Source organism: Takifugu rubripes, chromosome 17 (genome assembly GCF_901000725.2).
Source record: "Takifugu rubripes chromosome 17, fTakRub1.2, whole genome shotgun sequence".
Lineage (NCBI taxonomy): Eukaryota > Metazoa > Chordata > Actinopteri > Tetraodontiformes > Tetraodontidae > Takifugu > Takifugu rubripes.
The window spans coordinates 13,673,276-13,795,171 of record NC_042301.1 but is presented as its reverse complement, the minus strand read 5'-3'; the positions used below and the strand labels follow the sequence as shown (position 1 = coordinate 13,795,171).

At 45.7% G+C, this 121,896-nt stretch overlaps 12 protein-coding genes across 29 annotated transcripts in view; 4 read left to right on the top strand and 8 right to left on the bottom strand.

Annotated features, from left to right (window-relative positions):
• Window positions 1-6,070: 6,070 nt before the first annotated feature.
• Window positions 6,071-8,099, top strand: foxe1 (forkhead box E1). Its single transcript, XM_003972403.3, has 2 exons — window positions 6,071-6,292; window positions 6,371-8,099. Exon 2 carries the CDS (start codon window positions 6,589-6,591, stop codon window positions 7,684-7,686), a length of 1,098 nt encoding a protein of 365 aa, XP_003972452.2. The 5' UTR covers window positions 6,071-6,292; window positions 6,371-6,588; the 3' UTR covers window positions 7,687-8,099.
• A 643-nt stretch (window positions 8,100-8,742) lies between these two features.
• Window positions 8,743-16,874, bottom strand: spag5 (sperm associated antigen 5). The gene is made up of 25 exons (XM_011612914.2): window positions 16,755-16,874; window positions 16,355-16,413; window positions 16,166-16,279; window positions 13,877-16,083; window positions 13,586-13,775; window positions 13,369-13,485; window positions 13,179-13,271; window positions 12,947-13,081; window positions 12,624-12,743; window positions 12,271-12,363; window positions 12,059-12,193; window positions 11,889-11,982; window positions 11,633-11,780; window positions 11,492-11,542; window positions 11,148-11,322; window positions 10,922-11,055; window positions 10,672-10,840; window positions 10,441-10,585; window positions 10,081-10,330; window positions 9,775-9,907; window positions 9,573-9,653; window positions 9,351-9,500; window positions 9,188-9,262; window positions 9,005-9,085; window positions 8,743-8,928 (listed from the first exon to the last, which is right to left on the bottom strand). The coding sequence occupies exons 2-25, from the start codon at window positions 16,391-16,393 to the stop codon at window positions 8,857-8,859; spliced, it is 5,001 nt and encodes a 1,666-aa protein (XP_011611216.2). The 5' UTR covers window positions 16,394-16,413; window positions 16,755-16,874; the 3' UTR covers window positions 8,743-8,856.
• A 304-nt stretch (window positions 16,875-17,178) lies between these two features.
• Window positions 17,179-23,344, bottom strand: trmo (tRNA methyltransferase O). Of its 4 annotated transcripts, none has more exons than XM_029851319.1 (9): window positions 23,160-23,344; window positions 22,878-22,968; window positions 22,007-22,565; window positions 20,464-21,902; window positions 20,142-20,290; window positions 19,658-19,832; window positions 18,819-18,976; window positions 18,180-18,737; window positions 17,179-17,783 (listed from the first exon to the last, which is right to left on the bottom strand). In XM_029851319.1, the coding sequence occupies exons 4-9, from the start codon at window positions 20,550-20,552 to the stop codon at window positions 17,512-17,514; spliced, it is 1,401 nt and encodes a 466-aa protein (XP_029707179.1). In that variant the 5' UTR covers window positions 20,553-21,902; window positions 22,007-22,565; window positions 22,878-22,968; window positions 23,160-23,344; the 3' UTR covers window positions 17,179-17,511. The 4 variants fall into 4 exon arrangements, with proteins under 4 accessions (XP_029707179.1, XP_029707180.1, XP_011611218.2 ...); XM_029851320.1 differs by having other exon boundaries at window positions 20,142-20,286; window positions 22,015-22,565; window positions 23,160-23,342; XM_011612916.2 differs by having other exon boundaries at window positions 22,015-22,565; window positions 23,160-23,341.
• Window positions 23,345-25,235: 1,891 nt separating this feature from the next.
• On the top strand, window positions 25,236-29,944 carry anp32b (acidic (leucine-rich) nuclear phosphoprotein 32 family, member B). 4 transcript variants are annotated; one of them, XM_029851322.1, is made up of 7 exons: window positions 25,236-25,514; window positions 27,810-27,959; window positions 28,042-28,164; window positions 28,383-28,575; window positions 28,646-28,752; window positions 28,854-28,920; window positions 29,257-29,944. In XM_029851322.1, the coding sequence occupies exons 1-7, from the start codon at window positions 25,461-25,463 to the stop codon at window positions 29,334-29,336; spliced, it is 774 nt and encodes a 257-aa protein (XP_029707182.1). In that variant the 5' UTR covers window positions 25,236-25,460; the 3' UTR covers window positions 29,337-29,944. The 4 variants fall into 4 exon arrangements, with proteins under 4 accessions (XP_029707182.1, XP_029707181.1, XP_011611223.1 ...); XM_029851321.1 differs by having other exon boundaries at window positions 29,254-29,944; XM_011612921.2 differs by having other exon boundaries at window positions 25,237-25,514; window positions 28,646-28,770.
• Window positions 29,945-30,271: 327 nt separating this feature from the next.
• On the bottom strand, window positions 30,272-47,680 carry coro2aa (coronin 2Aa). Of its 2 annotated transcripts, none has more exons than XM_003972450.3 (12): window positions 47,378-47,680; window positions 37,004-37,204; window positions 35,850-35,966; window positions 35,377-35,526; window positions 34,874-35,053; window positions 34,339-34,455; window positions 33,651-33,755; window positions 33,475-33,571; window positions 33,043-33,155; window positions 32,875-32,965; window positions 32,524-32,771; window positions 30,272-32,441 (listed from the first exon to the last, which is right to left on the bottom strand). In XM_003972450.3, the coding sequence occupies exons 1-12, from the start codon at window positions 47,390-47,392 to the stop codon at window positions 32,310-32,312; spliced, it is 1,566 nt and encodes a 521-aa protein (XP_003972499.2). In that variant the 5' UTR covers window positions 47,393-47,680; the 3' UTR covers window positions 30,272-32,309. The 2 variants fall into 2 exon arrangements, with proteins under 2 accessions (XP_003972499.2, XP_011611224.1); XM_011612922.2 differs by lacking the exon at window positions 47,378-47,680 and adding an exon at window positions 40,324-40,665.
• A 790-nt stretch (window positions 47,681-48,470) lies between these two features.
• uso1 (USO1 vesicle transport factor) lies at window positions 48,471-58,360 on the bottom strand. 4 transcript variants are annotated; one of them, XM_011612923.2, is made up of 27 exons: window positions 58,244-58,360; window positions 58,055-58,165; window positions 57,457-57,543; window positions 57,136-57,200; window positions 56,932-57,008; window positions 56,710-56,721; window positions 55,751-55,851; window positions 55,566-55,668; window positions 55,196-55,251; window positions 54,930-55,050; window positions 54,667-54,845; window positions 54,423-54,563; window positions 54,252-54,340; window positions 54,009-54,163; window positions 53,686-53,891; window positions 53,523-53,543; window positions 51,783-51,893; window positions 51,515-51,633; window positions 51,211-51,392; window positions 51,005-51,126; window positions 50,775-50,913; window positions 50,174-50,328; window positions 50,012-50,077; window positions 49,793-49,891; window positions 49,612-49,710; window positions 49,316-49,531; window positions 48,471-49,240 (listed from the first exon to the last, which is right to left on the bottom strand). In XM_011612923.2, the coding sequence occupies exons 2-27, from the start codon at window positions 58,118-58,120 to the stop codon at window positions 49,151-49,153; spliced, it is 2,877 nt and encodes a 958-aa protein (XP_011611225.2). In that variant the 5' UTR covers window positions 58,121-58,165; window positions 58,244-58,360; the 3' UTR covers window positions 48,471-49,150. The 4 variants fall into 4 exon arrangements, with proteins under 4 accessions (XP_011611225.2, XP_011611227.2, XP_011611226.2 ...); XM_011612925.2 differs by lacking the exon at window positions 53,523-53,543; XM_011612924.2 differs by lacking the exon at window positions 56,710-56,721.
• A 1,295-nt stretch (window positions 58,361-59,655) lies between these two features.
• On the bottom strand, window positions 59,656-66,462 carry g3bp2a (G3BP stress granule assembly factor 2a). Of its 2 annotated transcripts, none has more exons than XM_029850856.1 (13): window positions 66,300-66,462; window positions 64,586-64,704; window positions 64,424-64,505; window positions 64,093-64,266; window positions 63,866-63,956; window positions 63,511-63,610; window positions 63,235-63,415; window positions 62,943-63,044; window positions 62,690-62,792; window positions 62,533-62,592; window positions 62,301-62,432; window positions 62,087-62,205; window positions 59,656-62,003 (listed from the first exon to the last, which is right to left on the bottom strand). In XM_029850856.1, exons 2-13 carry the CDS (start codon window positions 64,678-64,680, stop codon window positions 61,734-61,736), a joined length of 1,509 nt encoding a protein of 502 aa, XP_029706716.1. In that variant the 5' UTR covers window positions 64,681-64,704; window positions 66,300-66,462; the 3' UTR covers window positions 59,656-61,733. The 2 variants fall into 2 exon arrangements, with proteins under 2 accessions (XP_029706716.1, XP_011611230.2); XM_011612928.2 differs by having other exon boundaries at window positions 63,511-63,616; window positions 66,300-66,461.
• Window positions 66,463-67,804: 1,342 nt separating this feature from the next.
• On the top strand, window positions 67,805-74,357 carry pkd2 (polycystic kidney disease 2). Of its 2 annotated transcripts, XM_011612930.2 has the most exons (16): window positions 67,805-68,218; window positions 68,347-68,830; window positions 69,259-69,372; window positions 69,972-70,105; window positions 70,427-70,677; window positions 70,761-70,985; window positions 71,061-71,289; window positions 71,370-71,540; window positions 71,624-71,805; window positions 71,883-72,003; window positions 72,092-72,190; window positions 72,288-72,409; window positions 72,495-72,612; window positions 72,692-72,855; window positions 72,993-73,140; window positions 73,456-73,665. In XM_011612930.2, the coding sequence occupies exons 2-16, from the start codon at window positions 68,413-68,415 to the stop codon at window positions 73,663-73,665; spliced, it is 2,706 nt and encodes a 901-aa protein (XP_011611232.2). In that variant the 5' UTR covers window positions 67,805-68,218; window positions 68,347-68,412. The 2 variants fall into 2 exon arrangements, with proteins under 2 accessions (XP_011611232.2, XP_003972456.2); XM_003972407.3 differs by lacking the exon at window positions 67,805-68,218 and having other exon boundaries at window positions 68,413-68,830; window positions 73,456-74,357.
• Window positions 74,358-74,543: 186 nt separating this feature from the next.
• Window positions 74,544-82,113, bottom strand: abcg2d (ATP binding cassette subfamily G member 2 (JR blood group)). Of its 2 annotated transcripts, none has more exons than XM_029851108.1 (16): window positions 81,994-82,113; window positions 80,922-81,144; window positions 80,355-80,414; window positions 80,157-80,271; window positions 79,854-80,006; window positions 79,556-79,713; window positions 79,203-79,354; window positions 79,030-79,125; window positions 78,623-78,879; window positions 77,373-77,455; window positions 76,218-76,307; window positions 76,006-76,127; window positions 75,768-75,922; window positions 75,585-75,674; window positions 75,247-75,356; window positions 74,544-75,155 (listed from the first exon to the last, which is right to left on the bottom strand). In XM_029851108.1, the coding sequence occupies exons 2-16, from the start codon at window positions 81,134-81,136 to the stop codon at window positions 75,008-75,010; spliced, it is 2,004 nt and encodes a 667-aa protein (XP_029706968.1). In that variant the 5' UTR covers window positions 81,137-81,144; window positions 81,994-82,113; the 3' UTR covers window positions 74,544-75,007. The 2 variants fall into 2 exon arrangements, with proteins under 2 accessions (XP_029706968.1, XP_029706969.1); XM_029851109.1 differs by having other exon boundaries at window positions 80,922-81,141; window positions 81,994-82,097.
• A 247-nt stretch (window positions 82,114-82,360) lies between these two features.
• Window positions 82,361-87,854, bottom strand: ppm1kb (protein phosphatase, Mg2+/Mn2+ dependent 1Kb). Of its 2 annotated transcripts, none has more exons than XM_003972408.3 (7): window positions 87,700-87,854; window positions 86,495-86,996; window positions 86,317-86,417; window positions 84,239-84,404; window positions 84,016-84,160; window positions 83,808-83,942; window positions 82,361-83,729 (listed from the first exon to the last, which is right to left on the bottom strand). In XM_003972408.3, the coding sequence occupies exons 2-7, from the start codon at window positions 86,935-86,937 to the stop codon at window positions 83,598-83,600; spliced, it is 1,122 nt and encodes a 373-aa protein (XP_003972457.2). In that variant the 5' UTR covers window positions 86,938-86,996; window positions 87,700-87,854; the 3' UTR covers window positions 82,361-83,597. The 2 variants fall into 2 exon arrangements, with proteins under 2 accessions (XP_003972457.2, XP_011611233.1); XM_011612931.2 differs by having other exon boundaries at window positions 87,672-87,827.
• A 338-nt stretch (window positions 87,855-88,192) lies between these two features.
• herc3 (HECT and RLD domain containing E3 ubiquitin protein ligase 3) lies at window positions 88,193-101,576 on the top strand. Its single transcript, XM_029850153.1, has 25 exons — window positions 88,193-88,314; window positions 89,335-89,685; window positions 89,812-89,971; window positions 90,123-90,199; window positions 90,288-90,509; window positions 90,875-90,966; window positions 91,057-91,187; window positions 91,257-91,408; window positions 91,703-91,776; window positions 92,194-92,318; window positions 92,445-92,504; window positions 93,220-93,331; window positions 94,003-94,192; window positions 94,582-94,745; window positions 94,874-94,987; window positions 95,092-95,118; window positions 95,203-95,301; window positions 95,380-95,550; window positions 95,643-95,786; window positions 96,302-96,468; window positions 97,059-97,125; window positions 97,684-97,766; window positions 98,581-98,764; window positions 99,546-99,648; window positions 99,909-101,576. The coding sequence occupies exons 2-25, from the start codon at window positions 89,463-89,465 to the stop codon at window positions 100,115-100,117; spliced, it is 3,150 nt and encodes a 1,049-aa protein (XP_029706013.1). The 5' UTR covers window positions 88,193-88,314; window positions 89,335-89,462; the 3' UTR covers window positions 100,118-101,576.
• Window positions 101,577-101,655: 79 nt separating this feature from the next.
• The window catches only part of fam13a (family with sequence similarity 13 member A), a 30,306-nt gene continuing 10,065 nt past the window's right edge, over window positions 101,656-121,896 (bottom strand). Inside the window, exons 8-25 of one of the 4 annotated variants that reach the window (XM_029850149.1) lie at window positions 121,092-121,309; window positions 118,009-118,050; window positions 114,615-114,656; window positions 114,300-114,494; window positions 113,455-113,674; window positions 112,397-112,455; window positions 112,241-112,283; window positions 108,688-108,832; window positions 106,208-106,427; window positions 105,994-106,135; window positions 105,835-105,916; window positions 105,549-105,754; window positions 105,330-105,413; window positions 104,858-104,953; window positions 104,128-104,211; window positions 102,995-103,188; window positions 102,749-102,850; window positions 101,656-102,632 (exon numbers count right to left, since the gene is read on the bottom strand). In XM_029850149.1, the coding sequence (XP_029706009.1) occupies window positions 102,509-102,632; window positions 102,749-102,850; window positions 102,995-103,188; window positions 104,128-104,211; window positions 104,858-104,953; window positions 105,330-105,413; window positions 105,549-105,754; window positions 105,835-105,916; window positions 105,994-106,135; window positions 106,208-106,427; window positions 108,688-108,832; window positions 112,241-112,283; window positions 112,397-112,455; window positions 113,455-113,674; window positions 114,300-114,494; window positions 114,615-114,656; window positions 118,009-118,050; window positions 121,092-121,309 (2,298 nt within the window). In that variant the 3' untranslated portion in view covers window positions 101,656-102,508. The remainder of the gene's footprint in view (window positions 102,633-102,748; window positions 102,851-102,994; window positions 103,189-104,127; window positions 104,212-104,857; window positions 104,954-105,329; window positions 105,414-105,548; window positions 105,755-105,834; window positions 105,917-105,993; window positions 106,136-106,207; window positions 106,428-108,687; window positions 108,833-112,240; window positions 112,284-112,396; window positions 112,456-113,454; window positions 113,675-114,299; window positions 114,495-114,614; window positions 114,657-118,008; window positions 118,051-121,091; window positions 121,310-121,896) is intronic. The other 3 variants (XM_029850150.1, XM_029850151.1, XM_029850152.1) reach the window with 3 other exon arrangements.

The window sequence follows — 121,896 nt, the reverse complement described above, 5'->3', positions numbered from 1 at the left end:
CCCACATTAACAGACGCCCAGGTGGCACTGGAAAGGAGCTGCATACCAGTCTAGAGTTCCTTTGCTGCCTGTCTTGCAGGACCAACCACCACTAAAGGCTGAGTCAGAAGAGCAGCCTTCCTTGGAACAGCCCTCATACAGGTATGCGTGAGACCAGCGACGCCCAGTGAGCCTCTGCCTCTCTCCTGCACACAAACACACAAGTGGACTGCTCTGCACCACATCCTGTTTGAGTGGTCACGCCAACGTCTCTCAGACACGCAGAGCCGCTTCTCTCTCAAGAGACGCGCTGCAATTATCCAGCGAGCTGCTGTTTGTTGGAAGTTCGCTGGCTCCGCACGCGTAGAAGACAGAGAAATAACATTTATTTGCAAGTAGGGTCATATCTTTTGACTTGTAAATATTTTGGGGTTCTTGACACCTCACAAGGATGAATCAGGCTGTCAGAGACTTGCAACGCCCCCAAAAAATGTTAAAAACCCCAAGATAGGAGGCAATCCTCAGGGTAGGGGTGGGGGGAAGCATAAACTGGAGAGCAACATTCAAATTTGGATGCTAGTTCTAAAGTCATTTGGGTGATATACCTGCTTAAACATGTCAGCAGCCTGTTACACTGCCTCCAGCTTTATCATTCATATTCTTGATCATGTCTAAATTATTTTTCTGTGTCACACCTGTGTCTGTTCTTTATAAAAGCCTGCATTCCACCGCACAGAGGTATCAGCCACTCTTTCACCAAAGCGCTTTTAAAAAATTATTCATCAGTCTTTAAAATTAAAACGATTCCCATATTTATTCAGCAAAATCAACAGATTGAGCGTCGGCCAACGACAAAAGCGCTCTTTGGATCGTCGATGCCTCCCTCCGCGAGCTTCACCTGCCCGCCTTTAGAAAGACATGTCAGCAGATTGACAGCTGAGAAAACACAGCAGCGTGCTCCAGGATATCGGTGGAAGATGGATGAATGAATTCTTGTATCTTCCGTCCGAGGAATCGGCGGATTTGAGCGGCGGTGAAAGCTTGTCAGCAGCGCCAGACAAAAGCCTCGTCATGCATCGGTGAACGGCTGCAATGTCGTTTATGATCGAATAATGATAGATCGGGAAAAAAGGTAATCTGGACAAGCTCACCGTGCACACAGCATGCATTTAGATTAGCTCTAGTTTAGCCAACATTAGCTAAACAGCTGCAATAGTTGAAGGTTAGAAATGTTGCACCTCACATTTGGAAAGATTCCCAACCCAAACTGGTGGAATCGAAGACGGTGTCTGAATTAAGGGGTCGAGTGTGTGTGATTGTGTGTTTCTCCTCAAGAACAGAGGGAGAAAATTCACCATCATATCACACAGAGGACAAATATAATTCCTGATGTCAGGAATGGCATCAATATTCTTTGAACAGTCCCTAAAACTCCCAAAATGAACCTGAAGCATGGACAAGAAGACATCATGCAACATTGATGCTAATATAGAAAGTCAGTAACAGGGCTTTTGTTCTGATTGCACACATTCACACGCCCCCCCCCCCCCCCCCCCCCCCCAACACGCCGACAGAACTGAATCTGTGTTAATGAAGTAGAACAAAATAAGGAGGATGCTGCTTGACGGCCACAACCGCGCTACATGCAACCCTATTGTGCAACTGTGGCTCCTTTCAGGTGCAGGCATGGGTAAAAATGCTCATGTGTGGCTGCCTGGGCCCTGAGCAGGCTGAGACATCTATGAGGTGTTGACACGCGGATCCTAACAGGGCCCAACTGACAGAGATATGCTGACATTCGCAGCCAAGCTTGACTTTAATTGTGAGCGGTGTTGGGAAAGAAAAAAAGATCTTCTCTATCAAGACGGCTTACTCACTCCGTGCGTGAGTCAGAGTCATTCGACAGAAACCTGATCTGCAACTGATTGCGGGCATGGATGCCAATCTCCTCACAATTAAACGCGCCGCCTTCCAAAGAAACTGCTGGTGCAACTGACACGAACTGGAAACTAGTTTACAAACCGGCCGTGTTGACGTTTCTTGGCAACAAACTGCTCATTTATAAATATGACAGCGGGAGGCACGGCGCTGCGGTGGTTCGCACAGTTGCCCTGCAGCAGAAAGGTTCTGGGTTTGACTCCTGTTCAGGGTTTTCTTTCATTTGCATGTTCCCCCAGTGTCTCTGTGGGTTTTCTCCAGACCTTCAAGTCCATAAACACAAACATTACTTTAGCACGTCTCCGTCCTGTGTGGTTTCCCCCAGTCGAGGAGCTCTCGCATCCTCCTGGAGACCTCTGACCTCAACAGCTCCAGGGCCGGCCGCAAAGGCGGATCCTGGGGGTGGTGATGTTCAGTTTGCCACTTGTTTTTAGTTGTACCGTCTTTTCAACAGCCTCGCGTGAAGATTTGAATGATGTGTAATTTGAACACACGTGCATCCGCTTGTGTCACCTCGAAACGGTTTAACCACCTTCTGAGTCGTCATGGTTGTCTCGGTGGGATCCCTCCCTCCCTCTGTTGGAAACAAACAACTAAAACAACCTTTTAAGGCAGATTTTCAACCCTTTCTCAGCCTTTTCATCCCCTTTTTTCAAAAGAATCTTAAAGGTGAGCTAACAGCAGATGCCAGCCAGGGGCGGCTCTTCCATACACAGGCTGTTTCTTTTAATAAAAGCAGGATTCCCAATAATCTTATAATAATGACTTTTTACAAAGGTTGCAAATATGCAAAGTGTGTAAGTATTATGTCCTGTAACGGTGAGCAGGAATTAAACCAACCACAGTGGGGTTTTGTAAGCCCGCTGATTATCTACGAGGGTTTATTGCTACACTAACAGTCCCACCTGGTTGACACAAAGTTGTTCACACCTGTAAGTCAAATAACGGATATAGAGTTTATACAAAGGTCATATGATTGACTCCCACCAATGAAGACATGAACCGTTGAGCTGTTGGGAAGAAAGCCAGAAATAAGGTGTAAGAGGCAGCAGAAGAAAACGAGGCTTCCAACATCAGCATCGCTCTACCAGTTTATCAGATGAGAGTTCTGCTGAATTAAACACCATGTTTGTTGTTAATGTTGAGGTTTGAGCGCTGCTCCGGCTGCCAAATGTGACATATTAGAGAGCACTGAGATTAAAATGATCCTGGAAGTTTAAATAATAAGCACCACATTATAGAATTCACACACACACACACACTCACACATACACTCTCTCTCTGATTTAACGGCAGGCTCCCCGACCACTGCAGTGCTTCAGTTATGTAAACTGCTCTGGGTTTGGAGCAAGTCAACCATCGAGACTTTGCATCTTCCCCGAGTCCCTGCAGCTGCAAATGCAAACAAGAGACCTGCATTTTCTCCTGGACCCCGACTGAGTCAGCGTTCTGGGTCCCTGTCACACACCCCTCTCACACACACGCTTCTGTCTCCGTGAGGACTTGCGCAGACAGAATGCGACCCCCAGCCCCTTCCCCAACCATTGCCCTTAACCCAAACCCAATTGTAACGTTTAAATCAAGTCCTAATACTCAGAGACATCTGAAGTTGAGGACCAGCAAAACCCAGAAGGTTCACGGAGCAGGTGAAATGCAAATGTTGGTCTCACTATGTAGCGCGTATGAGAACACACACACACACACACACACACACACACAATAATAAATACAAATTTCAAATATGAACAATATGAACAAGCCTCATATCACATCCCCACTATTTAAAATATTAAACTTATATTATCATTGATTGATTCGACCGGTATTTTGAACAAATCTTTGACAAAACAAACCCGCAACATATTTATATCGGAGAGTCCCATTGGCTGATGTCAATCCTTGGGTGTTAAACAACACCTGGACACATGCAGCCACCTGATGGCTAAAGCCAAGTGTTCACATTCAAATGGCTGATTTGTTTGTCTTTGTTTGCAGAGAGCCGTTTCTCCCGGGAGCGTACGCGCCACACAAAGTGAAGAGCTCTTCATTTGCCTCGGCTGAAGCGGCCGGCTCGCTCGAGGCCCCTCGTGGCGGCACAAACGCGGGTCCTCGGCTGCTGAGGCTAAGCTGAGTACGCTTCAGAAACGAAAAGCGGACGTGGAGAATCGGCGCCGGTGTCATGGCCTAAACTGGCCTCGAAGTCGGCTCGTTTTCTACGAATTACCCGGTCGCATGCGTCAGTCCTGGCGTCCGCCTCCATCAAAAATGTCTGAATATGCAATTAGTGTGTCTCACAGTCAGGTCTTTGGGCCTAGAAGGTCCTGGCTGAGGTCAGAGGAGACAGCTGTAGCATTAATTAACCGAATACACAGTCAAATATATTTGAAACCGAGATGGTTTTACGTCCATAACAGTTACGGCCAATGCGAAACCGTGCAATCAAACGCTTCAGAGTGACACCAGAGTGAGCTAGTTTCGACGTCCTTTTTTCCCCCTGTTGTTTTCTTTGAGCCCAAACATGTCACATGTCAGCCCAGAGCACGCTAGAGGGACGAGACGCCGTCACACGCCATCCACCGTCAATGTTAGCAGAGTCACCTCAGAGGAGCACGGCTAATATTTTAAATCCGCCACACAAACATGGAGATAAAAGGCTGGGGAACAAATATTAACAGTAGATGCTGTCTGAGTGCCAGTTATGATGCGTGTGGATACGATGGCGGCTACGAGGCGAGCTGCAGCAACAACGGCTACCTGCAAATGTACTCACCACTAATTGTCCTCTGTCAGAGAGCGTACGAAGCTGGCATGGAGCGAGGGTGAGGCCTAATGCAAATAACACATCACATCTGTCAGGCAATGAAGCAAAGAAAGCACATTATCAAACATGATTGCGAGAGCAGCAACATAACGCCGGAGTCACACCGAGGCGCCGCAACGAGCGTCTACTGTTACAGGCAACAAGTTTGAATCCGTTTCCAGTGATCGCACGTGCAAAAAATGCTACATTTGATCCCTTTGGGCAGACAGAAGCTAAGAATCCTCTTATTTTAGCGCTCTGGTGTTAATTTTTAATAGTTTTGGATTGTGAATTTTATTTTAGCCTTCAGAATTGCGTTGTTGAACGCATGATAAGTCTTTCAGCCTGTGAGAAATGTAAGAGATTTCACATTTAAACAGTGCAGCAGTGTTCTGATCGCAAAATGCTTTCAAAGTAAAAGCATGATTTAAAGAATAATAACAAACAGCTGGAAAAAATATTTTCTGGAGCCATAGAAGTGCCAATAAATGTGGAAACACAAGGTGAATTAAATGAAAATAATGTGGCGACATAGGAAGAAATAAAAAAAAAGAACAACCAAACAAAAAGAGATGTGATGAGTTTGACTTTTATTTAATGAAATTAGTCAAATTCATCCGTGAGACTGAGGTTTGCAGCTTTATGGCCCTTCGCGTGAACCCGTCAGGTGAGGCCGTGCTGCAGGTCCACCCAGGAGAGACGTGGCTCTTCCTTCACCGCCGGACTAAACTTTTCATCGGCTGGTTTACGGCCAACAAGCCCCCGCTGTGACACACGCCTGCAGCTTTAACCCTGCCTGGTGTTGAGTGCCCCCCCCCCCCACCACCCTCTGTTTGTTTAAGCGCTTATGAGGGTGAACCTGAGACCTGCGTACACCACCAGAGCTCCTCACACTGAGGTCTCTGCCTGGTCACACAAGAATAGGTGCGGATTTCAAAATAAAACCCCGGCGCTTGTAGCTTGAGTCAGTGGACTTCCACCTTTAAAACTTCCACAGTCGAAATCGGAGAGATTTCCATGTTGGTTATTCCCGTCTCTGGGGCCGAGGGGCCGTAGTTTGCATGCTGGAATCACTGGACGGCGTTTGTATGAAAAGCATTTACATCTCTTAACAGCTGGCTTGGACAACCACTGGCACAAAACAAACAAGGAAGCAGCGTAGAAAAACAACAGGGCGGGTAAGTTGCCACTAAAGAGGCCTTTTAGTGTGAAACGTCAAAACAAGCTGGATCATTTTGGACTTATTAAAATAAACTGAGGTTAGATTCAAGGGAATATTTGAATATAAGAAGAAACCGCATCTGTTTAAACAGTTCTGCCCAGAGAAACTACAAAAGCAAACTCTGCTCTCCTCCCCATAAACTGCCCAAACCTAACATTTGCACCTTCAATTATCACTTTCTGGGTGTGTTTTAACCCGGCGTGAACTTAAATTGAAATCTCCGGTGGGATTGACATTGATCTTTCCGCCACAGCGCATGCAGACTTTATCCAACAATAGTTGCCAATAAAGCTCAGGTATGTGGAGAACATGTGATGCTGGAGGGGGCGTGGCCCTTCAGGTGCCCTGTGGAGGTAAGTGGCTCTTCAAGTAACATTGAGTGACTCATTCTCACACACACCTCAAACAACATGGTGCTCTGCGTATCGCAGCTCTTCAATCGGACCTGAAAGAAGGAGGGAATAAGAGGAATAAGCGCAGAATTTTGTAAAGTTTTGGCCCCCGGCGCTGGAAGAACAGCTGGATCCGGACCCGGAGACAGTGAGTGTGATCTTTCCTGCAGGACTCTGCTCCTGGTTTGTGTCGCATTAGCTGTGGAAGTGCTGAGGCATAGTTCTCTTTCCTTTCACGGGACATTTTTCAACCGTCCATGACGATGCCGGTGGTCAAAGTGGAGAAGGAGTCTTCGGCAGAGAACCCCCCGCCTGCCTCCAACCTCCCACAGCAGACAGAGGAGCAGTCCCGGGGCAGGAGGAGGAAGAGACCTCTCCAGCAGGGGAAACCCCCGTACAGCTACATCGCGCTCATTTCCATGGCGATCGCCAACTCCCCCGACCGCAAGCTCACTCTGGGGGGGATCTACAAATTCATCACGGAGCGCTTCCCTTTCTACAGAGACAATTCAAAGAAATGGCAGAACTCCATCCGCCACAACTTGACTCTCAACGATTGTTTCATCAAGATCCCTCGAGAACCAGGCCGGCCGGGGAAGGGCAACTACTGGGCTCTGGACCCCAACGCGGAGGACATGTTCGAGAGCGGCAGCTTCCTGAGGCGCAGGAAGCGCTTCAAGCGCTGCGACTTCAGCACCTACACCTCTTACATGCACGAGGCCCCGGTTTTCTCCCCCGTCCAGATCGCTAGATCGGCCGCGTACGCCAACTCTGTCTACCCCAACATGGCGGTCGGGCCAGCCTACGGGCAGCAGCTGCCCTCGGCGTATTACCCGTCTTCCTCGCCTTCGGGGTTCAGTCCCGGACAGGCTCGAATGTTCAGCATCAACAACATCATCGGGAATCCCGCCGCAGCCGGGATGATGGGAGGTCAGGGGCCAGAGGCGGCGCAGCAGAGCAGCAGGAGCTTCAGTCCAGAGGGCCACCCCAACGAATCCAACCCCTGCAACCTGGGAGGCCCCGCGTTCCAGGGCCAAACGTGCGGCGCTGGATCGTCCCGCTCGGCCGCGCACCCCAGTTTCACCTACTCTGGACAAAATGTCCACCAGCACCACCACACGCACCAGAGCTCCTACGGACAGGGCCACACCCAGGGGTACGCCGTGGCGGGACGCCTTCATTCGTCGTCCCACGGACCCACGGACTCCGTAGACCACTACGGCAGAGTCTCCCCAGTGCAGCTAGGCTCCTTCTCCCAGTACACCGCTGGCGGGGGTCCCATCGCCAGCACAGGGGGTTACCTGAGACACCCCACCTACCCAGGAAATATGGACAGATTTGTGTCTGCGATATGAGTATTTTACTGATGTACATGCACGTTTTTTTGTTGTTTTTTTTAAAAAACACCTTGTTTTGATTTTTTTTTTTTTGTGAAAGACAAAAATCAAAGGAGACTCAACACGACTGTGATTTGACAACACGACCGCGGTACCGTACCGACGTGGTTACAGGTCCGCAGTGTATTTCTGAGCAACCTCCTCACGTCGCGTGAGAATTCTCCCTCGGCCTCGTCTGGCTGTGAGCTTCGTTATGAACGTGCAAGTTTAACTTGCACATGATATTATCGCTGAATACACGTGAATAAATTATTGTACTTTGTGGTCTTCGGCATTGTTATGTTAAAAAAAATGGCTTGTATGAAGAACTTTTGTTTGACATTTTTGGAAATAAACAGAATTGTGTAGCACTTTTGCTGGTTAAGAAAACACCAAGATGGCATTTCAATGCTGTTATTAGCTAGTTTATTAATATAATTTATCAGGATATAACCATATATACTGGTTCAAAACATGGAAAGTCCCTCTTTTTTGTTTGGTACCCTCTTTGCTTCAGCCTGGCTGGTTTGAAGTGTCGTTTGGAGCCACGCTGATACCAGCCACCGTGACCGGGCCTTGATTATCGTGCACAGACATCAACAGAGCACTTGAGCAGACACAGTTAATCTAGCACACACTTCTACTAATCAGGGAAATGAATTGAGCCGTAACTCGATATTTCAGCCCACAGTCGACTCGTTGGAGTCCTTTATCTCAGCACCAGAAACCCCCTTCGGACGACAGGACGGGACTTGTGTTAGGACGCATCTCGATGGAGAGAAGCTTTGTTGACAGATGAGGCCTGATGTGTGTTGTTTTAAACAAAGAGTCCCAGTTAATCTGGAGTGCATCTGAAATCTGAAAATCTGTATGGATTAAATGACGACCTAGTTAGCGAGTGGAAATTGAACAATTTTAAAATGATTCATGTGAGACCACCAACGCAGATCAAAGTGACAGCAGCAAATACGGGTTGCGACCTTTGAACTGTGAATATTAGAGTGCATTTTACCATTGAGACGACAGAAAAAGCCGTTAAAGAAACTTTTTTTTTTTAATTAATTCCAAACTGACGTACAAACACTTAAAGTCAGGAGAAACAAACATTAAGATAAATACAGACATCACAGGGAACGACGGCCTGTGCGGTTATCCGAGGTATTCGACGAGCTGTTGGAGGGTTTCGCTGTTCTTCACCACGTCTGGCAGAGACAGCAGAGCCTGCGCAGGAAAACGCCGGTGAGCCCAGACACGTCACAGGCCGTAAGAAAGAAAAGAGCGAGAGAGCATGGCTCACCTCTCTGACTTTGTTGAGAATGCTGTTCAGGAGCTGCAGCTCGTTCTCACTCTTCTGCTGGTTGGTCTGGTGGATGATTTGCTGTCAGAGGAAACAAAACCTTCACCCAGATGCACGAAACACAAAGCTATCACCGAGGGGACGCCTCACGGTCACAATACTCTCCACACACTCTGTACTTACGTGTCTTTTCGCTCGTTCCAGCAGTTTAACTCTGGCCTGCTCGGCCTCCTGCAGATTGGACTTCAGTCTTTCCACCTTCGGAAGGATGAATTGGTTTTTTATTTATTTGGATAAATTAAAGAAAATTGACTTTCCTCAGCGGCAGCCTTTTAAACAGCCATACCTCCTTCAGTAATTGGAGCTTCTCCTCCATGAAATGTGCTGGGAGAACCAACTGACCTCCAGCTTTTTTCAACTCCCCCCGCAGGAACTGACACTCCACCTGTGCCTGCTGGAGCAAACGACGGAGCTCTACCACGTCCTTCCGTACTTCCTGTAAATAATCATACTTGCAGCCACCGGTATTTCTAATTATCTTTAAAAATATATAAACTTTGTGCCTCACGTTACTCTCAGCCTTGTGTTTACTTAGAATTTCCTGGGTTTCCTGGATGTCAGACATTAGCCTTCCAATAGTTTTCTCATCCTGTCCAAAAAGAAACATTTTCAGTAGTGGTTTCCTCAGATTTCTCAGCATAATTAGCAATTTTTCAAACACATTTTAATTCCTATGAAACAGTCCTAAGGTGAAGAGGAACATTTCTGACTTGAGTTTTCTGCTGTAGAGCCTGGTTGCCCCTCTCAACCAGGCTGTTGAGGCGGTTCAGTTGATGTCTCAGCTCCACAACCTCCGCCTGCTGCCTGCTGTTTGCAGCCTCGTGCTCCACCTGCAGGCCACGACTGGAACAACACATGATTAAAGGATTCATTTTAGCAGAGTTTTGTTTGCCGAGTTGTGAAGAGTTGAAACATTAAAATGTGCCAATTACAAAAATAAGCTTAGATTAAAAAAAGAATAGACCGGTGTAGTGAATTAATGAATAAAAAGCCTGAATTCCATTTCCATCACTTACATGGTGCTCCGGAGTTCTTCCAGCTCAGCATCTTTACGCTGCCGTACCAGCTTCAGCGTGCTGATGAGCTCCGTGACGGTGCCGTCCAGCCCGGTGAACAGCTCAGTTAAGCTGCTCTGCTCGTCTTCCTCAGGTTCAAACTCTCTCGGAGAGTTTACGTGTTTCTTCGGAGTGACGGCTGTGATGCGGGTGAAGGCGCTCATTTCGCTAAATAAAGCTCCAAGCGGAGGCTCGGGAAGGTCCGAAGAACCTTAAGAGAAACACCTTGGTGTTTAGAGTTCACTCAGACTGACCTGGTACCAATAAACAGCCTGACATGTCCAGTAGCTCCACCACCATATTGGAAACGAACTGTTGTACCTGTCGCTTCCGCTGGAGACGTGTTTCTGTCTTCCTCCTCCACAGTTAATGCAACCATGACTCTGTCCACAAAAGAGCTGGAGGGGTGTCGTCGCCCTGAGCTGTGGGGTCCTTCGGTATCTTTGCCCCTCAGCGATTCCGCTCCCTGACGAGGTAAATAAGGCAAAGGGGAAGGTGCTGTACACTGTGCATTCTGCTTGACTGAAAGTCTCGTAGGTATTGAGGCGTTACCTGCTCATTCAGGGCAGCATGGAGCTCATCGGTCAGTCCTCTCAGCGTGTGATGCAGTAAAGTGATTTCAGTACCGGCCTGTTCCAGCTTCTCAACTAGCTTCAGCTCTGCAGCGGCGGCCCTGGACTTGGTGGTGTCTAACTCAGCCTGCAATCTTGTATTGTGGAGCCTGCACACGCGCATGCACACACATTTAATGAGGAAGAAAAACGACGCTTTCTGTTACAGATTAGTTTTCATTTGCACTTACTTAAGTTGAGTCAGCTCTCCTTTTAGGTCCTCACACTCAAAGTTCCTCTCCCGAAGCCCCTGCAGGTTGGCCCTCAGCACACGCTCACTTTCAGACATCTGCTCCCTCGCCAACTCATTCTCCATCTGTAGGAACTGCCTCACACACACACACACACGCTTAAATGCAACACCTAAAATGATGACTCATCTTGAACTAAACACTGATTTCAGTTTCAGACACCAACCTCGTTCATCTCCCGGACGCCACTGAGTTGTGTGCAAACATCGTGGAGCTGCTGGATCTCTGTGTTCTGAGACTGCCAGAGGGTCTGCAGCTGACCGAGCTGCTCCTCTCTCTGAGCCAGAGCTCCACTTAACTCACACACACGCTGCTCTGACTGAACCAGTGACGTCTCCAACCTGGAATCAGCCAACACACATTAGTTAGCATTAGCACAAATGCATGGCAGCATTAAATGCTTCTCAAAGTACATCAGCATGTGATATAAAGATATCAAATGCAAGCTTGTTTTTTACATTCTAAAAAAAATAAAACCAACTGCCAACAAGTCTTCTCACTAATTCTTACTCGTTTGCTCTTTCTTTGGCCTCCTGTATGTCCTTCCATGACTGCTGCAACCTGAACACAGAAACGTTTAATAATCTGTGTGTTTAAAAAGTAGCGACTTGTGTTGTTATAGGAAATGCGTGAACTCTAAGGGTTGGTTACTTTGTCGTCTCTGCGGCGAGCGCCTGCTCCAGGAAGGCGTAGGACGCCAGAGTGGACGAAACGGTGGCCGACAGCTCTGTGGCCTTCCTCTCCAGCTGACCCCGCTCCTCCTCCCTTTCATTTAGCTTCTGGCGCAGAACTCCCATCTCTAAAAAGAAAATTTTTTCATAGAAAATTTACATTAAATTCATACATCTTAGAAAATGGAAGAAAGTCTTTTTTTATGTTTCAAGTTTAGTTCTTTTTTTTTTTTTACCTGATGTCAAAATTGTCACCTGCAGATTCAAATCACCGATCTGTTCTCTGGCACTTTGAAGACTCAAATTAGTCTGGTTGAGTTCGTCTTCCATCTGTCAAGCAGAACTGAAGTTAATTTCACTAATTATCCAGGCACCATCAGGTCACAGTTCCAGGATGCCGCGGGACCTGCTCTCTGTCTTCCACAGCTTGATCTCTTGCCAACGCGCACTCGTCTCGCTCTTTCAGAGCGGCGGCCGCCTTCTCGTTCAGCTGCTGGAGCATGGGGACCGCCTTCTGCAGAAGGCCCCTGACTCTGCAGAGCTGCCAAAGGATAAGAAACCATCCTGCTCACAATCGCCACAGTTGAATTTACGCAAATGAACAGGAGCCGAACCTACTTCTTCCGTCAAACCGGCCTGTTCCTTCATGGTTTCAGACAAAACCTCCGAAGCAGAATTCAGTGTGTCGTTGTAGTCTTGGTTTAATGCAACCTGGAGGAGGAAAGGAGACCACTTTAAATTTGTCTTTCATGTTATAGCTTTGCTGCTCAGGAGATTTTTAACGTAAATGGACCACAATATTTTAATCTTCTTCTCATCGATTCACTTTTTACACAATTCCAAATATCCAACCCACATTATTAATGTTGTTCGGGTATTTGGTCGGATATTTGGGTCAAAGATGGAAAATGATTACAGGAGCACTGTTTGCTGGATAAACAGAGCTCCTCTGTGTCTCCCTGATCTGTTACCAGCTCTGGGTGAGTCTGATCTAGGGCAGCAGACAGTTCTTGCTGAGAGCCCAAATTCCTCTCCAGCTCAAAGATTTCTTTGGCACAGTGTGTCCTCAGTTGCTCCATCACACCAAAAGCCTAAAAACAGAAGCCACAACTTCAGAAATCAATGCTAATACTAGAAAACATGCTGCAAATTAACAATGAACCAAAAAGGAACAGACCCTGTTAACATTTTCCATCAGACCAAACATATGCTAAATAAAATTTGCAACATAAGGAGGGCAATGTTTCCCTAATAACAGAGATAAACAACTAAGTAGGTTTGCCTCAGCACTTACCGCCTCCTTGGCTCTGAAAGCTTCCTCCATCTGCATCCTCATGTCATCCCTTTGCTGAAGAACTCCTTTGGCCTTCTCCATCATTGCCATGTGCACCTGTTTCGTTCGCTCAAACACGGACCTCATCTGACCGTACTAAACAACAAAGGAAAAAAACCCACACCATTCCACGATTAGACCATAATCTCACAAAGGCACGGCGCCATCACAGGATTTAGACGCGTTCACACACGTGTGTAACCAGGTTTTGATGATCTTCTCTGGAAACATCTTCGATTTGCTTCATGCTCGTGAGCGCAGCTTCTGTGTCACAGGTCAGAGAGGTCTGTTGGGACGGAGACACACACATTCATTGTGATTATGGACAAAGATTTTACCATTGAAAAGAAATTCATCTAAACAATTGTAAATAATGTTCGCACCATTGTGACTTTCATGTCCTCCATACAGACGGTGAGGTTCTGTAAGGACCTCCCATCCAACTCCAGCTCACCAATCCGTCTCAGAGCCTCCAAGTACAGGTCTCTGTGCATTGTTGTCTACATAAAAATAAATAAGCCATTAACAGAGACACATTGACCTTGCAACATCAACGGATGACCACAGACAAAAGCAGGAATATACACCGTGTGTGTTCACCTGACTGAGTTCAGTGTGGTCCGTCTGCACTAGTTTCTCTCTGAGGTCCGAAGGTGCAGGGCCGGCAGGGCACACAGACGCTCTGGCTGTTGCCAGCTGCTGAACAAGTGCCTCCACCATGATCATGCTGGACCTCAACCTCTGCTCCAGCTCTTCTCTGGGAAGACCCTCCAGACTTCCGGGTGGTACACTGACAGCACAGAAACAAAAGTTTTAAGAAGATACAGGTGAGTTATCTCACGATAATGGGCCAAATACTGATGAGGCAGGTAATCCAGAGATGACACCTACTTCCACAGGAGTGGGTCAGTCAGAGTGCAGGTATCCACCACAGAGAAATCCCTCTTTCTCTCAAACTGGCCAGATGTGTTGACGCTGTGTTCTTTATATTTCACAGGACTGGTGCCCACGCAGATGCTGTGGGATCCAACTGGAGTTGCTTGAGTTTTCGGGACTACGGAGACAGTCGGAGGAGGAAGTGGTGCAGTGGCAGAACCAGGACCAAGGTTGATCTTTCCCGACGCTAAAAGCAGGAATTCTGCCATCTGTCGAAGCTGCTGTTGAAGAGGGCCGTCTGGAATCAAAGGAGCGTCCACAACTGGATTCTGCACCTGTGGCTTCTGGGCCACTTTCTGCACCGGTTCAGTGACCAGGCTTGGCTGGCACTGGCCAGCGACCGCTGTAGAGTTGAGCAGGGGATGTGGCATCGGGCTCATCAGCTGCTCGGCCCATAATCCTGCAGGGTTGACGTTAACATTTGCCAGTAGGCTCTTGTCAGCCTCGAGGGCAGAGTCATCAGTCAAAAACTGGTCCACGGATGGAGCGTTTTTAGCCTCTAATAAAAACACAGAGGCTCTCCTCACAACAGGACTGAGCTGTCCCAGCTGCAGAGCTGAAGCCACCGAGGGGCACTCTGAGAGCACCTTTAAAACATCAGAGATGATTTCTGCCTCAGGTTTTTCTGCAGAGCTACAGAGACCTGCAGCATTTGCCGATGCTCCAATAGCGCTGTCTTTTGCTTCGCTGGTTTGTTGGGGTCCGATGTCCACGTGCTCCTCAGATATATACTTCTGATTTTCTTCTACAGGCATGGAGCTACCTTCCGACGCTGCATCCTGACTGCAGCCAGATGACTCTGCTTCAGGATGTGATGGATACAACACAGTGTCCTTTTCTAGCATTGGAGAGCTACAAGATTTATGAACCGAATGCTTACAGGATTTATGAGGCTGCGAAGGTTTAGAGAGTTCGGAAGGTTCTGGATCGAACACGTCAGTGTTTTTGTTGCTCAATCCGTCGGAGTTTTCTCCATTTTGATCCTTTTTGTTGGCAGTATTTAAAATGTTGTAATCCAGACCCGGGACGATGAGAACCTGGTCCTCCAGCCGAGCAGAACCTTTCTGAGTAAACAGAATATCATCCGACTCTTCGGTCTCATTTCCAGAGCTCTTTAAAGGCACCGATTTAACACAAGCTGGATTTTTAGTCAGGTCACCTGATAAATCAGGGCTGTTACGATACGCCTCTTCGGGAGCATCAGGGACATCAGGAAGAGTTTGATGAGTAAGAACGCAGCTGTCAATCAAGGGAGATGGATCCGCTTCGATATTACAGTATGGATGATCTAAATGTTCACTAAGGTTGTGAACATCTTGCACAGTGGTGGATATGCTTGGATCAGCTCCATAAATGCACGACTTACTGCAGGCTGAAGTTTGTCCAGCTGGTAGAGGAACAGTCTCGGACTCAAGTGTAGCGACATCAGAAATCTGAATCTCACCTCCGGTGCAGTTAAAGGATTTGTAGGTGATGTCGTTCACCCTTCTGGAACGTTCTTCAAAAACACTTTCATTTGCAGAGGAACTGGATGGAACAGCATCATGGGTTGTACCACAGTAGGGATGATCTACAGGTTCCACTTCATATTGTTGGTTGAGAACAGACAAATTTGCTGTATTTAAGCTGCTGCGTTCTAAATGTGGAGAAAACAGCAGGTGTGGCTTGGGAACTATCTCATCCAGGATCGTAGTCATGTCCAAAATTTGTACTCCACCACCATCGCAGACGAGAGATTTCCAAGTTAGATGGGCAAAATCTTCTGTGGCACTTTCGTCCTTCAATTTTCCCAAATCTTTTGGAGAGCTAGAGATTTCACTTGCTTTGTCAGCAACGAGCAGAGCATCTTTCATCTCCGGGTTGTGATAAGGGTGATCTACATGGTCAGCACAGCATGACTGATCTATCATACAGCCAGAGTTGTCCACATCTTCCGCCTCGCAAGTGTTGTTCATTCCTTGATCCAGGGGCAACATTAAACTCGCTTCTGCCAATAATGAAAAGTCTCTAATCTCAACCTCCCCGCCAGCACTGATGAAGGATTTATATGTGACATCTCCACATTCAAAGGCCATCTCAGCATTTTTCAAATCAGTATTGGCACTTGTTGGTATTTCTTTGTTGGTTAAAAAAGACTCTGGGTCAGACAAAGCCATGTTTCCCTGGTGATTAGAATAAACGATAAAAGGTGTCACACAGGATGTTACGAACAGGCACATTGCCAGATACGATCACCTCACTAACCTTCATCAGATTGACATCTGCACCGAGCACAGGTTTGGGTTTGGACCACTGAGTTGGCATCGCTTCATTTTCCAGACTCCTGAAGGGGGTCCGGACTCCATCTCTGCCTAAAGGCTGCATCAACACAAGTAACCAATGTTTAGATCACTTACTGCTCACTTCTCTACGTACACAAGATACAAGTCTTACAAAGGCGTCCCCACTGGAACTTGACATCCTGGAGGACATTTCCACGGAGTAACGTGCAACTGTAAATACAGATAGTTTGTTCTTTTAGTGTTATTACACTGAGATTATGTAATCAAGATGTGCGCTTCGGCTAACTAAACTGTTCGGATAGCGGGTTCTGACAGGAAAACTTAATTTGTACATTTATCAGCGCTAATTCCAGAGCACATTCATGTCGATATTTCAATTAATCTAATAATGCAGCCCAACAAAATGAAAAAGCAAACAAAATTATATACGTCATAAATATCGTAATGCACATTCGGGGCTATATTGACTCAAATTATAACCAGCGTTAAATTAATGACGTGAATCTATTTTACAAGGTGGTCTACTGAGGAAGAATAGAGGGGACACTTACCCAACAATAGTTTCTAGTCAGTTATAACAAGTTATTTCCAAAAATGAGAAGATAATCACTTTTAACTTTGAGCTTCCATCAACCGCGTTTCATTCAAAACACAAATGTCACTCCTCTGATTGGTGGCTTTTCTTCTTCTGTGGTTCAGGGATCACGCGGGCGTTAAATACCTTAATTCACAGACTGTCGCCCTCTTAAGGGAAGACGTTGGTACTGCACAGTTGGGTTTGAGGCAACGATAGTTTATTTTGGTGCGTGAAACTGTATGAAAACTACATTTATTTTTACATTTCGATTTATTTTTTATCTATTTTTGATGCATTCGAAAGAACTTTAATCTTGCACTCACAACTGACCCAAAACAAAAGTCTGGTATCTACTCATCCATAATTAGTTTGGTTTGGTCAAAATGAAGAGCACTTGATGGTCGAAATGATGTATTTTAATGTAAGAGTATATGAATACAACCAAGTATTTCCACATTTTTGTAGACCAGTAAAGCTATAATTTGCTTCAGAGAAACACCACCATGGAAGAAAAACTCTTGATCAAACGTATATCAATAAATGTGCAAATTATTGAAACTAAATTAAAATGCTACTATAACTACATACAGTTGATATTAAATCTTTAAACTGAACAACATTTAAAATATATTCCAATTCATATCATTGATCTTTAAAAATGCTCAAACGCAAAAATCAAACACACGGTCAAACACAAAAATCGCATTTGACAGATGAGAACACATAAATTCTCAGGACTCTGACAGATCCAGACCCATCTGCAGGGAGGCTCCTGAGACATCGTGTTGAGGAAGAGGTCGCACCTGTAGCACTTCAGCAAACCCGTCTCCAAACCAGCAGGTGACGTGAGCTGTGTCCAAGGTAAAGAAAAAGAGTCTGTCTCTGCAGCGATTCCTCCTATAGACGGACCTTGGATCAGCTGACAGCACCCCACTGATGGCAGCAGCCGCCTCCTCTGTGCTGTGCAGAAACTTGAACTTGGGTTTGTTGGTCTCTCCAGACCCTGTGTGACATGTCGCATTGTTAGACGGAAAGGGGATGACGTTTATGATTCTTTATTGCATAGTTGACATTGTATTTGTGGTTATGGATAAATTCCTATCAAATTTTTAGTGGCTTCCTATAGAAGAGGACCAAGATAGTGTGGTTAATGTCATAATTCAGTCAGAAAAGTCTGTGTACCCGTAAATAGAAAAACATATTTCAGTCACAAGTGACATTATTAAATGGAAGTAGAGAAGTAAAATACTTGAAATCACAGTAAATTTTGAGATTAATTTAGCAGAATAAAAAAACTCCAGTAAAGTACAAGTAAAAATGTTTGACATTTTAATAATCAAGCCCTCTCAAGGACAAAAATAATACACCTGTTTGTGATTCAGTGTAAATTTTAACTGACCTGCAAAGTCTGAGGGGAGGAACTCCGCCAACTCTCGCTCTGCGTTTGGTGTGAATCGCACTTCCAGACTACCAACAGGGGGCGCTCTGATCCAGCCAGCGATGGTGCTGTAGGCCTCTTCTCCAAAGGTTAGATCGCCCGCAGTTGACTCCAGCCGTTCAGTTTTGGGAGGGACAGGAACTTTGTCTTCGCTCGCATGACCCACCTGACAACAGTCACTCTGGTTCAAATAGATTTTGACATCCTCCAGCACGTTTGTTAAGCTTTTGCTGGGGGAAAACCGAGGAGCCACTTGAGATGAAAGTGGAGCAACGGCACGGACGCCTTCTGAAAACAGATCCTCCATATGTTCATCACCAAATTCTTTGCTTTTAGAATCACATAGAGGCTCTGTATCTGATTTATGATGTACTGACGCAGAACATGACGGTAAATCATGCAACTGTGGGTCCAGGTCCTTCCTGGTGTGGGGGGAGTCGTACTCTGGGATGTAGGGCTTGACATCTAATACTGGAGTGCCATCGATCATGTCAATGTCAGACAGATATAAAGTATCACCTGTAAAATAACATTTTAGGTGAGCTTGTTTCAGCCAAGCAGAAGTTACTCCGATGTTTTTGCCTTGTTGATGTCACTTACCTACAACTTTATCAAGTTTAGCTAACGTTAGGCCCAAGGCATTCGGTCGATGAGGGCTGCGTGTTGAGTATACTCCAACCTTCTTACCATCGAGTCTTGGAGGTTTTACTTTAGCTTTGTAACTGAGGTGTCCGTTTTTGTGGAAGACAAAGACAATCCTGCAGACCAGAAAACAGAAAATGATCAGTGGGAATAGAAAATGTGAACACGGAGGAAGTTTTAAAAACTCTTAAAGTGAAGCGAAATCGAACACTTAAATGCAGTCTGATTGGAATTTGGCATCGCATTAGAATTTGGCCCTTGTCCTAGTTTACATGCGACGGAGAATGTGGAGACAGGAAGATGTCTTCCTCCTCAACACTAGGGGGCGATATGCATCCTTTCTGCTGCTTAATTCAGTCCTCTTTACAGTTGACATATTGCATTACCAACAACAGGAAGATGGGTAATCATACAGATTTACTCATCTCGTACGTAATGTATGCTTCACTAATAAGATGCACAGCTTTCTTGAATGCTTGTCTTCCAGGGTCATATGCCAGCGCGGGGTTTGTTAAGCACGTACACGTGCGTTTCCTATTTTAACTCCAATTAAGACGTATTCATGCCGGAACGAATCGATTTCCAGTCACGTTATCTTTGTGTCTTAGTCGGCTGAGGAGAACACCATCCCATTCATATGCACTTCAGTTGTCCAGTGACGGTTGGATTGAGGCAGTAATTGTCATGTAAGCAACACGCAATCATCCCGAATGTGTTGACGAAAATGCAATTTAGCACATTCGAATTCATCCTTGGATACTTTCATGCACTAAATGAAGCAACTGTATGTGTACTACCAGATGTGGGAGTAGTGCTCCAGGCCGAACAGAGAATGCTCAGGGTTATTGAAGACACTCTGCTGGATGCGCAGTTCGGCCCTGGAGGGCCCACAGATGGTCGGCTGTCTCGGGGTCGCGTTTTTGACAGAGAAACAGGAACTGATGTAACCGATGGGGACTGTCTGGACGTTTCCTGTAATGTTACAACAATGCAGATGATTGCATCAATACTTTTCAAAAAGGCTACTACTGGAAAAAGACATGTATATGCCACACAGCTAAAAAAATAAACATGTTCTAAAATTACTGACCATTGTTTGAAAATGAGATATGCTAGTTAGAGTTATACTGACTTAAGAAAACAAAATAGATTACGTTAAATTCTTTAACAAGGATATCTATCTGCTAAATGACAAGAGAAAGGGTGTTTTGTATTCTGTGATGTATATTGAATGTTTTGGATATGCCTAAATTGTGGGACGTGTTGCGGATTAAAGATTACCCCTCTCTAATGCAGCCTGTGATAGGTCTGGTGCAGGTGAGGGTGTTATTTGCTCTCCCCAGGACTGTCTGAGTCCACTCGTTGACACACTGGACTGAATGGCCATCATGTGTTTGCGGTTAGCTCTGATTGCGCTGTCCAACATCTGCCTGTTCAAAACACGCCGCATATATAAACAATACTTACTAACTATATAAATGAGTACAATTTTTTTGCCAACGATTATGGCTATTCAAAATAACACTTAGGATTTATTTAGAAGAACAGAGTGCCAAAGTTTTAATTAATTTTAAATAAATCATTGCACACAACGTAAACACACCTGAGATTCTTGACTTCCTTTCTCATCACAGAAACTTGCTGGTTCACTTTGTCGATGTTTTCGCGGCAGCAATCACCCGCGGGACCCATTTTTGCGATTAAAGAAACAGATTTAAAATGAAACTGACAGCTGTTCAATAAGTTAAGTGTTAAGAAGCAGGAATACACCGCACTGACACGAACACAGCCCCTCACGTGTGTTCGGAAGTACGCGTTGAACTTCCGGTGAGGCTGTCTCACGTGACATTACGAAAAAATAAAATGCATTTCTTGGAAATATTCCAATATTATTTCGTTTAGCCTCTTGCACCGTTTCTGGTACTTACGAATCCCATTTATACCTAAATCGCAGAAATTAATTTACCAACATTATATTATTTATATAAATGTAATACTACAAGTGTCCAGCAGATGTCAGTCATTGTTAAATGTATTTTTTGACAGAAATTTATTTGCAGTGTTTCGGTTTAGGCTTAGATAAACCAATATTCTTCAAGATACAAATAATGTACATTTAACCTGCATGTACGGAATTTTATCACAAAACAGTTTATGGAGCATTTACACTGCTAATCCAATAATACTATAATTAATACAAGGTTTAAATACCCCTTTAATGTACTTCATGACATTAAAAAAGATGTATTCAAATATCTTGAAGGAGCAGCTACAAATAACAGAACTTCAAGATCATTTTCATTTTGCAAAAATTTCAAATGCACACTGACTATATAGTGTATATGCACGCCATACCAAATGAAACAGAATGCCGGACTAACAAGCTATTAAACTATATAGTTTAGCTTCATGTACATATTCAATGTCAAAATGCTCTTATTCCCTAGAAATTATACATCTAAGAAGATATTGAGCTAGTCACCCTTTTTTATACATTGAGAAATATAATTTTGTTTTTGATGCTCTATTATTAATTGCACTATTTCTCAACTGTATTTGAGAGACTGGTAGAGATAACAATGAAAACTCAACACATAATTCCATACTGTATATTATAAAGTTACAATAATGCAATCAAATAAATCCAGGATTAAAATATAGGAGAAACAGAGATTATTAGCATGTATATACTTTAAACAAATAAATCTATTTTTTTATGCTAATAAAGACAGAATGGAACATACAGACCTTTATAGACTTTCTTTTTAAGCACACACCAAAATAAAATAATTCATAAATAATGAATCTATACATTTGTAAAGTGAGTCTCCACATGTTTGGTCTTTTCAACATGCTAACCACAGTTGTACTTATTCAAACTGCGAATGCTGGTTCCTCTAAATAAAATTACACTTCATTGGACAGTGAATCAGAGCAAGTTTTCCGACACATATTCTTGTGGAGGAGGTGGCGAGGAGAAGCTGGGAGCTGAGGGCATTTTGCTTTGTTCATTCATGTCAGCTGATGCTGTTTCTTTCACATCTAAAAAAAATAAATAAAAAGGAGCAAGAGGTGAAATAAGGTGAAAGATCTTTTACTATTTTAACATTTGCACCAGACAATCTTCTGGAAGTCTATATTTCCACCTGGTTACCTTCCTCTGCTCTTTTGGTTTGGGAGACTGAGAGATCTTGCTCCTCATCTGGGCCCACATCCTCAATGGTGACCTGGCCCTCCTTGTCCTGTTCCTGCATCTCATTGGGAGCTGCGGGAGGACCGACATCTGCAGCTGGAGGTGCAGCTGGGGCAGGGGCTTGGATGAGGACCGGAGCATCTGGAGCTGAAGCGGGAGTCTCTTCCTGGACGGGGAACTGACCTTCACCTGGAACTTTGGTGGGAGCTGCGGCAAGAACTGAGGGCGCCTGAGTCAGGTTGGTAGAAGGGGTGAAGCTCTGGACTGATCCAAACACTGGCAGGGGAGCAGCGGTGACAGACGCCGCCTGGGATTCCACGGCAGTCAGAGTGAAGAAGGTCTGATCGGGGTCGATCTGAACAGGTTCAGACGCCACCACTGCAGGCCCTGCTGCCACCGCCGCCTCTTCCTGAGCGGCAGATATCTCCTGCTCAGGCTCGGCCTTCCTGGGCCTCCCCCTCTTCTTCGCGCCGCCGTTGTTCCTCGTGCGCCTCTTTGTCGGGCTCTCCTCTCTGGAAGAGCAGAACAAGCTCAGCAAGAGTGGCTGTTGATATTAGCGCTTTGTGAGCAAAGCATAATAGTACAAAGTCCTTGACCGGGAACTGGTCAACTTAAACACCAGTGCAACCTTTGGCTTCCTTTTGCTCCGCGAGTATAAAGCAGAGCAACGATAAGCGGCTGATAAGGTTGACACAATATGCAGGACAGTAGATGAGAGACATTTCTACAGACAAGACACCGAATTTGGTAAACCTGTGAGAGCAAATCCAGATGGGCGCCACTGTAAATGTAGGTCACTGCACTAACTTTGTCCATAAATTTACCCATAAACCCACTGGTTAGTCTCCTTCTCTTCTGCTTCGGCCTTCCTCTTCCTGAGAAGGTCCCTGTCCCTCAGACGTCGCCGGATCCCACCTGCGAAACAGAAACGGGAGGCAAATGGCGCAATCAAACCACTTCAGGGACCTTTTCTTCAGCTTTAAAATATCTGAACTGCCAGTGCTTGCAAACGAATTACCCAGCTCCTTGACGTTTGGAGCGAAAGGAACTTAACAGAAAAAACTAAAAGAAAAGGCAATTAACAAGAAAAGAACATGAAATTTAACCTTGTTCCTCATTCTGGTCTTTATATGGCGACTCCTTTCTCTTCTGCTGAAAGGGATCCTCCATGCTGCGTCCCGGCTATGAATGAGTTGAACTCATTTATGGCGCGACTACAGACTAACGTCTGACTGTTCTCTATTCCCACCCCCAAATGAATTATCTGGTTAACCATTACCATAGAGTTGGGAGAGTTCTTGCAGTCTGGGTCTTATCATATTTGTAAAGCTGGAGGGGTTGGCACAGACGGAGACAGAAAAGCAGCCCGCTGACGCTGCTGTGGGTGAAAATATCGACACTGTCTGTGCCAGAAAAGGGGGCACTAAAGTGAAGATGTGGGCCGGTAATTAAAAAAATAAAAAAAACATGTAGAAAATGGCATCAAAGAGTGGAGAATGGCGTCAAAGTAACTGCACAGAAATGGTGATTACATTGACTCTGACAAAGCTGGAGAGTTGATAAGTGTGGAACCAGTAAAGCTTCATAAAGTTCTAACAGTGTTCTTGAACAGCATTTATTTCTAATAAAGTGTTCTTTCTGAGAGATTAGATAAAACATTAAATCCAGGAGCCTTATCTCACAGGTGGGGAAACGCTCAGTTGGGGTGTGTTCTCAATCTGCTCACAACACATTGAGCCCCGTTTTGTGTGTGTGTGTGTGTGTGTGTGAGAGAGAGAGAGAGAGAGAGAGAGAGAGAGAGAAAGAAAGTGAAGAAGCTATTTGGCGAAGAAAGAACCTGTCAAACAGAGAAAATAACACTTAACTGCCAGTTGCCTGAAGCACTGTGGGAGTTTGAGGGGTGTGTGGAGGTTCTGCCATTTGAATTCCGCAACACACACTTTGAGGATTATATCAGAACTGAAGTTCAGTCAGAATTATTCGGGTTTACTCATGTTGTGTGCCTGTTTTTCATTTTTATTTTTCCCATTGCAATAATGGCGTTGACGTGAGCCGACCCTCCAGATGTCATGTTTGAATAAAAACTGGAACTATGGTAGACAAACACACCCACGTCAGCTCCGACATGGAGTCAGTTGTGGAGTCAGTGAAAGTCAGCCAGCAGCAGATGATTGTTATCAAAGGCTCTCTCTATCACACACACACACACACACACACACACACACACACACACACACACACGCACGCACACACACACACACCCCTGCGGCCGAACAATGGAACCCGCGTCAAAGCAGGTGCTACAGCGCCCTCTTCTGGCGACACCGCCACATTGCTAGACACTGATTTAATTCCCCTCTTATCCAAATGGTTCTTGTGTAGCTCACATTTAACTCCCTAAATACCCAAATATGGATTATTTAATACGTCTGACCCAGCTATAGATGGGTGGGATTATAGTTTGAATTACTTATCTTCTTTAACTAATCTTTCAGCAGACTGACAAAGAATTTATTTCAGAAGCAAAGCTAATCGTCACCAATGGAAACTGATGTTCTTAAATATAAAGGCCTTGGCTTCCACGTTTAAGGGTCTAGTGTCTCAGGAAGTAAGGGGGTGGGTGGGAGGGAATGGCCCTCTCCCTGAATATACAATGCTCTCTTTACTGCATGGCAAACACACGTGTCCGAAAGAATTTGGCATCAATGAAACCAAAAGGGGCCACTCGATTCATTCATCATGACCTTTATTGATCAAATTCGTCCCAAACAAAGCAGCGAACTCACCTGTGGCCGCCAGACAACAGGTTATAAACGCACCAATAACCCGTTTTTTGGGAAAAAAAACCCCAAAAGAAATGTTTCAGAATCATGCCTCACATTCCACATTGTAACACAACGAAACGCGCGCACACACACAAAAAAAAGACACACCAAAGGTCACTGAACTTTTATTAAGTTTTAATCGGACAAAGTTCACCACATAACCCACATTCACATTATTATTATTATTATTATTTTTACAAATGTTTTGTGTATTTCAGCGGGCGACTCGCTTCACACGCACGCACGCCCGCGCACAAACGAGCGCGTCTACAACAAACACAACACACCACATTCCTTGCAGGAATAAACTGCACCAGAGCACATTAAGGGGCAGCGTCATGTTTGGTGACTGCAATGCATTTGTAGCTGCGATGGCCGTCTGCGGCCGCAGATGGCGCTGTTGAGCATATATTTTGTTTCAGTCCCGTTTCCCTCCATGGTTTCTCCTCTCTCCGACTAACTTAGCGTTAGGCTCAGTTCATTATACAGTCCTATATTCTCCCTCCGTTAGGGCATCTCTGCCTTCGGACTGAAGATCCCACCAAAACCCGAGAGAGAAAAGTTTAACTTTCCCAGGGCGAGATGGAAATGAAAAGGAGGATCCACTTGGAGCTAAGAAACAGGACACCGTCTGATGTGAGTCGTGCTTTTTAAAACCATCCCTTAGTTTTCTGGCTAGCCTCGTTAGCCAGCTTGCTACTTTTTCTGCTTTGCGAGTGACCTGTGCGGCTAACGCAATGGTGACCACATGGGCTTTACATTGCCCCCTTTTCGCGCTGGTAGCAGGGCGGAAAACACTCGCACAACAGCCTTATTCTTCAAACCGTTCGGGTTTGGGCGTATGTGGCAACCAGACGAGGAAAGCTAAATTCAATCGTTACTTTGAGACGGCGATTCCCCTGCTCGCTGGCATTATTGCGGCGCTTTAACCGTTTCGTAGCCTCTTTGCTCAGCGCTGCACGCAGGATCCAGCCCGGGTCCTTCGTCGGAACACAATTAGTAAACTTCTTTTAACGCCAAATCGGGACCATTTCGAACCGTAGCGCGTCTGGCATCCCGAGCGGTACGTTTAATACAGACACTGGGAGCCATGTTTGCTGCTAGCCTAACTGCTATAACGGGGCGCGTTTTGAATTCCGGATTATTCTTTACAACTCCGATGCGTTCGGCTGCAAAAAAAAAAAGAAAAGAAAGAAAGAAGAGAGAGCCCGATTTCGACCGTAAACGCGTCAAAGGTGCGCCGGGGAACCGTGGAAAGATTCTCTCTTTTTGGCGGAGTAGATTAGCAGCGATCCGAAGCGACCAGATCCAGCGGAGACAACAAAAGTCACTTGATTCACGAGTCATCCACACCGTGACAATTAAGCACCGATCGGCCGAAAATATAAACTAGCAACAACCGGCGTCCGCGTTTTGGCCAAAACCGCCTTTCGGCTGCAACAAATCGCAAGTTTAGAGTCGAGCGCGCAGCGGCCAAATTCCCCTTAAAATATCTGGCGACTTGTGTCGCCATCCAAAAGAGTGTTTTGACCCCCCGTCCAAGCATCGCATATTTATTCCAATAAGCCGCCCCGGTTCGCGACGATCGGCGGTCCCAACCAGACAGCAGCCCCCCTAACTTCGCATTCGTTCCCGCCATATTCCCCCCGTGGCTACGCTGCTCCAAACACGCCAAAATGTCCAAATGTATAACCCCCTCCTAACGCGCAAAACACCGAGTTTTGTCCGTCATCTGTCGCCCTCGGAGCGGAGCTGAGCATTTGTAGCCGAACAGATGGGTTCGTTGGCCAGCGGCTCCAATAACCGGGCCAGGCTGCTCGAATGACGCGGAGATCCGGTGCGCCTCGCTTGCTGCGTGGGCACTCAAACACTCGACCGCCGGCGTCCCGGCTCGACTCATGCACGCATAAAACCCTGATTTAACACGAAAAAAAAATCGTCTTCGGTGGTGTATAATAGCGGTTAATCGGCTTTCCAAATACCACTGTGTGCCTCTGGAGTGTTCAGAGGACTGTATACTGTATCTCAGGAGTCGCCATGTTGTCATTCTGTCGTCTTTGAAGCTCTGGGAGAAAGGAACTGTCTCCATCTTTGTTTTTACTAAATTTCCGTTCTCAATATATTCCCTTCGCCATTTCGCCCCGAAAACGACGCCGAACCCTGCGATAAACGGGCGGTATCGGCCGTTCGCTCGACGACAAAGAATATTCCACTTCCCAAACTGAAAGCTGGCGTTAAGGGGAAAAAAAGTCACATCTTTACGAGGGGTGTATTCGCAATCCTTCCCGCTGCTGTTGGGTTTGCTAATGGCGGGCGGACGGGCTCGTCGGGCTGCTCCTCGGCACGGCAGCGTTTAAAAGGGGGCAACGGCTAGCATGTAGCAAGCTAGCACGCCGAAAATCATTGCGTTTGTCATTAGTGCCCACCATTAGTGCCGCCGCGGCTCCGTGCGTGTGCACAAAGAGGCTGTTTCACGCAGCCACCGTCTGCAGAGGAAGTTCACAACGACCCGCGAGTGTTTCAGGCGGAGACACGGTGTCCATTTAGGCGATTTTTAAAGCAAGAAGTCGTGTTCTTTGCCGTTTGTCAACAACTTTTTTTTGTGTGTGCGTGTTCCAAGTGCGTGTGCGGCGCTGGATTGCGCAACCGGTGCTGGTTTTAATGGAGCCAGTCTTACTCCGCCTTTTCACTGGTTTTTCTAATGTTTCGCGACAACTTCCCAACGTGTTGATTATTTTTGCACAGCCCCCCCCCCTAATAAAGACCATTGTGAAATGCTGCTTTCTTTCACACGTGTCCGCACAATCACTTTATTTCTTTGATAATTTAAGCACATTCTAAATTCAGTCGGCTGTTATTATTGAGACATGTGCATGAATGAGAATGGTCACACTTAAGGGACTCCTCATAAAATAAATGTTTTTTTTTTAGGTACGAGAACTTGTGCTGGACAATTGTCGATCAACTGAAGGAAAAATCCAAGGCCTCACAGAAGAGTTTGTCAACCTGGAGTTCCTCAGTTTGATAAATGTCGGTTTAGTGTCAGTCGCCAACCTCCCCAAACTAGCAAAACTCAAAAAGGTAACCACCTTTTGTGCCTGGTCCTCATGTTGCATCCAGTGGATCCAATCTGGAATAACCACCGTGTTTCGCTGTCTTTCAGCTGGAGCTGAGCGACAACAGAATCAGTAGCGGCCTTGATGTTTTAGCAGAAAAACTCCCCAACCTCAGACATCTAAACCTGAGTGGCAACAAGTTGAAAGACATGAGCACGTTGGAACCTTTGGTATGTACCCGCCGGCCACGCTGTCTTTCTATTGTTAGCTTATCTCACAGCTCTTTTTTTAGGCGCGAAGTGGTTCGGAAGAGCTCAAACTTGCCAGAAATGACTGTATTTACTATTAAAATGACTCAATGAAGCAACAAGGATGCAGCAATGCCGTGTGCGGTGTTGAAGTGATATTCTGTTGTAATAAATACTCCGTTCTCTGCTACGTGTGGCAGAAAAAGCTGGAAAACCTGAAGAGCTTGGACCTGTTTAACTGTGAAGTGACAAACCTCAACGACTACAGAGAGAGCGTGTTCAAGCTGCTGCCCCAGCTCACCTACCTGGATGGTTACGACATAGAGGACAGGGAAGCGTCCGACTCGGACGGAGAGGTCGACGGAGACGGCACCGACGACGACGAAGACGAAGGTAAGGACCCCGGTTTGCCCCTCTGGGGGAAACTCCGCCACGGTGACCCACGGTTCTGTTTGCGTTGCAGAAGGAGAGGAGGAGGACGACGAGGACGGAGAAGAAGAGGACTTTGACGAGGAAGAGGACGACGAGGAAGACGAAGAGGAGGTGGAAGGAGAGGAGGACGATGATGAGGTCAGCGGAGAAGATGAGGTAATGCGCTGCCTCTCTATTTTGTCCTCGGCCTTTTGGATTAAAGTTGGAGTCGTTTCTGATCGGGCTGGTTTGTTCTGAAGGAGGAAGATTTCGCTCAGGATGGAGAGGTGGACGAAGAGGACGACGATGACGACGACGAAGATGATGGTATGTAGCAGTCCACAAGACCAAGCCAATGTTGACTGTAGAAGAGTTCCACAAAGCTAATATCCTGTTAATCGGGAAAGCTGCTGGAAGCTCCCTGACTTTCAGATTTCAAGGTCAACGACCAACAAATAGCAGATTTATTGTCTTGAATTTAACAGAATTTACTGACCCCTGCTGGTTACTTAGAGGCGTCATGTCATTGACCAGTTAATGCCCAGTTAAACATACTCAAACCACTCAGATAAGACTGGGGAATATTTAATATTGAACTGACGTCAATAAAGAGTCTAACTGGTGCGTCGAACCGCTTTGCTCCCCCCCCCGCCCCCCCAGAAGCAGACGCCGGCAAGGGCGAGAAGAGAAAGCGGGACCCCGAGGACGAAGACGACGAGGACGACGATGAAGACGACGATTAAACTAAAGCAAAGCTGGGAGCGAGCTTCTACCGAGTTTCCCTTCTCCACCCAGCCCCGGCCTCCACCCTCCTACAGCTTGCACCGCATTTGTAACCCCCCCTCCCGCTCTAAGCTCTTTTTACTGGGGCAAGACTGTACTGGAAGGGTGGGCCAAGTGGAGCTGCATTGTCATCAAGCCCCCCCCTCCATGGAACCGAGAGCCACCCAACAACCCTCCACCCCCCCCACCCCACCCCACCCGCCCCGAGGTTCTCAGGCGTCCCAGCACTCAGCATTCCACAATTTCACTGTTGACCCCCTCGTTATGTATCTCGTGTGAGGACTTTGGGACTGGTATCTAGTTTTTGGGTCTGTGCTTTTAATATTTTGCTGAATGATTTTTTGTTTTGTTGAGTTTATTATTTCTCTTTTGTCTATCCCCCCCCTCCTTATTTTTTTTCCCAATAAAATTATTGCTATAGCAGCTGTGCAACCAGCGAGCCATGATTTTTAGTGTGGCTGCCTGTTGCACAAATCAAGGTTGTAGCTACATTTTTACTTTCTGTATGACAAAAAAAAAATACAAACAAAAAAAAAAAAGCCAACTTTGTAAATAAAATGTTAACAATTTGTGCTTTGCTCTCGGTCTGGTTGGTGTTCAGGAGCGGAATTTTGGTCGGTTGGTCTTTAAACGGGTCCGTTTGAACCACCAGAGTCCAGTTTTAGATCAGATTTATTGAGCACAAAGTTGACTGAAACCCATCTTTTGTGTTTTCTTGCATTGGCTCCAATTGTTTCAATATTCTAGACTGTAATTCTTCATTCCGTTAACTCTGAGCCCGATTTGCTGGCTTTAAACTGGTAAACCTGCTTCCCTGCTGCGTGCATGAGCCTACAGGCCAGAGAGGATCCCTTCAGCTACAGGCACACGACCCACAGACAGCCACAGCCCTTCAAACGGTGTGAAAATGCTCTTTATTTTATCACAGGCAGGTAAATATTGTGTTCTGTCAGAGGCAAATAAGGGATTTAAAAAGAAAAAGCACTTGTGGAAGCGCTGTGAGCATGTTTTACATTTACAGAGAAAGGATTTTAACAGTTAAAACAAATATATGACCGCTCCGGGCAAGTCGGGGAACGCTACAAGGGGCTCAGGGATATAAGAGGTGAGCTTGGTTGAATACAGAGACCTCTGTAGTCAAATCACAGCAATTCATTAAGAAACGACAAAAACCCTGATCGTCTGCAGCGAGCACCATGGCGACGAGGACAAGCCATGAAATCAAGCGCTGGAAACACAATTCTCACACGACGGGGAAGGTGACGCTGATAAAGAGGTCAGAATCTGATTTTGGTCCAGTGTGATGAAAAAACTTAAATTCCCTGCAGATCTAAAGTTCTCATGAGGCAGCCCGTTGCACCTATAAGGCCCTCCGTAAACACACACCTTAAAATAAAATCAACGACTTATCCTCCACACACCTCTTTGATTAAATATGATAAAGACACAATAACTGTTATTTCAGTCTTGCAGCGGCCGACTCGAGTAAAAACGTTCTCACTCCTTATTAAAAAAGGGGGAAAAAATCAGCTACAACCTCCCGTTGTGTAAAGTTGATTCATATGATTTCTCGCATAAGAGTGATTTTAGATAACACGACTGGTAAAAGTGGTTCAAATGGGGCAACAATCAACAATCCTGGATTAAAATGATGGATTACGCAACACTTACTTACAGTACAAAACTGCATCAGGCCAAACATGAAATATCTCCTGAGCAAACGGGATCAGGGCGTGTTAATGCAGTCAGAAAAGCAGCGTGTGTGCAGGGAACGTGTCGATGGCCGACGTTCTGAACTGCAGGACGGCGTGGCAGGGTCACCCGGCGTTGACAGTCGTCACTGAGCTCGTGAGATTTTGGCAGTTTATGATCGACAATCCCGGAATTATCGATCACGCACTGGTTTGAACGAGTTCTCTTAACATGAAAACGTGAAAGGAGGAATGTCTTAAAGCGAGCACATTTACGCCGTCTGTTAAAAACAGCAAAAAGGACAAAATAATCTGACTGCAATATGGCTAAAATCAGGAATACCAGCCAGAACTTCCCTGAGGGAAAAACCCATTCCTGACTGCTTTCAGGGGGACGACCGACGGCAGCTTCTTTGGCCTTCTGTCCCATTATCATCACCCAGACACTAAAAACAATTAACCATTTACTACAACTTTTTATTCTGTTCAAATTGCTCAATTTCTACTGTTTAATTTGATCAAAAACTCCAGATAATTTATTTTAAAAAAACATTAAAATCTAGCTGAGGGGTGCAGATCTACGGCCCTGCTATGGCTTTAAATCTTTCTTCACAGTGGCTCTAAAAATAAGGAATTCAAGATCATAATTAGGTTGTTTTCTTTGATCGCAATAATTTGGGACAAACAAAGAGAAAGGCGGCCTCAGGTCCAGCAGTCAAACAGATACGCAGCAGGGGAACGCATCCAACCACGCAGACAATAAAACCTCACTTACAGTAGCTTCAATATTAGCGGAGGGGAGGAAGTAGGAATCACACTAGGAATAAAACAGAAATCCGCCTCTGTTTTTACAATCAGATGGGATGTTTGCGTCTACAAACAGAGACATTCAGTCAAGGTAGCTCCCGTCATCCGTTTCTTTCTCCGATATTCCAGAATGGATTTTTAAAAAAGCTTAAAAAAAAAAAAAAAAAAGAGCGATGAACTTGCATAGCTGTGCAGCGTAAAAATCAAAAAGGGAAAGGAAACATCGGGTGCAAATTAGTCGGTAAAGTGTTTAAGTGTATGTACAAGAACAGAATGTGCACTGTGGAATGGACAGAAAGGGAGGAAAGAAAGTTTGAGGTGAATCCTGGAAAAATAAAGTCACCCCTGTGCAGTGAGAGTGGGCTCAGTGGGGGGGAGAAGGTGGGTCAGGACCTCCAGGGGAGCGGTGGGCTAAAGCTGGACAGTGGTGGAGCTTTAAAGTGAGTTGTGAGAGTTTTTCATGTTCTTAATCTCCAGCTCCAGCTGCCTGATGTGCACGTCCCTGTGGTTGAGCAGCTCCCTCAGCCGGCGGATCTCCTCCTGCTGCTTGTGGAACTTCATGAGCAGCTGCGGACAGAATAAAAACGCAAGTTTTAAACCCAGAAGTGGAGGCATCGCCCTCCCAGACGAACCTGAGCAGTCCCCGTACCTCGTTCTCCGTCCTGGGGGGCGAGCAGAGCGAGTAGCCGTCTCCGTTGACGACGGCCGTCTGGCCCGCGTCGTCCGCCGCGCGGTTGCCGTCCTCGGCGCCCTCTTTGGTTCGCAGTTGGTCCTGGATGTAGCCGCGCTGTGCCGTGGCCGACCTGCTCTGCCCCCTGTAGCCGTCCGTCCCTTTGTTCATCTCCGGGTACGACTCCGCTACTTGACTTCCGGGCTTCAGCGACATCATCACTGGGCCTGGAAGACAAAAGAAAAGTCGGGAAGAAAAGTCGTTTTTAAAAAAAACCAAACAGAAACACGTTAAAAAAAGAGTGATATATTTAGCCAAAGACACACTGACCTTTGTCGGTACCGCTGAGCCACTCCCCTGCAGTCAAGGCCGGCATGTTCCCGGCTGTCATCGGATAGATGTCCTCCTGGTACGACTCCGACTGGAAGTAAACGCAGGAAGAGTGAACACTGGAGTCGTCACGAACGGCTCCTCGGTGAAGGAGTCAGCGCCTCTCACCCTGCGCGGCACGATCATGGAGAGCGGCTCGATGAGGCTCTTGATGGTGACCAGTTTGTAGAACCGGAACACCTCGCAGGAGCTGACGTCCAGCCCTCTCTTTGGCATCACACCTGAGGGGAGAAGCACCGTCTGAGACGCCGTTCATCAGCCGCGTGGTTGATGCCATTAGACAACGATGTCAGCACGAGGCCACAGAATAAAGGATTCAATAGTAGCATCAGACGTCTCGAACGGTGCCCGTGTTTAAACACCTGCAGCTGCAGGCGCACGTGTTGCCCGATGATTTATGGGCGGCTCGTTTGCCTATTCAAATCTTGTCCACGTTATTTGAACAGCCGCTTTGTTTGCAGCTGGATGAGAGGTGTCACCATTCTATACAGGTGAGACGGTGTGTGTGTGTGTGTGTGTGTGTGTGTGTGTGTGTCTCACCCATTCCTTTCTGAGGTAAATTAGAGCGGTACTCTGTAAGGTAGTGGATATACGGTTTCTCTGAGCTGATCTCGTAGTACCGTATGTTTCCGTCACCCTGACGGGAGCAATAAGGAGGCATTATATCGTCTCGTGTACGGATGCAGGGACGCTTCATCGAGCTCTCAGAGACACACCTTTCCAGCAATGTAAAGCATGTGGGTGTCAGGGTCGTAGAAAGGAAAGAGGACTCCCGACGACCCATCCAGGTTCTCCTGTACCAAAGGCGCAGACAGATCATCCTAGGAAGATACACAAACGACCAAAACACTTTATCAAAAAATCACTGATAAAAATCTTCACTCAAATCTGTTCAAAGCACTCTGCATCAAGGATAAAAAACCTGAGCTCTCAATCCCTAATCCACGCTGCGGACATAATCCCCCGCCCACAATAAACCTTCACAACGTGCCGCCCGGCCACAGACTGGCGGACGTCACCGCTCATGACTTGACCACAATCAAGGGGAGAAAAGCTGGATCTTCCTCTCAGGGATCCCGGACAGGGTGTCCACCAGAGGGCAGAGTTGTGCGACACATTGAAAAGTAACTGATTCCATAAAAGAGGCTAATTTGAGCTAATTTTTCAAAACGAGTGACATTTCTTTGCCATTTTCACTCGGTTGAGATCATTTGTGCCTTTCCCAGAGTGAACGCAGCAGGTTCAGGCGTCATCTTGTCATAGGGGGGACGCTCTCTGACACCTGGCCCACCTTCGTGTGGGTGAAAGTAATCGGGGGTGAAAAAACAACAAAAAGCAAGAAAAGTGGATCATTTTGTCACAGGACTCTGCCCCTGACGAGAGCGATTATGCCGCGGGTCTCACCTGGTCCCACAGAACCATCTGCCGCTCATTCCAGCGCGACGTTCCGGTCGAGAGCAGCATCTTCATGTTACCCAGGATCAGCACCTTGCTGGCTTTGTGCGTCTTGCAGCCGGCCTCCTGCGAGTCGCGGCATACAGTGAGGTAAATATCTGGTACAGCACCATACGTCAATTTTTACGAGAGCGTAGCGAATTAGCTCGACGGCTAACCGGTGGTGATGTAATGGTTCAGTTTGGCAGTAGAAAAGAGCAGAGCGGGCTAATTGAATGTGTGTGTCACTGGCTGGCAATTCAGAGGTGTGTGAAGTGATGTAGCAGGCCTGCTGCACCTAGAGGTGTCACTTTTGGCCGGATGGTTCTGGGCGAGAGCCCCGAGTGAGCAGCACTTAAACACTATTAGCTGCTTTTCCATACATTCACATGCTGGATGCTAATTTTTGGCCCTTACGCCTTATTGTGACGACTGTTCAACTCTTTCAGAGCCTGAATAATCTGTGTCTGGGATCGTACATGGACACACAGCCACGTGCACTCACCTGTAGTAGGTTTCCCGAGCGCGACTCGATGAGTCGGATCTTTCTGTCCCTGCAGGTGGTGGCGAAGAGGCTGCCGTCTGTCCCGAAAGACATGGAGAGGACCACGTCTGTGTGGTGGCTGATTGTCCGCACGGGGTTCTTTATCACCTGCTCCAGACAGTCCAGGTTCCAGATCATCACCTGTTCACACACATCACACACACATTTAGGACCCACAGGCCTTGCGAGTGCGTTTCATCATTACGATCGATGTGCTACAACTACAATAAATGATTAGATAACGCCTGAATAACAGTTTTTAACACGTTTATATCGAGCTAGCATGAATCCAGTGTGAAGGTGCAGTCGCATTGTTTACAGTGCTTCATAAAATAAGCAGCAACAACCGCTGCGTTGCCCAGCAACAGTAAACGAGGTTTACGATCACCTGATAAGAAGGTCGGGCCGCGGCAGACACATGACCCGTGACGCGTCAGCGGTTTCTGGGAGCCGCCTGAGCTCACCTGGTAGTCGTAGCCCGTGCTGAAGAGGATGTTGTTGGCGGTCGGGTGCCACTCGATGAGGCCCACCCTGCGCCTGTGACCCTGGAGCTCCTTCCACGGCACCGTCAGGTTCTTCAGTAAACCATGAGGGGGGATTTCCCACACTTTTACCTGTCGGCAGAACACACTTACTCATTCACGGCACCGTGCACTTTAAACACAACCTAAACTTTTCCCTTCACACTTTCACAGACTCTTGGCTTTACACGGGAAAAACCGAGTGCCACCCCGGTCCAACACCGGAGCCCCTGTTCTTTTCTCTTACTGTGTGGAGATTTATTCTCTTCTCTCACAGCTGAGGAATGTGTGGAATGACTCAGGGTTATTACTGAAGGTCGAACGGAGAGGCAATAAAATTATCTCCCTGCTGCAACATGCTCTTGTAAAAAAATTTTTTTTTAAAAGTCAGCAGGTCATCCTGGAAATAGACAAACCGTGGCGTCCTCGGAGCAGGAGGCGATGCAGTGGTCGTCGAAGGGATTCCACTTGATGTCTAACACGTTGCCTTTGTGGCCCGACACTCTGGGGTGGTGGGGGTCCACTTTGCCCGTCTGGGGGAGAAAAACGTGACCACAGTGAGATAGGAGCCAATCAATTAAGGCACATTTACATTAAATCTATAGAACCTTTGATTTGTATCACTGCCAACGGGACTTTCTGCCTCAACACGAGCGCTAATTATGTTGGCGAATCCTCGTCTTCCTTCACCTGTGGGCCACGCCCCCACCTTTTTAAGGTGTGTCCGGCCGCCGCCGGCATTAGTGAGCGCGGCGAGGGTCGAAGTTGCACCTTCTCGAGGCAGTGAAGCGAGGGGGAGGTGAGCAGGGCGGGGGTCACACGGTGAGTTATGCCATTCCTGAGCTTGTGTGCAATTCCCACCCACCCTGGCGATCGCCCGCCGCCACCACGAATGATGGATCTGGCGTTTTTCCGCCAAGAGCCGGTTTAAATGTCACGCGATTATCTCGTGAGCCCAATAAATGCAAGTGATTCGTGTTCAAACTGGGGATGAGGAGGACGATAAGACAGAAAAATGAGGCAGAAGAGTAGAAAGCACATGACTACTGAGTAAATGGGCTGCTGGGGGGGTATTTTGGGGTGTTTCTTTTGGCTTGGCTGCACCAGTTCTATTTATAAACGGAGAGCAGGGCTGTGCAGGAGTAAAAGAAAAGGTGTCGCTTCACCTCTAGACAATTCTTTTTCCCTGTCCAACTATGTCGTTTTATTGTGCTTTAAGTTCATTTTTTCCTCACGTCTTCGCATATTTTGATGTGTTTTTAATTTCATGAAAAAGGAAAAGTTCCCCCTCTCTGCCCTAACCCATTTTTTTGGAGCTGTGCCTCCTCTCTTGGGGTCTGTCTTTTGCACAATAACGGTCATGTTTGGGATCGACAGAATTCCAGCTGTTAGCAGCTAGCCGATCAGAGCAGGAACTTTAACGTCCATGGTGGACACCTAGCTCGGCTCCTTCCGATCTGACCTCGTCACCGGGTGAATGGCAGGAGCAGTCGGGCCGCTGAGTGTAAAACCGGATGTGTCGCTTTAAAAAAGCACTTCTGAACAACCGTGACATCACAGAGGTGCTCACATGATGGACGGACAGGACCAGGAAGGCCCCTCCCCCGGCGCACTCGGTGATGACCGCCAGGAAACGTGGATTGACGGCACAGAAGGTGTTGTCCTGGACGCTGCGTGTGATCGGCACGCCATCATAGCAGCTCTCCTTGGTGGCGGCCTTACCGAACACGTGGCGGAACTTGGAGCTGCGGTACTGAGGACGCCATGTCATCTGCAAGAGGGGGGAGAAGGCACAGGAGGAGGAGATATAACTTCCATTTCACCTCTAGTTGTTCTCCTGAAGGACAAATCAATGCAAAGGTGATTTTAAGAAGAGGCTGTGACATCAGTCCAACCATATTTTACATATGTAAAATAATATTTCCTGGAAAGAAAAGATGATCACAGATCTTCTTTCAAGCTTGATAGATCAATCACTCATTTCTGAAATCCACTCATCTCGCCTCCACGTCTGTTACTGGAGTACATGCATTCATCACTCCTGTGAGAGATAAGTGGTGCTGGTCCACTGGGAGCAGGCCCAGTCAGCCAGTGTGTCTGGCCTGCTGCTCCGCCTGGCTCCCAGCACGCCTGCTGTAGCCTCATTACTTATGAATTACTAGTGGAGAAGGCTGATGGACAACATGTTAACACAACAAATGGGATTTAGAGCACACACTTATGCAGAAACTGTGCAGCCAAACTGGGGGGAACCGAAATATCGACACCAAATGATGACCCAATATATATATATATAATATACCGCAACGCACAATCGGAGCCGAGAAGACAAAAGTAACATGTGGTTAGGGCGCCACGGGTGTGGCGGCGGTGTTGGGAGTGGCTGGGAGCTCAGCGGGAGATGGAGGAAATCTGGTTAAAAAGAGACGGAGCTTCCCAGGTGGAGATCCACACTGGCTCACCCCCCCTCACTTTCTGCCCCGTCATACTGGGATATTTCATTACAAGACCAAGATCATTTAACACATCGATGTGACCATGGCGACAGCTTCTACTGTCGAGGATTAGCAGCTTTGTCATGCAAAAGAAAAAATGGGTAGAAGTTTGTATGAAAACAAGCTGCTGAACGATGAAGGTTTTTCCTCAAGGCTCCGTAATCATACGTGAGGACACAGAAGACAAAACATAAAATGATTACAGCCTAAATGTAAAATAAGCTGATATGTAGCGTCTGTGTCGCTAAAACAACGACCCCTGTGCTTGATGACCATCCAGAACCGAAGAGGAAGAGGCTGCAACTGTGACAACTTCCCCTCCACATTTCATCTGAAAAAGGATCCATCAGTCATTCCAGTGTCAGGAGACGTGCGCTCCTTATCTCACACACATTCCTCCGGCTGTTGTTTGCTGTTGTCACTGTCAATATTTTCACACTGGAACACCACGCGTGTCGCAACAGCGGCTCCAAATCTGTCCCTGATTGGGATCAGCCCTGTTAAAAGAATGCAACCTGCTTTTAGACTGGAACTGGGGAGGTGGACAGATGGGGAGAAATAAAGGTGGAGAGAGACAGAGAAATAAGAGATCTCGTCACGGAGAGCGGTGGCGCTCTGCTATTTTTACACCGGTTCCTCGTTGATCAAAGCCCATCAGTGACAGCAAGAAAAAAAAAAGATTTATGCGCAAAAGGTTTTAAAGTATTTCACCTGTAAAATAAAAGAGAGAGAAAGAGAAAGAGAAAGAAAAAGAAAGGTGGCACAGTTCTTTTCATGTCGTCTGGGACCAGTGAGTCACGGCTGGAACCGTAATAACGGAGCTATAAAAAGCTTAAATGAAAAAGCAGATTTAAAAAAAACCAAAATAGCGGCGCTGGACTTCTGGTCTCTATCTCTAATTCCTTATTCGATCAGGCTCGCGGCCACTTCTGAGGGCTCTGTGACGGAGGAGGAAGAGTTCAAAGATTACTGGTGTCACAATGTGGGTTACTTAACCAGCGCCGCTCCCAGAGCATCAAATCTGCCTATTCTAAAATGATAACGGTCCTGTCGTCAATACGCCTGCGAGGACTTCTGACCTCTGACCTCGTCAACCCCCAACCTGACTCGAAAATCACCCGAACCAAAAGCAGCAGCGGATCATATTTTGTAAACATCCAAAGTGTAACTCAAGATCTCCACGACAAGAATAACGGAGCAAATCTGAGTGGACGAGGCGCACTTCCCCTCGGTTTACACCGCCACACACAAATGACTCGTCATCGGATGACCGGTAAACCGATAGCTGCTCTGGCGCTTTAGAGCGCACATTTGGAAAGCTGGAGGTGCAGAGCAGCTGGGCTTACAGTAGTCCTTCGCTCCAGGAAGCTTCTTTTACGAAAACATGAATAAAGGCGAATTAATGATTAACGTGTACAGGAGCCTGGGGGGGTGAGGTGCGGATTATACAAATAAAACCAACCGACAGATGCAAAAGAAAGCCGCGTGACTCAGACCACGCGTGAAAAAAACCTGGGTTCTCCAACAGGAACCTAATTGGGGAAAAGTGCCCCTTACACTGAGGGGACTCATTTAGCTCGTATTACAAGGTGGGGGACTAAACAATGGTGGAAAGTGAACACCGGCTCAACACCTGGCAAATCCCGACGTTCACCGAGACCACAGAGGAGGGCCACATGTGTTCCGGTCCTTCCACACAGCTGACAGAGCAAATACAGCAGCGCAGCCCAATTATCAGGCAACCAAAATGGATGAAAGGTCACGGGGATCCCAGGGGATCACCCTGGCAGCGGAACAGGGGATCGGTACAAGCTACCGTAGGCTCGCCAGAGGTGGCCGCAGCCACAGAGGGTTGACGCTGACTGAGACGTCGGTGTCAGAGGATAAATGGGTGAAAGGGGTCAGACAAATATCCTAAACGATGTCGCTGCCCTGGGATCTCATTTATCACGTGACAGCTGAGGACGTGCAGTGAGTAAATGCTGATGTGTTTACTACAAAAAGTAGAATACTGTTGAATAAAACCCAACAACAATGGTGAATTTCTGCCTTGAGAGCAGTTGCGTTGTGGTTTTATGTTCAATGTGGGCGTCCAGATGTTTGCAGCACTTTGAACAATAGTGTCAGCTCAAAAAGCTGTGAGATAGACCTGATTTGAACAGACACAAAAGGTTTTTATATCATATTCCTCATGCAAATATCAGACTTTAGAACCACACACACACACACACGCACACACACACACAGAGGTCAAAAAGGTAAATCAACAGGAACGTCCACCTGCAGGGACGGATCCCTGGGGGACACGAAAAGAAGCCCAGAGAGCGACAACACAGCAGGCTGAAGTTGTGCAAGAGACCGTGATAGAGTCAAACTGCGGGTTCAGCAAACTCACCCTGTCGAGCGAATCGCCACGGATACGAGAGGCAGCGAGTCCTGGAGGTGAGAAGACCGACGCCGCGTCCCGGGAAATGAGAGACGCTCCTTCCCCAAATGGAAAAAAATAAAATAGAAAATCTCAAGGCAGCTGAATGTCACCGTTCTTTTAAGATCTCATGGATGAGCTCAACACGTGCACCATCGCAGGCAGACACACGAGCACGCCGTCCTGTCCCAACCAGAGCTGCTTCTCCTCTGAGGTCCACAATCCCAAACAGGAGCCTCGGAGTGTGCGTGTCTGTGTGTGCAGCATGAAGCAGAACGCATGTGTGAACAAGCAGGAGGCGAGCGCAGGAGTGTGTGTGTGTGTGTGTGTGTGTGTGTGTGTGAGGACACTCCCTCAGAGGGTGGTGACTCCAGTGAGAAAGGAAGCAGGTAATCTGCAATGGCCTCTCCCTCTCTTCACTCCTCCGGAGTGTTTGCTCAATCCAACTTCCAGATAATACTCCTCCAACAACCTGGTTGCTCAATAAGTAACGAGCTGCAGCTCAGATACACTTTTAAACTCAAACATCAAACCGCGCTCCTCGGCTCTCCATGGCCGTCGGAGTCAAATCCTGCATTCCTGAAGTTGGCGGAATGTCCCTTTAGAGATTAAAACCAATGCAAGAGATTGGGAGCCAAGGACATCCCAGTCTGTGTCCTCTACACGACTGGTTTAATTTAGTCTACTCTTATCTTAGAAAATCCTAGTTCAGTAAAAACGGGGACATTTGACAGCAACAGGAAGTTGATCCCGAGGTGGCAACGTTGTTGGACTGTCTCTGTCCTCATGTCTCCATTAAAGTCTTCGGCCCAAACACTTGACGTGCATGAAGCCGTGTTCAACGCGGCGCTTTACGTAATGACATGTCGGCGTCAGAAGCCGCGGCGGGACCGGATCAATGACGAGGCAGAGCAGCCGGAGCCCGACGATCGGCCCTCAAACAGTCGAATGTGAGTGCAGAGAGTGATCAATGTTATTGCGTAAGCGCGCACGCCCGCGTCACAGCTTTAACCTACTCTCGCTAACGCGGCTATTTACCACTCCTGAGGCAATGCTTTGGCTTGGTTTTGTCAAATAAGGTTACAATTTTACCATCAAAACAGTGTTTTTTTAGATTGGATTTAAAGTCCCGTTTGAGATTCAAACCTTGTGTTACACCAAAAGTGAAATTGGAATAAGTGAAAAAAATAAAGGTGGATGAAACGGAATTAGATTTTATTTCCACATACTGTACGTAGTCAAACACTCTGCACTAGTTCTGGTTGGATCTTCACAAATCTGGACTCCTGATAACAGCCGGATCCCTAAAACACACAACGGGGTCCAACAGTCACTCAGGAAGTGGAAGTGGTCAGGTGCAGGTGTTATAAATTATGGGTTATAAGCCCTGTCAGATCTTTTTCTACAAGTCTCCTCTTAATCCCAGAGTCATGGCTAGATTAACAGGCAAGGCTGTAGGTGGTGGTGGGGGGTTCCTTAATTCAGCTCTTGGTTCTGACCACTTCAGTAGTGGTGCTCCTCTGTGAGTGTGTGAGTGTGTGAGTGTGTGTTGGTAAGGACAGGGCAGGGAGACCTAAGCGCTCATTACTCGGAGCGCGAGGTCGGCTCTTTAATCACAGATCACACGGTCGCCGGCTAATAGGTGGCTGCTGTGAGAAAATAGGCCCAAGCCTTTGACTCGGGGGATTCGTAGCGTCCTTCCCTCCCTCGGACCGATTATCCGTCTGTGTTTTGGCTGCGTAACACCTGGTTAGAGTGCGATCGCACTGGGGGTCCTCGGGAGGACCGTTCGGGCCTCCCCACTACTCGATTTTAAGAGGTGAGTGTTCAAAAACGAAGCAAACGGTTCAGCCTCAATCGAGCGGCTGCTCGCGTGAACAGAAGCAGATGAGTCGCCTGGAGCTACACAAAACCCTTCGTTAAGGACAGGCTCATTTAAACCGCTCAAGTTTAAACATGTGGGAAACACCTTTTTACTCCTGGAATGGGGCGGGGGGGGGGGGGGGGGGGGGGGTGACATTAGCAGGGCAGATTTGCAGATTTGGTGGATTGTTACAGAAAAGATCTGAGGAATGTGAGGTTTTCTGCTAAAAAGTTGATCTGAGGTCGAGCACAAATACCACAAACCCACGAAGAAGTCCGAAAAATAAAACATCTGAAAAATAAAAGCACCGATTCTTTCAGCCGGATCATGGGTCAGAGGTCAGGAACCCATCAGAAAAGATCCGTGCGTAAAATGCTCTTTCATTCAGATTAATGGGTACCAAAATGGTTATATTGTACATCAAAATAAAACAAACATGCTGCATTTTACTGACAGAATTGCTTTTATTTTGAAAATCGATTTGCACCGTTGCTAAGCCGCATAATTACCTACTTTTATTGCCCCTGTACCACATCACAAAAGTTTTTAAGTTGGCGAAATGTAGCCTAATGTTTTAAAAGTATTGTAAAGTTAAAACAGTGGCGCTTTGATGGGATATTACACCCGGAGCAACGCCAGATCATGATTTACTCTGTCTGGACAGGTTTCAGTTGTGGCAACAGAGCTGAGCGGGTCACCGAGGGCGAGAAGGTCCCACGCAGGGGTCTTTTCATTTCAGGAAGTTGTTTGTTGAGGTGGATCGGGATCAGACGGGAAACGACGCGCTGAGCCTTCGTTAAGATGAGTAACTCATTTCAGAACAATACAATGCGATCCTGACACGCGCTGAGGTTAGCGCTGAAGCACGGGTTAGCGTGTTCCTGCAGGGCACTTCATTCTTTACTTCTGACTCAGTGGAAACGCAGTTGTTGGTACCTGCTACCATTTCGTAATATTAAAGCCTTGAATAGCTGCTTACATCAGCTCTGAGATGCGTGTACAGGTCACATATTAAACCACGAATGAGTCTCTAAAAAAAGAAATGTTGCCTCATATCATAGGATATATGTATAATTAGTATATAAGCACTCGTTTTTAGGTGTCTGCAGAGGGTTTTGATTATGCTGCCTTAGTTTTGGACGGCTTCTACGGTTAGATATATTCAGCATCAAAGTGAAGGGCAACAAAACTGGGTTAGATAGTCTAAAATTAGCTGTAAAGAACACGCCTTGGGAAATAGTACGGTAAAGGGACAAAATGTATGGCAGAAAGTCAAATTTAAAGCACACAACTAATCCTGAGTGATCCCTTTTTTTTTAAGAAAAAAAAAAAGGCATTCAGCTGCTCACGGACCACTTAATATACAGGGTCAGAGGCTAAAGCCTTCTTTCCATCCCAACCATAGTAACAGTAGTCAAGGTGAGTTTCACTTTCTGTGACACAGGGGGATTAGCTCGTCTTTATATAGGCTGGGCCTCTCTGGTAAACAATGCACAGACGACGCACTGCTGCATCCCTGCCCCACAGAGCCGAGGACGGTCGTCGCTAATTAGATCAAACCCATCAGCTGGCTGCATTAACCTGCTGTGCGCGTGCTCACAGTGTGCAGGTGATTGCTAAGATTGGGCTAAATGCTAACCTCAGCATGCTATCCTGCTGACAACAACAAGATGCCAAAGAAGATGATGTGCCAGAGCATATCTGGGCAAGAAATCCTTCAGAGTCATTTGGAGCTGGCGTGCACGGCGATGCTTGTAAAGCAAATGAATTCATTTGCTCTGACAGCTCTTTGTTTTCTGTCCAGTTCAACCATTAAAGCTACTTAAAAGCTTCTGGAATCAATGGACAGCACCGTCGTAAGATGTCCTCATGAATAATAAATAACTCTCTGCTGGTCCATCTGCTGGACGGTCAGAATTCTCTCCTACGGGCGGCGACAGAAGCCGCAGTTTTCCATAAACATTCATTAACCTGTAAATAATAATGAGCTCTGGCATACGTAGATACCTCAGCTCCAGCGTGTGGGATTTGGCGACATCTAGTCGTAAAAGACACAGTACAAATAAAGCCCCTCTGATTTTCCGGAGGGCAACAAAATAGATTTTTCTGTGTCCCGATGTGCATCCCGATGTGACATTGAGCAAATCCAGTCCCTGCCTCTCCCCGTCCCTCCCTTTAGGTAATCCCCCTCCATCCCTCACGTGTGAGCAGCCCCAGATAATCCTCCAACGGTCGGACAGCTGTCATGTCAGAAACGTGCCAGGCACCCCGCTGAGAGCGCGAGGGAGTGACAGCGACGTCACCGCGCGCGCAAACCTTCTGAGGCCGACCTGTGTCGTTTAAGAGCAACCAGGAGCTGAAGTGTGTGTGTGTGAGTGTGTGTGTGTGTGTGTGTGTGGGGGGGGGGGGGGGGGGGCAGTCATCTGTGTGTGACCATGTCCGGCTGTCATGTGCAGACTCTCCCGTTACATAAGAGCATTTTAGGCTTTCTAAACCACCGTGGGGACGCCAGTGATCACCATCATCCTCAGCACCCTGCAGCAGATTGTCCACTAAATCCCGTGACGACTCAAACATGAGGACATTTGTCCAAATCAGCTTGGTCGCCACCTTCACAGTCTGCAACTGTCAACAGATATCATCCATAAGAAACATCAAAACATCAAAGCTGGCAGCCTCGGCCCTTTAGATTCTCTATAAAACCCCAGTCACACAGCAGAGCTGCAGTGGCTGGTTTGTTCGTAGTTTAAGAGACAATGAGATTAAAGGGCAGACAAACACTGCAGACTCCACCCGGGTGGATTCTTCCAGCCACAGGAGATGCCGGTCGGCGCCGGAGACCCCCGTGGGCTTTGTTCTGGAAGTATTGTCATGGATGAGCCATGATGCCTCACCAGCTTCTCCACTGTTACCTCAGGGGAATCGCTCATTCAGCCCCCATGATGAAGTGAAGCAGCAGAGAGGGCGTGGCAGGATCTCCCGCTGGGAATCGGAGATTTTGGGGCTCCAAAAAGACTCATAAATGCAGGTATTATTGGGGGACGCCTAACTTGAAGCCACTACTAACTATACTGGAAACTTCTTCTCAATTTCCCAGCATCACCACAGCAGGTTGACCAGATTTAACTTCATCCAAAATGCAACAAATAGCGGAATCAAAACCTGATTGGGAGCAGTGAAGAGGCTTTAAGCCAAAGTAGAGGAGGTCTCTTTGCTGATGTTAGTGTGGGGGAACCTGGAGATTAATGGACGATCGAGATAAATCCCAGCAACCTTTGATTATTTGATTTCCTCAAAGCATTCCTAAGATACAGAGTTCACTGTGACTGAAGGACATTACAAGGACTTGTAAGTCTGGTTCCTGAGAACCGTCGTCCTATATGTCGTCACGCTGATTTTACAGCAGGTTGGACTTTGATACCTGGAAACAGCAGCAAGCGCAGGTCTTTGTTCTGTAATATCACATTTTGCACGTCAAATTCTGCGTAGGGGAAAAAAATACCACCAGAAAAACTGATTTAAAGCGGCGGCGAGCTTCTACACATCAATGGACACACGTCTGGACAAACCGGGGAAATCTCTGGCATGTGTTACAGCGCGATGGCATACCAGAGATTAAAGTTAACGTTTTATGGCAGAGGGGCACGCCCGTAGCGGGTTTTACTGGTGACAGGAGAACAAATGAAAGTAAGCAAGAGAAGGACCTTTAAATATCACAAACGCATCAGAAATATCTGCAAGGAGAAGCGGTTTAACCAGTGTGGGCCGGCCAGGTAGGCTCACCCTGACTCACACTGAAACACTGCCAAGAGGTACCAGCCAAGGCCAAATATTTACAACAAAAACCATCCCAGAATTCATTTCTATCTGTGGCATCACGAGGAGCCTCCCCTCAGAATCCACTGGTGGAAACAGGAAGTGGGGATTGGGATTATGCTCTCACTCCCAAGTGTCAGAGTTAGGGTTTAGATGTCCGAGCGTTTAAATAACCCAAACGATTCAAAAGGCACGTGTGCACAGTCTAATACGGCTCTATCTTTATACCGCCCAACACATAAGGAAACATAGACAAAATGTACAGCTGATATGAAAAAAATGCTGTTTAACCATTACAAATTTCCTCATTTCTTTGTCTTTCTCCGAGAGACCTACTTTAGTGAGCCACGGTCAGTTTCAAACACAAATATCCAAATATTAAAATGGAAAAATGCCAGCAAAGATACATCATTTCCAGCAAACATAATCTGCAATAGGGAAAATGTGCGTACACCAACGCACCGTGCACAGTGGAGGAGCCTCGGTTTGTCCCGCTGTTCAGCATGCGGTGACCATTAAACCCGGGTCGTTAACCACAGAACCCTCAAACTGATTTTCTTTGTCTTTAGTTTGTTTATGTCCATCGAGACCGCACAATAGCTCCAAATCATCTGGTGGGACTGTTGGATGGGCAGGACAGACAACCACCCGCTGGGCCCAGATAATAGATTTCACATAAGACTTAATGTGTTTGGGGACATGAATGTGACATCAAATGAGAGGCTACGATACACCCTGGGAAGGTACAATGGCTGCGTGGCCTTCGATAACGATGCACCCAGGATTATTACGACCACAATGAGAAATAGAAAATCATCTTTACACTTTCCCTGGAGAACTACAGCATCAGAACTCTTCCCAAGTCGGCTAAGAGGATTCACCAATGCAGTATTTTATATCTAGATTGTGCTTCTGTGGAGATGGGCAGCTGAGGAACACCTTCACAGACCAGTGGGAGATTTGCTGTCTGCACAAATTCACAAGATCATTCAAACACACGCAAATATGCAAAGAACATGACTCAAAAAAACCCACAACGTTTTCATGACTAATCGCTGTTTCACTTCATTGTAGTATGTTTAGAATAGAGCACTTCTGCTGCTAGTGAAGTGAGATAAAATTAAAAACTTCTCCAGAGGAGAGTCCTCACAGCGGCGCTAAATTTGCCGCCAGGTTTCCGGACCCACGCGGAGCCTGGAGCGGTGTTTTCCTGGCCGCCCGCTCAGAGGAAGGAAGCCGCATGGTAGAGCTGCAGCCCCGGCCCACGCTGGGAAACTCTCTCCGGGAAAACACGCTCTAGTTGGGCGAGACTAGAGGCGAGCAGGAGCGGCGAGGTGAACTCACCTTCGAGACAGTCATGTGGCGCTCGATGCGTCGGCAGGTGGTGGCAGTTTCCCCCCGGAGAGGAGCGAGCGGAGCGGCTGATGGAGGAAGTGGAGGCGGCGCGGTGCGATGCGGCTGGCGGCGTCGAGTTAGAATACCGGGGTCTGTTGCATGCTGGTTATTTAGAAGTCATGGCTCTACCTGGAGACTCTCCCCCCTAAAAAAAAATAACCTGCGGCGTTACAAACGGATCATATGGTTCCTGCGGGCGGAGGGGCGAGGACGGGAGGGAACTGGGAAACGCGCAGCCGGAGGAGGAGGGGGGAGGAGGGGGGAGGATGCGAGGACAGGATGCGAAGGAACACGGGAGGGGTGAGGGGGGAAGGGGGAGGCAGGTTCATGTGGAGCATCCTCATCCAGGCTGACTTTTAAAGTCCGTCGTTATCGTAGAAAGTGAAGCGGAAACGCGCGTGCTCGTTTTCACCTGTCCAGCCCAACAGACCTGTCGTTCCTAAAGGAGGAAAACCAGACTTTTGCTTTAGTTCGTGTATTAAAATCGTTGGGGTTGAGGGTGCCACTGTTTTTAGAACATGAGGCTCAGTGGGCCGTTTTTGTGGCTCACGTATGGTGAACGCGTGCTTGTGTGCTGCTGCAGGTGTGCACAGGTAAACGTGTGACGCGGATAAAATCCCCCTGCGATGATCCAGGTTTCAGGGTGCCCCCTAGTGTTGGAACAGTGGTACTACAGTCTGGTTTATGAAAGGGAGCGATGGAATATGTTTTTTTGTATTTACATGAAATCAAGAGTAGGTAAGTTACACAAAAACTGGTGGAGTAGAAGGTAAACTGAAAAGTCCTCTAGCCTAATTTAAGAGATTCTTGCAGGAGTATGTCTGGGTGGGGCTATGCTATGTGTTGTTGTGCCCCAAAGGCTCCAAACAGTCAAACAGAATTTAAACTGCGCAGACAAGTTCTCTGGCATCTGACAGAATGGAATCAGGTGATTATTCAGCTTGTCGTACAGTACGTCACTGCATGTTATTTCTATGCTGTGGCCCTTTTAATATCACAGAGATCCAAAAAGTTAAAAAAAAATAAAGACGCAAAAAGGTGCTCGCAGTTTTAGTAAAATTTAATTTACAATTACTAGGCATACAGATCAATAGATTCTTTATTCATCTAAAGGTGGCTCATAAATCGATAAGTTACACAATATCATACACAAGCTGGATGCCAAAACTGGGCAAAGAAGTTGCAAAAATAACCACCTCGCCATTTTTAGTCAGTGTTTTGCAGCATATTGTAGAGCCAGTAGATTGTTTTGGAGGTGAGATGGACCTTGTGTGTACGCAAACTCAGGTGGGGGGGGGGGTAGTGATGCGGCGCTGTAAAAATTCCTGATGTGAGCAGCAGAACAGGACTGGTCGCCGGCGTGTTTATGACAAAATCAGATTAGGAACGAATCTGTCTCCGGTTAAGTTGTTGCTACAGTTTTGTTGGTTGTTTTTTTTTTTTTTTTTTTTACACAGTGTGAAGAAGAAACTTTAACTCTACATTAAACTACAGCGAATGAACCTCAAAAAAAAGAACCTCATCCCACACTAGCGGGAATACGGCAGCGGAGATGAACGCACCGACGTGTTCACATGTTTATCCGTCACATCCGGAACACGAGGAAATGTTGCGTAACTGACGGGTGCGAGAAAGTGACAGTTGGGTTTCTGCGCAGTCTTCTCTTTTTGTTGCCCTGCTGACATGAGTTTCCATCTTTAATTCTGCCTTTTTTTCCCCCCTCTAGTCCTCCTCTTCGTCATCATCCTCCTCTTCCTCATCGTCATCCATTTGGTCCTTGGCATCCAGGTCGTCTTCGTCTTCGTCTTCCACCTGCACGTGCAACGATCACAATCAGCTTTGAACTGCATTAAGGTTCTAACTTTTGATCAGAGTCTACGCTCGTACCGATTCTCCCAGATCTTTGAGCCTCTGCTTCAAGCTGAAGATCTTCTGGTCCTGGTCGGACAGCAGTATCAGCAGGTCGTCCTGCTCCTTCTTGGACTCCTGCACTGCCGTTTGCAGCTTTGCCTTCTCCGTCTGCAGGATGGCGACCGTGCTGGTGGACGAGGCCAGCTGCTGCTCCAGCTCCGCCCGGCTCTCCGTCGAGCTCTTGGCTTCAGCCTGAGTCGACAGAACGCCGAGAGCTCAGAGACGATAACAACAGAACACGACAAACGCCAAATTTAAGTCGTTCCACGAACTTTGAGTCGCCCCATCTCGGTCAGCTGTGTGGTGAGCCGGCTCTCCAGCTCTGCCATTTTGGCGCCGTCCATGGAGCCATCATTCTCGGGATTAGACGACTGAGGGACACGAGCCAGGAGGGTGTTAGTCCACTAAACATCACGGGGGTGACACAAAATGCCAGATTTGCAGGATATTCACCCCAGCTTCAGCTCTTCTCAGTAGTTCCTGTCTTTCCATCTTCACCTGGTTGAGTTCTGCAGACTGAGACTGAAGCTGACACCTCAGAGCTTCCAGCTCCTGCGTCAAATCCACAAAATATGAGTTCATCTCCAGTCAAACATGAGCATTTACTGGGTTTCTGGCAAAACATCCATTGTTCCAAATGGTTCCTCGCACTGGTATAGAGGCTTTGCTCACCTCCAGTAGCTGTGCGCTGTCAGAGCGTCCCGCTGAGCCCTCAGCCGTCTGTGACGCCTCTGACCTCTAAAGAACAAACACACAAATGATCTAAACTGCTTCGATGGTCATATCCAGAATGGATTTGACCCGCTCCAATGGTCTAATTTCATATTTGCTAACCAGTTTGTTGATCAGAGCGTCTTTGTCGTCAAGTTGTGTTTGAAGGAGCGCGTTCTGCTTGCGCAACTCCTCAACGTCCTCTCTGAGCTGCGTCAGCTCCTCTGTCTGCATCCCGTTCACCTGTGAACCTTCTCCCTGATTCTGGTTCTCCTTACCTGAAGACATGGTATTGTGCTTATTTTATATATACACAGAAGTGTAGCTCAGCCTAACCAAGAAATTTTTATGTTTGAGATTCTTAAAATCGCATTAATTAGAATTTTGTGTTTAGTTTATGCATTTCATGGAATGCGACTTGTTGCAATGCTGTCTCCCAAACAGCAGGGGGCGACACACTGCAGCGCACATGTTGACAGGACAACGCAGTTCAGCGTCTAAATTCTAAAAAATCTGGTACACAAATAGAAATTTGGAACCTTTTTCCAGGGTGGCAGTAAAATAATTCCACCAACTGCAGAAATATTAAAGACATTTACCATAATTTAAGGTTTTGATTTAAAATAAATATCCTGATTATCAATATCAGTCAAAATGTGCTGTTCCTGTGTACAACTTGTCTCTTTCTGCCCAAAGTTACATGGGGTGCATGGGTGAAGCCCACCTAATTTCAGCTTGAGGATGTTGTACTGATCCTTGTGCTGCTGGATCTGCGACAGCTGCTGAGTCATGGTGGCCTGCATCTGTTCGTTCTGAGACGTCATGGACGACAACTGTTCCTTCAACTCCTGGATCTGAGCATCCTGAAGATGGAACAGTCAAAATAAAATGATCAGCACCAGCGTCCCGCGCCTGGACGATTAAAAAAAAAAGACAGTTCTTTGCTGCGTTTACCTGCTCTCTGATCAGCTCTTTATACTGAGTTACTATGTTGTCGTGTTGCTCTAAAGTCTTCTTCACCTCCTCTTCTTTCTTCTCCTCTTCACTGGATTTGTGAACGGCTTTAGTGATCATACCTATAACAACGATAAGCAGCAGGAATGTAAATGACAACCCCAACCAGGAATTCGTCACGAGCCGCCGATGTGCCTCCCACTGACCCTCCAGCTCTTTGACCAGCTTGGTGAACTCGTGGTCAAACAGCATCTCCTCTGGAGATGGAAAGATGGGCTGCGGCTTCTGAGCCGCTCTAGAATAAAGTTCATGTTTCGTGATGAAACCCAGCTTCTCCACAAAGTTTTCCTTCCCGATCCTCTTCTCAATCAGCTGCTTCAGCTTCTCTCTGAGGAGGACAGAGGAGGCACTCTGAGATGATGACAATACTGAATTTTGCGGTACTGCTGAAACCGTCAGATCCGGGCCTGTGAAAACACAACGGGTGTGTTTGATAGGGTCAATGCCTACTTGGTGTAGTTTTCCAGCGAGTTGTCGTTGTAATAGATGCAGATGCCGAGAAGCAGCGCACACAGACCCTGCACCAGCCGCTCATCTTCCCCCAGGTTCTCGGAGATCTGTGCTGTCAGCTGCAGGAGTCGGTCAAAGATGCATTCAAAAACAGCTGGAAACATGATTCTCGTTCCTTCGCAGATCGGATATTTTACGTAACGTAACGTAACACCATGCTGAAGACATTCAAATATTTAAAATGCGGCTCGTGCCATTTCAAGGATACAAAAGGAACGTTTTCCTGATTGTGGAGAAAGTGTGTGACTGCTATGGGGCAGTTGCTGATCCATGTGCACAGGAGCATGAGGAGTCCAACCCTGGTCTGCACTTTACTGCCCTGCAGAGCACATGAGGAGGTGGAAAAAAGGAATTAAAGAAGCCCTATGGCTGAATGAAGGCAATCTGAGCATCAAAACACCAGTGGAGCAGTTGTTTCTATCAGCATGTGAAGTGTTTTTCTCAAAAAAAAAAGGTCCAAAAATAGAGAAAACAATCAATCCAGTCCAACCACATTAAACATTAGTTGTTAATGTTGTTATAACACAATAATCTGGTATGGGAAAAACACTCAAATTCAAATAAAGTTATGTTGAAAAGAGCGAGCAGCGTTTCCATGAATGAGTCAACATTTGTCTATAAAGCCTTTAAAGAAGCTACAAAACTTGTTTCTACATTAGTTACAGCTTTTATAATATATCATTTGACTGACTGATGACATTCAAAGCATTCTAAAAATCTGTATTTCACTGTTTTTTCAGATATCTGCACATGCAAAGCAAGAAAATTAGCTTCCATTGATGCAAAGTGGAAAACAAGGAGGTCGAGCAACGATAAGAGATCCAGATGCACAACAGACTACAAATGTCAGTTTAAACGTTTACAGGAAACGGCAAAAAAATGAAATCATCTCAATTCGCTGTAGAAAACGCAGGGTGACTTTCATTAAATTGCAACAGAATTTAATGGACATGAAGTTTGCGCTGTTGCAGAAATGCATTGAAATTAATCTCTCCTCTCCAGCTTAAGCTGTCTGATGAGAATGTGAAATATAAAGGAACCAACATGCTTTAACAGGAGCAGACGCGTTTCTTCTACTCAAATCAACAATGCATGCCGGCCCAAGCGACAAAGGTGTAGGTAACAATAAATAAATAAATACCAAACTAAAAAACGTAGTCACCTTTTCAGATTTAGTCTCCAAATTGAACGTCATGAAAAATTAAAAAGAAAACAAGACAATGAACTTTTAATTGGCTAGACACTCACCCATTATCAAACTAAAAAAACAAAAAGAAAACAGAATAATATGCATGCCCCATTCAAGAAATCCAAAACATCAATGTTCAAAGCCAACCTAGTTCTGATCCAAAGTCTCTAATCCAGTCCAAAAACCCTCAGCTGGAGAATTTGATCCTCGGTAAATGTAAATTGTACTATCTGTTGGAATAATCCACCTCCTGCATGTACATGAAATAGACAAATATTTAAACATCTATGATCATCCAACAGATCTGCACAATCTCAGTAGAAGGGTTTTGGAACCCTCAGATGTTTAAACCCTTTTCAGACAGTTAAAATATTTCTGAGGATCAGAGGCTGTACGCTAAAGGCTAACAGCTAAAGGTTACAAACAAGGGTAGTTGTTTCCATTACATCTGAAAAAAAAAATAAAAATACAGCAGCTACACCTTGTTTCTCTCCTGCACTCGTTCATTTTCCAACATTCACAGCAGTGGAATCCATAAGACAGCGTCCATAAGTTCATTATTTATTACCAAGTGAATCACAGTGCTACGTTAGTGCTGGTAAAGAGTTAAAGGAAAGCAAGAATCCCCTGACCCCCCCCTTTCCCCCAAAAACACTGGGCCAACAAGACCCCTACTGCAGATGCCAGGCCAAAAAACCAGCACAAGTGACGCCCAAGAGCTCAAAGCTCACACAGACACAGCACACACACGTTACTCACCCGCCGGACGATCTTATCTCCCTGTAAAACCACAACAATGTGACACTGTTCTATTCACTGATGTTGAGGATACTGCAGCAAAAAAGCGCGATTACACATGTGTACCCGGACACTGTTAACGTCTCTGTGGCCTGAGCCGAGCGTCTCGTGAGCAGCGTCCTACCTGGGAGAGGATGTTGGTGCACTGCTGCAGTAAAGACACGGGGGGCTTTCCCAGACTGGTGGCCAGTTGGACCCTCAGCAGCTGCTCCTTCTGGGTGAGGTTGTCCTGCAGGGCGTGAGCCAAGGCCACGGCGGCACACCAGTTAGACAAAGAGTCTGCTGAAAAGAGGCCTCCGCACAGCAGCTGCCCCGCTGAGATGGAATTCGCTGTGAGGAAGGAATAATAGTAACTACAATGGAGTTAAGTGGTCATTGCAGTGGAGTCTACTGGGACAAAGATCCATCTGCACACGGCTGATAATTCCATTTCAAAGGTGGAATTACCATCAATGGTGGAGGGCAGCAGTGTGGCTACAATCTCTCCCTGGCCTTTCTGGTTCTTGTAGAGGAAACACTGGAAGCAGTAGAGGACTGCACAGCGAAGGACAAACGGTTGTCTCTCGTTCACCATGGACATGAGCAGCACCACGATGGCCGGCCTACGGACACGCGGAAGTCGGGGAAAGAGATTGCAGCATCGGATGGATACTGAAGGTTTAATGTCTCGGGGGTCTCGTCCCGTCTTACCGCGGCGGATTTGAGGGAGCGTTGACAGAAGCAAAGTAGTCCTGGTTGACCTGTGAGCCTCTGATAACCTCCGATACGGTGTTGATGGTCTGAAAACAGTGGTTGGGTCAGGTTTGACAGCCTCACGTGAGCCTTCACCGTCGACAGCTACGGTTGTAGAACTGCAATTACCTCAGTGAGGATGTCAGCTGGCACTCCGGTGGCCATGAGGATGGTGCAGAGCTGCTGCAGCAGACCACACTGATACATAGACTTCTGACAGCTGGCTGTAGCCCCGGGGGAATTCACAGGCGACACCATGACTCGAACCAACTGAGAGCACAGAAGAACGCTCAGTGAAACCACACCTGCTGCCCTGCTGGGTGGATCTAAAGCTTAGCCTCGGAGGCGGACAAACACGACCGCTCTGCTTTACCTGCAGCATGAGGTGAAGGTTGGTGACCTTTTGTGCAGACCAGCCCGAGTTGTCATCGCCCACCTCGAACCACGGCTTCATTCTCTGGATGTAAGAGCCCTCTTTGAAGAAGTTCTGATTGGAGCTGTTGTTCTTCAGCAGGTTGAGCAGCAGCAGCAAACAATCCTCCACCACAATACCTGCACGGAGAACGTTTACATCAAAAGACAAGCGGGCCTGTGTCGCCTGTGTCCCCCCCCGGCTGAAACAGAAACTCCTTCTACCTCCGTCACTACTGCCCTCCTCTGTGATGATATCAAGGAGACGCTCGAAAGCATTTTCAAACGCCACGATTTTCTGAATGGCAGCATTGCTTTTGGTGAGCTGCTGAAGTAGCAGCAGACCCTGTTGGGAACGAAAAGAGATCTTCAGGAAACACCACTGAGGACGGCACATTTGGAACGACAGACAAGCGAGAATGGAACTTACACAGATGCTCTAAACACTGCACTGGTTCACAGAACATTCAGTGGCAAACACAAATACTCACGTCATTTCGAATCACTTCTCGGGAATCTGCCAGTAGATCCATTAATCTGGAAACACCTACAGGTGGACACATACAATGCAGTTTAGCCCCGAGATGGGAAAAGAACCAAGTACAAGAATTTCCAGCCCAAGGGTGGATTTTCAGAGATCTAATACTGGTTTCACTTTGGCCAAACTATTCACACCAAAGTCTAAACAGAGACATACTCAAGATGAAGATCATATCACGACTCCTTCATTCAAATTGGAATTTTTTTTGATCGTTTCAAAGCTTATCAGATTCAATCATCGATCCATTTAAGGACTGATGGGATTGTTTCCCTGCAGTTCTAAGTATACGAGCGGATGTAAACATGCAGGGAGAAACTTACCCATGGGGCTGACCAGGATGACACCTTGGACCTGTGGCCCCTGGTTCTTTAGCAGAGCAGTCAACAGCTTTACCCCAGGCCACCGCACATGGAAGTCAAACTCCTAAAATAAACAACAACATCAAGCCACCATTTACAGAAATGTTACAACATACATATTTCTGAGAATAGAAAAGGTCCAAGACCTCCAAAAGAGTGAGAAGAAGAGTCAGGTGTTCTGGGTCCTGAATGAAGTGGTCTGTAAACTGGGCGCCCAGGTCATCTACCTGCTTCTGAGTGTTCTCATCTGTGAAGAAAGGCTCGATTCAGGGATGTTTCAAGTGAAGCAGGACTCAACAATACACAGAAAACACAACAGGATCCCCCTCAAGGAATTTTCTGTCAATACTACTTGGAAATAGAGGTGGATGTCGGCCATCAATATCTTTAATCTATAGATCACAATAAGCCAACTTTGATTGAGCTTTTCCCCGTCTGATGCAGACCTTTAACACTCTTGTAGTGAAATACATTTCAGAGGTACTGCTAATTGGTATAAAAGTAAATTCTATGATTAAACTGGTAGTTATTTGTTTGTAACTCACAAACAACAGTTTGCAAAAGGATGCAGAATGAGCAGGATGGTCTAATATAATTTTAATGAAATGGTTCTGGTAAAAATGAGGTTTGAAAAATGAACAGGAGCAACCAACCAGCCATTAAAATGTAAGGAAGACAAAAGGTGAATGAGACATGGAATACAGAGAGGATGTGATGGGATTAGTGAAGCATTGTCATCACCAGCCAAACATCTCTAGACTGTCAGAAATAACTACGATAGCGAAGGATCGTTCCAGTACTGCCCATCCACAGAAACACTTCTATTCCTTTACGAGGGAGGAAAGGGTGCAAATGCAACTGTGTCAGTTAAGATTTAAAAAAACAAAACAAAACATTGACCCAGAAGTTTTTGCATAATTCTTCACAGAAAAAGTGCAGAACCAGCTGGCTGAGCAGGGTGAACACATCAGCCTTTCCAATTTTTGCAATCAGCTTGTAAAGCAAGGTTGTTAATGTGCACTTGTTCTGCAACAAAACCAATGTGAAGATTTGATTTTGTGCTGGGGGGGGGGGGTGGTCATGCACAGTTCTGAAAGAGTTTTACCTTCTGATTCATCTGTAGTTAAAAACATGGAAAAGAAGAGAGATGATAATCTTTACACAACACAGTTCAGAGAGGAAACTGTGTAACATCCAGCTGAGGTGAATTTAGACGCGTTTAAAAGGGCAACAACTGAGGCAGTTAGCAGTATTCACAACAACCAATTTAAGCTGGCTCTCATAATTTGAAATGATTCTCCTTATCGATACTGCGAGCAGCCAGTACCTTGTTCTTCCTCCTCATCACTGCAGATGATGTTGTACAGTGTGTCCAAAGCATAACCAATGATTTCAGAGTCAGACCTGATGAATCAACAGGAAGATTAACTTATTATAGGGAAATTTATTAGGCATCTTAAGCTGCATTTACTTTTACACAGCAACCAGCAGGAAATAATTTCTCAATGAAATAGTAATAACATGGACATACCTGTCAGTTTGCAGTATGTTGATCAAGTGATCCATTGCCTGTGTGCCAACTTCCATGCGATATTTCTGCACAAAAATGCACAGATCACCGTGTAAGAGGCAAGAATAAACCCTGTACAGGTCAGCAGTCCATCACAGGAATATATACCATTTACAGTCACAGCTAGGAGCAAATTAGAGTGTCAAATCAACCTAATGTTCATGTTTTTGGACTGTGGTAGACAAAACCCCACACAGGCAGAGAGAGAAGGTGCAAACTCCAAAATAAAAACCCAGAACCTGTGTGTGTGTATATAGTATATATTAAATATAGTCTTTGCACCTTAGAAAGGGACTTAAGGGCACGGACAGCATCTCGGCGGTCTTCTAGGAGTGTTGAAGAAGCCACCCGGTCACAAAGCTTCTGGATCTGTCAATGGAAGAATTACACATTTGCAAATAAGTAAAGAGGCTGGTCTTTTTAATCCCAGGAATTTCTTCTTTTATGTCCACACGAAAAATGGCAAAACGAAAAATGCTGCAGATTTCCCAAGGTTTAAATGCCCCTCAGGAATCCTGCAAAGCAGGATGTGAACTGTTTGTATATTTAAATTGACTGTCTAAGGCTCCCCAATGCTAATCGTGAATGTCTGTTTTTCTCCTTTAATTTCCTAGATTTCCTAAATTCCTAGGCATTAAAATAAACAGCAAATGTGCCAGAAAGCCCAGCTGCTGACTGACAGCTATGCTACATGAGTTAGCCCAATTAGCCTCCTGATTAGCAGGCTAAACTAGTTTCAGGGGAGCATTCTAGAACCTTAATAAACAAAATAAACCACAATCAGTCTGCGCTAACACTTGGATTTCGTTGGTGAGGAGTCTCCACACGCCCTCATAGTAAGAAGCGAAGCTAACAGCAGCTAGCCGGGCTGGTTCCTTACCGTCTCCGCTCCGGACGGCTGCGGCCCGGCTGCCTGCCCACCCATCACTCCTCTGAAGAAGTTCATCTTTACAGACGTCCGCTCAGTGTGGAACACAAATCGACTCTCCTCCTGAGGAAAAGCAGACTGTCCCCTCAGTGCTCCGCACAATGTCTGCGTAATTACAAGAGAAAATATGAAGAAAAGCACCTTTTTCGCTGTGTACTGTCCGACTGACCCCGGAAAACAAGTGTTTTGTGCTGCGCATGCGCGCAGACGTGGCGATACGTGGCCTATCAGCAAGCACGAGCGCAGTTATTTAAAGGGGAAGGAAAGCTACAACAGTCGCTATCAGTTTCACAAAACCATCCATTTTTACGACTTAAGTGTAGAGGAAATGGCCGGATATCATTTATAATATATATAATACTGAATTAAGTGTGAGGTAGAATGCAATTGTATGTTCTTTACAATACCTCATGACTGGCTTGGTACTGGGGCAGAGGTCAAGGACCTCTATGTCAAGGCGCTCAGCAGGTAAAGTAGTGGTTTATGTGCCTGCACATTCCTTTTGACAAATTCTAAGTGCGATAGCATCTTCTTGCACAAGATAACGGGTCAGGAAGACATTAGAGGCCATATGGGCACCTTGATGCAGATCCAGCACGCCAGTGTCAGACTGTACAAGAGAGTTGGGCTGGTGTAGAATTTTGTTGACTCAGTAAGAAAGATTAACATTAACATCAGTTATTGGGGAGAGATTTGGGAGTCCCAGGCCTGGGGGGGGGGGGGGGGGTCTCTTTCCAGAGTTCCTTACCTTATCTGGCTGGCGTTTTCCTGAATGTCATCTGTTCATCATATCAACAAGACAGTGATGCAATTTGAAGGCATACAGTTGATCGTATAAATTATAACTGATGAACATACCTGGGAGCAAACTGTACAACAAATGCATGTTTTGCAACTAATATTACAGTAATACATTACTCCACATTCAAGTTGACAGGTCTGGAACAGAAACCTAAAAAAAAGCCCCAAAAAACCCACACAAAGCCCCAAATTATAATCGTGTTTGTTACACCAACCACCTTCCTACAAATGGTTGCTCCTGTGTTTGCCAGATGGCATCACCCAGGGCAACAGCAGCCTTTATTCTCCCCTTTCACTGTGCAACAGCAGCTGCTTATTGAGATTACCCCAGCGAAGAAGCTGCAAACATGACAAATGTATAGGAACAGTGCTGATATCAGTAGTTTATTGTATGTTATGTGAAACACATCCAAAAATAAAAACAAATTAAAAAAAAAAAAAATCAAATTGCAACACTTTTGTACTAGCAAGAGTAAACACAGTTAAAAGAATAAGATGGCAGCCAACTGTTTACTACGCCTGCTAAAGCCGAGGAGGGACTTCCGATTCAGAAAAAGAACAGATGATCCACTCTACTGCGTGTTCAGCCGCGGGAGTTTTCCTTAACGTGCGGAAGGTCGAGTTGGACAACCTGAACCCAAATTGATATGCGCAATAGTTTTAACCCCACAACCATGTAAAAGCGGAGAAATGCTCCAAAGCACATCGGCTCTTCACTTCCTTTGTTCAAAAGTGACTGCAGTCAAGTGCTCATGGTAAATTACCTGATAGACATTCAGAAGAGCTGTTTTTACCAAGCACCCCCCCCCCACCCCCCAGAATAATGACCAGCCCAGTGAAAAATGTGTGGCAGGTTCGTATGAATATCAGGACAGGTCCGCAGTGCCAATAGTTCATAACCTTTTTTTTTTTTTTTTATTCTTTTCAAAAATGTTGGTTGTCTTTAAACTGGCACGATTGTCCCGGGAATGTTGGGTTTAGTGCAAAACTATCAGACACGGAAGACCTCGTTGCTTTGTCCGTCCAGAAAAATGCTACATCGTTTTCACTTCCAAATCAGTGCAAGAAAAATGTAATGCTTAAAAAAAAAAAAAAAAAAAAAAAGGCTGCTTTTTCTTTAACACATAAGGTCTTCCCTCCCTACCAAGTGGTAAAAAAATAAACAAGACAGGGAATCTGCCATGGATGTATGCATCAAAAAGAAAAGAGAAATCCAAACAATGGCAATGCACCAGCTATTGAAGAGCACAATTATTGTCAGTTTCACCCCCGTCAACCTGCTGCAGAGAGAGAATTAAAACAGAAAATGGATCTTTTCAACATCCTGGCACTGCTGCCATCAATGGAGACAACCCCAAACAGGAAATATCCGACAGACTCCCGCCATAACCAACAAAGCGATGGCATGAAAACCAAGGATCAAACACTCTGCATCACCATCTTTAATGTACCTTTTTGGAGGAATGCCTAAACCATTTAATGTCAGAACCCGAGGCACCAAAAGTCTCTTGTGACACCGCGACCAGACAACAAATGTACAAAACTGGGAACAAAAACAGACCACGTCGGTAGTAAACAGTATGGAAAAAATAAAGTAACCACCTGAACAAAGTTCAATTTTGTAAATACTGCTCCCCCCGTCCCCGCTGCCCTTACACAGTAGCTCAGAAAGAGCGGCGAGCTCTGAACCACTCCACACTTCAGTAAGACTGGAAATGGTGAGATAGAAGGCACCATCATGCACTTATTAAACAGAGAAATAAAAATATACACAAACATACAGTAAACTATCCTTTATGCTGCACATTTACTCTGTTCCTCCACACTTCAGACAGGGCGAGAGGGAGGCATCGTCCGTCCCAGTCTCATGGTCTAGTCGGCAGAGAAAAGATGAAAAATAAACCTGGAATTAGAGAGAAAAACAAAAACAAAAAAAAACAGAGCAAGCAGCCATCCTTAACACCACTCTTCTATTGTTCCACTTTGTATCTTGAACATCCTTCTGTCCCCCCCCGTTCGTTTGGGAAAGTCAAGGACTGGAGATTTTCATTTGTAAATTAGAAATGAGGAAAAAAATACAACATAGATTTGTTTGTCGTCATGTCCATCCAGCAGTAATTGTTTTGGGTCAAAGGTGAGAAAAGTACATTGGTCACAGCTGACAGGCTTGAATCCAGGCCTGACCCGGTGGAGCCGTATCACTCCGAGACAAAATGGGTCTCTCCGGCGGCGGTCCGAGCGAGGACATCAATGCAATACGGCAAAAGTACCCATTGGTGCATATTGAGGAGCGCATTATGCAATTTTGAAGCAGTGGTCTCTTCAAAGGAAAAAGTTAAAGGCAAGCTTTTTCCTCGGAACTGCACAAACGTTGCACCTCACTCTTCAACAGTAACGGGCAGAAAACGACCACATCAAATGTGCAATAGGGATTTCATGAAGCAGCGCCTCCCTTTAAGTGGAGGCATGTAATCTCTTTTCCAATATTGGGCTGTACTGTCGAAGTTTAAAGTCTTATCAGTCCCTCCTAATGTGGCAGACTACTCCTGTTGGTTTGCCATTTTATCGTGAGCTTACAAATTTAAGTTTGTGAATTCTTAAGAAACCTGGAAAGGAGGCTCAACTCACAATAAGCGAAACTGGTTATTTGCTTATTTGTTTGGTCTATTTCACAAACAGTCGACAGGCTGTGTCACATTCCAAAGCAAAGAGGGAATAAAGAACAAAACCAAAATCAAGTTATGTCTATACATGAAAAGTTCTTTTCTTTCAGAGAACGGTTGAAGATGAAGAACACGGTACTACTTCCACAATGCAGGCGGAGTACTTCTCAGCGACGCTGGGTCGTGAAGCGGCCCTCTCCTTGGATCCCGGAGCCTCTTCCTGAGCCTGCGCCCATTTTGGGGGCCATGCCGCCTCGGGGAGGGGGTCCCCTTCCGTCGCGGTCACGCATCATTCCACTTGGCACGAAGCTCCGCGAGCCGCCGGCGCCGCGCCTCATGTCCCGGCGCTCGTCTCCGTTGCGGGTTTCTCGTTCACGCATGGCTCTCGTTTTCTTCTCCTCCACGTTGAGACGCACCTCGTTTCGGAACATGATGGGCTGTGAAGAGGAAAAAGACAAAATCGCTCCGTAAGAAACAAGAGAATATCGAGGACAATAGTGCGTGTGCACGTTGCCTCCACCTTGGCTGCCAGAATTCTCTGCACTGGTTCAGAGTCATCAAAGACAACAAATCCAAAGTTGGGCAGTTTCCCGCCAACGCCCTTGGTGTTGATCCGAAGCTCCAGCACATTTCCGTACGCTTAAAGAAAGAAAAGAAATTGCATCATTTCACCTGGTATCGATTCGCACTGGCAAATTATTCATTTTTTAATTATTATTTAAAGGAAAACGCACTCATGAAGAAATCTTTGAGCTCATTTTCATCAATGTCATGCGGGAGGTTGCCAACAAAAAGCTGCTGGCTGTCTGGGTAGCGGACAATTCGCCTGTTGTCCAGGTCTCCAGAGTCGGCCTCCCCCCTTCCACCTGCAGGACAGGATTACAGCCAGAGATCAGCTCACACGAAACAGACTCAAAAAATAAGAAATACGCACGAGTCGAATTCGTACGAGTGACAAACATTTACCTTTGTTGACAAAGCTTAAATGGGATTTTCCTGCTTGTGAGTCTGAAGACTGAACACCATCTAACAATGGTAAAATTGCAGATGTTACAAACAAACTAACTTGAAAAGTTGAGCGACAGTGATGCAACATTATGTGGAAAATGAGCAGGAGCATTACCAGGTCTGGGACCCCGCTGAGTGAAAGTCAATCTGTCACGAGTGCGCTGGTCTCTGGGCCGTAGAGGAGCATTCTGCATCTCTGGCTTGGCTTCAGCTCTGGGCTGCATAAAGCATGAATCAATCTATTATATCCTTTCACAAAAACAAAAACTAGCACAGGAATTTAATTTAAAAAGCCATTCCTTATTACACACATGTGGACAGCAGGATTCTTTGGAAAAAGAATGTAATCAGCATACAACAAAGGTTACCTGTGAGCTGGAAGCTTTCACAACATGGGGTGAGATTCCAGAGGTGGTGACGGTGCCAGTAGGAGGCAGGTTTTTGCTGGTCACAGATGCCCACGAGAAAGCCTGGATGAGGAATAGAATAATGCAGCCAGTCACCATTATACTGCAGTGTCGATGGGTGAATTCTGCATGATTAAGTGGCAGATAAGCAGATAAATAACTGGTCTGTGGATGCAAGATAATTTTTCCTTTTTTTGGGGAAGATAAATATTGAGTGAATTTATGCTCATAGATGCTAATGAGCACGTTTTACCTTGGGAGGCTCTTGGATGTTTGGTGGAGACTCCACAGGTGCAGGGGAAGGTGCTTTCTCCTCCATCTCCTCCAGAACCTTCTCCTCCACTTCGGGCTTTGTCTCCTCCCCTTTGGGTTCTGGTTCAGGTTCTGGCTCAGGCTCTGGGACCGGCTCCTCCATGGGCTCCTCTACTCCATTCCTATTGAACACAAACACCAAATCACTTCTACAGTTGGCAAAAGTCCATTACTATAAAACATTTTTTTAAAAACAGACAATGATGTTATAGCCTACGTGACAGGGTGAGGTTCATAATAAGTGGTGCTGTTGGGGCTTTCTTGTAGGGGCTCAGGCGATGGCTGTCTCTCTTCTGGTTCTTCTTCAACTTCTTCCTCTGATTCTTAAAGGAAATGAAACAGAAGATATCACCATTAGCAACCCCATGAGTCATATATGAACATTAGCATTGATATAAATACCAATCAGATGTGACATCACATGCTTTGACCCACCAAGCTACACAAGGGTACGGTTTATTGTAGTCACAGGTTGTGAAAAGCATATCTTTGCCTCTAAAACGATACATCAAAACGACTATTTCCTTGAGTACAAAGATCGGCTAAGAGCTAGTTTGTTGTAATCAGCTCACCCTCATCAATTTCAGCTTCAGAGTCTTCAAAAACCTCATCCTCATAACGGAAGATGTCGTTATGGACATAGAACTTGTTTGCCGCCGAACCCTGCAGAAATAGGTCATGAAGAAAGAAAAATATATTTAGAAATCTAAAGCAAACCACAATTTTATGTCCCCAAGTGTGTTATACATCATTATATAAATATATATGTATATATATGTATATATGTAGAAGTACTCACCTCTGGAGCAAGAACAAAGGTTTGCATGAACTTCCTCATGGGCTGACCATTGTTGGACAGCTCTCCAAGGACTTGCACCACAACTCCATCATTGAGTGTGGCATGAGCATCCACATGTCTGATTTTGGTGTGGCATTCATTAAACTGCAAGGACATAACCTTCTTGTGGATCTCCTAAGAGATGCAAAAAGTACAAAATCAAAACACTGCACTGACAACAACAGCATATGTGGTTTTGTAACAAAATTCCCTTTAAATAGTCTGACATCTGTGTGTTTTTTCAATAAATGATGCACATTTTGAGAGTATTTATTAAAATCTCTGCCCCTACCGCCTGCCCATACACTGCTTCAGCCAGCTTTCCACTTGAGTCAAGACCTCCGTGGACATAAGAGGAATTCCTTCCATAAAACCTGGTTGGCACAATATGACAGTCAACCTATTGGCAGCACATATACATTTAGTATCAACCGTGATCCCGTTTCTTCCCTACCTGTGAAGGAAGTCTGGTGCCTTGTTCAACAGTGTGTAATACTGCCTCACAAACTCCCGCCCTACAAGCAGGGGACTTGGCTTCTCCATCACCATTTCTTTGGTAAACAATTCTAAGTGCTGAAATATATAGGCAGACATAACCGTAGTTATTGGCATCATGCTAAATGTGACTCCTTTCAGACATGGTAGCAACATCAAAGCAGCGCGTATTGCTCGACAGGAATCCAAGAAGAAAAGTGAAAATGAAGACAAAGGTTTCAGTAAGAGCCTGAGCAGATTCTGGGGATTCTAAGCAAATTTTCACATAACCTTTGTTGGATGCCAGGTCATTTAGGTTCCACGTCATAATTTGATAAAAGATATACACGGAAAAAAACCACTTTCAATTGCAGCTTCATTATTATCATTATTATTATTATTAGACAACATGTTCACTGCAGCTTCCGTTTTCACGGAACAAATACCGAAAGTAAATCTGAAGGGACGATCACGACTTTCGCATCAACACCAAGTCGTTGCACCATTTCAGACGAAGGTTTCTTCTAATCGTGAATCTTATTGTAGGTTCTCCACAGCTGATGGTTTAGCTATCTGGCTACCACACAAGCTAACTGCGCCATCAAGTTCATCCAATGAGACAAAGAGGGAAACCGGCTACGGGTAGATGGACGAGCGAATGGTGCAGGTGTTTTGATAGGAGAAAAGAAACTTAAAACCAACCGAAATCCTTGATCCTCAGAGTTTTCCCTCTATACGCGGCGCCTTTGCGCTGTGAATAACTGGCCAAAGGATTTGATGTAAACAACAAAGCAACAAAGCCTTTTATGTCAACGCTACCACCTTTTAGCCGTTTACCCCCCCACATCTGTCGCATGATCATTTTTATCCCGTTGCTTTCCACCTTGTGTATTTTATGCGTCGTTTATATTCATTTCCGGGACATCGCGTATTTACACTGTCAGCAAGGTTGCCTTGTCTACACTGTTAAAAACACGAATTTAAACGTCGGCCCTCATCTTGCTAACAAGCTAATATTAGCCCAGCATACTTGAAAGCAACGCCAAGCTCGCGACACTTTTGGTTAGCTAGCAACCGTTAGCCGACTTGTGGCGTCGTCGATATTCCTACACCCGGTGTTGTCAGATCACTGGCGCTCATTTTTCACAATGTGCACATTTATCACACATGATTATCATTTCGGTGGTTTTGTCAACATTGGAAAAAACACTTGACAGCGTCACTTTGTAGTGCTTTCATAGAGGAGGGCATCAATAGATGGGTAAATCCATTGGTCTGGTGATAAGCAATGTAGTTTTCAAATATAGTGTATTGATATCATACAATCGTGGCTCATATATTGACAATCTGTCTTTCTGCAATATAACATCACGTAAAAATATGTTCGGCCATTAACTCGGACTTTGCCCACAAATTACCCACGAATGTCAAAACCGTCATGAGACGAGTTAAGTGCTATGCTATCTTGTATTAAACAAAGGGACATCTTACTAATGCACGTTACTGGAAAAACTGATGGCACAAGGGACAATGTGTATAGCCACCACCCACAGCAAATATCAATTAACTAATCTTTTCGATCTACGAATTAATCGTGGTTTTGCTGTACAATACAGCTAACGTCAACTTCTATGGTTTACGCTAGCTCTCCGGCAGTCTCATGGCTAATTTAGCATCAAAAATGGCTAACTTACCTTATGAATGACCTAGCTACGTAGAAAGCCTTGAATGTAATAAATAATCTTTTATGTATTGTTTGGAAATGTATGTCAAAAAGTATATTGTAGTACTTTCCCCTCCTCTAACAGTTTCGGATCTCCGCTGTACCAGCGATTGAAGACTTGTAATGATAGCTTGTATTTATTGTTTTACCCCTGCGATCTGGGGCAGGGAACCCCCATCACAGAAAAGCAGCCAATTAAATCTTTACACTGGGCAGCATAAATTATGACGTCGGATGGCGACCACGCCCCCAAACATTGAACCGCTGGGCATGATATTTCCCATATTGCACTGCGCGCTTGTGACTATGGCGATGAAAGCGTTTGTTTGTTTGTTGATTGGCTTTTAGCAAAATAACAAGTTAGGAATACATTTTAATTACTTTTTCCAGAAATGTTGATAATGGGCAAAGGAAAAGCTGATTCCATATGGAGACGTTCCGGATCTAGGACAGAGGGACTTTGACCTACCTAGTAGCCTTGTATCACAGCTGCCTGTTTAATGTATATGCATATGTTGAACCCACAGTACGTGGGTTAATGGTCTGCTTGTTTCTTTCATGCAATTTGCACACACCGAAATGTGGATTTTAAAGTGACGTATTTTGAAGAATAACTCTTATTGATTGACCGTCTTGATTCTAAATTTTCAAATGCAGCGTATCATTCTGGTCTGGCAGTGAATTTAACTGGAACTTAAATTGGGCAGCAAAATAAATGTCGATCTGATCTAGAATAAACTTAGGTATTTTTCTTACTAGAATCAATCTTGCCATATTTACATCGTTATACCACATAATCAAATATATGTTACATACGTGTTTGGTCTGTGGCTCTAAATTGTAATTAAAGCTTCAAATTGTGTGTGAATTTGGTTTGCTATGGTGTGAACGGGCTGAAGGTGTCGACAGCTGCCAACACAACGAAATCCCTTCATTCATGCATTTTTGCCTTGGAACAAAATCGCGCACCAATCCTCGTTAATCATGCACGGGCATGAGACGCCGCCAAGTGGTCAAATGATGCATTTACACCTTTTGGAAAAAGCACGTACCATTGAATCGGTTTCTGAATTTAAAAAAAATCGTTTCATTAGAATTATCGTTATTGTTAGGAATAATAATGTTTCTTTGAGTTTATCTTTCAAGGATTTATAAATGGCAACCTGTCTTTAGCCCAAGTTACCACACAATTGACCAATTTCTTTCTTGGTACAAAGGTGTAACTAGAAATTACTCACAGTCAACATGTAATTTCATTATAAATCCTTGTGCTTGTGTAAAAAGACAAAACGTGAGAAATAGCGTGGATTGTTACAATTTCAGAAATACCAAAAGAAAATCGATGCGCTGTTGCTGAAAAGCTGGCCTTGGAGCGCCTCCTCGTTGTCATAGCAACCCCGACCCAAACATAGACTTTAAAAGATGTAATCAATTTAATAGTACTTTAAATGCCGTCTAAAACCTTTTATTATTATTCTGATCGCTTTCATACAATTATTTAAAAATCACGTCAGAGACTTTTATGACGATATAATAACAGAAATATTGAAGTTATTCGTTTTAGGAAAAGACGTCATAAAAGGTTTTTTTTTTTTTCCACTGGTTTTGTCGGTAAAGAAAAGGTTTTTCCATTATTTAATGCGACACCGTGGCTTCTAATGTAATTCGAGTCCAGAACTTTGGAGAAGGAGGTTTTTTGGGGGAGAACATTTCAGGAACAAGATGGCTGTCCCGAGGCGAGAAAAGGCTCCTTCTTCTTCCACCTAAACATCTCAATTTGGCCTCCGCCACCATAAAATAGCATTTGTGACGCAGCCATAACGCTATAAGGACATTTTGTACATATCCGGGCCTATTTTGGAGACGAAAGGAAAGAATTCCAGCAGTTTGGTGAGATTTAAACCCACTGGTGCTGCTATGACGAGCAGGATAACTAACGGAAAGTCCTGATTGCGCAGCATCGACTTCACTGATCCATTTGGCTGATTTTGCGTATAATTTCACCCAAACACCAACAGGATGAAAGTTTTCTAAGTCACGGAAGGCCTTTAGATGCTCGGATAACTTTCCCACACAACTGGACCATGAGTTCATCCCGAGTCCGACCGCAGCAGAGCCCGGCCGCCAGGATGCCGCACGGGCTCGAGTCCGGCGAGGGGATAGAGATGGAAAACATCCGGCACCAAGACCTGGGTCTCGGGGGAGTGATTGGCACTCCGTCTCCGCCATCCAGACAAGCGTGGAGCCGAGATAACCCCGGGTTTGAGCACGAGGATGGGATCATGGAAGCAGACTGGCCTCCGGCTAGTCCCGGGAGGAGGTCCGCTTCCACGGCCTCCGGCAGCAGCTGCAGCAGCGGCCTGGGAAGCTTCACCGGCGGCGGCGGCGGCGGCACCCACGCTCCCCGAGGAGGACTGTACCCGACCCCGACGGTGGACACCCAACAGCAGGAGAGTCACCAGCGACGCAGCTGCATGAAGCAAATCCTCCAGAAGATCAGAAGTCAGTCGCTTTTTAATGCTTTATAAGTTTTTAACCAAAGAAAAAAAAATAATCTTTGCGCATAAAAATGCATTAATCTGTACATTAAGTCTTTAAAACATATTTATTAAATAAACAACTTGAGGCTGCATAGTTATGTAACCACTACTTTGCACAATACTCACTATTAAAATAATAAGAAATATACCTAAAAACATAGCATAATATTTCTGTTTTGTGGTGGGTCATTTAGAAAAAAGGTAGTTCTAACTATTTATGTTTATAAAAGACGACATATTTTCGACCTGATCAATTTCTTAAATCCAAAATGCACCACATCTTATTAATTCATTGTTATTTACATATTACATTGATAACATCTCAGGCATCTGTAATGTAAATAGTTTCCCGTTTTGTCGCCAACCAAGCTGAGAACTTCTTGTCTGCAGTTCTGTGGGGCACCGAGCTGATGGAGGACAGGGACAGCAGCCGTGAAAGGTACCTCCGGAACATACTGAGGGAGATGATCACGTACATCGCATTCCTCGTCACTATTTGTATCTGTAAGTAAACTTTTGACGTGTCCTACGGTATTAACATAAGTCCACGTCCTTGATTATTATTATTGTTCCTTGGACTGATGTGTCTGCACATTTCATTGCCTTATATTTTGTTATTTCAATATTAATCTTGCAGTCCTGACCCTGTTCTGCTCTTTCTAAACAGTTTTTATTGAATATGTGGGTAAATATTGAACGTTGAGCCAGCCTGACCTGACCTTTGGCAGCTGAGTTTAGAACCCATAACAGTGGATTCAAACCTCTCACTCATTAATGGGATGGCTGCATGCTGGGGCGGCAAAAAAAAAATACATTTAGGATCCGCAGGATGCAGAGAAATGGGAGTTTCGGCTCTTTCCTCTTTGCTGCAGTTACAAAAGAGCCAAATTACGGTTTTGGGTGGATCAGGAAATGGCTTTCTAGCAGAGTGGATTATGGCAGCCAGAGCTGGTCTTTTAAAAGCAGTTTCCATATGCACTTCCTCGTAGATATTCAATACTATGAAGAACAGAACGCACAAATGAAACCAAATTAAGTTTCATTTGGTTTTCAACCTATTCGCTTTAGTTGTAATGTTCCCAATGTTGTCATTTCCTTTACAGTGACCTATGGGATGGTTAGTGCTAATATGTACTATTACACCAAAGTCATGTCTCAGCTGTTCCTGGACACGCCGCTGTCTCCTGGGGATCCAGCCACCTTCAGAAGCCTGGCAACAATGGAGGAATTCTGGAAGGTGAAAATGCTTCAGATGCTTTTTTGTTTTTCAGCTAGAATCCATTGAACAATTTCTGATGTACCAGTTCCTTTCTTGATGAGAACTTTAATTCTTCTCTCCTAAGTTTTCAATGGATATAATGTTAACTTTAGCATCTAGTTAGCCTAAAACCAGGAAAAGAGAAGACAACTGCCTCAACTCTATTTAGTTAATATAATCTATATGATAATCTACATGTTAAGCTCATACATTTTTAGGTTAGCCAAAAAAGAGACGGTATTAAGAAGCAAATGATGAAAATATCGCCTGACGTCATTTGCATGCTCATTCGGGCTGTAGTTCACAGAGGGGCCTTTCCTCAATGGCATGTACTGGGAAGTATGGTACAACAACAAGAGCCTGCCGGAGAATCAGAGCCTCATCTACTATGAGAACCTCCTCCTTGGGGTACCGCGGCTGCGGCAGGTCAAAGTTCGCAACGAGTCCTGCTCCATCCACCAAGACCTGAAGGGAGAAGTTCTGGAATGCTACAACCTCTACACCCCATCTAATGAGGACACTGCCTCCTTTGGCCCCAAGAATGGAACCGCGTAAGTCCAAGAGAAGCATAATTGTGTAATATTTGTCTTACTCCCGATGACTACGTGCTGCTCTACTTCCTGCTGTGTCATAGGTGGGTGTACGCAAGCGAGACCGAGGTCAACGGGAGCAGTTACTGGGGACAGGTGTCTAAGTACGGAGGTGGGGGCTACTACCAAGATCTGTCTCGAACAAAAGAGGAATCGATGACCAAGCTGCAGCTTCTCAGAGAGCACCTGTGGCTGGACAGAGGAACCAGAGCCGTGTTTCTGGATTTCTCCGTCTACAATGGAAACATCAACCTATTTTGTATTGTCAGGTGAGAAGCAAAAGCGCAGTTTTACAGAGATCCCTGAGAAGAATGAAAATCTGATACACTTGCTGCATGCCCCAGGTTGTTGGTGGAGTTTCCTGCTACTGGGGGGGTGTTGACCTCCTGGCAGTTCCAGACTGTGCGTCTGATTCGATACATGTCCAGCTGGGACTACTTTGTGGGCCTGTGTGAGGTGGCGTTCAGTTTATTCATCCTGTACTACATAGTGGAGGAAGTGCTGGAGATCCGTATCCACCGTCTCCATTACTTCAGGAGCTTGTGGAACTGCCTGGATGTTCTCATCATCGTGGTATGCAGCAGACATCATATTATAGGATCACTTTTTTAGTCCCGATTGATTGAGGTGAGAAATTCCTGCTCTTTTCGCAGCTGAGTGTCATTGCCATCATCATGAACATCACCAGAACAGCCATGGTTGGAAAACTTCTCAAAGGTCTGCTGGAGAACCACACTGCTCACCCCAGCTTTGGGTCTTTAGCCCACCTGCAGGTCCAGTTCAACAACGTGGCTGCCATCATTGTCTTTTTTTCTTGGGTGAAGGTATAAAGTCGCATCTGCTTCACAGTCCATCTGACTGGAGCAGAGTTGGTGTTGACGATGACGAGCCGTTCTTTTCCTCTCAGCTTTTTAAGTTCATCAACCTCAACAAGACCATGAGTCAGCTCACCACCACTATGTCTCGCTGTGCCAAGGACCTTGTGGGTTTCGCCATCATGTTCTTCATCATCTTCCTGGCCTACGCTCAGCTCGCCTATTTGGTGTTTGGAACCCAAGTCGATGATTTCAGCACTTTTCAGGCCAGCATGTGAGACCATAAAAACAACAGTGCACAGATGCACGAAAGCCTGCTTCCTGTCGTTAAACTGTGTTTTCCGTCTGCAGATTCACTCAGTTCCGGATCATTCTGGGAGACTTTGAGTTCTCAGAAATTGAAGAGGCCAATCCGGTGCTTGGACCCATCTACTTCACAACCTTTGTCTTCTTCATTTTCTTCATTCTCATGGTAGGTAGGACTATCGGGACCATTGCGAGCTACCAAGTTTGTGTGGATCTGCTGCATGCCCCTCACGATTCGCCTTCTGTCCATACAGAACATGTTCCTCGCCATCATCAATGACACTTATTCGGAGGTGAAGGCCGACATGTCGCAGCAACGGTCCGAGATGGAAATGACCGACTTCATTAAGAAGGTGTTAATCTCTTCTTGTAATCTCAGTCACCATCGTTTGGGATCTGAAGGGGAGTTTTAATGTGGCTTTGGTGCATCGGTCTCGCTGTTTCTCTCAGGGATGTAACAAAGCTTTGATGAAGCTGAGGCTGAAGAAGACAGCTGTCGATGACATCACTGACAGTCTACGTCAGGCCGGCGGCAAATTGAATTTGGACGAACTCCGTCAGGATCTGAAAGGGTAAAACAAACCTGAAACTCTTCTGATTCTCTCACTCAATATTTCCTTGGAAATGTCCATATTTCATGAGTGTCTTCGCCCTCAGGAAGGGCCACACGGATGCAGAGATTCAGGCCATCTTTGCTAAGTACGATCAGGAAGGCGATCAGGAGCTGACGGAACACGAACACCAGCAAATGAGAGACGACCTGGAGAAAGAGAGAGTGAGTGACGGAACAACGTCACAATTCCGCGGTTTGGACTGAAACACACATTTTTCATGACATGGGTGCTTCATGGCAGGAGGACTTGGAGCTGGAACGCAACTCGCTGACTCGACCCATCAGTGGGCGGAGCTTCCCACGTACGCAGGAGGACTCGGAGGAGGACGACGACGAGGACAGCGGACACAGCTCTCGTCGCCGTGGCAGCAGCTCAGGCGGCGTTTCCTATGAAGAATTTCAAGTGTATGTAGCTTTTGCTGTCATAAATAATGTGGTTGAAAAAGAAAACAGCAACTGCTTTTCACGTACTCTCAGGACTGTATTTTACATGTTAAAGGATGAGGCCAGTACGATGTCTTTCATGACACTCTGTCTTGCAGGCTGGTGAGACGTGTGGACAGGATGGAGCACTCCATCGGCAGCATCGTGTCCAAGATCGATGCCGTGATCGTGAAGCTAGAAGCCATGGAGAGGGCCAAGGTCAAGAGAAGAGACGTGCTGGGCAGGCTGCTGGATGGCGTCATGGAGGTGAGAGGTCGTTTTGATGCATCTATGGTGTCAATAATTTCACATAACAAAGGTCAGTAAACTTTGAAAAAAATTATCTGATCGTGTTGTCGAAATTATAAATACACATTTATGTAGATTCAGACTTGTAAACTAAATAATAGCCATAATTATTGAACTCACTTTATTATTTCAGTTTGTTTATGCTGCCCTCATGTGGTCAATCCTGTGATCGCAGCTGTAGGAATTTTGGCTTTACATGTGTACATTATAAGTAATGTTGCGTGTTATGGTTCCAGTAAATCCAGATTAACAGTAACATGTTTCTGCTGTCAGGATGAGCGTCTGGGACGTGACACAGACGCCCACAGGGAGCAGATGGAGAGGCTGGTGAGAGAGGAACTGGAGCGATGGGAGTGTGACGATATGGGCTCACAGGTCAGCCACCCACAGCCCGCCACTCCCGTTGGGCCCCGACCCCGTCCATCTTCATCCATGTCCACCGACGGCCTCGACACGGTCACAAACGGAAGCAGCCACGTGTGAGGACCTCAGACAGGATGTTCAACTCCTGACAGACATTTACTTCGGCACACATAAATGAAGATGTTGGACTGTTTTTCTCAGCAGAAAAGGACAAACCCCAAAGAAAAGGCGCCAGCGTGTTCAGACTCAGTATTACAGGGGTGTGAAAACAATCAAACGCACCTCAGCTCTAATGCTAAAGCGCACCGAACGTGAACAAGGCTCCAGTAGGAAGCAGCCACAAATTCCTCCCTAAACTGTAAAAACTTGACGAACTGACGCTTCACCTCTGCTCAGAATACACGGCGTGTGATTTTAATACTTCACAAGAAACATTCCCCAGCTGCTTTTATTAACTTTTAATCACATTTTAGCATTTACACCATCACCAGCTGGGCTACAACCACCACTAGTGCTGATTATTTCCAACATTTTAGTGCAGGTACAGTAGTAGGTACAAGTGTGGCACATTCTGTCATATTTACTCATCATTTTTACAACAGGGATGCAATTTAAATATCTCATTATCGTTTTATGATATATATATATATGTATATATATATATTGTAACGTTAAACAAACTTCAATTTGGAGTGCATACTGTTCATGGGAAACCCATGCATTTATTGTTGTTGTGCGGTAATTTTTCCTCTTTTTTACAATCTTGTTCTTTAATCTGTTATGGCAACAATAAAGTTTTGATAAAACATGAATTTGTTGTATTTGTAATTCTTATTTTATATATATGTCCCATTATAACAAAGGGTTCATCTTGATTAAATCAGGGTCAATCATGGCGGAGATTTTTCAAAAATATAGTTTTATATAATCTTCAATACGTGAGGTGAAGATTTAATAGTGTAATTTGGTTGTCATTGTGTTAATAACCAGACTGCATACAATTAACAACAAACCAAATTATTATTATTGCAGCATTAGAAGAAGCTCTTGAAAACATAACAAGCAGTCTTAAATCATTGAATATGCTCATAGATAAATACAACATAGAGAAAATAGAAAATTGCTTCTTTCTTTGAAAAGAGTGAGTATGGATATAATCATTCTAAAAACAAAAGTCTGGATATGAAATGAAAAAGTACAAAGATAGAAAATTCTAATGAATAAAATGACCAAAAGCATATTCATGCTCTTAAATCTGTTCCTCCAAATCTGTATCAACACTGGTTTGGTTTTGATTGTGTAATCGGGTTTTATGTCACGTGCGCGTTGTTTCGGACGGGATTTTGATTTTTTAATGCTGACATACACTCAAAAGACGCACGCCTGTAAAAAGTAATGCACGTTTTTTAGAGCAAACGTTTTAGTCAAGCTTGTGAAAGGCAGAAGATTTAGAGTTGCAGTTTTAAGAGAATTTCTTGATGTATCGTAGTTTCAGGTAGGCGATGAGGAGGAAAGCGAGCATCATGGCGATCAGGGCCACGTGGTTCACCCACAGGCCCCAGGTGGAGTACTCTATTCCCAGGTACTCAAGGTACTGCTCGCCGGTGCACCTGGAACAGACGTGCGGTTACGTCTCATTAAGCGAAGCTGATCAAACGCTTTCATCTGTAGAAATACGACAAAAGCAGCAGGATTTCTCACGTCAGGCCGGCCGGGTTCATGCTGCTGCTCGCCGCTGCCGCCAGGCTGCTGTTTCCTGTCACGGCCTCCTTGCAAAACGTCAAACCCACAAACTCGTTGACCTTTACAGCCTGAACAAAGAAATCACACGTGCTCAGAATCAGAGAAAGGGCTGACCAGTACCAACCAGTACATACTGGTACTATGGAAAAGTTCCTAAGAACACATTAAACAAGGTCTGATTTCTGTATCATTATGTGACTCATGTCAACTGGTTCAATCTGGGTTTAATTGGCTGATTTGCACTTTATTTGCCACACTTAGATCTGTAATTCTTCCCTTCCTGTCCCTTGGCTTACTGCGAGGCCGTAGCGAGGAATGCTGAAGTACTTGAGCCAGGCCAGCCAGTCCTTGATGCTGGGCAGGTTGACCAGGAGACCCGAGAAAATCTGCAGACGCAAGCGGAATTCACCTTTGCAGATCCGAGTCTGAGATCAGACGGAGAAAACCTGAACGGGATGTGTGTGTGTCTCGAGTCTTACCATCATGAAGACGAAGGTGATGGTCATGAAGATGCTGGCGAGACCCACGACGCTCTGGTCAGCTGAAATGGCCATGGTCATGGCCGTGGCGGTGTAGGCCACCAGGGTCACCGTCAGCGTGAAGACTAAAAACGCTGAGGCTGTGCTCTTCAGACCTGAGCAGAAACAATCACGCAGCATTCGATTAAACCTCTGTCATACGGTATATTGTTCATTTATAGATAGGTGCCAATAATACCGATCAGAAAGTAGACAATAGAGCTGAAGATGACTGAGGTGATGGTACGCATGGTGATGTCAGACAGGATTTTAGCCAGGAAGTAGACGGACACCCTATAGTAGCCGCTGATGTACTCGTGTCTGTCACAGACACAAAACCCAACCAGCACCCACGTGATCCATACAGATTCTGAATGAACAGCATAGATTCATCAGCATCCTGTTACGTACACAAAGAGCTTCCTCTCGATGATGAAGAGCTCAGCTGCGGACACGGTGCTGAAACACTGGTTTGTCGTGATGAAGAAGAGGGCACCCATCCTGCAGACATAAAAAACAAGACAATGAATGTGACACCCTCCTCTAATTTGTCTTTCAGTCATTAATATGTTAGATGTTACGATTCAGTTTAGGCTATTGGATTAATTACGCTGTCTGTCCAGCAGGGGGCACTGCTCAGCATTGTGCGTGTCCTGGACTGGCGCCCTGTCCAGAGTTTATTCCTGCCTCTTACCCATTTACCCTAATCCCCCACCCCGTGACCTTAATCAGGAAAGAGTGGTCACACTGATTGATTTACAAAAATAAAAACGATCCCCCCCCCCATCCCAAGATTATCGTCTGTCCAAAAAGCCAGCCCTGTGCAGATTATGGCACCATAGATGTATAGAACAGGGATTTAAAAGGTGACTCCCACCAATGTGTTCCCCCCACCCTCCTGAAAAGGAGGGAGAGTTGAAAACTGCAGACATTTAAGCCAAACACACTGATGTCTGCCTGGCTGCCAATGCACTGACCATGAATGTAATGACATTAGGGCCTCATATTCCACTGAAGCATGCACGGAAACAAGGAAGGAGACTATCGGGACCTCTGATGGGCTTCACTGGGCTATTGTGTACCAGGTTCTGCTCAATAATAACGCGGTAAGAGGATTATGTGTGCAGGAATTGCTCTACTTTTCACACTTTGATATTAGCAGTGTGGAGCAAACCTTCATGCGCACATTACAGATTTATACTTTTATATGTAAGCGGACCTGCGGTGCCCTGGAACAAAATAGGTCAAAATATTAAAGTGGAGTTGCAGCATTCTTGCATCCACAGAGGGGGGCCTACAAAATATCTAAATATATATGCAACCAAACAAGCAAGGGTGGTAGGAGAAACTCTTTTTAACAGGACGAAACCTTGAGAAGGACCTGGCTCATATAGGGGGGGCCCTCCTGTTGATGGTCAGCAAGGTAGGAAAAAGACAGTTAGGGGAGAGGGAAGGAAAGAATTTGCACTAAAAATATAATAAACAGTAATAAAACTATAAACAACCTTCTGTGACGAGCATTGATAAGAATGAGGAGATGAGGGGAGAACTTTCAGGAACTCTGACCTGTTCTGGATGCCGCTCTGATTGTCCTGGACTCCAAAAAAGATGGCTCCGACAACAAGGCCGAGGAAAATGTGGACTCCCACCTGCACAGAAGGACAACAGCAGCAACCGTGAAGCGAGCCCTGCTTATAAACTCTGAATTGAATAAAGTTTAAAATGTCGGGATCGGCTTTTCTGACACACAAACTATTAAAATTCGGTTTTCTTCTCTATGTAAAGTGGTGCCGAAACCACATTTTTAAACCAAAAATTGGAACAAAAGGACAAATAATCTGGAGATGAAGGAACAACGAGGGTGGGGTCCTGCAGGGGGTCGTGATTATTGAATTAAAGGTGGTCTGTGATCAGTAGATCACAGGATGCCGGTGGGAGGGGGGAGATGACAGAAAAGAGTGAGAAAGTGACACAAGTTCAATTTGAACAATTAACAGATTATGACAGGACCAAGTGGTTCCCAGGGTGAGGGGATAAGCTGATACGGTTTAGCCCTGTTCACCTCATTCCCCGCGGCCCCCTCGTGTGAAAGCGTTGCGGCCGAGCGAGAGGTCATCCTGCCATCATGTGATGAGTCCCAGATCAGGGCCAAGGGGCTTTGTTCAGATATGATATCAGTTCAGATCCAGGCCCAAAGAGGCAAGAGTAGGGTCAGAGCAGTCACCAAAGCCGATTATGGCCCCCACGCTACCTAGAAACCCTCTTGTAGGATTATTTTGACTTATTTAGGGCCAATTAGCTGTTAATAATTCTTAAAGTGAGGAGATTTCTAATGACTAATTGCTGCCATGGGGTGACCGATGACCTCTCTGGTCTCTATTTGTCTGTAGTCATGATCACAGCAACACTGACAATTTTCTAGTGTCAATTTTTCTAGTGGAACGGTAATAAATAAGTAAGAAAATATGTAATTAATAAAGTGCAAGAGGTATAACATTAAATTTGAAACTTTGAACCTAAAAAAGTGTACTATACAATATTTTGAGTATTTTGAATACTTAAAGTCAGTTTTAAAGAGTAAATTTGTGTTCTAATTGAGTGTCATAAATAAGAAGTGGAATGAAACGATGCTAAGCTAAACTGGCTAATTATCTTATTATCAGCGCTGATGAGAGGGCTAAATTTCTCCTTTAAGACTCTTCTTCTCCTTCCCAAGACTGTAACTGTTTTGTAATTTTATTTCTTAATAAAGTGCACATAGTGCACCTCCAAAAACCATATTCCTGCATTTAAACACAATTTACTGTGGGAATCACCTGTGCCACTGATGTTTGGGGGTTCAACATGAGGTTTTGGAAGGTTCTCTTAAGCACCCAACGGAGCTGATGGAAGAAGGGGCTGTTGTAGGTGATGGTTCGGGACTTTGTGCACGGGAAACACTCCTTTTCTTGGAGGATGCGGTCCAGCTCGTCTCTGGTGTTGTTGGCGTAGCTACTGTTCTTGTACTCCTCCACCAGACGCTCCTCGATGCTCTGCCTGGAACTGCTGAGCTCCTCAAAGTCCAAACTTTCCCCTTAAACAACATATAATTTAAATATAATTAAATGAACATGAGATCCTATCTAAAGGTGCACTGATACCTGATATGGTCTCTCATTAACTGCTCAACATTCCCTATAAATGTGTCATTGGACTGATTTATTGTTAGTATTGATGCAGCTACCGTCAGATGTTTTGGGGATGGTTGCGCTGATGGAGTCTCCGTTGATAACGTCCAAAAAGAAGTCGGCCGGGTTGTTGTGCGATTCGCAGAGATAGCCTTGAACGCAGGGCAGACGATGGATGTTTAATAGACACCAATGGAAAAATAAGCCCTTTGACCTCCTGTGCAGTCACCGATGTTGGCGAAGTAGTCCAGAGCATTCGGCGCCGGCCCGTGGTACACCATTTTCCCGCTGACCAGCAGGGTCAGGGTGTCAAACAGTCTGTAGATGGAGTACCGTGGTTGGTGGATGGACATGATGATGGTTCTGCCTTGACTGGCCATCCTTAAAAGATAAGCATGTTTAATTACAGTTGTAATCCTAATCATGTTCATAATGTGTATTCTATGTGTACTTTTGCTCAAAAATATGCAGTTAGACTCCTGACACTTTCCTCTAGGGCCAACCTGTACCGATGATCCTTTCAAAGAAATGCTTTTGATTTAAGAGTTGACAACATTAGCAGCTGAGACGTGTCTTTCCTACCTTTTCAGTAATAACAGGACGGAGTTGGCGGTGCTGGCATCCAGGCCCGTGGTGGGTTCATCCAGAAAGAGCACCGAGGGGTCGATGATCAGCTCCATGCCGATGCTCGTCCTCTTCCTCTCTCCTCCAGAGATCCCCCGGGTCACCTGAGTGCCCACCTGAGGCACAACATCCACCCAGGTGAAGCTTTATTTCACTGGTTGTCATTTTGGTGATTATAAGCTGCATTCATCTCCCCTTTGTCCCTCCTCCCAGTTTCAATCTGAGCGAGACAACAGGAGACGTTGCCACGACGCACCTTGGAGTCGGCCACCTTGGTGAGGCCCAGCTCTTTAATGAGGTGGTTCACTCGGGCCTCCTTCTCGCTCTGAGGAACGGAGCTGGGGAGCCGCAGCGCTGCAGAAAAACGTAGATTCTCCCTCACCGTCAGGGTTCCCATGACGACGTCCTCCTGCAAAACTTCCCTTTTAGCTTTCCGGCATCAGAATTTGCCAAAACAATTAAAATCAAAATGTTGAACATCGACAAATCAGAAATATAGGAGTCAGCGTTTTAGGTAAAAGAGGTGACAGAATTCCAAAGGAAGACAGGAATCGGGGACCTGAACCACGTAGCCGGAGAGACACTTGAAGTTTGGCGGCTGCGGCGCTCTGTCAACGAGGACTTCCCCGGAGAGGCCTGCGGGGTCTTTTCTGGCCGCCAGAATATCTAAGAACCTTGGGGGTGAGGGGGGTGTTAACGCCACAAATGCAAAAATTGTGACTTTTATTCATTTAATTTAGATCGTTGGGACACTTACGAGGATTTCCCACTTCCAGTCGGTCCAAGAATAGCATTGAGGCCCGGTCTCATGATGCCACTTAAAAACCAAACAAACAAACAAACAAACAAACAAACTGACATAGTTGGTTTCATTCAAATGTTGAAAGATTTGATTATTTTTTAAACGTAAAAAAAATTTAATCGCCCCATCACAGGTTTCCCCTCACAAATCCTTCCCCCTTATCCCAATTAAAATAATATGTAGGAACCAAAGTTGCACCTTTTTTCTTCCATTAAATGATACGAGACAGAATTATGAGCTAACGAAACGCCGGCAGAGCCTCACGTGACGGCGTTAATTCGTTTCTCTGGCACGTTGCTCTTCAGCGCATCAGAGAGATTATATGCAAGAAACCATGATTAATATCTTCTAATTAACCCCGAGGCAGAAAAAGGCACAGAAACTTGTGTGAAATTAGTATTTTTTTCTTTCCATGGGAAATGTCAGATGTATTTAATACCAGGAAGTGGAGAGAAGGGGCAAGAAAGAGCCCACATCCTACCAACAACAGGAATTTTGGATCCAACAAAACATGGAACTAACTTGAGGTCAGTGAGGATTTCCTTCCCGCTGCTTTCCTTTTTTCCGAGGATTCCACCCCTCAGCTGCACTTTGTACCGGATGTCGTGGAAGCTCACGGTGGAGCCGAGCGGCGGGCCGCCGCGGTCCGCGGCCGCCGCGACCTTTGACCCGGCGGACCCGTTGATGTCGATATTGTCTATCATGGCGATGTTGATGTGATTGGCTCTCTCCATCATCGGCCCTGCTGCCACAACCCAAGTTGAACCAAGAATCTTTGTGAATTAACGTCACCGCGACACAAAACCACAGATTTTACCCCAACTATGAAATTTGTATTTTACATTTCTGGATAAACTTTAATCAAATACAATAATAAATAAATAAATTGTAAAACGATAATTAATATTAATCTAAAAGAGGACATTATTGTACTATTATTTCTCTTAGATATATATATATAGTAAAAAAATATTCTGTAGAATTTTGGCTTCATTAAAAAATGTGACAATGTTTCAAGGTTTTAACTTGACGTGTTTACAGTCAAATACACGGCATAACTTCAACTTAAAGATCTTTGCTAATTTTCCAAATAATTATCTGGATTCAACATTTTTTTATACAATTGTTTAATGAGAAATAAAGCAGATCCTATTCTATTTTAGCTTCAGTTTTATCTTGTTGTTTTTTAAAGTTGTACAGATATTAAAGAAATGGATATTCATCAGCATAATTTAGCTTTGATTTGTTTAAGTATGAGCTGCAACAGTGCTCTACTGATATCATTTAATTGAAAGCTTGAAGACAAAGGAAAAAGGCAAATGCTGTTTGATTATAACTTGATTCTTTTTGATCATGCTGTCTTATATCGAAACCATTTACCTCGTTTCTCATTTTTTTTAAAGTATCTCTGGTAAGATTTTCAACCAAAATCCACAAAGCTGCGATCACTATTTTAATGGAAGCATTTAATTTCTGACCTCACAACTGATATTCACAATCCTCTTTCGACACACACCATCATCTGCCTGCAGAGTTCTGTCAAACTTAAAGAACTATTAACTAGAAAACAGAAAAAAAGGCTGTTTTTGTTTACCTGGTTGTGACCTGGGAGAAGGCTGCAGGTTGGTGCTCGATCAGCAGCCTGCAGAGACGCTGCTGCCGCCTGAGAGCAGAGAAACTGTTCAGGCTGACCAACATAAGCTCATGACAGCAGGGACAGGTGCCTCACTGGCCCCACACACACGATACTGGGATCACAATGGGTGTAACTCTTTACTAACCAACCCAGACTACAGTGGCTTAAAAGGAAACATGAGTTATTACAGCTTTATAAAACCATATTTGTATTTGTAACATCATGTGTGTCGGTCAACTGAAGTCATTTCTTGAAAATCATTGTGTACCATATCTTTAATGCATATATTAATGTATACTTCACACATTAAACAGGACACATTGACTTAAATGTATATATTTCACTTTTATTTTAAGTGCCTCAACAGTTTGAACCAAAAAGTCACAGTTGGGTCCCAAACACATTAATGAAGTGTTGAGACGGATGAGTGGGGGAAAAAAAACACACAAAAAACATTAAGATGACAATATATACACAACCGGTTTATGACAAGTCAACACTGATAAATATGAAGGAAGAGTGAGAGAACAGGGAGGGAGGAGAGTTTCAGCTTACACCCGACAGGGTACGAGAGTGCTCTTTAGTCATGGAGGGCATTAAAAGCAAACATTCACACTGTGGTACATGGCTCAGGGCGAAACACGTCGTAATGCTGCATTAAGTGTGCTTTGTTCTCAGGAAGTGACGCATAAGACAACCAATGAATGACACAACGTTAATACAAACTCCTCCAAGAGTGTGTGTGTGAGACAAAGATAGGAAGAAAAGACACATCAGCTCAACCGTCGACCCTCAGATGGACATAAATAGAATTATATACAAAACGTAGATGCTGACCCCTCGAGTGGATCATTTAGGATCGCTACAGATCAGCGCCAGGTATGATTCTATTGGCAGAAATATTAACCTAAGCTTTTATCTTAGGAGCTAGACTTCCATGTTACCTTTGAGGGTGTTAGAAATACTGAGAGGCTCCACGCTACGGACCACAGCAGATTTGGTTGTTTCCTATCACGACGTTCCTTCCCTTCACAGTAGATGCACAGACTTTAAACTGGTTACCCTGACGCTTGATCCAGATGCCTTAGCAGCTGCAACATCCTCTGAATCCCATACAGTAAGTCATCCATTTTAACAGCTATTTCCAGTATGCACTTCCAAAATTAAAGCAATGGTAAAATGTGATCCATTAAAAAATAAAAAGTGCAAACTTGGGCGTCACTAGGAGCCTTTTTTTTCCTAAATGAGTCAATTGGAAGAATAACTTCTGCAGGACAAGCAACATGTTTCCTGACAGGAAATCACGTCAGACACTCGGCTATTAGCACCTGAAAGATCATTGGCTCGCTAGTGTGCAAATCTTGGTACGTACAGATGTTCTACATTAAGTGCACATTAGGAATTCACTGCTGCCTCGTCCCCACAGAATAAATGATAAATATTATGCAGCGATCAATAAAACTCCCACAAACGGTGATTACTTTCTTGGCAAAGCACTGTTTCCCCAAGGGCACGGCTATTTGATTGTATTGCACTCGTGGATTCGGTCCGTCCTCGGCTGTCTAGGCCCAACGTCCGCTGGACACGAAACCTCTGCTGAAGGAGAAACTGGAATCGAAATTCTCGTGCTTCCCCCAGGCGCCGAAGGGCACCACGATAATTGTGCTGTTGTCCTCTGAACCGTAGTGAAGAGCCTGGGAGGGAAGCAGAGAGCACCTTAGCCCACCTGTTGGTTTGTTTTCAAGAGTCATCCTTGCTTGGTTTTGTCTCACCTGGTCCGATATTCTCTGGGCGGCTTCCTTGGGGTCGTGGCACTGGTTAATGACGTTGCAGATCTCCTGGCTGTTCATGATGAAGTTAACGCCATCGGTGGTCAGCGCCAAGAAGGAGTCGTGGGAGTGGTGCAACTGAAGAAGAGGCAACATTCATCACTGTGCTGTCAGGATGTCTAAAACGCTGCTTCCTGGTTTACAAACTCACCGTTATTCTCTTCGTCTCTGGTTCAGCGATGACCCCCATTTTCTTCAGGTCAAAGTCTCCGATACTGCGCGTCATGGCTAACCTCCCGTTGACGTTGGACTGTCCCAAACTGTTCCAGGTGATGAAACCGCCACTTTTCTTTACTCTTGAGCAGGGAAACACACGAATGAGCTTGCGTCCACTGACGAACCCCCATGATGTTGTCCTGTTCTGTTTTCACTACCTGTCCTTCTCGTCCTTCCTCTCGGGGGTGTGGTCGACAGTCAGTTTAAGAGCCTCGCCCTTCCGACACAGCATGGCGCGGCTGTCCCCCACGCTGCCCACCACCAGCTCGATGCCGTCCCTCAGGAGCGCCACGGTGGAGGTAGTTCCCGGGTTTATCCGAGGTACTACAGAGACATAAGCGAAGACATGAGAGGACGAAGGTGCCGCGAAAAAACACAGCTCCACATCAACAATCACGCGGTGCGTCTCACACTCACATACACGGGCTAGGACAACGACACAGGGGGTGGGGAGTCACGAACCGAGGGAACTAAAGGAGGAGTAAACAGGAAGGGGGGGCACACATGCAGGTTGCACTGTTTCAGCAGAGTTTAATGACAGCAGAACCTAAAGACATCAATGGCATCTGACCCTTATAATGTCCAGCAATGATCCTGATGTCTAAAATGCAACAAAGATGGCTGTTTCTCATTTGCATGCACTGATGGAGGGTTACTAATGTGCTGCAAGGACGTTAATATGATCATTTACTTTAACGGGTTCAAGATACAAATGTTTAAATTGGTAAAAAGTAACGACTGACGGGCGAGGGTGGAACAGCTCACGAGGTCCGGAGTCTTGTTTGTATTAAGGTTGAGGTGGTTAATGACGTTTTTAAACGCTCCAGAATATGAAGTCAGCCTGTGATGTCATTACTGGGCTTTTTACCCTGTAGTCTTTCACTGGTCTCCCTCGAGGTACCCGTCTACAGGCTTCGCTGGTCGTAGCATTTGTACGCCCGAGCTTTCTGGTATAAACGGCCCAGATTTAGTTCCCCAGGATAGTCTGCTTCATTTGGGTGGGTGTGAGAGCTCATTTTGAACTCCAAACAAGTGAACTATGGTCATCCACAAATGTGGCTCTTAGTTTACTTGCAAATTCACCCCAGTTAATCCCCTGAGTGAAGCAAAGACGGGAAATGATGTTTAAAAAAGTATCGTATGGATGATGTGAAGGATTGCATTTGGATTCCAACACTTGATCATTCCTGTATCCCCCCCCCCATTAAAGGTTTTGCACACCAAGACACCAAACCAGCACCTTTGCGTGAACCGTTCCATCCCAAGAGTCCCAGTCAGTGGATTAATTAGCCTATTAACTGTACATGTTTAATGTAATGGAATTTCTATTAAAATGTATGAATGAGTGGATTTAAAGTGGATGCTAAAACTAGGAGTTTTGCAACATGCTGCATCTCAGGGACTCGATCTAATTCTGGAAAAAAAGATGTCTCTCATACAAGTTTTCAAACCAACACTGTCTCACAAGAAACTTTGCATACGCTTGGTGACAGAAGATAAGAGAGGGGAGAGAGAAAGAGAGGAGTGAGAGAAAGATAGGGAACCTTCCAGTAGTCCAGGATTTAGGACCCGCTGGACTCTCCTTCAATATTCTAGCCTCTGGTCATCCACATTGGTGCCAAGGGCCTCCAGCTCTTAGCTGGGTCAGCAGCTGCCGTGGATAACATGCACACACACACACACAGGCATATTGGGACATTTCAAAGTGTGGCCGATGCTCGGCCACTAACAGAGACACCAGATAACCTTAATCATGATAAAGTTTGCTTAAATGATGTCAAACTGCCCCCAAACGGCTATCAATGCCCTTTTTACACAACAGAACTGAAACTGTACGGTCTTTAACCTTATATCAGTGTTTTTCCTTTCATTTGCCACCATTCTGTGAATCTGAAATCTCCGTTAATGAGCTGGTTTTTTTTTTAATCTTAGCTGGTTTATTCTGCTTTAGAGTGAAAGGATGAGCTGTGGGATTTTGGCTAAAGTGGGTACAGAATTCTCTTAGATGGTTGTGAACCGTCTTCTTTTAATAGTGAGAGTAAACATGCGTTTTCGTTGTTAATCGTGCAGCCTCATAGAAAAGACAGTCTGGCCGTGTTAATCGAAACTCTCGGCGCCTTAAAAGGGTTAAGAAAATGAGTAAATAAAAGATATTAAAGTGAAGAGATTGTACTGTGAAATACATGAAAGAAACAAAGCATTTAGAGACTATTAATCTGCATCTAAAACAACTTACCATTTGGTGAGTAGTTCAAGTGCTTTTCAAGAGCTTTGTCGACTTCAAGGAAAGCCTTAGTTAAAATTAACTGCAGGTCACACTCCTCGGTGACTAGATCCCTGGAAAAACACAAGAGAAAACATTCAGAATGCTGAACTTCACATGACAGACACGCAATACTGCCCCGTGTCCTTACTTGATGAACTTTTCCATGTATTTTTCACAGAAGTCGGCTGCTTCTGGCCCACCGTGTCCGTCAAACACAGCAAAGTACATAATATTGTCAGTCATCTGTGAGACCTGAAAGCGGTCTTCGTTCTCCTTGCGTTGGCCAATGAGGGAAGCGCAGCCTACTTTAGACAGGCTGACCTTCGGAATGGGCTTGCCGTAGCGAATGCTGGGAGGCAGCAGGATGGGCTCGTCAATGCGATTGTCCCAGATGCCGAAGGAATCCCAAGTAGTGGGGCGGCCGCTGCCGTCTGCATCAAAGCGCATGTTGCTGTGGCGTTTTTCAGAGGGGGTGTAAAGGGGTCTCCGGAAGCCTGTGAGCTGGATGCTGTTGTGCTGCTGAAACGGTCCTCCTACTTTCTGCAAAAGAACGCTGCACCTTCCAAGGCGCAAGAGACATGCCGCTGACATCACCCTGACACCAAAACACTGTGGAACCACTGGATTCTGGGGGACTCCTTGTCACAATGCTGGGGAGATTGATTGAGACACAGCTTATTTTAATGTCTTGTATTCTGTATTGCTTTGAAACGGTCTCGTAGCAATGGAATAAACTTAATGCCGAATAAATAGACAACCTATTTCCCAAATGAAATGAAAACAAATTGAATTCCATTAAAAGGGGATCAAGACGAAGCGGGCTAAAACGATCAAAATGAATACGACGTTAGCTCAACAGTGGGTTATTTTCATCTGCAAACGATCAAGATTAAAGATTACTATCAAGATAAAGTAGATCTCTGTAAATACATAAAACACAAAAACAAATACACGATAAGTGAAACCCGTATGACTAAAAGAATCATTGGAAACGAACAACGATTAACCTTTCATCCACCTTTGGTGAATGAATGATGCAATATTTGCGCTAGCTTCTTTCGCTAACCTGTTTCATGTTTACAATCGAACCCACACAAAACAATACGACGAGCCAGAAGAACCCAGGCTAGCGTGGAGGTACAATGTCACATAATCGCTGTTTTCAACTAAATCAATAAGCCCATGCAGACGTGAGTTTGCGCCTTTTCGTTTCATCGGCATTAGCATCAACGTTACAGTTAGCTATCTAGACGACAACTAGCCGCTTTGTTAGCAGTAGCTAGCGCAGGAACATCGCATTAATCCACGATTTCAAAAACGGTCACCTTGGCACGCCAGTCAAGCGTATCGTACCTGTAGCGTCTAAAACAAATGGACCCCTCTTTTGGTGCGTTGCTGTAAACGCGCAATCTGGATGAAAACACACGCTCTACACGCAGCCTCGCTGTTATCAAACAGGGCCAGTGACGTCAGCGCCAGCGCGCCAATCAGGGCGCGGGAAATGTGGACGCCCATCGGGGCACACTAAATCCCGTGGGCATAAACAATAAGTAACAGGTGGATAAACACAACAGTAAACACACTATGCAGGGGCATTCCGTCATGGGTTAAACATGGGTTAAACAGCTTGATCTTTGGTGTAAAATATGTTCAAGTATCAGTACTCAAAGCATTATTCTAGGTTTATATTGGGTGGAAGAAAGTGTTTTTTGTCCAGATTCAAAAGCGGCTATTAAGTTTGAATACCAAAGCAATATGAAGGAATACAAATGTTCTGCAGGTTGGGATATTAATAGGGATGAGTACGGTTGGTGGAATTTATGGGACAAGGACACGCCTGGTATTTAGAGAAGAAGAAAAGGTGTCTGTCACATGACTTCTGGGCAGTGACGTAGGCATCGCGACTTCCTGGTTTGGTTCCCAGCTGTATCGAAAGCAAACGCCCAGATTCACTATGCATCTCTACAGGTAAACAACACGGTTTTTCTGCAGAACCAGTTAAATTCCAGGATGCGATTTTAGTCACGCTTAAATACCGTTTGAGCAGAGTATTTTTGTTGCGATCGGAATGACATTCACCGATGATAAAGATGGCTAAGGTTAAAAGCTAACGTTTTCATGTATCGGTTTAATGTTGGCTTTCATGTTGTTGTTTTGGATTGCTTGGAAGTCTGGTTTAATTAAACAATGAACAATAGTTGTATACGTACTTTCTTCTCTTTCATTCATGTCTCCTCATCGTAACAATGCGCGAGTGAATAAAGAAGCTAGCTTAATTTAGCAACAAGCTAAATCTCATTCCTGTCAATACCAAAAGTGATATTACGGTAAATATGGCGTGTTACAATAAGCTGCTGTAGAGCTTTCAATGTTTTACCCTCATCTTTCAGTGTTGTTGTAGTCACCCGCAAAGCAATTTTTATTCCTGTAAACAGACAGGTACGTTTTCTTTTCCGGGCTATGACGTACCTTTTGGTGACTATTTGACTCAAAGTGATCAAATAAATAATTTTATGTGCCCGTTAATTCCATATGCCTATATTGGACTTTACACAGAAACCACGGTGACTGGTTCTATTTAAAGTTCCTTTATGTGCATGTTATGTAATTATTATCAGACTCCATTGCTTTCATTTTGTAAGTGTAGCTCAAGGATACGGATATGTTTTTCGTTGTCACCTGTCTTGTATAAGTGCATTTATTGTTCTAAGCTAACTTAGTCGGCCTCATACATGTGTCACTTGTGGATTGGACTGGTCAGAGCTGTGTAAAATGGGATTAACTAGAAGTTCTTTAACCGTCTGTGCGATGTCTATTTCTGTGTTATCTTACATGCATCATTCTCAGCCACACCCACCTCTAAAACTGGCTTTACTTTATCCTTAAAGAGCAGGGGTCCACACATTAAAAATCAGTAGACAAATACATGTCAGGACTACAGAGTAATGGCACTATAATTCATTCCTAACTCATTTTTCATTCCTCTAGGGTTGGATGTTACATAAAGAGGAGAAAACGGGGCTGCAATCAATCCTGAAGACCTGTCTTCCTCCATCTGAGTGTCGCTGCCTTGCTGCCTTTATAGTTTGGCGCTCATCCCCTCCCCGTTTGTCAGCATGCTGTGTTGGGGGAAAGCAAAAGATGGGCAGTTGGGTATTGGAGTGGAGAGGAATCCCATGTTTGAGCCAAGAAACTGTAACGTGTTCACTGGCAGGGGCCTGAAAGAAATAGTCTGCGGAGGACAACATTCAGTGTTCCTGTTGCATGATGGGAGCGTGTACACATGTGGGTCTAACAGCTGTGGACAGTTAGGCCACAATAAACCAGGGATAACTCCAGGTATGCTTGTGATTTGCTTGACTCCTACAGCATCCTTGTATTTCTTATTAAAGGATTTATTTCTGACCATTTCCTTGCTGCTTATGAATAGTGCTGTTTTTTTTTTTATATTCCTCCTCTTACCAGAGTTTGTTGGAGCTCTGGATACTCAGAAGATCACGCTAGTGTCGTGTGGTCAGGCCCATTCTTTGGCCGTGAATGAGCAGGGCCAGGTGTTTGCCTGGGGAGCAGGTGAAGAGGGCCAACTCGGATTAGGAACCACAGAGACGGCAGTTCGGATACCAAGGTAACGCCGCAGCATGCCTTGGAGGATGTTAGTGTGATGAGGGAAGGAAAGTGAAAGTAAATTCTACATATTTAAGTGTTTAGTTATTTTTCAACGCATCTTACGGCCTAATAAGTGTAAATGTCTGTATCATTCCCGCCCCCCCCCCAAGGTTGATCAAAAGGCTGTGCGACCACCGAATAGCTCAAGTGATGTGTGGAAATCAGCACTGCATTGCACTTTCTAAAGGTAGGAAAGACTTCATCGGCTTGGTTTTCTTCGTGAGACCGAAGTGATTGCGGTGCGTGAATGAACCGTGCTGTTCTTTTCCCTGGAGATGGCCAGCTGTTCACGTGGGGTCAGAACACCAGCGGTCAGCTCGGACTGGGGAAGGGCGAGCCCAGCAAGCTGTTTCCACAGCCCCTCAAGTCTCTGGCAGGGATCCCGCTGGCAAAGATCACCGCGGGCGGAGACCACAGCTTTGCCCTCTCTCTGTCCGGAGCTGTGTTTGGATGGGGCAAGAACAAAGCTGGACAACTGGGTCTCAATGATATTCAAGGTACCGTAGATTAATGGAAGACAATCAATATTGGATGTTTAATGCATACAGTTTTGTTTTTTTATGCACAATATGTGTAGTGTCAAGTAAAAGGCTAGCATTTTACGGTGAACGTATTGTTTTATTATGTCGGTTCCCTGCTGGGATGAAATGGTGCTGAGTGATTCATTGGCCATCTTTTTTTTTTTGGAAATACCTCATGAGAATATTAGAGAAATCTAAACTCCACTGTTTTTTCCATCACTATGATTACTGCCATGTGTTGAATGTGCACATTTAGCAAACTGAATGCTGCCTCACAAGTTTCAGTCCCTGTTTGTTGCCTTATTTGAGTGTCATTCGTGACGTCTGGTCTATTTTGTCAGACCGGGCTGTCCCGTGCCACATCAAGTTTCTGAGATCTCAAAAAGTCGTTCACATCAGCTGTGGGGAGGAGCACACAGCAGCTCTCACCAAGGTGAGAATATAGCTCAGCTTCAGAGTGTTTACATTAATGGTTATAGGTTAATGGTTTATGCTCCGCTCTTGTGTGCTGTCACTTTTACAGGATGGAGGCTTGTTTACCTTTGGAGATGGCTCGTGGGGCCAGCTGGGCCACGGCTCCACCGCCAATGAGCTTCTACCCCGACGAGTGCTGGAGCTGATGGGTACTGAGGTGTCCCAGATCACCTGTGGCAGGTACCGGCTGTTCTAAACTCAGAGCGCCGTGATTTATTTCGGCCTGCATCTAAATCCTGCTTTTGTCAGGCACCACACTCTGGCCTTTGCGCCTTCCTCTGGTGGAGTTTATGCATTTGGATGTAACAGCCATGGTCAGCTCGGCACAGGAGTACTGAGTGCTGACAAAAGCCCCTATCCTCTGAAGACCAGCTTCCTGTCGGGAAGTATTCATGGAACAGGTAAGCCGAAGACTTTTCCGTTTAGATCGGATTCCAGCAACTTGATTCTGGAAATTGTGTTAATGAGCCATCCTCTAACTTTTGTGGACAAATAGTACAGTCACTTGAAACTATTATGTCTTAACCTTAAAGGCCCTTTGTTTTCCATAAAACATAGGACGCGTGATGGGGGCGGTTGATTTATACTGTAAATATTCAATTCTGTGGGGAAAATAACATTAGATAAATAAATAATATTCTTGAGTTAAATGTTGGACACCTTACCATTTTTTCTTGTCATTATGTATTTATTAGACTCCAAAAAATATTCAGTGACCAAAATCACCTGTGGAGGAGACCATAGCTTTTTATTGTACTCTAATGATCAGGTATGTAATTATGTCTATATTGCTGTTGTCTTTCCTTAGATTTATTCTTTTTATGAACAGTTAATATTTTCAAATAACAAAATTTGAGCAAGGTGCTCCAAATAGCCACTTTTTTCTTCTATCCTCATTGGTAATGCTGCGTAATAATTTGCCACCAGGGGGCGCTGGCGTCAATGCTTCTTTTCTGACGCAACATTATTCACTGTGCATTGATATTGACTCATATACACGTTGGTACCTTTTGTGAGGATATAATGCACATATTCCAACCTTGGCCTTAACCTCATGAAGTTGTGAAGACAAAATGCCTTCACGTCACCAGTGAAAAGTGTATTGCGTCCCCCATAAATGAACACACACAATAACACACACACACAGTGTGGGTGCAGACGGTCTAGTTTTGCTTTCTCTGTGCAGAATTCTGAATATCCAGAAGATTTTAGAGTGATCAACATCAGCAACGCAATCTCCCCGATCAATTACGAGCGATTGAATTCATGGAGGTTAAAGATGATGTGCAACAAGGATTCTGGTGTCACAAAGTAAGTCAAATGTGTCAATGCATCATATTATTGAATAGGTTAGTTCTGCTGGCATCACAATATTTGGTAGAGTTAAACTAATCTCATACAACCTGACGACATCCTTTGATCGTTTTTTGTCCACAGTGACATCAACATTCAGCTCTCCTCCACAGCTTGTTGGAACGCCAGCTTCTTGGACCAAAGGTATGGAAACTACATTTTTTTGGGAACATTAGCAGTGCTGGAGTTCCTGTTGTATTCATTTCAGTTGCTTAAAATGAAGGTTTCTTACAAAGAAGGTAGAATAACGACTTTAATTTAAGGGGGATTTTAATAAAAATACCAACATCAGCACCCATAAAGGTCAATAAAGTTGCAATAAAAACAAATTGAGATTACATTCAGTACAATTAAATCAGATCTTTAACAACCGAAGAGACTATAACCTTTACCCTTAGTACACAAACAGACGGATCGAGGGTGATTTTATTTCCGTTATGATTTGTATGATTTGTTTTCATGTTAAAGAAATTTTAAATGACAACCAGCTGCTTAACTATTTTAGAAGGAATGTTTATATTTAAGTGGCCACAATCAGCCCCTATTGTAATGCAGACTCATGGGAAGTGATGTGGTGGGAACCTCACAGGTGAATCACCAACTATCAGGATATTTCATTTTATCTGACCAGGCAAAACTGCTCTCCAGTGACCAGCCTGTCTGTCTTCTCACACCACCCTGATGAAAATAAGCATAATAACAACTGTTCCAGACTATCTCTAACATGTGTGTGATAAGGGATTCAACAGTGACAGTTTAGAGTTCAGCGAGATTCATGTGAACCTTCCTTTATCTCTGACGCATTAAGAGTCGTATTAAGACCCTGTTTTGTTTGTTTCTTTTTTTTTTGCCTTCTTAGCGATGATGCTCATTTTAGTACCAACCCAAAGATCCCGGGCATCGATCTCAACTCGGTCAGAATGTTCTTTGCTACACTCAGCACACCAGCTTTCTCTGCACTACTGGAGCAGGTATCGGCTCAGGCTTCTTCTGTTCCTCACTGCCGAGGGATGTAACCCAGGAACAGGAAAGGCAGTTATTGTAGGGACAAACCTGTCCGCTCAGTTGTGTTTTAGCATCTTGACTGAAGTTCTCTGCTAATGTTGATCGAAGTGCAAATGTTTATAGAGGTAAATATTAGCTTTTTCAACATCTGGACAGACAAAAATGATCTAAGAGCATAAACAGCCACATAACACTGCAAAATGAAGTTGTTGTATGACTATTAATGTTTATAGCAAAACTGTCTGAATTCCCTAAAAGGACACAGTTCAGATGTGAATTTGCCTTAAAATAAAAAGCATTTTCTGTGTTCTTGCCTCTGTGGAATCAGTTCAGAGAGGAAAGTTTGTGGCTGCGGATGAAAAACATGTCTTTCATTGAAATAAACAGCATGGATTTTTTTTAAAAAGAATACATAAAGTCCCGGACAAACTGACCCACAAATGTTCCCATCAATTATATCGAGGCAGCTCTCCAAACCACCAAAACCTTCTCCCTACATTCAGTCGCTGTCAACCTGATCCAAGCAGAGCGGAGAGCAAAACAAGCTTTTTTTAAAATAAAAAAAAATCGATGTTGGCAGCGTTTAAATGTTTTCTCTGATTTGTCTCCTCATTACTGTGTTGAATCCTCTGTTTAGGCCACCACGAGTTTTGAGAGCGTGCTGATCCCCCAGCTACCGCGATCCCCTCCCGATGTTGAGGCCATGAGGATTTACCTCATCCTGTCTGAGTACCCAGCCCTGCAGGACTCCAAGAACTACATCCGCCTCACCATTCCCCTGGCAATGGCCATCCTGCGGCTGGACACCAACCCCAGCAAAGTCTTGGGTACAATAATCATGTGCTTAGCTACACTACACCCTGCTCTGAAGGCTATATTTATACTCCTCAAACCATCAGAAATTGCCTCTGTTGTTAAGTAACACACTTATATAAAAGTCTGTGGCGCCACGTGACATCACACCTAATGTTTCCCCACTTTCCCCTTAAATAAATCCCCTCTGATTGACTTATCGCAGTGAGGAATATTCCAGATATTCCCCCAAATGAGAACAGCAATAACCCGCAGTTCCAATCTGATGATGAATGTGGGGAAAATAGGATTTTCCATTAATTCTTTCTTTGGATGATAAAATGACCTCCAGAGTTTAAAGAGGACGTCTCATCCGGACAGCTTTGCTTCATCACGGTGCTGGAATTCCTTTGTTTCCCTGCAGATAACTGGTGGTGTTTCATGGACGACAGTGTTTTTACCAGAATGGTCGATATGTACAAGAGCATCGTTGTGTTTTTGCTGAGAGGAGGCAAGACACTGCTTGTCCCCGTCTCTTATGAGAACCATTTTGTTGCCACATTGAGGCTGCTGGAAAAACTCCACAAGGTAATTAAGCAGTTCAGCTACAGCGTCTGTAAATGGCGTCATCTTTTCTTTTTTAGGACGATCGTGCTTTTATTTTGAAAGTAGCCCCCTACCTTCGAGTGATTCAGGTGTTTGTCCCGTGCATCCAGGTAAACTTAAAGGCCCAACACGTGGAGTACAACCACTTTTATATCCCTGACATCACCAGCATGGTGGACATCCAGGAAGACTACCTCAAATGGTTTCTGAGTAAAGCTCAGATAGTGAGTGTTGCTGCTGCTTCGAATATTAATTATTATTTGATTATTATTGACTCAAGTGTATCTGAACCAAATTCACAAACGGCTTTCTCTCCGGTGCTTTGTAGAAAGTGGAATCCCCCTCTCCGTCACAGGTACTTGACGTTAACAACTGGCGTGATTTAAAGCTTAAGGATTGAAAGGAGGCTCACCCAGCACGCTAACATCTTTCTGTGCAGACCGACTTTCCCTCAGTGAACCTGTGTGCCTACCCGTTCTTACTGAACGCTCAAGCCAAGACAACCATGCTGCAAACAGATGCTGAACTGCAAATGCAGGTACCGGCCTAAAAGGACAACTTTTCGCCTCTGGTTTCATGAATTTCGATTTAAGTTTGGATCCTTTTTTCCACCAAGATGGCAGTCAGCGGTGCAAACTTGCACAATGTCTTTATGCTGCTCACCCTGGAACCTCAGCTCGCCAGGAACCCTTATTTAGTGCTCCACGTGCGGAGAAACCATTTGGTTAGTGACACGCTGCGCGAGCTCACCTCCTATTCTGACGTGGACCTCAAGAAACCGCTGAAGGTGAGAGCGGAACGGAACCATCTAAAGGGCCCCGAACATTTGGAAGGAAGCCTGGGGGCTCTTCTGACCTGCTCGTGTTCTTCTTCACCCAGGTGATCTTTGATGGTGAGGAAGCCGTGGATGCAGGAGGAGTCACAAAAGAGTTCTTCCTGCTGCTCTTAAAGGAGCTCATGGATCCGGTTTATGGCATGTTCACCTTTCACACTGAGTCCAACCTGCTGTGGTTCTCAGACAAAGTAAGTCCGTTTTCATGGCCCGGTTTCCTCCTCCTGTCACAGAACATGAGCGATACCTGGTTTGGAGACTATAGTGTGTGAGTGAATGGTGCGTGTCCTGTGGTGAACTGGTGAGCCCTGCAGGCTGCTGGGATGGACCCCAGCACCTCCTGTGCCACCTATTATTAGCATTATTGTTACTAGATGAATAATGCCAAGACTAAATTCAGAGCCCTAAATTCAGACCTTTGCAGCAACATTAAGAGTATTGTTGACATCAGCATCCATGCAGAATTTGAGACGATGCCCTTGGAATATTGTCCACAGCTCAAAACTGCATAGTTAGGCGGCCTTGGAGGTTGACAAAACACTGATCGTTATCAGGGCTCAATCTGTTCAAAGTCAGTGTTGGTGTACTGGAACCTGTGGGTCATATCCAGTACACAGAGTCACCTGTTTATTTTTAGAGACACATTGAATGTTAAAGTTAAAATGTTGCGGTTTGGAGCTTACAGAGATGTTTCTATGATTCTCAGTGCTTCGTAGAGCAGAAATGGTTCCACCTGATCGGCATCATCTGCGGCCTGGCCATCTACAACTCCACAGTGGTGGACCTTCACTTCCCCCTGGCTCTCTACAAGAAGCTGCTGGATGTGTCGCCCACGCTGGAGGACTTGAAGGAGCTGTCCCCCACCGAGGCCAGGTCACGTGTCCTCTCAGAGCGAGACACCTAATGACAGCTCAATAACTCGGCTTTGATTCTAGCGGAAGCCTCATAATGAGATCGCAATCAAGTGTTCCGACCCCAGAGGTCTCTCTAACTTGCGTAAAACAAAATGTCCCTATCTGTTCAGGCACACAAATGCACGTCCACCGTCAGGTAGCAACAGCACGTCGCTGTCTTGCATAACGCCTCCACCTACTGAGGCGGCAGGGTGCCTCTGGGAAAGGGTTCCTCATTACCAAGACAGGAAGTGTCAGCATTTCCTCAGCAGCTGATTGCGTCCAGCCGTGTATTGATTTTAAGATTAGTCCCCTGAAAGCTGCGTGTGGGGCTGCACGTCCTGCGCTCCCGTCGTCTACGGCAACGCTGACAACAAATCCTAAAGTGCTTCCTTTTCCCTTAAATTAAGAAACAGATGATATTTCAGGAATCATTCGAACATCACGATCTCATACACACAATGATGGTACAATTTAGTAGTTTTTATCCTAAATGTACTTCTTAGCGACTGCTCTACCTCGTAACGTTTTATTGGCTTTATATCTAACATTTGCCTTTTTCTTGTTCAGGAGTCTGCAACAACTTATGGACTATGACAGAGAAGATGTGGAGGAGGCATTTCTTCTCACCTTTGCTGTAATATAATTTTTTTTTTCTTATTCTAAATAATTTTTTTAATCAAAGTAATTCCTCTCATTGGACTTTCTGATTGTGTCAACCTTTAAAAGAAACACCCTCCCTAATTCCAACCAATCAATCAACCATCCAACCAATCAATCAATCATCTGTTTAAGCTTTGGTTAGTCTTTCACCTCTAAACACTCCAGCACCCCCTACTGGCGTGGAAGATTTGTACATGGTCATAACATGATTTGTCAGTTTGTTTTAACTTGGAAGGTTTTTAGCTGGAATTTTCACTAATTACATTTGTTTTGTGTATCCTACTGTCCTAAAGTAATTCTTTAATCGGGAGCTGAGCCTGAGGAAACAGCTTCATTTAGTTCAACCCCTCTGGGGTTCTTTTACCATCGTTATACAGAAGTGTGAAGATTTCTATAAATGAAGGGCAGGCATCTTGTAATGCATTACAGACCTGAATAATGGATAACAGCGTTATATCCAAGAGCATCTTGCAAGTAAGTCTTTAAATGTAAAATCAATTGCAATAAACTCCATGTTGTGTTGCCTTTCTAGATCACTCGAGAGAATTACGGGATTACTGAAGTGAAGGAACTTGTTCCCGGAGGAGAAAGCATCGGCGTGGACAAAAACAACAGGTGACGCTGTATGAAAAACCATCGCGTGACCTGTTTGGGTGTTTTAGGTAGCAATTACATATTTATGAAAATGAATTGACCAAGCCGTCCCTTCAGGCCATTTAAATGCTTTGTTCTGTTACACACTGTTCTCTGTGGGAGATAAATGCATTTTTAATGCGTCCCACCGCAGCTCTGAGATTAGCATGGGTGCGCGCACACAGCTGTTGCCGCCCTGGGCTCGGTGTCCCGACTGAAGGTCATGTTTTGCGTTGAAAACTCACAGTTAAAAAGCCTCGAGAGCCTATTTTTTGTTTGGTTTGCTTTGTTATTCCTCGCGGATATCGTCCTTGTTTCGCTGCCGTGTTTACTGTGTTTGTGTAGAGGACTTGTCAGGACGCCATGCATGCTGCTGGTGCCAGATGGCTGTAGGCCAACCAACCCCCCCTACACAACACACACACACACACACACACACACACACACACACACACACACACACACACACACACACTTAAAATAAAACAATAGTTGCAAAAGTAATACAAGATCTGATTGTTGCACTATAGATCTAGATTACCTGCCATTTTGAGGTACCCCTGCATGTTTACATTTTTAAATCAGTAGTTCAATTTAGATCAACTTACTTCCTGATTTTCCAGACACTCATCAGTTTCATGGAGCTGGAAGTAAAGTCAAGCATTTTCCCTTTTCTATGAGCTTGTTGGGGAAAAAAAGAGGGGTTCATTCCCAAGTTCTTCCTCTATAAGTTGAGTTTTTGGGATGCGCCGCTCTAGAGCGCTCCTGTAACGGGCATGTGCTGTCTGTGTATCAGGAAGGAGTTCGTGGAGGCCTACCTGCGCTACATCTTCCGGGACTCTGCCAGCGAGCAGTACACCGCCTTCTCCACCGGCTTCCTGAAGGTGTGCGGGGGGGAGATCCTGTCGCTCTTCCAGCCCTGTGAGCTGATGGCCATGGTGGTGGGCAACAGCAACTACAACTGGGAGGTGATGGAGAAGGTTTGTGTCTGGGTTAGATACGGCGTCACCAACATCCCCCGTTAAATTACCCCGAAGTACAAGTTGTTAAAATCGCACCTTTACAAACCCAAGATTTTCATCACATACAAGCGGATCAGTTTACAATTTCAGAAAAGAACAGTTAAGGATGATGATCGTTCACCTTCATGTTACAGGAACTGGGTTCCCTGGGATGGATGTGTAAGAGAAAAGCCCGACAGAAGATTAGAGATTGTTTTTTATGTTAATGGTGTTGTGTGTTTGTACTTTGTACCTATTTTTAAGTCATTTGCACTACTTAAATCTGATTGGTGTCAGTAATTTTATTGTCTTTATCTCAAAGCCGTCGGAGATGCCAGGATGTTTTATACTAACAATTCCTCTCCCCTCCCCCTCTTCTGGTCTCTTCTTGTCTCTTCTCTCCCCTTCTCCCTGTCCCCTCCCCCCCTTCCTTCTCATTTTTTCTCATCTCTTCTTGTATCTTCTCTGTCCTTATTGTCCCTGGATCCTATCCCCTCCCCTCCCCTCCCCTCCCCTCCCCTCCCCTCCCCTCCCCTCCCCTCCTCTCCTCTCCTCTCCTCTCCTCTCCTCTCCTCTCCTCTCCCCTCCTCTCCTCTCCTCTCCTCTCCTCTCCTCTCCTCTCCTCTCCTCTCCCCTCCCCTCCCCCTCCCCTCCCCTCCCCTCCCCTCCCCTCCCCTCCCCTCCTCTCCTCTCCTCTCCTCTCCTCTCCTCTCCTCTCCTCTCCTCTCCTCTCCTCTCCTCTCCTCTTCTCTCCTCTCAGAACACCGTTTACAAAGGCGAGTTTACAGCCACTCATCCAACAGTCAGATTGTTCTGGGAGGTTTTCCATGAGTTCTCACTAGAGAAGAAGAAGCAGTTCCTGTGTAAGTCTCTCATCACCTCATTATTCGCTCTCTGTGACAGTTTAATTACAGGTTACCTCACACGCTCTCTCCCTCCATGTTATAAAGACTGTATGGATGAGCCTGCTGCTCCTTGGTTGTCTAGCGGATGGACTGTAAAAGCAGAATCTTGACCCTATTGGCAGCAGCTGTTTACCATTTTTAATTGCAGCTTAGTTATTTACAGACTCCTCAAACTAATGACAGAATTTCCCGCTTCGGTCCTGTTGTCCCTCCTGCAGTGTTCCTCACCGGCAGCGACCGGATTCCGATCCACGGCATGGAGAGCCTGCGCATCATCATCCAGTCCACCACGGCGGAGGAGCACTACCTGCCGGTGGCCCACACCTGCTACAACCTGCTGGACATGCCCCGCTACCAGACCAAAGAGATCCTCCGCTGTCGCCTCACCCAGGCCGTGGAGCAGTACGAAGGCTTCAGCCTGGTCTGAGGGGAAGAGCCGTGCCGGGCACTTTAACAGCAATACAGCGCCACAGAAGACCCAATCTTTTATGACCCCTGGTTGTTTTTAATTACTTTGGGACGTTTCTCACCTTTTACAGGCAGAATGAAACAAACCCCCCCCCCCCCTGCAGACCCGAAACATCAAAGGCCAGATAAGGTTGAGAAACTGTGACTATTCTTTGGTTTCTTTATTGTCTTTTTGCACAGCTGTGTATTTTATATTAAAGTCTTTAAATTCTATTTTTCACCTTTAAAATAATTCAGTTGTTGTCGAGATATTTGTCTCCCAATTGTTAATTTATTAAACAGAGCGGTTATTTTTTGACTCATGGATTGTATATAGTGTGTGTATATAGTGTATGTATGTACATACCACCTTAACCAGATCTAGTCTTTAAGAAGCGTGTTGATCCCACTGATCCTTTTATGTTCGGAGGCTGTCCTGCCCTGCGTGGTGGAGGACGCCGCACATCAGAACAATATTACTTTGAGCTGTTTAGTCAGACGGCAGCTGAATTTGTCTAGAATAGAGATTCAACGCTGTTGCCTTCAACAAACCAGAAAATCCGAAACCGGGTGGATTTTATGGACGTCGTCTGTGTAAAAATAGGGTTTCTGTGTTTAAATGTTGGCCGCTCAGCTTAGCATTAATGCTAAAAGGGCCCGACTGAGTTCTGCTCTGAGTCCAACTGGAACCAATTAAAAACCACCATCGCAGTATTTTGGTTCAGTCTGATTTTGATATTCAGGTTAAATTTTCCTTTAAAGAACCATCTGGTTGGCAGCAGTGAGGAATAGTTTTTGCACATTTGGAATGTTTGAACACGCGTGATGGATTTCTTACTTTTAACCTTCACTGGAAATAGGCCAAGTTACTGGTCTGAATGGAATCGAACCAATATTTTGTCGCATTTCTGCTGGGAAAAGCTAACGTGCTTCTGCTCGTAGTGACATATTAAACAAGTGTGGCATCCTGAGTCGAGGTTAACGCTTTTTTTTAACTGAATATGTTCAAAATTTAGTGATTGTACTCAGTTTGGTGAAATGTACGGATGAGCTGATGAAAAAGACGGGTGATAAAAAAGTTCTGATATTAAAATGTTTCCAGAATGTTTAATCTGGGTGTGCACTGGCATGACATGTATGATCCTTTACATGAAAATACATATTTTTTAAATGTCTTTGATGGTGTAAAAAGTGTGGTTGCTTTTCCGAAGGTCTCCCTGGACTTTTTCGGTTTGGTTCCAATGGCATGTGCTCACATGATCAGTTTAAGTCCCACTAAGTTGATTTCTTCTCTTCATTCCTATGCAAATGTTTGTGGTTTCTTTTCCCCCCTCAGATTTAATACTGAAAATGTGATTTTTGTATATTTGTTGGGAGTCTAGACAAGGATCGCTGCTCCAGCAGGCTTTTCTTAAATAAAGTTATACTTGGAAAAGGCACTTTTCCTTCCTGTTGCTTTCCAAAATCACCTATTGAGCACATTTTCTAAAAGGAACAAACTCCACGTGACCCAGAGACTCAGTAAAAATATGATTTCATTTATAATATATACAAAATACAAATACAATTTATGTACTAAAATGTACACACTCCAAAATCCATTAAGCCTGGCCAGTGTTGACATTCAGTAAAAATAAAATTTTACACTGATCACTATGGAGAAAAAGGACACAAACTCACACGCAGAAATGTAAACATACAAACATCCATATTTACAGAAGAACGCAGCCAACAACGACTCAAAGATGAGCGATAGCTTATTTGACACAAAAGAGGGAGAAAAACAAAACCGTGCATCATATGTCCAGTTAAATGTCTTAAAGAAGTCAAAGTCTGCCCTCTGAACAGCTTAGGTTTGAAAATATTGAGAAAATACTCAACTTTTAGAGGAAAAGCACGAGATCATCGGCGAATTATAAAGATTAACATCTTCAATACTGTTACTGATTAAAGTTAGACAATTTGTAACATCTCCCTCAAAAAAAAAATAAAAAAAAATACAACTTTTAACCACAAAGTTCTTCACCAATAATTTTCATTTTTCAAACTATTTACTTGCGTTTTTAAGACTTCTACAGCAAAAACGTGAAAAAGAGCTTTTTTTTCCATGAAAAACATTCAAAAAGAAATAAACCGTTAGCGGTGAAAATTGTGATTTGGGCTAACGTGTGCGTTATCAAGTACTGAGAACAAAAATCCTGGCTCTCCTTCGAGAGCAGTGGGTGTCACCGTGGGCGCCGACAGGCTAGAAATCCATTAAGTGCTCAGTGGATCGGATTAACAGAGTCATCCCTCCAAGCCAAATAATAAAAAGAAATCAGCACGGATGGAAACCTGGATCTGTCCTCCGTCCCGTTTGTTAAATCTGTTCTCAGATGAACTTTGTTGCGTCTCTTTTGCTGATGAGGACCTCCAGCAGACGCAGTTTGGCTTTGACGTGCTTGTACTCGCTGTACTCCGCCGCCAGTGGGGAGCGGTCCTCCTTCTGCACGTTTCTATGGGAACAAGACCACAAATGGTAAGACGGGTAGCAATGAGAACTGTGTAATTACACTGACACAATTTTCCATGAAAAAGCAGCACAGGAAGACTTCCGAACGTCTTTTTTTACCTTCCGTTTTGTCTGAAGAACTGGTCCTCGAACTCTTTCAGGTTCTCGCGGAGTCTCTTCTTCTCCTCTCGCGCCTCCTGGAGCTGCTCCACCAGCTCCTGGCTGTGAAAAAGAGGCAAAAACAAAACATTGAAAACCTCTCGGGAACATAACGATGACTGACAATTGCGTAATTCAGCGGTGGAAGACAGTCTGGATCACATTTGTGGCGCGCCAGAAGCGCCTGGATTTGGAATGGTGACTTACGTGGTGGCGGAGTGCAGGTTGGACAGTCTCATGTCCGTCGTCTTCGTCGTGGACAGCTCATCCACGGGCGAAATGAAACCGTCCACGTCTTCCTCTATGTGGTCCAGGAAGCTGAGCACGCTGACGTCGGTGTGGACGCTCACGGCAAACTGCGTCTTTGAGTCCCCGTCGTCCTCGGAGCCGTCCTCTTCCTCCTGCAGGAGAAGAAAGACGTCAACAACATCCAATGCGACTTCGGCGCGGCACCGTTAGCGTCCAGCTACCAGCAGGGGGAATCGGTGTTAGTCGCCAGTGGTTATGAATCATCACTGTGCAGCCCCATAATGCATCACTGGTTATTAATGTACAGGCAGAGTTAATGAAGGAATTCACACAGTCTGCTGCTTCACAAAACTTAGAATCAGACCAAAAATGAACATGTAGATGTTAAACATCAGGCAGGTTGTGCTGAAAAATACAATTTCATTAGATTAGTTGGTGGAGCATTCTGATTTATTTGCAACTCGGGTTTCGTTTACGTGGTTACACCAGACCCTGTTTCTAAACTTAACCCAAAATGTCCTGTAGACTCTTTTAGAGGATAGAATCTGTGCAAAAATGTAGCACAGCAGCTACTAGGAAATAAAACAATTCCGTGTTTAAATTTGCCATCAGAATTTCGGGGAATATATTAAATATAGCGAGCCACTGCAGACCCAAGTTGAAAGAAAACAGAATCACTGTTATTACAGGAAAGGGCCAACTGCTGACCTTCTTCCTCCAGTCCACTGGTGAAGACACACCCCTTCTTTCAGCTGTGTGCATTAACAACACACATGTAGTGATAATTAGCATAGCTCCAAGCTAATACTGAACAGACGGAGAGAAACAAGGATGTCTGCCTTCAGGTAGTGGGGAAGGAGGAGGTCAACGGTCGGCCCACCCCTTTAACTCGAACACTGGAGGAACAATCACAGAGCGACTCAAACAGCAGCTCCGCTCGACTATTGATTCAGCATCTCTGCAGGCGCTGGTGACAAGAAACAGGCAGCGGTCCAATCAACAGGAAGCAACTGGAGGGGAGAGGTGAGCGGGGGGGGGGGGGGGGGGGGGGCTGGCAAATGATCACTTGGCTACCAGCAGCAGCTCTTCACCTTGATATCATCGAAGAAGAGGGCGGTTTCGCCCTCGATAATGGGCTGAAGGAGGGGTCCTCTGCGCTTGCTGGAGGGAGAGCCCTGCGGTTGAGGAGGAGGAGGCGGCGTTAGCCACGCTGAGCCAGGTTTCAGAGGCGGTGGCGAAGGCCCCCCCCACGTTATCAGGCAATTCTGAGCCTAACTGCTGCCTGAGCCAAAGCTAAACTGATTTCCCATCTAACTGGCGACATTTTTCTAGCTTAATACAAAAAGAAACTGCGACATTAATACTCATAATTTGTGCTTTCTGGCAAAACTACAGGGCGACAGCTTCATAATAGGGATTAGAGCAGATTATAATGTAAAAACTGCATGTTCGTAAAGCAGATTTACGTTACGCAACTGCTAATGCAACAAAGAGGCATTAATTCTATCCTCAGTTGTCTGATAAAATTGATATTTCATCATTTCCGACCCTCAACGGTTCATGACGTTATGTCCTGTGAACTCAATTTGCCATTTTTGAGCTCCTTTACAACGGGGGAGGGGTTCACAGAGCTGCTAAAGCCGGACTTAGGTCCCTGAAAGGTGGATAAAACGCCTGTGGCACGACCGTCGCCGGGCCAACAACAGGGACTGAATCCAACGTGAGCTGGGGATTACGACCCCGCGAGCGTCTGGACGTTGCGACAATCAATGCAGAAGGAAGGGGGGTGGGGGTGGGGGGTGGAAGGTTCTGGATACTTACTATGACTGGGATGGTGGAGGCTCTGCACAGGATCTGCTTCACCAGCCGGTATCGGTCGTACAGGGGTTTCATGATCTGCCTCTCGTTCTTGGTGACCTGCAGCGGAAAAAGACTGTTAGCCTCCTTCTGCCTCACCGGCTACACCGCTAATGCACATGAACACGACAACCGGCTCACGACGGCGAGGGCAAAGGCACTTGGGCCCAAACCGAGCGAGCACTCGGCAGGCGGAGGTGAAACAAAGGTCACACACAGGGAGGACATCTAATTTGGCAACGGGGATTAAAAATCAAGGACGGAAACACGCCATTCCGCTCAGTTTTAGCCCCGTTAAAGCTAATCACACTTGAAACACTGTTATTCACCCATGACTTGCAATCTGGGTCATGCTGAAGTTAGAAAATATTCTGCCAGAGGAGCCAAAATATTTATGAGGAGATGAGGACTTCTGGGGGGGGGGGTTAGCACTCACCGGACGGCCGTGGATGCTCTCGTAGTAGAGGAGCCCTTTCTGAAGGGCCACTTTCTCTGCCCCGATCTGCTCTCGCGTCATATCCTGCAAGGAGCGGGACAGGCGATGCGTCAGTGGATTTCAGAAGTGACCTGAATCTATCAGGTTCTCAAGCTAGCACACATGCATATTGCAGCAGCTCCACTGCACGGCAGCGTGCAGACGTGGTCGCTGGCTCACCTTGATGTCCTCTGGCCGGTTCACCTCCCCCCTCTTCTCCTGCAGCTTCTTTAAAATGGTCTCCAGGGTGGTCTCCGCGGGAGGCTTGGGCACTTTTTCCTGGGCTGGCTTCTTCTCCAGCTGCGAGCCGAAGCTCTTGGGCAGCGTGTTGCTGCGTTGGCGGGTCAGGGGCTGCAGGTCCTCTTCCGACTTCATCAGCTTGTGTTCTGTTGAGCACCATTAGCCTTACAGCAGACGTACACAGACACAGTGGTGACATTAGCCCTGCATGAGAGGAGAAGCTCACCTTTCAGGTCTTTGCGAAGCTTGGAGAGTTCGTTTACCCATCTGAGCACCTCTGGATTTGCAGCTTTATCGCCGTGTGAGGGCTGAAAAGCAGTCAAAGCAGAATTTAAAGCCAAGCTCGGGCGTTTTCATGCCCTACTCCCACATCTCATGTGCCTACCCTGTACTTGTGCTCCTCCTCAAACTTCTCTTCGAACCTGTGGATCTTTTTCTTCAGAACGTGGATCCTCTTCGTGAGCTGGGCCGTCGTCAGCTCCTCTTTCTCGTCATCGCAGGAGCCGAGAGACGAGCTGCGGCGGCGGCTGCGGAGAGTCGCGGCGTTAATTTTGCCCGCACGCGCCGTAGGACGGGCGAAACCGCGGCAAGCGTCCTACCTGATGAACGAGTGTGCGTTCGGCGGCGAAGGGGGCACTTCGGTGTCCGACAGATACTGCTGGCACTGCCCGTAGGCGTAAAAGCGGGGCGATACCATGGGGTCGCTGTCTTCCTCCAACAGCTGGCGGATCAGAAAGCCGCCGGCGTGAGGGGACAGTCGCGGCTCCTCGAGGTCCGTGTTCTCCCTCTGCAGCGAAGAGTAGGCCGGCACCGGCTCTGCTGGACAAAAATAGACACCTTTTACCTCAAAAGCAGAGTTTTTTTTTTAAAAAAAGACAACTTAGCGGAGGGAGGATATACGTAAACCTAAATCCAAATCCTGAATGAACGCAGCTTTTGTTTCCTGATTCAGCTCTACAAAATGTTTAAGGCAATCCCCCCCCCCCCTCCCTACGGGGGTCTTTTCCTTTCCCACAACTGCTGGTGAGATGTGCACAAACTCCACCTCTGCGGTTTCCACTGGCCATCAGAGTGAAAACAGGACAATCCAGGGGCTATTAATAATGCCCCAGTGCTCTGTGGGATAAGGTCAGGGTGGAGGACTCCCGAGGAGCCCACTGATGAGGTTGTGGCTTCCAAAAGTCCGCGTGCACGAGAGCGAGACCCGACGGAGGAATATCAGGCTCTCTGAAAAGGGGGAAAACAAACCCAGCGGGAAGTACGGAGAGCTCCTGGAAAAAGGAGGGAGCCGCCACGGAGGAGGAAGAGAAAACAAACGTCCAGGCTGCCGGAGAGAACCCGAGAAAACGCGCACGCCCCGTTCTTAAACTCCAAAAACAACTCATCTGAGATTCCAATCCCGGTCCAGGGGGCCACCACCTGCCCCTCCACGTACGTGCGCTGCAGCGAGTAGCGCGCCGCGGCAGGTGGATCGCCGAGCCGGGCCTGGTGGCAGCCCGTGAGGCTCCCCGGCATTTAAAATTAATCTTCTAAATCAACCCCCGCGCTGGCCGTCAGGGATTAAACAGACGACCGGAACGGTTTCTGGAAAGGTTGTTGCGAGTTGGAGGACGTTGCCAGGCAGTGGGAAAGGTCGCCCAGACAGTTGGGCTCATCCCGCACTCGAAGCAACGTGACTCATTGTCACGCCGCAAAAGAAAGCGTGGCGCCGTAATTCCCCTTTTCTCTCAATCTCTATTAACTGGTGTTACAGAGAAAAAGCCCGGCGGGCCTTTTCCCCTCCTCGCCACCACTGAACATCACCGGGTCACTGTGACAGGCGCTCGCACCGAGTGTACTGGGACAAAGGTCGTGCGCCACTGTGGGACAACCTTGCTCACCCGCCAGCCCCTTACTGTAGGTCTGCTTCACCATCTCAATGACTCGCTTGAACCCTCCACGCCAACCGTCGCAGGGCCGGCTGGCACCGGGTCCGAGGGGATTCTGGACCAACCTGTCACTGCCAGTCATGCATGCTCGTCAGCTCAGCTGTGTGTACAGTACAGAATGTACAGGAGCACAATTTCAATGGAGGCAACCGACCAAGAAAAACACGCCAGGCTCTACCGTGACATTCCAGAAGAACATGGAAAAAAAAAAAAAAAGGCGCTCCGCTACATCCTCCCAGGAGGTTGAAACTGAGGCCAAAATCAGTGACTTCCTGTTCATGTGACAACATGTGACTTTTTGACACACACTTCCCCCCTTCTCAAACCTGTCCCCCCCCCCATCCATCACATTTGTCCACTATAAAACTCCACGGAAACCCGCGGAGGGCCGAGGTGGCCCTCGGACTTCAGAATTTCCAAACAGGCAGATTGACTCCTCAGTCCCGCCGCCATGGCAGGGAACAGGAAACAATAGAGGAAGGAGTATTTGCAGGCCAAATATGTGAGGACATGTTGCAACAAGGTTCGTTCTGTAACTGCGTTTCCTTGGAAACCTGTTTGATTTCAGTGTCCAGTTCTTCTGCTTACTTTTCATTTCTGACCCTCCATTAATGTGTGACAACCCTCTAAAGGAGTGACCCTCTCCATTCTGCACTCGGAAACAAACACATTAATAACACACTGGGGGACCGAGAGGAGGGGCCAACATAGATGACAACATCCCCCCCCCCCACCCCAGCACTGTCCCTGGAGACGTGGGAATCATTTCAAATCATTTTCTGGAGCTGCACGACTGTAAGCACCATCCCAACCGCTGCCTGTTAATGGTTGACCACTGCAAACAGCTGCAGACATCCAGAGAACAACTAGATCAACTTCTACTGCCAGCCACGCAAACCACGCACGTCTTCCTCCTACAGATATAGGTGTCCTAAGCGGATCTTTTCAAGTTAAATCCTGCAGGGCAGACGGGAGGAGGTGCGCGGAGGGGCGGAGCAGCGGAGCTTGTGCAGCAGCTGCCCGGACACCCATGTGAAGAGCTGGTGCTCAACACTTTTAGTCCGAAGGAAAACATGTTTCGGAATAAAATGGTCCTGCATGTGCGAGAGAGCATGCGGCCCGAGGGTGAGCACGACTGCGGGGCGGCCTACCTCCCCAGTGGTTCTCCTCGGTCAGCGCTGTCAGGTCCAGCCGGGGAACGTCCTCGCAGCTCGGCTTGTCGCAGTCCGGGTCTCCGCCGCCGACCCTCCCCGCGTCGCAACTGACGGGCGGCTCCTGGATCTTCATCCTGAACGTCTGGACAACCATGAGCAGAAGGAAGAGAGCGCTCAACAACGACGGACGAGCCCGTGAACACACTCTTTAAGTCGGGGCACGCACTCTGGGGCCGAGCCTGCCCCGTCACAGGGGGCTGGTCCCCGGCTGTCATTGGCTGCTGCCGCTGGCCAGAACATCCGCCCACACGCCTCCGACCGTGGGAGGAATAGCGAGGAGATCCCTCCTTCTCTCCCTCCCTCCTCCTCTTGTTTTTTTCCCCTTCTTTACAGTAGTTTTCCTCGCCTTTCTTCTTCTCACTACCGATCGAGTATTTATTTTTTTTAAACTTAAATCTACTATTTATTTCTACGCAATAAACGTCGCGTTCTGCACGGACGATACCCAAATTTAATCGGATTCCTTTAGCAACCCTTCAGCATTTATGAGACTCTAACATCTAGAAATGACAAAAGGAATCGGGTTATACTTTATCGACTTATTCATAGTCATTTTTGGCGATTAAAATAAATAGGAGTTGTAATTCCCTGACACATGCAGTTCTCCGCCCTGGACTTGTTTGTTTCGCAGGAGCACATGGGAGGAGGGGGGTGAGGCAGTGGGGAGGGGATGTGAGCCTGCACACGTAGGCTGACTGTTTTTTTTTCTTTCCCCGTTCTGTTCCTTCCCTCCTTGCAAGCAAGCAAACATGCAGATTAAAACAGAGGTATCACATGCCTCACGTCCGGTAAACACAGCTTCGAGATCCGTTACACGTTTCATCTGTTGATTTCATCTTTCAAAATGGATTTCATTCCATTGTGTTCCCAGATGTGCAAAGAATTGTACTTGACACCTTGCTGGGGGGGTGATGTGGGAAAACAGCACGAAGATAATAAAATAAACCTCAAATTGTAATAGAAATATAACATTCATCTGATCGTAGTGATGGATAGCAACAGGGAAAACAACAGATGAAGCACCACACACAGTACAGTTACCTTTTCCATTCGTTTGGTTATTCTGTATTTCAGATTAAAAACCAAAATACAACCACCTTCTGCTCAACAATCTCCCCTGGCCTCCCTCATGTCTGTCTGCTCTATCAACTATTATGAAACTCCCGTCCAAAACGCTCTTATCAAACCACGTTATCATCAGAGTCCTGTTAGAGAAAGAACGTGTTCAGCCGGCCATACGCGGAACGTGTCCATAAAACATCTAACACTGGGGTCCCCTTTTCCTTCCTGCGTGTGGGATCAGGCTATTTTTAGGAAAAACTCGGCGCTAATGGAGCTCATACTGGGAGCTTACAGGAAGGGGTGCATTTTGGATCTGGTTACAGCAGTTCTTTTTGGCTGGTTTGTAAGAGATTACAACGTGCAGCACGAAGGGAACGTGCTGACTAAAATAATCTACCAGTTGAAATTACCCCGGGGCCTTCCCGTCAGGACCCATCAAGCCCCGCCCTCTTGCTTCTGAGCGAGGACATTCCGCAACGAATCCATCAGCAAACACTCCCTGACTGTGTATCACAATTCCCAACACTTCAAAGGGGGGCCCAACCAGCGGCCAACCTGACTCAAACCTATAATAAAGCAGACGGTAATCGGTGTACCGTTTCAGCCTGGTGCATTCTGGGAACATGCACGTCCTGATCTATTGCATCATCGGCCGTCAAGAGGACAGACTCTTCTGTATGTGAGACTTCAAATTAGAGCAGGAAGCAATGATGAAGACGAGTTGTCCCTTGTTAAACATTCAGGTGCAAATGGCTCATTGAAGGATTTTAATTTGATCGGACGCCTAATTATTTCACTGATTGATCAATCCGCTGATCAATGACCGGCAGGAACAGCTGGTGATTAGCGCTCAGTAGAGGCCCACTTCATCAGACCCTGAAGATGCTCGACGGATTAAACAGCACAGATGTTACAGTACATCTGTGTCCTTAAAACACGCTCCATCCACAATTACGTCATCAGGAGATGACCAGCTGGTGCAAGGGAGGGACACCATGTGTGTGTGTGTGTGTGTGTGATGGTGAAAGGACTTTGTGTAATTCCCACAAATACAGCTGAATCATTGTCCAGCGTGACACACATCCGCTTGTATTTCTATCTCTGTGAGGACTCTTGCTGATATAAAACATTGGCATTAACCATAATTCAACCTCAACGTTAACCTAAACCCTCGAACCAGGTATCAAAGACACATGGTTGTGAGCAACCAGTCAAAATGTCCTCACTTCCCAAAATAAGCATATTCTGGTCCTCACTCTATGGCAGACACACACACACACACACACACACAAACACAAGCAGGATTTGTGCTGATGTAAACTTCCTCCCTTCGTGTGTGTGCAGTATGACTTGTCCCTCTCTTGCTTGCTTTCCCTCTCACACACATCCTTGTACTTCTATATTTGCGAGGACTTTCAAGAAGCAATACACCCCCTTCTCCTAACCCAAACCCGAACCATCACCACTGTGTATTCGATATCGACGCATAGCATTGTACAAGACACCGAGAACACACACACATGCGCATTCACACACAAATGTGTACTTCTTTGTAAAGACTTTCAGTTTTACCAGCCTTTTATTCTTATACTAACCACCACCCCAAACAGACCATTCAAGTTGTGAACACTAGGTAAAACGCCCTTGCTTCCAAAATAATGTCCTCACTCGCTATCAAAATGCATATTTTAGTCCTCACACACACCCACCCACACACACCCACCCACACACACACACACACACTTTGCCTGGTCTCTGTCAGGGGCAAGTGGTGGTGCTCAGCTCCTCCTGCCCACCCAAAAGAGAGTTAAAAGTTTTATTTACAGTACGTGGGGCAAATCTGAGACGCCGGGGGGGGGGGGGGGGGGAGCAGAGAAAATGCAACCTGCACACGTGAGCGGGTTACAATTACAGCCGTACGCAGCAATTCCTGCTATCGGTTTTCCTCGGGTTGAAAAGCGTGACAGATAAAATCAGGTAAATTATTGTTTTACAGGGACTACTGCGATCCTGATAGGATGCACAGGTGATAAAACACGGAGGCAGGTGTGTATCTGGAGAACTAACTAATGAGATGTTTAACCTACAGCCTGATTTTTTTTAAAAATGGGCCCGTGGGCTATTTGCTTAGCAGGTGAGCTTATTGATACTATTTTCGCATGGAAGCTCATGGAGACAAAACGTCTCTACTTCCTCTTAGAAAATATTCCAAATGTGAGCGTCGCCTTCTGTAGTTACTTGGAGTCAAAGTTCGCAGTAATGATCACTCCAGCAACTTAATTTGCAGTATAAAATAGGGAATAAAACTATTACAGGAAGGAATAAAAACATTGCAAAATTCCTTCCGCCTGTGTAAAATAAGGACTCTCCAGTTTATAAAAAGAGGAAACATGATAAGAAAACCCAAAAGACCAGAAGAAAACTGTACCTGCTGCTGAGAAGAGCGGCCTTCTTTCCTTGGTGTGTAACTTCTGGGAAGTCAAACACAATGACACCGTCGATGAAAGACCTTTGCCAGAATGTGATGCTGTGGTTGCATGAATGTAAATAAAAGGCTTTTACCGAATTAAAATAAGATACTTGCCCTTTCTGGAATGTCTCCATGGGATCTGTCCCTGTTCTCTCACCAACACAGTCCTCATCCTGGAAAAAAGGGGGAATGATCAACCCACAAGATTAAAAAGTCACAGTGGGCTGTCTTTATTTGCACGTTTGATTGGCGGCTGCAACGATTACAATCTCCATTCCCTTTATTAGCCTCCTCTTTACTACGGGTGGCGTCTGGAGGCCGACATCACCCCCAGACATCAACAGTAATGTTCTCCCTCAACAGCTCAGAAATGGAGCCAGGTCAACCACCACACCGGCTCAGAGCAAGTATGTAACAACAATACAAGATGACGATGACCAAGCAAAAATAAGGTTGTGAAATGCTGTATTTCATTCTGCACTGAATAGGCTAAAGAGACACTGATGCCCATTTTCCAGAATATGGGCAACAAAGGCAGAAGCTTCCCTTAACTTAACAAGCTCACACTCCATGCGGCAGCTGTTCGCACCACCCGAGACACAGACCGCCACGAGCCAACCTCTCAGCGGAAACACTCCAGCCAATAGCGGCCGAGCCGGCGATGGCAGGCCAGCGCTCGATGTGTGTCAAGGCACCGTGACTCATCTGACCGGTTATGTAAGGACGTGAGTATGGGGATACCGCAGATCGAGAGTCAATCAAACTCCTTTCATCAGTTGGCTGGTTGGAACGCGTGCCTCAACCTTACATCATTCCAAGAGTGTCTAATTTATGACCCCAGCGTGCACAGCGATCCAACTATCAGATGTATATCTGGAGACTGGATGGTCACTGCTGGATCCCGATGGGAATATCAGAGAGGTGCTGGATTTAAACCCATTGGCTCTGGAGCTCTTTAACTTTCATTTCTTCAAAAATTGCAATAGGTTTTAATTTCAGTTTCCATTTCGGCCTCATTCTTGTTGTAACAGTGCAGCAGAATAGATTTTAAGAAGAGTCTCATTCATTTTATAACAAACTCATCAAGGTGCACCAATAATCCAGTGCCGGTTTTCGCAACCCACCTGGGGACCGTCAAAGGTAGACCGGCGGCGTGGCAAAAACGGACTCACCGCGCGGGCGTCCTGGTTGTTGCTGAGCGGCACCAAGGTGGGACTGTGCTTTCTGGGTTGGGGAGCCGGTTCTTCGTGGCCGCTGCTGCTGTTGCTGATGCTGCCGCTGTCGCCGCCCGCTTCGTCCCCCGCGCAGTCCCAAATCCTCGCCTCTCTGGAGGGGATGTTCTCCTTGTTGGGTTCTGCCTGCTCTGGGGCGATTCTGTTCCTGGATAGAAAACTAGGAAGAAAGAGAAAACCGTCTTCAACCACACTCCCTCTGCACTTTATCAGTCTGACATTGGATGAAATATTGCTGCAAACAAACCAAAAAGCCCCAAGGTCATCCTTCCACCTCAGTCATTTATACTTTCTCTGGCAGTTAATGAGCTGTTTAGCTTCACTGCTAATTCTATTTAGCTCCTATTTACTGTCAACACTCTTATTGACATGGTCTGATCTCACTTGATGCGCTTCCCTAATCCATGTGTCAGCCAGTAATCAGACTGGAGCAAATCTCCATCAACAAGGATTAGATTCTTCCCACCACGACTCCAGTTGTTATGACTGTCTCTGTGGACAAGGTTACAACATGGAGTACATACAACGCAGAGTTGTAGTGGGAAGAGATAAAGATTTAATATTGAATTCAAACAAAATTCCGATTATTTGCCTCCAATTTGAAGGTACTTCTTGCGTGTTGCGATCAGAGTTACAGCTCAACAGGGGGTGAACAACCTACAATTTCCTTTAACATGTGTGGGTAGAAAAGCTCAAACTTTATGTTGCGGTGACAAGATCCGTTGTGTGTTTCTCCAACAGTTGCATGCTGGTACCATCACCTAGCAACAACACCGTGACGGTACCTGCTTCTTTCCCTGCGTCTGAGCAGCTCTTCCTGTTGCTCCCTCCGTTGTCGACGCCTCTGTCGTGCACTCGTGCTCACACCTGGAGTTGGCGGGCGCGGGGTCAACTGACAGTCACCCGAACATTGACCCCTGGTGGGGTTTACGCTGAAGAGGTGCTGCTCCACGACTGAACTTATGGTCCCGTTCAGGAACCTTTCACAGTAAAAATACCCCCAAAAAACCCCGCAGTTGAGTAATGATTCACAAAGAACCAAATCCTTTAAAACCTGCCGACGCAACCGTGCGTCGCACGCGGCGAGAAATTCCACTTACTTCACCACATCTGGTCTGGAGCGAGCAGGAGACAGGTGGGGACTGGAGGAGTGGAGAACAAGAGGGTTAGTTGACACTGCAGAAACAGGTGGTCATGACAGGTCACCAAGCAACGCTGGATATCCCTTTGGGCTCCGGTTCTGGCTCCAGGTGATCAAAGCATGTACTGTGCATGAGCGGCTGGTATGTTCAGCTGTGTAGCATGCATGCTATAGCCCCCCCCCCCCACCAACCAGCGTGCTTCTATGACAACCACTATAGAGAGGACAATTTACAATCAATCAATCTGTCCGTCCGTCCGTCCGTCCGTCCAGTGTCCACGTCATTTTGTAATTTACCCAACAGATCTCTACAACTTTCACAAACATCCCGGCATTGTTTCCTGGAATACAGCTACCTCCACATATTTACAGTATGAGGGCGACCCGGAGGACTCTGTAAACAGTGTTGTTGATGGTGAAAGCATCACCTGGCTGAGGTTCCGTAATCCGCAGCGATAAAGTCAGAGATAACAGTGGCGTGACGATGGGAATGGGAATATTGACAGCTTAAGCTGCAAGGGTTTGTCAGGAGGCGGGCTGACAGGGGATGAGTTCAGGTATTTTGTTTTAAAGAGCAGAGCCACATTTGGGACTGTGAGGCTGACAAACGGAGCTGTGAAATAAGAATAGAAGTTATGTCAGCGTATGTCCTCAGAGGAGGCACCAGACTGAAGCTCTCAATTATCTCTGGGTACATTGGTAGATATAGTTGCCCCCACCTAATAATAACCCTGGCAATGGATGCATCAGGTTAACGCTACAGAAAATGGTTTAACAGCTTACAGTTGTTGAGCGGCCTTTAAAGACAATAATACCTAAAATGTATGAGGCGTGCGGGGCTGGAGGTGGAACGGCTCCACAGACCTTTGTGTGAAGGTGAAGAAAATGTCGATTGCGTAACAGGAACGAGTGGAAAAGTCGCAACCTTCCATCCGTTCCAGAGACTTGTTCTTGCCACTACGGGTCCTGAGGGATCGGTGTCTCTTTTCAACAATTGATAAACAAATTTGGCCAAGACCGACTTAATGTGTAAAACTAAATCCTCATATAGACTCCGGTTCTCTGTAACAACGCTGGCGCGTCCACTTGTCCTCCATTTAAACCATCACTCAAATAACACACTAAACTTAACTGTATGTGAGCGATAAATACCTCCTGACAGCAGCTCATCCTTCTAAATGTGAATTCAGCGCAGTATTAAAAACATGGCCGTGTCAGATGGTCTGACAATAAAGATGGCTTCCCAGGGCGCCATGGCGACAAAATGACGTGGCCACCGTAAAGGCAAGTGATTTTCACGTCCAGATAATGTTAAAATCCCTCCATTCTGTATCATTTCTTTTCTCTCTTCATTAGAAGGAGCCTGGTTGGGATGAAACATACTTTCAAAATAAAAGCAATGCGCGGTTGTTTTACTTAAATCCTAATTTCCAGGTACGTAATCTCACACAGGCTGGTCCGTGAGCTTCTGCAGGATTTACATTGTTGCGTAATTCCTTCTATACCATAAAGACCTGGTGGGGTTGAACCCACTCTGGGGCTTGAGTGTTAAATAAATGTCAGATTTCAGAGAAGGAAATTCAAAACAGCTGCGGGTGGTTTGATGAAGATCCAAATCCAAAATAAGATTTGAGACAGTTTTGACTCATTTAGAGTAGTTTCACGTTAAAAAGGAAAACTGTTGCTCCTGTCAAGTCACCTTAACGTCCCATAAATCATAAACTGAGAAGCGCTGATCTGGGGAGGTGCAGAGGTTTAAACCCATTTGACTGATGATTTCCAGGTCATAAGACCCCAGAGTCTGTTGAACTGGTCGATCTAGGCCCTCCGAAGGCGCCGTTTGTGTGGTCTGTGCTAGTTTAAGAGCTTAAAGTCTATATAGGTTTCATCCTGGACAGTTACAATGTAAATAATGGCGGGGACAACATGGCCTGCCTTTGCTTTTACTGCGCATTTTAGCATTTTAAAGTCAAGAGTTCTTCATAATAAGCAAGGAAACTATGCCAACACCTCCAGAGTGGAAGCTCGTGCTGGTTTAATCCCCTGGACTGTGCATCCAAAGGTATCCATTCACGTAATCTAGAATAAGATCTGAGCCAGAACTTGACTGAGGGTCAAAACAGGCTGCTGATCTATTATCCGTGGACTGGACTCAGATTAAACCCCTGCGTGTGTAAAGAATGTGCAAGGAGAAAATCTGCCCGAGTGCGTGACCGAGAACACATAGGCTGTGGAGTCACGACAGCAGCCTGATGGGTGTACTGGGGTATTGACCCAGTCACTGGAAGCGTAGATCGACTGCAAGCATGGATTTCAGTCACCGTTATTACTGCATTTACGTTCAATGCAGTTTGAACTGGGAATGGACGACTTAAAAGAGTTAATATTTAAATCAAATCATTGGTTCCTGTAACTATCCTGGGAAGGTTTTCCTTCTTTCCTATCAGTTCCTTTGAGGAAAGTTTTTAATACACACGACAGAAACCTGTCAGGTTAGTCAACAAACACTTCAGCATTTATCAATACTCAGCAGCCCGACTGAAGAACCAGCCCGTTACACCAACAGAAACAACCTTTCCAGGCCGAGCAGGGAAAGCACGACAGATTTAGATTAAAGGGTTATTACTATGGGTGGACCCACATCGGTCACATGATCAAACACACTGTCCCCATGCACATGTGGGCCCTTTCTTGGTCATAAGAGTCACCGTTTATTGTTCATTTTATGATTATTCTTCCATCCCAGAGTGAATCCAGGCCTCCCGCTTCCTTAAGACAGAACACGCCCTGTGCGTGGATTCCTAATGGTCCCGCCCGGCTTCATAGCCACGGGTGCATCCTGCTGCGCCGCTGCACGTCTCATTGTTTAAATCAAATGAAATGAGGCGATGAGGTTTTGATGACCGCCTGTCCAGAAAACGCAGATGTGTGCGTCTCCAACATGCACTCGATGTCCCGTATTGACTCCACTGTTGACAAACCCAAGGGTCGTTTTTGGCTTGACGTTGACATTCTGCTGTCTGACAGAGATTTCACCGTTTCTTCCTCGCAACTCTGATATTTTGGCGTGTGTTTTAACCACCAATGTGAGGGTTGCTGTGCTGCCTTGTGTGGGGGTTGATTTAATGTATAATTATGATTATTAATGAAGGCGCTCGGAGGTTCTGAATGCAGAAGCCCCCCCCGGAATTCAAGTTTGCCACAACAAAGGCACATGTGACGAGCACGCTGTTGCATGTGCACCCAGTGCAGCATTTATCCTAAGGTTGGCTCTATTGTTTCCACCCCCCCCCCCCCCCCCCAAACTTGACCCAACCGACTGTTTTCTACCAGGTCAAACAGAGAGCACCTACCTCAGGTAGAAAGGAGATATTGGCCTCTCTTCTCCTCGAGGGCTGTGAGATGAAAACAAACACACATAATTAATGGAAGTGTTCGGTTAAAACGTCTTTAAAAACATCAGGCCCCCAACCCCCCCCCCGCCCCCTCCCTGCGGGTCACATGGGCTCAAAATAGGAGCATAAGGCTGGCTTTTGTCTGCAGAATAATACCCACGCTGCGCCACAGTTGAGTGGTTTTGTGGAACTTGTCTCTGGTGATTATTGTGAACCAGGAAAGGCCGCTGCTGTAGAGTATCGGCAATCTGCTGCCTCGGGACAGCAGCCCGCTGTAATTAGGCAACAATAAGAGGAACTCGGGCTTGGCAGCGCGCGCAGAAGTTGCTTCATATTTCCATATCCTGACACTTAAAGGCAGAAACAGGAAAACCTGAGCAAATCGGACAGCTCAAGACTTATTTTCTTGGATAAATAAGGTTGCTTTGATTTTCTTGGCTGACCAACGAGTCTTCTCAGACCTGCGAAGCACCCAAACATACATCTCTCTATCAATCAGATTATGTATGTTAAGGGATTAGAGCGGTTTTGCACCGGCTCCGGTTGGCTTTGGATCAATATTTTGAAGAGGTTGTCCTGAATCAAACTGATATTTTATGTAGTGTTTCATCGACGCATCGACGGATGAGGCTCGTCCGACGTGCCTCGGTCAAAAGGCTGTAAACACGCTGGGCCTGGGTTCTCCTGAAACCACAGAAAAACAGGCTTCTTATTGACCAATCGCTGGATATTTGCTTCTCAGCTGTGTTTTGGAACACGGCGTGCTCGGCGCGAGGAGCCGCGGCGTTGGCGGGAAGCTACGCCGGCTCTTTACGTCGCGATCATAACAAAGGATTAAGGTTTCAGGGGGAGAAGAAGTCAAAGCTTTGTTCTATTACACAAGCTTCAGGAATCACGTCTGCAGGTAAAGTACACTAAAATAAAAATACCACAGCGGGGCGGGGGGGGTTCTTAAGTCGTGTTATACAGTCTGGCATGCGTATTAATATCATGTGTGCCTCGCTGCTGTTGTGAATTGCAAAAGCGGAAATCCTGCTTACCCACTACCTTACTAAAGGAATAACAAGAAGCTTTGCGGGGGAAAATCGGGAAAAAGCCGGATCTCTCAGAGGTAACCGGAAAACCGCCGTAACACTTTGGCGAATCCACTATGTCAAAGGAACACAAAATTCTGAAAGGAACTTGAGTGATGGCAGAGATCGATCAGCCGATTTGGTTCAGCATGTTCAATTGGTTGATGGTTCAAACGAGGGACTTTGTTTCAAAATGGAACCTTAATAGAACAAAAATCCAAATGCAAGAAATGACGTCCTGTCAGGAATAGCGGTGAACAAATACTTTAACCCAACAATCAGGTTCTTTGTAAAAATGGCTCCAGACCTTCGGGCTGATTGCTGAGACTTGCTGACAGGTAGCCAGCAGCGGCGTCATACCCACAGGGGAACCTGCGCTCGCACCACACCGCGACATTCCTCACTCCCATCTGTTTCCACCGGGCTCATAAGAAACCTGCTGGTTACATCGCAAGAACCAGCGAGCCATGGCAACCCCACACAGAGGCCAGCATGCATCCTTGCTGGGTCACTATGCAGCCGTGGGAATATAATAAATTCACATGATGCCGCGATGTTAGCACATGTCACCTGCATGGCCGGAGAGGCCGGTGTCACATCTGAGGCGCAGGTGAGAGCACATCCACGTGTGACACAGAAGAGCTAAAACCCGTTTTCTGCATTCACGTGCCCTGACTGAGCAGTTTTACAGATTTACGAGACAACGGTGCAGACACAGTCGCTATGTTTTAGCCTTTTTATCCTCCCTTCCAGGCGAGATCACCCTCTGCCGTGTCTCCCAGTCACGCTGTCACCTGCCAGATTTACTGGTGACCTGACCCGTCCTGCCAGCGTGGGGAAAGCTGGATGTTTCACATTTCATTGGCTCTGCTGGCTCTTGCAAAGAAATCTCAATTAATTAATATCAGCACGGTTCGTCGGTGGAGACTGTTTCCAATCCGGACAGGTCAAATTACCCAATATTCCTGACAGGAGTATTCCTGACAGGAAGAGTTACAGGGGTCTGTCTGTACCACTGGGCTCCCCATCTGACGCTAAACTGATTATGGACACTGTGCACATCATGTCTGTTGCTATGGGCAGCAGAGCACATACAATACCAATAGCAGATTCCTCTATAACATTAATTGCTGTATGTCTACAATGTGAATACATAATAGTACATTTGTAATATATTTTTATTCCTATTTCCATAAATCAAGCTGTCAATCGAGGAGCATTGCATAATATAGTTAAGAAGAGTGGTTTCTAATGTGTGAAGCTGTAACTTAATATATTGGTAACATGCACCTCTGGTATATCATGTTAAACTTCTATGTAATGTGTTAATAGATCTGGTGCTGACACGGTTTACACTCTGAAAGGTCACTGGTGTGTCTTTGCGGCAGGTCCCAGCACCCACAAAACAGCATAATCCCTCTCTGGTATCTCTATTCCTGAATCCACATTAAATGGAACTTTTTTTTTTTATCGCACTTTGTAATTCATCGAAGAGTTTTTTAGCCACACTGCTCAGGTGTAGCCGCGGCTAAGAGTTACGCCTCAGCGCTGCATGGGTCTAAGCGGCCTCAGCCTCAACAACAGACACAGCTGTAGCCTCGCTATTCCAGGACTGAGGACACTCGACACCGGCTGGTTCCACTTTCAACGTCTTATAAAAAGCATGTCTGCATGCCGAGAGCGCTCTGCTGCGGTTTCTGGGCTTTAGATCCCCCGTCACTGTCAGGATTCTTCACCTTCACCCTCCACTGCATCACCTACACAAACAGTGGGTATAACCTGTTTAGCACGGCTGGAACGCAACCTCGTTTTTTGAACGTGACATAACTGCATGAAGCCAAGGAAATATTTAATATCCTTTAGAAACATAAATAGTGACGGCAGAGTTAGTGCTGCGGGAGTGCACGTCTGCTTTGCGACCTTCATTGGAATGGAGTTATTATTTTAAAATCATCTGGAGACACAGACCTGCCGTGCGACTCTGTGTTTGGGTGGCCGAGGGCCGAGCCGGCGTCTGGCGTGTCTGGGAGCGTCGGCGAGATTGGAGCCGCCTCTGTGCCAGGGCACCTCCTCTCTGAGGTCAGCGGTAGGACTATGGGTATGGACAGCGTCCTTGCACGGGGACACCCAGCAGAGCGGCGGGGCTGAGGAACCTGACCCCTGGTGTCAGTCTCCCCGTTTCTCACCTGTGTCAGAGAACGTTGCAAAGTGTGAGGGGGAAACACTGGAAAGCACAAACTGGTAACTTGATAACTACACACGAACACACACAAAAAACTTTGAACTCGTCCTACGATTACTATAATACGATTACTGTCTGAGGTCAATCAGGGAGCCATAAAGGTGCCATAAAACAGGTGAGCTGGTTAAAAAGAGGTTAAGGTTGAACAAACAGCCATTTTTTCTTACCGTACTGACCCCGAGTGGATATAAAGTGCGCACTCCATTAATTTTAGTGTAAGAAAATAACCTTAATTTAACCACAGCAACATTGTGAACAGATTCCTTCTGCATTTTTGTGGAGTTCAAATAAAAAGAGAGAAGAATAGTATTTCCACAAAGCCGTCCGTAATGGTTGCTCATAAACTGTGAGACCTAACAGAAAACCAGCAGTAATGATGCAGCCAGGCTGACGTCAGCGGTTCCTCTATGGATTACAGGTGAAAGCAACTGGGGCGAAAAAAACAGCTCATCTGTAGCTAAACCAGTTGATCTAAATGGCCAAACTCAGTTTTTACACCAATTACCAGCAGAATGGTTCCATTTAGTTCTT

What these genes read in the sequence shown, in the direction of transcription:
- abcg2d (XM_029851108.1), bottom strand. Translation starts at nt 81,136, where the DNA reads ATGATGGAGAGAGCCAATCACATCAACATCGCCATGATAGACAATATC. An exon ending in TCACCTTCGTCTTCATGATG is followed by an intron (nt 75,675 to 75,767) that starts GTAAGACTCGAG and finishes TTGCGTCTGCAG; the next exon opens with ATTTTCTCGGGTCTCCTGGT. An exon ending in TTCCTCGCTACGGCCTCGCA is followed by an intron (nt 75,357 to 75,584) that starts GTAAGCCAAGGG and finishes TTCTTTGTTCAG; the next exon opens with GCTGTAAAGGTCAACGAGTT.
- pkd2 (XM_003972407.3), top strand. Translation starts at nt 68,413, where the DNA reads ATGAGTTCATCCCGAGTCCGACCGCAGCAGAGCCCGGCCGCCAGGATG. An exon ending in TCTTTTTTTCTTGGGTGAAG is followed by an intron (nt 71,541 to 71,623) that starts GTATAAAGTCGC and finishes TTTTCCTCTCAG; the next exon opens with CTTTTTAAGTTCATCAACCT. An exon ending in TGACCGACTTCATTAAGAAG is followed by an intron (nt 72,191 to 72,287) that starts GTGTTAATCTCT and finishes TGTTTCTCTCAG; the next exon opens with GGATGTAACAAAGCTTTGAT.
- uso1 (XM_011612923.2), bottom strand. Translation starts at nt 58,120, where the DNA reads ATGAACTTCTTCAGAGGAGTGATGGGTGGGCAGGCAGCCGGGCCGCAG. An exon ending in AGCCGTCCGGAGCGGAGACG is followed by an intron (nt 57,544 to 58,054) that starts GTAAGGAACCAG and finishes TTCCATTGACAG; the next exon opens with ATCCAGAAGCTTTGTGACCG. An exon ending in GCTGCCCTCCACCATTGATG is followed by an intron (nt 53,892 to 54,008) that starts GTAATTCCACCT and finishes CCTTCCTCACAG; the next exon opens with CGAATTCCATCTCAGCGGGG.
- anp32b (XM_003972404.3), top strand. Translation starts at nt 25,461, where the DNA reads ATGGAAATGAAAAGGAGGATCCACTTGGAGCTAAGAAACAGGACACCG. An exon ending in GAAACAGGACACCGTCTGAT is followed by an intron (nt 25,515 to 27,809) that starts GTGAGTCGTGCT and finishes TTTTTTTTTTAG; the next exon opens with GTACGAGAACTTGTGCTGGA. An exon ending in TGACGACGACGAAGATGATG is followed by an intron (nt 28,921 to 29,253) that starts GTATGTAGCAGT and finishes CCGCCCCCCCAG; the next exon opens with AAGCAGACGCCGGCAAGGGC.
- herc3 (XM_029850153.1), top strand. Translation starts at nt 89,463, where the DNA reads ATGCTGTGTTGGGGGAAAGCAAAAGATGGGCAGTTGGGTATTGGAGTG. An exon ending in CAACCCCAGCAAAGTCTTGG is followed by an intron (nt 94,193 to 94,581) that starts GTACAATAATCA and finishes GTTTCCCTGCAG; the next exon opens with ATAACTGGTGGTGTTTCATG. An exon ending in TTCTGAGTAAAGCTCAGATA is followed by an intron (nt 94,988 to 95,091) that starts GTGAGTGTTGCT and finishes GGTGCTTTGTAG; the next exon opens with AAAGTGGAATCCCCCTCTCC.
- coro2aa (XM_003972450.3), bottom strand. An exon ending in CCTGCTCCGAGGACGCCACG is followed by an intron (nt 35,527 to 35,849) that starts GTTTGTCTATTT and finishes TTCTGCCGACAG; the next exon opens with GTAAAAGTGTGGGAAATCCC. An exon ending in TTTACCTCAGAAAGGAATGG is followed by an intron (nt 33,156 to 33,474) that starts GTGAGACACACA and finishes TTCTCCCCTCAG; the next exon opens with GTGTGATGCCAAAGAGAGGG.
- g3bp2a (XM_011612928.2), bottom strand. Translation starts at nt 64,680, where the DNA reads ATGGTGATGGAGAAGCCAAGTCCCCTGCTTGTAGGGCGGGAGTTTGTG. An exon ending in ACATCCAAGAGCCTCCCAAG is followed by an intron (nt 63,045 to 63,234) that starts GTAAAACGTGCT and finishes TTCCTCATCCAG; the next exon opens with GCTTTCTCGTGGGCATCTGT. An exon ending in TTTAAGCTTTGTCAACAAAG is followed by an intron (nt 62,433 to 62,532) that starts GTAAATGTTTGT and finishes CCTGTCCTGCAG; the next exon opens with GTGGAAGGGGGGAGGCCGAC.
- trmo (XM_029851319.1), bottom strand. Translation starts at nt 20,552, where the DNA reads ATGGGTCCCGCGGGTGATTGCTGCCGCGAAAACATCGACAAAGTGAAC. An exon ending in GAGCACTACTCCCACATCTG is followed by an intron (nt 18,977 to 19,657) that starts GTAGTACACATA and finishes TCTGGTCTGCAG; the next exon opens with GATTGTCTTTGTCTTCCACA. An exon ending in TAAACTTGATAAAGTTGTAG is followed by an intron (nt 18,738 to 18,818) that starts GTAAGTGACATC and finishes GTTATTTTACAG; the next exon opens with GTGATACTTTATATCTGTCT.
- foxe1 (XM_003972403.3), top strand. Translation starts at nt 6,589, where the DNA reads ATGACGATGCCGGTGGTCAAAGTGGAGAAGGAGTCTTCGGCAGAGAAC.
- ppm1kb (XM_003972408.3), bottom strand. Translation starts at nt 86,937, where the DNA reads ATGTCAGCGGCATGTCTCTTGCGCCTTGGAAGGTGCAGCGTTCTTTTG. An exon ending in AGGAAGGACGAGAAGGACAG is followed by an intron (nt 84,161 to 84,238) that starts GTAGTGAAAACA and finishes TCCCTGCTCAAG; the next exon opens with AGTAAAGAAAAGTGGCGGTT. An exon ending in CAGAGACGAAGAGAATAACG is followed by an intron (nt 83,943 to 84,015) that starts GTGAGTTTGTAA and finishes CCTCTTCTTCAG; the next exon opens with TTGCACCACTCCCACGACTC.
- spag5 (XM_011612914.2), bottom strand. Translation starts at nt 16,393, where the DNA reads ATGTCCTCCAGGATGTCAAGTTCCAGTGGGGACGCCTTT. An exon ending in GTTCCAGTGGGGACGCCTTT is followed by an intron (nt 16,280 to 16,354) that starts GTAAGACTTGTA and finishes GTGTTGATGCAG; the next exon opens with CCTTTAGGCAGAGATGGAGT. An exon ending in ATGCTGCCCTGAATGAGCAG is followed by an intron (nt 10,586 to 10,671) that starts GTAACGCCTCAA and finishes TTACCTCGTCAG; the next exon opens with GGAGCGGAATCGCTGAGGGG.